The 141,013-nt window shown below is 43.2% G+C and overlaps 9 protein-coding genes across 12 annotated transcripts in view; 4 read left to right on the top strand and 5 right to left on the bottom strand.

Annotated features, from left to right (window-relative positions):
* Positions 1–37,095, bottom strand: part of igf1ra (insulin-like growth factor 1a receptor) — a 99,880-nt gene extending 62,785 nt beyond the window's left edge. The window contains 2 exon segments of the mRNA XM_061222819.1: positions 18,115–18,678; positions 35,988–37,095. Of these exon segments, the coding sequence (XP_061078803.1) occupies positions 18,115–18,678; positions 35,988–36,081 (658 nt within the window). The 5' untranslated portion in view covers positions 36,082–37,095.
* A 13,781-nt stretch (positions 37,096–50,876) lies between these two features.
* On the top strand, positions 50,877–55,872 carry fam169b (family with sequence similarity 169 member B). 2 transcript variants are annotated; one of them, XM_061222624.1, is made up of 8 exons: positions 50,877–50,975; positions 51,564–51,697; positions 51,889–51,991; positions 52,112–52,197; positions 52,665–52,728; positions 53,925–54,107; positions 55,243–55,359; positions 55,635–55,872. In XM_061222624.1, exons 1-8 carry the CDS (start codon positions 50,942–50,944, stop codon positions 55,859–55,861), a joined length of 948 nt encoding a protein of 315 aa, XP_061078608.1. In that variant the 5' UTR covers positions 50,877–50,941; the 3' UTR covers positions 55,862–55,872. The 2 variants fall into 2 exon arrangements, with proteins under 2 accessions (XP_061078608.1, XP_061078607.1); XM_061222623.1 differs by having other exon boundaries at positions 52,554–52,728.
* A 1,656-nt stretch (positions 55,873–57,528) lies between these two features.
* Positions 57,529–61,877, top strand: arpin (actin related protein 2/3 complex inhibitor). Its single transcript, XM_061221170.1, has 6 exons — positions 57,529–57,706; positions 58,036–58,111; positions 58,264–58,396; positions 59,406–59,612; positions 60,663–60,817; positions 61,448–61,877. The coding sequence occupies exons 1-6, from the start codon at positions 57,615–57,617 to the stop codon at positions 61,454–61,456; spliced, it is 672 nt and encodes a 223-aa protein (XP_061077154.1). The 5' UTR covers positions 57,529–57,614; the 3' UTR covers positions 61,457–61,877.
* A 2,365-nt stretch (positions 61,878–64,242) lies between these two features.
* anpeplb (alanyl (membrane) aminopeptidase-like b) lies at positions 64,243–78,702 on the bottom strand. Its single transcript, XM_061221166.1, has 20 exons — positions 78,051–78,702; positions 75,846–75,988; positions 75,433–75,578; positions 73,814–73,934; positions 73,089–73,243; positions 72,744–72,857; positions 72,481–72,624; positions 72,021–72,086; positions 71,725–71,790; positions 71,340–71,488; positions 70,391–70,467; positions 69,529–69,662; positions 68,752–68,807; positions 67,371–67,518; positions 66,965–67,053; positions 66,617–66,727; positions 66,064–66,231; positions 65,827–65,967; positions 65,451–65,532; positions 64,243–65,190 (listed from the first exon to the last, which is right to left on the bottom strand). Exons 1-20 carry the CDS (start codon positions 78,638–78,640, stop codon positions 65,023–65,025), a joined length of 2,868 nt encoding a protein of 955 aa, XP_061077150.1. The 5' UTR covers positions 78,641–78,702; the 3' UTR covers positions 64,243–65,022.
* Positions 78,703–81,145: 2,443 nt separating this feature from the next.
* Positions 81,146–86,447, bottom strand: si:dkey-12e7.1 (uncharacterized protein LOC557553 homolog). Of its 3 annotated transcripts, none has more exons than XM_061221169.1 (2): positions 86,310–86,447; positions 81,146–84,076 (listed from the first exon to the last, which is right to left on the bottom strand). In XM_061221169.1, exon 2 carries the CDS (start codon positions 83,957–83,959, stop codon positions 82,835–82,837), a length of 1,125 nt encoding a protein of 374 aa, XP_061077153.1. In that variant the 5' UTR covers positions 83,960–84,076; positions 86,310–86,447; the 3' UTR covers positions 81,146–82,834. The 3 variants fall into 3 exon arrangements, with proteins under 3 accessions (XP_061077153.1, XP_061077151.1, XP_061077152.1); XM_061221167.1 differs by lacking the exon at positions 86,310–86,447 and adding an exon at positions 85,548–86,116; XM_061221168.1 differs by lacking the exon at positions 86,310–86,447 and adding an exon at positions 85,971–86,115.
* A 15,004-nt stretch (positions 86,448–101,451) lies between these two features.
* On the top strand, positions 101,452–111,728 carry LOC133111030 (aminopeptidase Ey-like). The gene is made up of 20 exons (XM_061221165.1): positions 101,452–102,065; positions 102,556–102,698; positions 103,221–103,357; positions 103,859–103,985; positions 104,086–104,240; positions 104,327–104,440; positions 104,926–105,069; positions 105,319–105,384; positions 105,800–105,865; positions 106,397–106,569; positions 106,899–106,975; positions 107,088–107,221; positions 108,301–108,356; positions 108,469–108,616; positions 108,832–108,923; positions 109,034–109,144; positions 109,589–109,756; positions 110,157–110,297; positions 110,411–110,492; positions 111,145–111,728. Exons 1-20 carry the CDS (start codon positions 101,452–101,454, stop codon positions 111,316–111,318), a joined length of 2,922 nt encoding a protein of 973 aa, XP_061077149.1. The 3' UTR covers positions 111,319–111,728.
* Positions 111,729–116,220: 4,492 nt separating this feature from the next.
* Positions 116,221–130,444, top strand: LOC133111103 (aminopeptidase Ey-like). Its single transcript, XM_061221259.1, has 20 exons — positions 116,221–116,843; positions 118,349–118,491; positions 120,226–120,362; positions 120,646–120,772; positions 120,862–121,016; positions 121,112–121,225; positions 121,755–121,898; positions 122,373–122,438; positions 122,847–122,912; positions 123,794–123,966; positions 125,491–125,567; positions 125,692–125,825; positions 126,233–126,288; positions 126,376–126,523; positions 127,189–127,280; positions 127,377–127,487; positions 127,886–128,053; positions 128,408–128,548; positions 129,579–129,660; positions 130,271–130,444. Exons 1-20 carry the CDS (start codon positions 116,221–116,223, stop codon positions 130,442–130,444), a joined length of 2,931 nt encoding a protein of 976 aa, XP_061077243.1.
* A 724-nt stretch (positions 130,445–131,168) lies between these two features.
* On the bottom strand, positions 131,169–133,478 carry LOC133111102 (mesogenin-1-like). The gene is made up of 2 exons (XM_061221258.1): positions 132,741–133,478; positions 131,169–131,180 (listed from the first exon to the last, which is right to left on the bottom strand). The coding sequence occupies exons 1-2, from the start codon at positions 133,476–133,478 to the stop codon at positions 131,169–131,171; spliced, it is 750 nt and encodes a 249-aa protein (XP_061077242.1).
* A 5,615-nt stretch (positions 133,479–139,093) lies between these two features.
* On the bottom strand, positions 139,094–140,412 carry mespbb (mesoderm posterior bb). Its single transcript, XM_061221257.1, has 2 exons — positions 139,663–140,412; positions 139,094–139,153 (listed from the first exon to the last, which is right to left on the bottom strand). The coding sequence occupies exons 1-2, from the start codon at positions 140,410–140,412 to the stop codon at positions 139,094–139,096; spliced, it is 810 nt and encodes a 269-aa protein (XP_061077241.1).
* Positions 140,413–141,013: the final 601 nt, after the last annotated feature.

Below are 141,013 nucleotides of genomic sequence, written 5' to 3'. Positions count from 1 at the left end.
ATAGTTATCCATCGAAACCTGCAAGAGGAAGGGCCATGACGTTCTAGAAAGCGCAGGTATAAAACGGCAACATGCAGGTAGGGGAACAGGTTTGGGGGGGGAGGGGGGGGTGATATCGACGAGGCCTTGCTGGGAAACACAGCACACGGCTCACAGTCCGGGATTCACCACCGCAGTGGTTCGCGGAGCAGAGGGAATATAGCGTACACTCGCATCTGGACACGGAGGGCGGATTCCGCGACAACAGGAGGATTCCAAACAGACACTTATATAATGTATATAAAGAGCCTTCGGCGGAGGAGAGGTTTATTTATGGTCACGGTGCGGTTCTCCATTCCGAGTTCACACACTAGTCTCTCGCCGCCAGACAGGCCCCCGGCACCCAAACACCTGAGGCCAGAGTTTCCCCGTCATAAAGCACGTCCAAGTGACCGGAGAGGGAGCGAAGACAGACGAGGAGAGGGGTCAAGAGCAGGCTACGCTTCCACGCGATACTGACGTCATCTTTGGCAGGACTTAAAGAATGCAATGTACACCAGGCGCACCGGGCCACAGCCACCCGAACATGAACTCGAAAGCTTCGGTCCGCACAACCGAGAGGCCAATTAGCCCGTAGAATCTGATTCATTTCAGCTGAGTCCGGTGAGCACAAAATGTCCTCACCAGACTAGCAGAATGTTTCACCAATGTTAAAGCACTGGCAACACATCGCAGCAACATTCTGAGAATGTTTTGTTAGCTGGGAGAGGCTTAAGGTAAAACAATGTAAGGAGCAGGGGGGAAACATTTCTACTGAACGAAAAGGGAAGGGAGTGCATTTACCAAATTACCCCATTTCAGAGTGGGGTGTACAGAACAGGGGACACATTGTAACAGTCGGCACCTTATACCGAACCCGGTCCTGTAACCAGCCTCAAAATTTACTGGACAACATCAGCAGCAGGAGTTTATATTCGGGAGTCACCTGACTTTAATCCCGCAGGGAATGTGTCGACTCACAGAGAACTGGTGAGTGTCTGTGTGTGTGTGTGTCTGTGTGTGTGTGTGTCTGTGTGTGTGTGTGTCTGTGTGTGTGTGTCTGTGTGTGTGTGTCTGTGTGTCTGTGTGTGTGTGTCTGTGTGTGTGTGTCTGTGTGTGTCTGTGTGTGTCTGTGTGTGTCTGTGTGTGTCTGTGTGTGTCTGTGTGTGTCTGTGTGTGTCCATGCGAGGGGGGGGGCCACACAGAGCAATTAACTGGAACTTTTTACTGGTTTGGCAGCCAGGGTCTGGGGCCAGGGTTAATTAAGCAGGGGTCTGTTTGGGAAATGCCTGCCACTCCAGCGGGCTTCAGGGGCCGAACGCCTGTGTGGGAGCGAAGCCTGTTTTTCAGCCAGAGCACCCAGAAGGCAACAGCGGCTAGGAAAAACAAACCTCGTGTTGTTGCTGTTTTTGCTGTTGGGTTCCAACCCCCCCCCCCCCCCCAGCCTCCCCCCCGCCCCCTCCCTCCAGGCGGAAAAGAGGAATAACGATCCCATGCGTGGCCGGCTGCCGGGGCTTATCGGGGCCCGTTTACGATAACCCCGCTGGCCTCCGCAGCTCAAAGGCGGCGTAATTACATGGGGAGAAGTTAAATACAGCGCAGCCGGCGGAGATTCCGGGAATGGGAGCGACGCTCCGCGGAAGAGCGGGAAAGAGCGGAACGGAGCGAGCGAGGGCAGGAGCGGGGACGCGAGGCGGCACGCCGACCGCCCCGTCTGCGTCTGGCCCGGGGGGCGGAGCCTGTCTCGGCTCGGTCGTACGCGTGTCAGTTGCCGCGGGTAAAAAAAAAAAAAAAAAAAACATTTTTTTTTTTTTAAATCCTTTTTTTTTTCTTTCTTTCTTTTAATCTGTACTTTTCAGGAAGGTAGCCCTATAAAAGAATGCTAATTCTAACAGTGGCTGTACATTGAAAGTTTAGTGAAACCAGCATTTTTCTTTTTCCCTGCTGTAAAAAAAGTGTTTGGGGTTCGGTCCCAGGCTGCTTGTGTGAAACAGGCCGTGTGTTTCAGAGCAGGGACAGGGAGAGGCCTGGATAGGCGCTCCTGGAGAAGTGGCTCGGGTCAGAATGGCCGCGGAAGAGGAATATGTCACAAGCTGTCGAGGTCGGGGGCCCCGCCCTCGCACTTCGCCCCGCTGCCATAGCAACAGCGACGCCGAGCTGTGGAGCGATGCCTGCCTGGTCACTGCGGTGACCTCACCAGATCGTCCTCGGGTTCCGCTCGGCCCGTTCCCACGGTGACCGCTCGGCTTCCAGCCCAGGGCTCTCATAGCCAATCAGCGCTTTCCATTAATCGCCACCTCCACATTCACAGCCAATCACACCCTGATTTACAGTCAGCTGACCAATAAGGACAGGCCAACAGCACAGACCCCACCCCTGTGAGTGCAGGCCCCTATGAAGGATTCCCAGAGTGAAGTGAAAATGTCACAGAAGCAGGCCACTCGATCCTGCAGAATGATTTCAAGCACACACCAGAAATAAATTTGAGTAAGAGTAAGAATCATGTAGCATTACTATGTAAACGCATTTCACCGGCACACCCCGCGACACTATCCAGACCAGCACCCAAAACAAATCTGTTTTCCCCTGGATCAGCTATCTGCCACACACACACACACACACACACACACACACACACACACACACACACACACACACACACACACACACACACACACACACACAATCACACACACACACACACACACACACACACACACATACACACACATCCTACACATACACACACATCCTACACACACACACACGCACACATTCCTACACATACACACACGCACATACACACACACACATCCTACACACACACACACACACACATCCTACACACACACACACACACACACACACACACACACACACACACACACACACACACACACATACACACACAGGAAACATCACATCAACAAGAGCATTAGGGTACCCCCCCCCCGCAGCCTGAACCTTCTTCCTGGGTGGCCCTGTCTCCTCGGGCCGTCCTGAACAAAGCGGCTGGCGGGCCTGGCGGGGGCGAACACACCGAGGCGCTGGCTCGTGTCATTACCCACACGGTGAGACGGGGGAAAATAATAACGTTAGAGCCGTAAATCAAACCTGACGGAGCGCGGCTTCCAAACAAGCAGCGGGTTTACAAGCGAGCGCATGCCCTTCCCTCTTACGGGACTACGAGGAGGGTGGAGGGAGTGTGTCTGTCACCCGGGACGGTCTCTGAACACACACACGCCGCACAACACACACACACACGCTGCACAACACACACACACACACGCCGCACAACACACACACACACGCCACACAACACACACACACACACGCCACACAACACACACACACACGCACTACGCCGCACAACACACAAACACACACATGCTGCACAACACACACACGCCACACAACCACACACACACACGCACACGCCCGCACAACACACAAACACACCACATGCTGCACAAACACACACACACGCCGCACACACACACACACACGCACACACGCCGCACAACACACAAACACACACATGCTGCACAACACACACACACCACGCACACGCACACACCACACGCCGCACAACACACACATGCATACAGTTGCTTCTGCATACACATAAGCAGTGTAAATGGTGTGCGTGCACTGGTGAACGGGGGTCAATTGTGAATCACCACTAAGTAAATAAAAGCAAAACTAGAGTGGAGGGGAGAAGGACTGGTCTGCCAGGGAATAAACAATCAGACCTCTCAGTGTCACAGTGCAGCACATAATACGCTACACACCCCATAACACACGACCATTATCAACACACAGAGCAGACTGCAGACATCTACACCAGCCTATAACACACGACCATTATCAACACACAGAGCAGACTGCAGATACCTACACCAGCCTATAACAGGCAACATCTCCACTCTTACTGTACACAGCACACAAGTCCACTCTTACTCTCAGAGCCCTAAATAGCCCTTCTATAATAGCCACATCTCTCTCCTCCTCTGAGCCGCTCAGTTTTGCTTTATGAATAAGAAGTCCCTCCCAGCCACACAGCCTAGCCTCTCATCCACAGGTCACTCATGACCGAGATTACGGACCCGGGATCTGCAATAGCGCATCTTAGCAGGATCAGGCTAATTTAACAGCCCCAGCACAATCGGTAAGGATATTAGGGGCCTTCCCTGAAAACAGAGGAGATGGAAAGGGCTTGGGAGAGATTTTCGGTACAGCCTGTACTCCGCAGCTCTATATTTATCTGACACACCTAAGTTCCCCCAGCGCCTGGTGATGAAACTGCAAAACGGCCAGCCCTGATCCCTGCAGGTGTGAGCCCCCCACCCCCCTCCCCCCGGGCACAGGTCTGGGATCAGTTTCGGGTTCTCCTGGAGAAGGGCTGCAGGTGCGGAGAGGGGTTGGGCGGGGCTGATCCTGGATCAGCGGTTAGGGGAGGGGAGGTGTGAATCTTCTTCTCGGGGAAAGCAATCCCGCGCTGACCTGAAATTAATCTCTGCGCTTATTACTACTGTACACGACCGTGTCCTCACAAACCCCCCGCACGCCCCTCCTCCCAAAATAACATCCGGTTTAGGATCCAGAGTGCGTGGCTTACTTTGTACTTACACATGTGAGCTACAGTCCAGACTGCAGCAGGCTTATCTTTAACCTAGTTCCTCCCCCAAGGAGGGGGTAAACATCTTAATTACATAATGCGGGCAGTGCTGTGCTGGGCGACTGCTTCTTTGCTGTGCCCCCGTGTCTCTGTGTCTCTGTGCCCCTGTGTCTTTGCGCCCCTGTGCCCGTGTCTCTGCGCCCCTGTGTGTCTGCGCCCCTGTGTGTCTGCGCCCCTTGTGTCTCTGCGTCCCTGCGTCTCTGCGTCTCTGTGTCTCTGTCGTCTCTGTGTCTCTGTCTCTGCGTCCCTGTGTCTCTGTGCCCCTGGATGAGCTGCACTGGGCAGCCTGTGCACCAAATGGCCAAAACCAAGATGTACCCTGGACTTTCAGAAAGGATAGATACACACACAGGACACATACAATGATGACTTCATAAAGTAAAAGTTAACAGGAAGTAACAGAGAAACACAGGACAGACACCCGCACAATGGGGAGTTTATAAACTAAAATGACCTTTTGTCAATTTCAGGCTTCTGGTCTTTCCTTCATAAAACAAATCCAACTTAACCCTGCTGCCACAGCACGTCCTGCGCTCCCACACTTACAGGCAGAAAAAAAACCGAATTGGCTTAATTTGTAAATCTGCTGTGAATGCGAACCCGTGCGTGTGGCGTTATCGCAGATCTGCGTCCACAGCCAAACCGCAGGCCTGTTCTCGGAGCACGTCTCGGGACGGCCACGAACGCGGGGAAACCATTCCCGTATTCCCGCTCGGGCGCTCCGGGGCATGTGCCGAACAGGCCGGCGGAGAGGAGGAGGAGGAGGAGGAGGAGGAGGAGGAGGAGGAGCCGAGCTGGAAGGGGAAGAGAAGGGCAGATTACATCAGCGGTGGAACCCTGACCGGAGCCAAGAACCGCTCCGCTCCGCTCCGCACCGCGCCACACGGGGTACGAGGAACGGTGTGAGCCGCGAGCCTCCTCCCGCTGAACCCGCTATGATGAGCCGCAGCGCCAGAACGCCTTCACAGCCCGAGGCTGGAGCAGGCATGAGGCATCACTCAAAAGGGCAAACTGTTACCGCGTAAAAAGCACTCGCTTCTCCACCCCGAAGGTATCGAGGAACCCCTCCTACCGCCTCTTCAAGGGCAACCTGCCTTTTAGGGTCCCAAAATATATTATTATTATTACTTTTGTTCTTGATTTATGGTTGAGAGTGGAGAGGGCTGTATGAATGCACTGTGGCTTTGAAGGACACACACACTTGCGCACACACACTGTTCTGGGGGTTAGTGTACGGAGAGTGTGCATTATTTACAGTGCGGGGGAGGGTGATACGAGACTGAGCAGCCCGTAAAACTGAGGAACTTGAGGAGGGACAGAGCTGTGACTAAGGACGAAGGGCTGAGTGTGCGTGTGTGCCTGTGTGTGTGAGAGAGAGAGAGAGTCCGAGTATGTGTGTGTGGTTTGTGTGCGTGTGAGGTCCGAGTGTGTGTGCGTGTTTGTGAGTCCGAGTGTGTGTGCGTTTGTGTGTGCCTGTGTGTGTGTGTGTGCCTGTGTGTGTGTGTGTGTGGTGTGTGTGTGTGCCTGTGTGTGTGTGTGTGTGTGTGCCTGTGTGTGTGTGTGTGTGTGTGTGTGTGCCTGTGTGTGTGTGCCTGTGTGTGTGTGTGTGTGTGTGTGCCTGTGTGTGTGTGTGTGTGTGTGTGTGTGTGTGTGTGTGTGTGTGTGTGTGTGTGTGTGGTGTGTGTGTGTGTGTGTGTGTGTGTGAGAGAGAGAGAGAGGAGTCCGAGTATGTGTGTGTTTGTGTGTGTGAGTCCGAGTGTGTGTGTGCATGTGTGTGTATGACAATGAACTTGCCTTAAGGGACACATACTCTGAAGACCAAGAGGATGTAGTGACTCACACAGAACCCTGACCGAAAACCGAACAGGGCCAACAAACTCCCGTTCACCCCGAGCTCAAAACCTGCTCCAAAACAACCATGACGCCACGAACAAAGAGACAGAGGGAGCGACCACACCCCCACACCCCCCACACACACCTGGGGCGCGTACAAAAGGCAGGGCTTCGTCTCTCTTCACCGAACGCAAACAAAGGCGAACGGCCGCAGGGAAAATAAGCGGATGCGCTCAAGACGGCAGCTGCGGTCAGCTCGTAAAACCCCGGCGCGCCGGGACGTGACGAGACACGCCGGATCCCCGCGGCGGAGGAAATGACATCACCGACGAGCCGCGCGGAGACCAATAAACGCCGGCGAGTCGTCCCTCTCGCCGATTAACCCGGAACGCTATCGGATCTCGCTTCGACCCCGTCGTCGGGTCTTTGAAAGTCAGCCGGGTGGGAAAACTCACTCGTTACCCCCGACTGATAAACATTTTTTTCCCCCTTCCCCCCCTCCCCGGTTGGCGGGGCGAGGGATGATATATGGCTGATACGGGATACAGGGCTGTCCCTCGTAACTCAGCCTCTCCGTGGCTGTAATGCATTGAAGGATTTCGTTAATCAAAGCGATTCTGAGGCGGGGGGGGCGGGCGCTCGGGCTGGTGCTGACAGACGATTGGCCGCGGCCCAGCGCCGCTCAGTCACTCGGGGGGGCCGAGGGACTCCGGGGCGGAGAGGGAGCGGTGCTTCCTGAGGACAGCGGCCCTGTCACAGGACGGGCTGGAGGGAGGCGGGAGACTGAAATAAGAGACAGACATGAAGAGAGGGAGAGAGGAGGAGAGGAGGGGGGGGAGGAGAAAGAGACAGAGAGACGGGGTGAGAGAAACGGAAAGAAAGAAGGGTGGAAAAGGGAGAGAGAGTGGAGAGGAGGGTGAGAGGAGAGAAATAAAGAGAGAGAGGGGGGGTCGATGGAGAGAGTGGAGGGGGAGACGGGCGGAACAGAAACAGAAAGCGAGAAAAAGGAGAGCAGGAGAGAAGAGAGAAACCTAGGAGAGCGTGGAGAAAATGGAGAGGAGGAAGTGAGAGAGGAGAGAAATGAAATGTGGTAATCCCCAGACAGTGTGGGCCGCTTTTAAACGGATGAAGATCGATCTTCTCCTTTCTTCCTGGCACACATCCCGTGGTTCGGTCTGCTGCGGAGATCAGCTCCGCTCTGCTCTGCTCCGTGGACGAGGAGCAGGGGACCCTAACGCACAGCGGGGCCCCTCGCGGCCGGGGCCCACTGATCACACACCCCGCAGAGAGGGGACCACTGACCCATAGAAAGGCCTAGGAATCAGGATTCCAATTGCATTTCAACGATCACCGTGTCTTGAAAAAACGGTTGTATGATCAAATACAATGCTGGCATCAAATCGGTCTGTTAAGGGAGATGTAACACGCACGCTGCATCCGGGCCGTTTTGCGGGCGGTGGTGCAGCGTAGTGGTTAGGGAGCTGGGCTTGCGGCGTTTGGCCGAGACCTGTCCATCATCCTCTGGGATGGAGAGGGGACATGGGTAGTGCGCCCATCCCCCACCTGGCCCGCTCCTGGAGCCTAAAATAACCCCGGGCGTGTCCGAGCAAGGGCCCCCAAATTCTGCTGGTTCAAAACAACCGGCAGATCTCACACGGTGGCCCTGCCCCGGCCCATGTGGACAGGTGTGTAGAACTCCTTTCCGGCAAGGAATTTTACACTAAATGCACGGCCATTTAAAGGGACAGTCACAGCCCACCCAGCCCAATCCTTCAGTGCCCATTTTCATCCCCACTGAGAGGCACAGACTCTCCCCCCCTCACCCTCACTGTAGGATCAACATCTTCTCCGTCAGTAATTACAAACATAGTGCAAGCTCTGTTTGTCCTTGGCTATTTAGGTTCCCAACATCATATTTCAGACAAAACAAGGAGTCTTCGAAAGGAACAGTACGTCTATTAAAAACTTCGATAAAAAACAAATACAAAAACTTTTCACCATTTTGTACTTCAGCCTGGTAGAGACGCTGCAAGAAGGCCTCCTGAAACAGCTCCCTTGACTCCGCCCCCTCGGAGGACGGGGCCCCCTCCTGCCCTGGTTAAATCGACCGCAAAATAAATGTTTAAAACAATAGACGCCCTCTATCTCCGCGGTGAAGGCCAGAGAACACAACCCCGAGATATCCATCCCGTCTCTGGAGCCATGAGAATAAACACATTATCAGCCTGGTGGGCCTTTGCAGACAGACACACAGACGACGGGACAGGTCCCGGGGACTCGCTGCTTCCTTTCTTCAAGGGGAGAGGTCACGAGGGGTCGGGGCTCGAAAACACGCTCGACCGGCTGCGGTGGGACCTCCACTGCGATGCCAAAAACAAGGCCTGGCGTGCGTGTGTGTGTGTGTGTGTGTGTGTGTGTGTTTTAGAGACAGTCAAACCCCCTCTGCGTGAGTGTGTGTGTGTCCGCGTGTTTTAGAGACAGTCAAACCCCCTCTGCCGTGTGTGTGTGTGTGTCCGCGTGTTTTAGAGACAGTCAAACCCCCCTCTGCGTGTGTGTGTGTGTGTGTGTGTGTGTGTGTGTGTGTCCGCGTGTTTTAGAGACAGTCAAACCCCCTCTGCATGTGTGTGTGTGTGTGTCCGCGTGTTTTAGAGACAGTCAAACCCCCTCTGCGTGAGTGTGTGTGTTTTAGAGACAGTCAAACCCCCTCTGCGTGTGTGTGAGTGCGTTTTAGACAGTCAAACCCACCTCTGTGCATGCGTGTCTGTGTGTGTATGTGTGTGAGTGTGTGTGTGTGTATGTGTGTGTCTGTGTCTCTGTGTGGTGTGTGTGTGTGTGTGTATGTGTGTGTGTGTGAGTGTGTGTGTGTGTGTTTCTTTCAGAGACAGTTAACCCCCCCTCTGCGTGTGTGATAAAGTGGGCTTCATTATGACACAGGTTCAACTCAGCCAAATAAACAGCCAAAAACAGCTGCTGTAAGACAGTCTGAGAGCGTTTGGAGCGTTTAAACACAACTGCACTGCCACTGGAACACAGGCGGGTCTGCGAGTGTGAGCGTTTACACTCGAGCTGCAACGGTTCACAACAACACGTCCCAGTTCACCGTTTTCATGTCACCATTTGGGTTCGGTTCAGTTCAGTTATTTACATTTTTGGCAGAGAAAAAGTACCATTGCCGATGCCAATTAAATGCTTGTTTTCTTTGTCAAAGAATGCTATAGTCATTAACAAGTTTGTGAACAAACAGGTTTTTCACAAGGACCCCTTTGTTACTTTCAAATGGAAAATAATTCTGACATTACAGGCTAATGCCATCAACATTAAATACATCAAACCCAACCTACGTCAGACCAGGCAAACAAGTGCTGCAGCACTGCTACTGGAAGACATGCAGCCAAGGCATTTAAACACACTGCTCCAGGAAAACCAGGCAGAGTTTAAACAGAGCCACGGCACTCGAGGTGGAGACAGGCCAGACAAAGGCACCACCTCCGCCTGTCATCGCGGCAGACACTGCACACCCCGACACAGACTGGGACACACACAGACACACGCGCACACAGACACACACACACACAGACACACACACACAGACACACACACAGACACACGCGCACACAGACACAGACACACACAGACACACACAGACACACACAGACACACACAGACACACGCGCACACAGACGCACACACAGACGCACACACAGACACACACAGACACACACAGACACACACAGACACACACAGACACACAGACACACACAGACACAACACAGACACACACAGACACACACAGACACACACAGACACACACAGACACACGCGCACACACAGACACACACAGACACACACAGACACACACAGACCACACACAGACACACACAGACACACGCGCACACACAGACACACACAGACACACACAGACACACACAGACACACACAGACACACACAGACACACACAGACACACACAGACACACACAGACACACGCGCACACACAGACACACGCGCACACACAGACACACACAGACACCACACAGACACACACAGACACACACAGACACACACAGACACACACAGACACACACAGACACACAGACACACGCGCACACACAGACACCACGCTATCTCTGCACTCACGCCTCTTATCAGCCCCTGATAAGTCGCAGTCAGAACAGAGAGTCGCCAAGAAAAGTAAACCTGTCATTCAGAGGCCGCGGAAAGGAAGACAAACAGTGAAAAGATAGAGAGACAGACAGAGGGGGGGGGGGGGGGGAGAGATAGAGAAAGGGAGACGGGGAGAGAGACGGAGGGTGTCGAGGGGAGAGGGAGCAGGGAGCCCAGACTGATGTTCTGCCTCTAGCACGGGGCCCCTATTCTGCCAGTACACTTGACATTTCAGTTACTCCCCCCCCCCCCCCCTTCAAACGCATTCCAGGCCTTCAGTTAACGCTCTCCTTAACTACCTCATCACCCGACACTAAACGCAGCACAGTCTGCAGCCCACCCTCTGGCCCCGGTCACACTAAGCACAAAAAGTCTGTGTCTGTGTGTATATCTGTATCGGTCTGTGTCTGTATATCTGTATGTCGGTGCGTGTGTGTGCATATATGTATCTGTCGGTGTGTCAGTATCTGTGTGCGTGTGTGCGTGCGTGCGTGCATCTGTCTGGGTGTGTGTGTGTGTGTGTGTGTGTGTGTATGTGTATATATATGTCTGTCTGTCTGTGTGTGTGTGTGTGTGTGTGTGTGTGTGTGTGTGTGTGTGTGTGTGTGTGTGTGTGTGTGAGAGAGAGAGAGAGAGAGAGAGAGAGAGAGAGAGAGAGAGAGAGAGAGAGAGAGAGAGAGAGAGAGAGAGAGAGAGAGAGAGAGAGAGAGAGAGAGAGAGAGAGAGAGAGAGAGAGAGAGAGAGAGAGAGAGAGACCATCAAACCCCCTCTCTTTAGACCATGAAGCAGCCCAGAACATTATAATCAGTTCATAATTTACGTATGTGATCATTAATCCAATCTTATTTGGAATACTCAAGTTTCCCGGTTACGATACAGCTCATGTAAACACCCAATTCCCAAAAGCAAAACCCAGTTAAGCCCTAAAATATGCAAAACCTGAATAACATGGATTACATATGCTGATATTAATCCAAAACCAAAACCATGTAAACACCATATATATTATAATTGGAATATGGCCACAGCGAGAAAAACGGATCGTTATTCAGAATATGGTGCCCGTGCAAATGTGGTCATTGGCTCCACAGTTCAAAGGTTCACATTCCCTGCAAACTGCTTCGCCCTTAAATCGTAAAGTGTAACGAATGGTTTAAAAAAATAATGCATTCGCTCTTCAGACTGACAACACTGTGGTCAGACCATCTATTCTAAAGGTTTACTAAGGACAACAATGTCTTTTCTTAAGGGCACAGACGGGGTTTTGTCGAGAGCGTGACCTCAGAGTGTACAGAAAAGCAGGAGCGGCCCTTTGTCTTCAGGTGCGAGAGAGTTTACGCAGAAAGTCTGCCGTTTTCAGCCGCCGCGCACGGGAGGTTGGCATTGGCTAAGACCGTTTGTTTAAGTGCTGTTTTTGAAGTTGGGGGGGGGGTATGGCAGTATGGGGCAAGACCACAAGCCCTCCTGAGTCACAGGGCGGACCGACACTATTACTATAATCCAAATTGAGGGAGAACATGGCAGGCGAGGGAGGGGGGGGTGGCGTTTAACTCATGAGCAGTGCAGTATGCGTTTTACATAGAAGAGCGACCGCGTGTTTTGTAAACTTAAGTAGCGTCTTTGTGCATTTAGTGTATTTCAGAGAAGTTTCGCTTTCCGTGTTTACAAGTTTTGTTTTGAACACTTCGGCGCAGCGTCCTCGTCCAGACTCGAGGACGCCATTTTCCTCAGCTACAGGAGCCACAATTAGCCGAGCGGATAGCTCGAAAGAAAATCCTGTTTCCCCGATTATTTTGCTTCTTTTTGTTTTTTTCCCCCTTCTTCAAATTTTTTTTTGTGTTTGGAACATTCCTGGCATATTCCTGACCGTTTGCGAAACTGTCCGACTGTTCTCCTTCCCCGCGCTCCGGCTTCTCGCGTCGCGACAGGGGGGCCTGCTTCCTCGGAACGCCCGAGAGGGGAGCGGGGCTTTTCTGGCGCCCGTGTGAACGGATACACAAACACTGGAGGAGTGCTGCAGGGGGTGCGTGTGCAGACAGGCAGAGGAATGAGGCACGGCCCCTGGAAAACAATAGCGCAGGAGACCCGGAGGAGAGGGGGAGACGGGAGAAGAGAGGAAAAGGCAGGAGAAAGGAGAGGAGGAGGCAGGAGGGGAGGAGAGAGGAGATGAGAAGACGGGAGGGGAGAGGAGAAGGAGGAGAGGAGCTCCTGGCCAAATAATTACAGAGCCGTAAGGAGAACGCCGGTCCTGACTGACTGGAAGACGACCGCACGCCCTGGGAGGAACATCTGTGCTCGAGAAAAACAATTACACACAGAGAGAGCGAGAGAGAAAGAGAGATACAGAGAGAGAGAGAAAGAGAGATACAGAGAGAGAGAGAAAGAGGGATAAACAGAGAGAAAGGGAGAGAGAGAGAGAGAGAGAGAGAGAGAGCGAGAGAGGCACAGAGAGAGAGAACAAACAAGAGATATAGAGAGAAAAGGGAGGGAGGCAGGGAGAGAGTCAGATAGAGAGAACTGGTATTTGCCAGTTGGTAGTCACCAAAGAATTTGGTATTTTGCAAATATTTGCCCTGCCAAAAGCAGCCTTACAGCGTGTCTCTAAACAATCCTTCAGACTAAACCAGGTCACAGCCACAGTACAGGCTGAACTCACTGCCCCCCCACAAACGGATGACTCGTAATGACACACACGTTTTAAACACAAGAGCCACCCCCCCAACCCCCCACCCACAAATTACTGTCCCTCCTCACCACCTCCTCCTCCCGCTCTCTCTGGCTGTGACTGCAGGAAGCGGCTCCCCGAAGCGGCGGTGTCCCTCACTGACCATCCAGCTGACCAGCTCCTGCAGTACCCGCGTCTCGCCCACAGGTGGCGGTACGGCCGGCGAAAGCAGCCCGCGCGCCCCAAATCACGGCACGTTGGGTTTCCAGCTCCGTCCTTTCTCTACGGAGCTCAGTTTACAATAATACAAAATTATTAAAAAAACTCTGCGGGCTGAACGCGGAAGGGCCCTCAGAGGAGACGGACATGTCTCAGACGAGCGCGGGCAGATGAGCGGGACTCCCAGCAGGCCCCGCCCCCCGCGCTCCTCTCTCACCGCAGGGCGGGAGAGGGAGCCCCCTCTGACTACGCCAACACACCTTTCAGCCAGACGCCGGTCCGAGAAACGCCTTTGTTTGGGGCGTTTTCAAAGAGCGGCCGAGAGAAAGCAAGAGAAAGAGGGAGAGGGAGAGGGAGAGAGCTTTCCCACGGTGCAGCAGGGCTGTGGACAGCCCCGAGCTGGGAGCGGTCTCTTCTCTGGAAGGTGTGGGCCTTCGCAGGTGACCTGGGCCGTGATGACCGGCTAAACCACGCCCCTCTGACCCTAAACGGCTAAACCACGCCCCTCTGACCCTGACCGGCTAAACCACGCCCCCTTCGAACCCATCCCGGCTAAACCACGCCCCCTTCTAACCCATCCCGGCTAAACCACGCCCCTCTGACCCTGACTGGCTAAACCACGCCCCTCTGACCCTGACTGGCTAAACCACGCCCCTCTGACCCTGACTGGCTAAACCACGCCCCTCTGACCCTGACGGGCTAAACCACGCCCCTCTGACCCTGACGGGCTAAACCACGCCCCTCTGACCCCCCAGCCCACTTTGCCCTCCACCACTGGGCCCCTTCTTCGACGCGGCTCCAGAATTAGCCAACGAAGACGCCTGAGGAAGTAAACACTGGTTTAAGAGAATTCCTCTTAATCAGCCTGTAAGTGCAGGTTGTAAAGCTGGCATGCCAGCGGACACGGTCAGATTCAGATTCTCTGCGGGAGAAAAAAAACAAGAACACACACACACACACACACACACACACACACACACGCACAAGACAGAGGACTCCTGTGTCTGTAATCGCTGAGCTGAAAAGATCCTCTCAAAAAACCTGGTATTAATTCAGCAAGAATACTTATTCCACAGCACAGAGAAAAAAAAAAAAAAAAAAAACACCCAAAAAATTACAAAGAGAGGATGTTCGAGTGGTTTCTGCTGGATTGAGAACAGGCATTTGGTGCTAAAAATAACACAAAGAGCCTTTATGATTGAACGAAAATAAAGCACACGTTCAGGAATTCTGTCAAGATCGGTCACAGCACGGCAGCAGGCCCATGGTATTGCATTCCCCATCGCAAGCAGAGATCCTATCAAAACGTTACTCCGCCATCTGTCAGCCAACATAACTTCCCACTTGTTTTAGACATTTTTTGTTCAAGAACACGTTTTTGGTCCGAATCCTCATTTACATAAGGTTTAAAAACGCTGCCGTTTTTTTTCGACGTGATTGGCTTCGTTTCGATCATGTGACGTGGCTACTGTGCTCTCAGGACCGCCCTGCTGCTCGCAGGCTGACCGGTGCAGCCCTGTAACCTCAACACGTGACTCTGGTAGGGGCGAACAACGTCAAAATCACACGCTACCGCTACCGCCGCCGCTAACGCTACCGCCGCCGCTAACGCTCCGGTTTCAGGGCCTCGCCCGAAGCTCCCCTGGACAGCACAGAGCGACCCTCCACATGAAAGGCTGGGATGTGGCGCACCCCAAATTAACTTCAAACTCAGGAACTGCACGGAGCAGGTGTTGAGTCGGAGGGCATCTGACGCCAGCCGGGCGGATGTACAGTGAAGCGCGTCTGAAGGTTTATTACTTAAAACAACAAAGAGAGGGAGGGCGTGAGGGGTAAGGGGTGCACTTCAAAGAGGGAAGGGTTCGGCTGGGATGGGGGGTAAGCACGAGGTCAGTGACAGCAACAGCACACTGCAGCAGCGACACTAATAATTACATAAACTACAGACTGACAACAGCGCCACCACGGCAGACACACTGAAACAGCAACAATGAAAACCATAACACTACAACAGCGACACCGCAACGGACACACTACAACAGCAACAACGAAAACCACAACACTACAACAGCGACACCAAGACAGACACACCGAAACAGCAACAACGAAAACCACAACACTACAACAGCGACACCAAGACAGACACACTGAAACAGCGACACCGCAACAGACACTGAAGCGGCGACACCACAACGGCGGCACTGAAACAGTGGTACTGAAACTGCGCACCGAAGCGTCGGACAAAAATCTTGACACATACTGTCTGCATAGTCTCAATTTACATGGCTGTGTATAAATCAAACAAAAAAAAAACTAAGTGCAATCCCCCCGGAACGCGACGGGCCGTCCGAGAGCGAGCTTCAAGCAGGCGAGCCGCTGGAGGAGGAGAGAGAGCGGGGGTTAAAGCTTTCAGGACAGAGGACATAAATTCTGCAAGGTAATCTCAGGACACGGACCCGACGGGAGAATTCACACGGGACTACATTTACTGAGGTGGGTCAGGAGTCAGTGCGCACTGCGGGGACCTCTGGAAGCACAACCCAGAATGAATGGCACTTTTGAGACCGTCAAAGAGGGCGGGGGCTCGGGAGGGTTCGCAGTGTTCCCGTGGCGACCATTTTCCCACAACTACGATGTCCCTGGGAGTAGGAGGGAGAAAAAAAAAGCAGTGAGCCAAGGTTTTTTTATTTTATTTTTTATTTTTATATGAATTTCTGTGTTTTTTTTTTTTTTTATTATTATTTTTTTTTTAATCGCGCAAAGTCTAGCAGGTCCGTGTCACCACCGGAGCGAAGGCCAAATTCGAAGGGGAACACAAGGCTCCGACCGCACCGCTGTCCCGTAGCCAATAACACGAGGGCTCTCCGTGGCACGTCCGTCTCCACGGTGACGACGCGGACGGCTCTCTGCCCCATCGCTGCGGTTACGGCAGAACTCGCACCTTTGCGCCGGAAATTTCCCTGCGGCACCTCCCCCCCCAGCACCCCCGTGCCCCCGCACCTCCCCCCCCCCCCGCACCCCCGCGCCGAGACTAACGCTCCCGCTCACGTTTACGCCGCACCTTAAGTGAGGAGAAAAGCGTGAGGAGGAGCAGCGCCAGGCTCAACCTGAGCCGCCGCAGAACCGGGTGGGGCTGTGCGTCAGCGGTTACCTGCTCATTAGATTTCATCACAGAATGTTGCTACGGAAAACAAAAGTGTTGATTGGCCGACGGGGGAAAACTAAAAAAACCCAGGGAATAGCCGGCAGGGAAAGTGCTTTCCGGTCAAAGAAGCAGGTGTCATGGCTCCAAATACAGCGCCTTTCCATTCCGCCGGCGGGCATCGAGAGACGCCAGCCAAGTTCCCGCTAAAATATTTGGCTTACGCTTCTATTTTACTGCCACTCACTGTCCCCCGCTTGGTTACATTGGCACGAATGGCGGCTTAATGTGGCCGTGATAAGATAAGGGGACGGTGCATTTCATCATGCGTTACGGTCAAAGTGTTTAATTAACTGTAAGCACGGGCGCTGTGTACATAACTCGTTCAGCCGCGGAGATAAGAGAACGTAAATATTTACCTGCTGAGGTCGCCGTCAAGCAGACGGCTCTCCGTTTCCCGGCCGAGGCGCTGCCGTTGGAGCCAAGCGCGGCGCTAAACCTCGACGCATTACGGACAGCTCGCCTTCCAGACTCGGAAGGGCCAAATGGGATAAAGAGCATAAACCTGGAGTCTCGTTGGAGTAAACTCAAAAGCGCAACCGGGAGATTTGGTGCATCGCTTCGCGGACAAGAAAGGGATCATTTCGAGAGAAGTCTGCCAGAGCCAAAACGGCATAGCCGCCCACCGAGATCAAAAAGAGCCTCTTTAAGAAGGCCTTGGCCCTGTTTTTAAAAAAGACAAACACAGCCTGGCAGCTAAATCATCTGAAGCGGTGATCTTACTGAACCTTCTGGGGGAAAAAAAAGTCTTCTGCCATCAACACAGCAAGGAAGATCAAAACAAACAAGTCTCCTGAGAGATACCAGCCTGCTGGAGTGCAACAGATAGGGCCAAAATCACACCAGCCCAGATACACAGACTGAGAGGGCCAAACTCACACCAGCCCAGATACACAGACTGAGAGGGCCAAACTCACAACAGCCCAGGTTCACAGACTGAGAGGGCCAAACTCACAACAGCCCAGGTTCACAGACTGAGAGGGCCAAACTCACACCAGCCCAGATACACAGACTGAGAGGGCCAAACTCAGAAACTCACAGGGGCACAGAATCACAAGGGGCCCAAACACACAGACCCAAAACACACAGGAGTCCAAATTTACAGACTCACATAGGCCCAAATTCAGAGGGCCAACCTTTCAGTGCAACTGGGAGGGCCAAACTCACAACAGGCCAGACTCACAGGCTGAGAGGCCCAAACTCACAGAGCACCAAACTCAGAAGTTGAGGGGCCCACACTCGGGACTCACAGACTCACAGGTGGCCGAACTCTCAGACCCAAACGAAGAGCACCAAACTCACAGAAGCCGACTGAGGCAGAACAGCAGCTCTTACCTTCTTGGCAGTGGTTGGAGTTCCAGCAGCGGAAGCTGTAGTTGTCGTTGGAGCTGGTCTTCATGCACGAGCGGTTATCCTCCATGATGCCCGGGCACACGTCCCCGCACTCCTTGGACTGCTTGTTCCCGGCGACAAAGTTGTTGGACTCGGAGTCCATGACGCGCGACCAGTCGACCGAGTCGAGGTAGCAGAGCTCCGGGTTCTTCTCGATGCGGATGGCGCCCCGCGTGATGTTGCGCAGGCTGTGGAGGCCGATGTCCTTCAGGCTGGTCATCTCGAAGATCACCAGGGCGTAGTTGTAGAAGAGGTTGCGGCCCCGGATGACGGACAGGTTGGGGAAGAGCGTGCTCAGGCTGTCCAGGCCTGAGACGCGGAACAGCAGCAGGTAGTCCGTCACCATGGTCAGCTTGGGGAAGGCCAGGGTGCGGAACACCTCCTGGTTCAGGTTGTTGGTCTTGTCGCCGATGAGCAGGATCTGCAGGTACCCCTCCACCACCGTGCAGTTCTCCAGGCGCTTGAACTCGCTGATGTCATTCCGGATGTCGATGCTCGGACCGCAGACTGAAAGAAGAAGCGAAACATTTCTCAGAAATCGTTCGCAGTGGAGCGCCGAGACCTCACTGTAACGCAGCTGGTTCCCCCAAGAACAGCTTGTACTCAAAGCAAATTGTATAACATTAAGCATTATCGGGACAACGCGGCAAGACACTTTTTCCTTCCGAGAAGGACGTGTCTATAAAAGTGAGCTATTGCCGGACAGTTTTAAAGCCAACCTGTAATTTACCGTTGTCGGCGCTTAAACGATCCACGAGTGAACATGGTGTTTTTATTTCTCTTGTTTTTATTTCCATTTCCCCTCCCCCGCATGCAAGCCTTTATTTATGGAGCCCATTCTGCGTGACCTCACGGGGCGGAGCCGGAGCAACGGCGTTCGTAACGGCAAGCTCGACGCGTTAGCGCCCCAGCGCAAATCACAGAGGGGAGAGCTCTTCATCCTGCATTCCAGCCAAGGTCGGGTGAGCGTTCTTCAGAAAAGGCATACTCCTCACTGAGTCCTAACCCCTAACCCCCCCCCCCCTCCCCATCCCACTACCTCCACAATTAAAAAACGCCCCTTAATGGAGCCCATGTGGTACCCCGCACCAATCCGCATACGAATCCGCCAAATGCAACCATGGCGTTTTCAGAACGGTGACCCCATCTCTGTCTGTAACCCTCTCTGCTGTGCCCATCTGAATACAGTGGGGGAAAAAAATTAAATAAAGGGAGGGCGGATTCTCCACTGTCATTCAAAGAAACGAAACTCACAAGAGTAACCAACAAAGCTACAGCGCTGGGCACAGACGACGGCTTCGCCCGGCCAATTTCATTCACAAGATCTTTTCATTGTGCTTTTTTAATTGGGCCTGTTAGTACGTTCCAGCAGCACAGAGCCAGAGCTAGGGTCAATTCAATTACACTCATAACTCAGGAAAGGGACTGAAATTATTATTCTATTGAAAAACGGGCATAATGTTCAACCAATGTTTTTCCGTTTCACTTCTTGGTGCATTTAGCACGTTCCTCTAATGCCAGTCAGATTTTAAATATGAGAAGATTTTTTGACCGATACAGATTAAATCTTCTGATCAGTTCATAAGTTAGTGATTGGCAGCACATGTAGGTTCTTCCCATCACAAGGCTCCCAGCTCTCAATGCTGCACTTGCTGTGAAAAGGGAATACATTAAAAAGCAATATAAATAGCTTGGGGGAATCAAGTCAATTTTTTTGTACTTTTGTTCACCTAAAGATACAAAATGGATACTTTGGACCTGTCGCAAAAACACCAAGCTCAAATGTTAAATCCAAAAAAAAAAAGCCCAGTAGTAATTACAGAGTAATGCAACCCCACACTGATAGCCACGCTGAAGTGGAAGGTGATGGATTTAGAACAGCACGGTCTTCTGTTCTGGAGTTGAAGGGAAGGGTCAACGGGGGTAGAGGAGTTCTGCTTTGGCAGTTTGTTTCTCCCTCTGAGGAGCTCACCTACATGGCACTGACTGACTGTACGGATCAACTTCAACAAAGCAACACGGCTTCAAAAGCCCATCGCTTCCTGAGCTCCGCTCAGACAATATTGTTCTTTAACAAAGAGGAGGGGAAGCACTTTATTCGTTCTTAACAGTGTTCGCAACAAAGCAGAAATTTACACTTAAAAGGTCAAAACAGATTTTGGCTAATGCCCATTGGCAAAGGTCTTCCTAAGAAGTCCAGACAGGAATTCATGCACGCCCATTAACAGTTAAACACAAAAGACACCCACATTCTAACACTCCGTTTTCACTCTCTCACTCAGGACCATGAAAACACACACACACACACACACACACACAAAAGTTAGAAAAGCACTTCAGAAGAGAAGAAATGTCTTGACATTTGAGCTCCTTTGCCTAAACCTTTTAAGTTCTCACAGGAGCTTGGGTTGCCCTGCACTCCGGAGCTCGGGGGAAAATACAAGAAAACCTTCGGCAGTGAGCGTGCCCCGCCTCCTCCGACATCTCCACCAATCACGGCCCCCGGGCTCAGGCCTCTGCCTTGTCCTCAGCTGACTCTGACCAGCAGATAAGGGTGGCGGGATGGGACCGGCCTCGTCTACCTTGGGAACTGCTGCTTTAAGGTGCTACCGCGGCAACGGTCATTAGTGAGAGAGAGGCCTCCCCTTCAGCTGGTGCCAGCTCAACTGTAGTACAGTGTGGTCCGTGCTGTAAAATGCAACAGAGGACCGTTTCAGCTCCAGTACGCCTGTTATCACATGTTGGCAACTGGGGCACAGTAAGCAAATAAAAAGTACAATTGAAATTATCCACCATTCTTCAAAAACCTTAATTCCGGGCATAGACAACCCACTGTACGCTTTTTTTAGGGTGATTCAGTCCCAGTCACAGCACTCTGTTACACAGCAACCCTCGCTCTGTGAGTTTGTGTTATTTTCACACTATTATTCAGGTCCCTTCGGAGGCCTGTCGGGGCATTACTGTAACAAGACAAAAAAACGATTCTTCCCCGAACAATCCACCCACAACTGCACTGCAAGAAAAGATTAAACGCACTTTACTTCAACATACCAGTTAAAACATGCCAGAAATATGGCTACGTTTGAGGTAGGTATGAGGTCAGCTAATAAAAACATTCCATCACCAGATCACAAATCACTATTAAGTGGACAGGTACTTGAATGTTTGTTAGCGCAAAAATGTTTTATTTCCTCCTCGTAAGTGGTATTAATGTTCTTGTCAGAAAGTGCACGTATCTTTGCAGTGAGTCATTATTTGTGGAGAAAGAACATGAGTTTCATGAAACCTTTGGGAAGGGGGATAGCAGACTTTGGTTGTTCATGTATTTGATCTTGGGAGCCAAAGAATATCACAAATAACAAACTGCTAGAAACGCACGGGCCGCTTTCAACTCCAGTTTAAAGCTTGACAAAGATTCTTAACAAAAGTGAAGAATGTTTGCGGTTATGTAAAAAAAATTCTAATCAATCCTGTCGGCTCTCAGAACGTATCGACCAGGAATTTGGAAATCTCCTGCTGCCATATGCGAATGCAGCGCTGATTTCAGGGAGCTGCCAGTACGGTCGAAAACGTTAAATGCATTTCGCCACGGTTAGTCCGACAAACAAACATCCAAACAAAACAAAACAAAACAAAAAAGTTTGTAGCTTCTACAGGGCCTCTTGATGTTCCGCTAAAAATGCAGCGCATCATTTATTAATGGGCTATTTTTTGCTTCAGTCAGTTTGAAGTGGCTTCCCCTAAATTTAGAGAGGAAATGATTACTTCTCTAGAAAATTCTATTTGCTTTTGCCTTTCATCCAACATCGCCCGGGGCTAAGCTTCCGCGGCATAGAGCCGATTGTTTCTCGTTTCATTGAGAATTTCCTTCCTTCTCTCTCGGCATCAGAACAACGAAGAGAGGGAGCGGGAGGGAGGAGCGACTTGGACACAAAGAGTAATTTGTTTGTCGGTCAAAAGAAACTCTAGTTCTCACTTTCTGTTGGCAGCGGCCATTAATAAAATCACTGACGTCTGGTGAGAGCGGCGAGGCGGGAGACGCCGGGGAAAGGGGGAGGAAGAGCCAGACATGGAGACGTGGAGGAAACGAGAGAGAGAGAGACGGGGGGGAGGAGGGAAGGAGAGAAGGGACAGGGAGCGAGGGACAGACACAGAGTGGGAGAGACGGAGATGGACGAGGGCAATTTACACATTTCGTAAAAAAAATGCTTGGCGAAGGAGCGAATGACACAGAGACCAGAGAGTGCATCTCATTTTTGGCCAAACCGATTCACACCGACACGCGCGCACATTTCAGAAGACGCTGCCCACGTGGTCGAATGAACCCGAGCGCCAAGCAGGGAGGACGTTGCCCCGAAATTACGCAATTTTCGCAAATTGATCTGAACGATCTCACAAGAATCAAAACGGAATATTACATCTTTATTTCAAAGAGAAGGAAAAGAACAAGCATTCCCTTTTTCCTCCCACCTCTCCGGCTTTGGACAGCAGCCAGAGAGCAGCGTGCAGAACAAACACGCGGTCCTAAAGGCCCGTTCCAGCGGATCGGCGCGGGAGCCCGCCGAGGGGAAACGTGCGGCGCTACACACAGCGCCTGTCATCGCCCGACGCCAACCTGGCCCCAAACGGAGCTGCGCTGCACTCTGGGCTCTATAAATTACCCTCTGTCCTGCCCAATACTGACCTACGCACGTCCGTAGAGGCGCACGCCTGCAGACAGAGGAGACCCCCCCCCCCCCCCCAAAACCCCCACCGGCGCTGCAGTGTAACCACGGGGCCGTTCTGACGGACGCGGCCCCAGACCTCGTGCTAACAGGCCGCCCGAAGCCCGAGTTACTGTGCTGAGCACAAGCACAAAGGAGACCTTATCAAAGGCAATTCATTTATTTTCCTTTCTGCCCGACAGAACCTTTTATTTCTCCAAATTGTTGCCATAAACACTTGATTATTTATAAGGCCCACACACGAGCGTTCTATTCCTGGTTTTAATATCTAAAATGCACACAAAACGGAGAAACGTTCGCAAAGAGCAGGTTTTTTTTTTGGTTTTTTGGACATCGTTTTACAAACAGCTTGGGAAAATAGCAGTTAGACGTATGCCTATTTTAGGGCCTACCAAAGTTGCAATCGTTTTACTTGAATCAGGACAGAAGACAAATTGAAAGCTCCAGGATGATATGAAGAGCTCAGAAACACAAAAGAATATGTGTGGGGGCATTTAACAGACAGTTGAGTCTAGGCACCCAAAAAACTAAGAAAAGAAAAAAATAATCTGATCTGATCTGATTGGACTCAACAGAAGCATGTCAAACTATCAGAAACCACAACAGTGAAGAAGCTAAAGGTTCTGGGATGCAAAACACAACACAGAATGACCAATAACCACACTTAAGCTGCTCACTTTCCATTAAAATGCCAGCGGGTGTGAGCTTTCGCTCAAGTTTCCGTTCAGCTGTAGCTGATACGTCCAAATTCACCGGACTGGGAGAAGGTACACAGCCTGGAGCTATAGAGGAAGTGCTTCAGCTGCCCTTCCTTCCTTATCAGCTTCACCTTTGTAAATTCTTCTGCCGAAAACCGCTAATCTGCTCCTGTCGACTCCAAAGCAAACACGCTCGTCTCCGCCACAACCCCCTGTAGAGTCCCTGGCTTCTAACCTGCACTTTTCTACTAAACGGCCTCGACTATTACCAAACACGGGGTGCCCATTTTATCAACAGAACTCGAAATTTTTTCACCTTCGTAACCGAAGAGTGGATTTCACAATGTCAAGTTGAGTTCTCTAGGCCTCTTGCAAACCAACAACTTCTGGCTAAGGAATCAGTCATGTTTTTTAAAAATGACCAGGTCTCCAGGCAGACTTCATGTACTTGAGGGTAGAACTAATCTCCCCGTGATCAGAATGTTCTCTGACAAAGATCAGAAAACTTCCAGCCGCTCCCCCTTGTGACTCCAATTGGCCGGATTAAGCACCAGGAATTCCAATCTTTTCCCCAGAGGACAAATAAGTTCTATATCTTGATGGATGGACCTGCATGCACACTGGCCAGGGATCCCACCATTACACAACCTTGCTAGCTTCACAGAAGGCAGAGGGTTCCCCAAGTATCAGCTGCCGGCTAAATGGTCTTCTATTCAAGTGTTGCTGGCCGGCTACTCTACAAAACGTAATTATATCTTTAAATACATATAATAGTAACTGTAGCTATAAAATCAGTAGCCTAATAATATTGTCCACTGCCAACTGCATTGTCACACGCGCTAGCTTCATGTATCAATGTAATGTTAATTTGGTTTGCTCTCCTGGGAGAGAGGATTGACCCTACTGGCGCTCTCTGCGAACACGATGTAACTTAGTTACATAATCAGCTGTGAGTTTGTTGTATTTTCTGTAGGCTCTCTCACATATGAGCTAGCTAGTTAACACATTAAGTTCTATCAGCTTTTAACCGGTTAGCAAACTACACTCAACAGTAAAATAGTTAACCATAAAGAATGAAGTAAATGGTAAATGGTTGCCATTTATATAGCGCCTTTATCCAAAGCGCTGTACAATTGATGCTTCTCATTCACCCATTCATACACACACTCGCACACCGACGGCGATTGGCTGCCATGCAAGGCGCCGACCAGCTCGTCAGGAGCATTTGGGGGTTCGGTGTCTTGCTCAGGGACAGTTCGACACAGCCCGGGCGGGGGATCGAACCGGCAACCCTCCGACTGCCAGACGACAGCTCTTATTGCCTGAGCCATGTCGCCCCGTAAGGAAGTAAACCATATTATAAGCTACACAATCCCTAAGGTTCGCTAGTACATAAATGTTACATTAATGGCATCTGGCAGACGCTCTTATCCAGAGTGACGTACAGTTCATTATAGACTAAGAGGGAGACAACCACTGACTTTGTGGGTCCCAGTCATGTACCTACTGGCTGCCCTCGTAGGCCTACTATCCTATATCGTGATCCATTTCATAGCCCAATGGCTAGCTAACTTTACAACTGGTGACACATTCTTGAACAATTTGCTGACTTTGGGTAACGTGATCTTAATTAACATTGATTTTAATAAGAATACAGCCTATCAGGCACCATTTGCAAAAGTCACAAAAGTGCAACACCAACAACATCAGTGAGGTATATATATCTCATATATATATATATCAGTGATATATATTATAGGAGTTAGAGGTTGTAAAGCCACTTTGCTTTTTAGGCTATCAGTGAACAGGAGAAACCACAGTATCCACCATTTGTCTCCATCGGATTCGGCGTTGAACAACGTAACGTTATAGCATCCATATCGATTGCATTTTTGGTAATTTAGCGAGCCCATGCGTCATTTAGTGTTGCAGCAGAAAATGTCTTAAATACAATTTATGTAGCCTATATAATAGGTTTTAGATTATGTCATGTGAAGTGCGCATATTATTTAGGCTACTTAACAGAAACATTACGGGAGTTCAATTGATTCATCAGTGACTATAAATTGGCAAAAATGCTCTAAATTTGATTAATGCTTAATCATAATTTTAAGAAAGACCTGAGTGATTCCATTTGTGTCCTACATTAATGTGAAGAATATGAACGATGAATTTTATTCTCAATTGCTTGTTGCTGGTGTCAACACATACACCTTTTCCGGTCTTTCAATGCTGAAGAATAAAGCCATTTAAAATGCATTGAACATATTAAAATGCACCAGAAGCGTCTAAATTGAAAAAAAAAAAAAAGCTAGGGGACATAATCTGAACCTCCCTGGCTGGCTACTTTTTCTCTTTGACCTACTACTTACATTTGGGGAACACTCATTACCTCATTAACTACATCAGACGGAATGATGCTTCAGTCGGAGTAGGTGTCCAAGATGAAACCATGATACATTTCTAGGATGTTCATGAGTATCCTTGGAAACAGCTATGTAAATATTGAGCACCATTAAAACATGGGTCTGTTGAGGTCCCTTTCACAAGGGTGAGCTTCAGCGGATATCTAGAAAACTTGTCAAATCTCAGTTAAGTTATCTGGGTGGATACACAGGTTAAGTGGAAATCTTAATTTCATTTTGGAGTGAACAGCCCTTTCAGTGTTTGCCAAATAACTGAATTCTCGCATTACTCGAACTTGCACTGGCTAACGTTAGTCAAAGTCCAAAAATTTACTTCACCGCTATTGCATTCAAATGGATGGTGCTCGAACTCCCGGAGCAGTTACCATGGTAAAGGATGTTTGTCTGTTCAACTTATGGACTACTATTCAACTGTAAACTGAGCTTCCCACCAATTTTAAACCAGTAAGGGCAATTTTGAAAAGCGTAAGAATTAGAAGTAAATTGTATCGCATAACAAAGATACTCATGGAGAGAGGCTTATGGCTGGTGGCACGACCACTATCTCACTGTGCAGATGCACAGGCTCGGACACAGCCCCTCCCCAGCCCTGCTCTGAACTGCAGAGCGGAAGATGCTGAGGCCAAACCCTGCTGAACTGATGGAGGGTGAGGGACAAGCAGGGGACTCTGGGCACAACAGGGAATCTCAAAGCAGTGAACAATGCAGAGAACTGATAGAAGATTGGTTGATTAAAAAAATGGAATACAACTGACAGGACTCCGAGGTCTTGCACAAACAAACAAAGCCAAAAAAAAGAAATCATTTGTACACACACACACAATGACAGAACCAGCGATTGGACCACAGCCCAGACAAAGGTTGGAGCTGACGAGACGGCAGAGAAGCGATCCCCTCGCATACCCCTTGCTTGCTCCCGGCCGGTATACATCAACCCCCCCCGACAACCCCCCCACCGACAACAACCCCCCCCCCCCCCCGAAAACCCCCCCACCCAGCCCGCAGCGGGGCGAAAAGCCCCCGAATCCTGCGGCCCGTAACCTCTCCCTGCCCCTGGCCTACCGCAGACAGCGGCCCCACCGGAAAACTCCACTTCAGATACAGCCAGAGGCCCTCAATCCATCAGCACGCCCCTCTCCCAAAAAACACAGCGTTCCCGAACACAAAGGGCCAGGGCTGAGGGCACACTACAGGAACGTAGACCTAACAGCTGCCGCTCGGAAAGTTCTGCAGCCTAGGCCTGCAATCCAGCACAAACAAACGTCCATACACACATACACATATGGATATAAATATGTATAGGGGCCAGTTTGTTTGTGTGTGTGTGTGTGTGTGTGTGTGTGTGTGGGGGGGGGGGGGGGGCATGTAGGCATGTATTCAGGGAACTAATCCAATTTCTTCCCCAAAATACAAATAGCGCTGTAAACTGATGCTGACCGGGACACACGAAACCAACTTGTCAAATAAACCAAAACAATTTACAGGATGTTAGCCTTTTGTGTTTAGATTAGCATCTGGGACCGGAAAACAATGGCTTATCGCAGTTTATTGGAAACAATTGTGTGCGAAACTGTTGCAGGCCGTTCTCTGAAGGAGGTCGTTTTCGAGCGGGGCACAGCTGCAGCGAGCACGTTCAAGGTTCACAGGCAGTTGATCAGGTCACTTTTGTATTTGACAAATGGACATTTGTTTCCCTTCCGTTAGACAGGACATTTTAATGTCTTCTGGACCTCTCTCGTCTGGACGGCTCGGCGACAGTTAATCTGCCATTTCACCATTTCATGATGGTGGGGGGGAAGGGGTAAAAGTAAGGGGAGGAGCTGCTATAGCACCACCTGAGCAAATTTACCCCCCCCCCCCCCACACTATCAACCAGACCCAATAGATTGTAAACATGTCCCGATCAGCAATCACAATTTTTACAGAACTTTCAATAAAAACATTTTTCTTTTGTTTCTAGGTATCAAAACCAGAAGGGCATTCCTCACTCCAACTTCCAGAGGGACAAAACGTGCAACAAATCCTGGCCAAAGCGGTCAGTTTATCTCAATATGGAAGCTGCGTTCAAAAATGTAATGGCGATATGGAGTGAGGTCTGGAGGGCGGAAAAATTCATTACGATAAATTTTGTCCGCAGGGCGAGCAGAGTTAGACAGCCGACTGAAAAAACATTCTGTCCCTGAACTACAACTCCCACCTCCAGCCCAGCTTGTACCCAAGGCTCTGCCAGTGAAACTATGACTAATATGAGCCCATATGAAGAATGTTTGTAGTACCGCGTGTCAGATGGGCAGCCAAATTCAGGGGAGAGGGGAGGGGGGTCGGAGCTCGACGGGAGGAATCTCTGGGCTGCCAGTCAGCGCGGCGACCACTGGCCAGCATGGTTAAACCCAATAAAACACAGTTCACAAACTCCTCACTCTTCCCATCAACAGGCCTGGGTCTGTTTGTGAGGGTATTTTTACACACAGCTCTATTTTTATGCCGCTCGTGTCTCTCTCCCTCTCTCTCGTCCCGCTGTCCCTCACTCAGTCTTACCTTCCTCACTCTCATTCTTCCCTTTCCCTCTCTCTTCCCTCTACCTCTCTGCCTTTTCTCTCTCATTCCCTCTCTCTTCCCTCTCTCTTCCCTCTTCCTCTTCCATCTCTCCTTCTTTCATCTCTCCCTGTATCTCTCCTACCACTCTCCTCTCGCCCTCCCGGTATCACTCGCTCTTCCTCTTTCCCTCGCTCTCGGTGTGAATCAGTGAGCCTTGTTTGCTTGTCCTTGGAAGCCGAAGCCTGGAAATTTCACTGTGGGGAGGACTTGAAAGGGAGCTTAATTACATTTTATAAGCCTGACCAAGTTATTAAAATTAACAGCATACAACATATACAAGACCAAAGGGGGCTCCTTCTACAGCATGCCCATTAATTTCCTTCACTGAGAATACATTTCCTGCAGCTGCATTCAGTTTTAGTCTCGTCCTGACTCTCTGGTAACAGATTCTGACAGATATCCTTTTTTTGCCCCTCGCAAGTGTGAAACGGAATATCTTTCAACACATAAAACTTCTTTAAACCCATTACACTACAAACGAAAACACCATTTGCATTCGCGTATTCCACTCTGGTTGAGTCAAACGGCGCAGAAATAAAACAAGGAACAAAAATCAGTGTCACACAACACCAGAGGATTCCGGACACTTGGGAGTTGGAGGCTATGTAGCGAATGGCGATGTTTACACTGGCAGAGAAACAAGCGTGCAAGGTTTTCAGCCTGAAGCCTCAGAAACACACAGCAGTTGCACCTGTGCCGCAAGTCCTGCGTGTGAACAAAGCTGAGGTGCTCTCAGCAGGCAAAAGCAGGGCGTACAGTGGGGGGAAGGTACTTTTCACGTCACCCTAGGGTATGCTCGTGGAAGCTAGTTTTCACGTGAACCTACAGTACAGTCGGAGCAACTACTTTTCATGTGAACCTTAGCATTCTGCGAGGGATTCACCTTTAAATGAGTAAGAATCCCTCAGGAACAGGATTTTTTTTCCTTCTGTTGAGAAAACACCATCATGCGACCATTTCTACTGCGTTTCGCCTCCTGGAGACGAAATGTGAGAACAGGACTAGCAATACCGGTTCTGATATAGATCGCCGGCAGTCCAGCGGTCAAGAACTTGAGGTTCAAATCAACCCCACCCCCGGGTTTACCGTCTGGGCTCGATTGAGCCTGCACCCCCCCCCCCCTTCCTTCACCTTAATACCCTTTTCATTAAAGCGCACACGCCCTTCCCCAGACAGGCAGGGACATGTTCGCACAAGACCTCTGCAGAGCTGAGGGATAACAACAACAGCAGCAGCAGCATCGGCAACATCACTGCAGGCACGTATAAACACAAGCCTCGCATCAACAGATCATCTGCCATCCACTCTGGTTGGGGAGGACAACAAAGTAGATTACGGGTGGGACTGTTTACTCAATACAGAAATATGATATCAGAAAATCTAAGTAACTGCCATAGGAACAGGTCAAACAGTGTAGAGCCTATGTGTTTTACTTACCACCCCCTGGTCCACAATCTGGTGGTAGAAAAGCTAGAGTCATGCCAGGTAATGGTTCGAAACAAGCGTTGATGGTATCGAAGGCGACTGTCGCACAAGCTACCCCACACCAGAGAAAATGCTCTCTGTGATGCCTAAAAAAAAATAATGAGAACTCTACGTGAAGATGAACCGGCCTGCAGTGGTTTCAGGAAAATGTCCCTCCAGATGTGTGAATCTGTAAAAGTCTGGCAAATGGATCGGCATTTTTATTGGATCTGATAAGAGCCCGATGAACCAGAAGCCACGTTTCACTGAAGCGGGTTTAACATTCACAGGAGGTATTACATTGCATTGCATTACTGGCATTTGGCAGACGCTCTTATCCAGAGCGACGTACAGTTGATTAGACTAAGCAGGAGACAATCCTCCCCTGGAGCAATGCAGGGTTAAGGGCCTTGCTCAACGGCTGTGCGGATCTTACTGTGGCTACACTGGGATTAGAACCACTGACCTTGCGTGTCCCAGTCTTTTACCTTAACCACTACGTTACAGGCCGCCCCAGGTGGGACCAATGTAACTGCCCCCATGATCTTGAAGCTGTAACAGGCTTGTGATTGAATCCCGATGAGCCAATCGCTTCTGTTCTCTGCTACCGGACCCGTGAAGTTGTCACTAAAAGCAAAATAACGAGCCGCCAACCAATTGTGATAAACGCCCGCCAAAGAGCTGCGGTAATGTAGAAAGTGTGGGCCTGCTAAGATGAGGACAAACTCACGGGTCAGGTGAAAGGTCCTGACCATTGGCCGTAATGCCCCCTTGGCAGGAGGGATTCGATCATCAGATTTATCCTCACCTCGTTGCGCAAACGGTGGCTTCTCAGGCTCTGCAGTGCGCCTGCGTTCTCCCAAAGCAAAGGGGAAGCTTTGCAGTAATGACACATTTACAGTTACAGCATATTAAGAGTTGAATAGACTAAGCTCCGCTGGAGCGATGTGGGGTTAAGGACCTTGCTCAAGGGATCAACAGCTGCATGGAACTTTTCACAGCTACGCCGAGGCTTGAACCACCAACCTTCTGGGTCCTAGTCATGTAGCTTAGTCACTAGGCTACAGGCTGCCCCGTGACACAAGCCTGCAAATACAATTCCAAATTACAGGTAAAACCTAGATTGGGGATACAGGCCGACATCCCAATATAAACATCCCAATAAAAACGAAAGACAGAGTGAAGGCAGTTGAACCTTTGGGTGCAGGTAGCCTAAATCCCTGGCGTCCGAGCAGAATCCCGGCCACAATAACTCACCCCAAAGGCTTCCTCAGTGGCTCCAGTGCTGACAAGAAAGAAACCAACACTGCAAGACTGCAATAAACTTTAAAATACCGTCAAGATTTAATACTTCAAGCAAGGTCCGTCGGTGCCAAAACGCTCCCAGGCCAAACCCAAATGTGTTTTTAAGGTCTATACGTTTCAAATCGACCTTATTATTTTAAGAGCTAAGCCACTCCCGAACGCAAGCTTCGAATCCAAAACACTTCCATTAGCAAAGTGATATTTCTGGCTACTGAATACATGAGACTGTTTTAACATGATGATGTGCTACGTATTGAAATCTCAGGCAGCCACGTTTAAACTCACATACTAGAAGAGCTGAAAAGGTATTGTTCCCGGAGCTTAAACTAGTTTGGTGCATCCTTTAATTTGCGCAATAGCCATTACATTACAGTATAGGCGTTTGGCAGACGACATACGATGAAGTGCAAAACCATAACCAGGTACAAGTGCACTGAAAACCCAAGAGGGAAGATACTGTCACTGCCATCTAGTGGCAGCGTAAAGATATTGCCATCACCTTAGGGGAGCTCTTCATTGAGAGGATGAGGGGGTGAGTGAGCGAGAGCATGTCTGAGTAAGCATGCAAGAGCGGGTAGGCGAGAGGCCCGGGAGCTGAGTGAGTGTTAGAGTAATTCTGAGGGAAAGTGGATGGGTAGACGTGTGGGCGAGTGATCAGTGAATGAGTGAGTGAGTTGGCGACCAATTGAGTGAATCAGTGAGTAAGCCCTCGACCAAGAAAATAACAGGGCCTCATGTGGGTAGTGTGTAGAAGGGTGTGTGGGTGAATGAATGAATCGGTGATGGATATTATCATAACACGACCAGTAAAAGACGCAACAGATACCAAAGTTAAGGACCAGGATAAAGGGCCAGGATAAAAATCGAAAGCACTTGTGTGAAAACCTTGGAGGCAAACTCAATCCGTTTGCAGCCAACTAATGGCTTCGAAAGAATGGGAAGACTCCCCCTTAACCAATGAGGACTAAAATGTCCAAATTGTTTTCTGAAGGAATATCATGTTCACACAAAAAGAACTCAGCCAGTGTGTGTATGAGAAGGCAACAGAGTGCAGTTCTGCATGAGTTGTATTTAGCACATGGAAAGCATTTTTACAGTTTCCGCCATAAACCCCTCTACAGAAAAGCAAGGGAGACAAATGGTGAAGAAAAACACATGCACACACACACACGCACACACACACACGCATGCACACGCACACGCACCAGAAGATTCTCATCAAAACCCAACAGACACTTTCTGTCGATCCCATCGTTTCCACAGCTCAGCAGGGTGAGACCCAGGGTGAGTACAATCTAAGCCCCTCTGGCCACAGCCATGCCTTTTATCGACCCCAGATGGTCAGACGCAAGACCCACTTCAAAACCGTGACACATCCTAAAGTAGTGATTGAGGAGAGCCCCAATATGTTGGGGGGGGGGGACATGCTCCATTTTACCCCTTCCACAGACACTTACTCAAATTAAACTTAACAGCACTGACTGCCGTCTGTGAGTTGACACCAACATACAGACCCACTCTATGCATTCCCTTCCTCGGGATACAACCTTATCTTCAGCTACACTTTCATGTGGATTAGGTTACTAAAAAAAGCAATGACAGAGTGGCTCCTGAGGTCAGTTTGAGAGACCCTAGAAAGAGCTACTACTCCTGAAGCATCGATCGTGAATCGAACAGGTGAACCTACACTAGCACCACTTGGTGCCTATAATTTAGGACAGTCCTTAATGAATGAAAAGATTAGGAAGGTGTCAATTAATTGGGTTACATGCAATTTCTGGAAGAACTGAAAACTGCAGTTGGCTTGGCTGAGCACTGCACAAATTATAAGTGTCCTATGTGGATTAGCAGCTTTTCTGCAAAGTTGTTTCATTATTGATAGCTGAGGGAAGAATGCAGCCATTTTGCACTCCTAATCCAGGCAAAAAGGGGAGTCCATTGACTGGCATCATTTCACAGTCAACCACACCAGACCTATATGCACACTAGAATTATTAGTCATCAGTTAGTTAGATTTCTTTCCCCCTGTTTCCAATCTTCAAAAAAGCCCTAATGTTAATTTAGACAGAATGATAAAAACAAATGCCATTTATCAAAAGTCATATGACCGTGAAAGTAAAAACTTAAGGAATACAAATTTTCTTTTTTCTTTTTATTTAATTATCAGAGACAGTGCTCATTCATCAAATCATTTTCAGTTTCCACCTAAATGTGCCAGTTGGCTAATGAGCTCATTTCCATCTGTAGTCCCTAACCTGCACCTGAGAACAAACTACACACAGAAAGGCCGGGGAAACCAGGACCTTCTTGTTAAAAATATAACATGTTAATGTTTTTTTTTTTTTGTTGTTTGGTTTTTTTTTGGTCTTATTTAGGATCCTATAATGTGGGTTATGGCACATTGAAACACAAAGCAGAAACTTCCTAATCTAGCCAGCCAAGAACCAGGCTTGATCTCCTGGAAATATATCCCAGATTTCTGTGTTCTGGGGGGGGGACCCCTTAAAACACATGTTGCATTTCTGAGAACTGCTTGTAAATACCTTCTTTATAATAGGCGTGCTGTTCAAGAGAGGGACTGTGAAAGACTAAGAGGACAATGGCAAATGTGGGTTTTTTTGTTTTATAATGTTTGTTTCACTATAAGGACTGCATTTCAATACAAGTGATTGGTTACAGATAAGAATCCGTAATGTATTTATCGTCTGTCACATTAAGACCTTTCTTTCCTTTCCCTGCAGCCACCTCTTTTTCCGCAGAACCTGCCCTCCCACTGGCGAGTAGGGATGTGGGTTCGGACACAAACAAGAACTTTTAAACCAAGCCGACGATAACTAGTAGGTTTCCCCATTATGTTTGGCTCCACATTGTACGGCACAATGCTATTGAATGTGCGGAGGTGCTTCAATGCCAGGAGGCTTCAACCACGATTTAAATCGCGTTGTTTGGCTTTTCGATTTAAACAGCTTTTCGCACAATTCACAATAAGCCATTGGAATTGTATTCAAATGTAGCCGTTTAGCAAAGCACATTGTTGGCCCGTTATTAAAAGTCCATATGGAACCAGTGTGCAAGTGTTTTACTGCAAAAACGGTACCCCTGAGGTGCTGCAGCCAAGGACACGGCCGCATGCATACTTTATCCGCGTTTCATAGGACTATGAAGGTAGACATCACTCGTCTCGCCGGTTAACCGGAGCGCGTCACCTCGACTACGAAATGCAAAATGGCCACATGGTCAGTTTAATCCCGTTTGCCGACGCAACACGCGGACACAAGCTCCAGAAGTCGGCTCGCGCTGCGCAGGCTGTCCGATGATGTTTCGAGAGCGCGCCTCTCGGCTTTTAATTTACTCAAGGACCCAAATACTTGTACATTTAAAAAAGGCCATTTCAAGTGCACATGTGTAGCCTTGCATAAAACATCGAAATACCAAGATGGTTACATAGCTAGACAGCCTTCCCATGAGTCGAATGCAGCTAGTTACTCGTTTCGGGAATCATTATTTCAAACAAGCTAGCTAGCCCGACTAGCCGAGTGGAGATCCCACAACAAAACGCCAGGATACACGTTCAAACCGAGAAGTAGCCAACAATTAACCTAGCCTGGCTATATTCGTTTATGTGCATTATATTAAAACATTGGCCGTAAAATTTGAAGATTCATAGCCAGATAAAATGTACTAGTGATGTTTGGCCATTAACCTATTTGTGCTGCGATGTCTATAATGTGGGATGGATGTGTTAAATAGGCTAATGTGTTGTTAGGTATCCAGGGTTCTTTTTTCCTCCATAAATAAATGTACAAATACATTTTGCTAGTAACCCACCTGCTCTAGTCCAACTGCTTTCTTCACTGGCTTACACACGTACGTTGAAGCGATTTAGAAAGCCAGCTATACGAGTCAAGTAGGCCAACTGGCTAAAAATGAAGGCAAGTTGACATAGGCAAATAAACATATGTGCGTAGAAAAATAATTGACCCTTTAAAATGTGCTTGTTTGCTTATTCGTGAACTTGCCAATAAAGCCATTATTTCTGTGGTGAAAGTGTTTTCATAGTGGCGACGTACTCGTTCTTTATACTCTTAACAAACGTTTTACATTAGACAACGTCAATCCAATGTCTCAAAAGATGTCCCACGAAATTATGATGTGCGCACCTGGTCGGTATTATATTCATGAATCATAAACACGTGCTTAAACTTGCTAGCTACATCTGGCTAGTTTGCTACCCAGCCAGTCATCCGACATCCAACATTTATTTTTCTGTCTCGCCTCATGGGCAATATGTGACTAATGTTACCAATTTAGTTGCCCTAGTAACATTACATTGGATAGCAAGAGTGACCATATGAGTGAAAACGATACATTATCACACGTAGCCACTAGCCAGCACGCCAAAGCACATCTCAATTCATCGTAGTATTAAAATAAATCAAGCATGATAACGAGATGGAGACAGCAAAAATGATAAATCAGAATGCTAAACTTGAAACATTTTTTGATAGGAGGGAAATCACCAATGAACGTTATATTAAGGGGGGGGGGCATATATTTCATGTAGATTAAAATGAACACAGCTCAATCATAATTGCACTTACTTTCTCCATTAGCGGGCCACAAGTAGATGGTGGAGACTGACAACAGCAGACCCAAAAACAAGGTCAAATTATCCTTTGCTCCTCCAGACCTCATTCCTATTAAATGAATTCCCTCTCCAGATAAATGCAGTCGTCTTCTCCCCCAAAATGAAGTCGTAACGTATTAAAAACAGGAAAAACCTCCTTGTGGATTTAAAAAAGCAAAAAATGCATAAATACCTAAATGGCTAACGTTAGCTAGCTGGATAGACAGCTAGCTAGCCACTATAGCTGGATAGCTAGCTGGCGACTCCTTCGACTGGTCAAGACGTGCTTGTTAGCCAAATTCTCTGTATTGCGGACTTGCTTTAGCCTTATGCTCTGGGTGAGTTCTACCCAGTATCTTTTCCCCCTCCTTGAGGAGCAAAATATTAGTATATTTTAAAAAAATAAAAACTTTAAAACGTTTTGTTATTTTTGCCAGCGATAAAATGATGTTTTGGTGGCTATCAAAACACACGAGTCACAGATTCCACTCTGCTGATAGCAATCCGCATCTTCAGCCTCCATTTCTTAAGAAACCAGAGAAGAAGCACACTCAGCTAGCTTGATAGCTAGCGAGCTAGCCACCGTTCTTCAGCAGCAGACCGAAAACCAGACCCAAATACATGCATCCGCAATTTTCCTTGAAACCAGTTGGGATTTTTTTGGATGTGGAAGACGATTACAAGCCAGGTCCTGAGTCTTTTGGTAAGGCTGGCTTTAATAAATGAATGAAAATGCTACTTCTTCGTCCAATGAACCTCTTCAACGGTCCTCGATCCAAAATATCCGCCGGGACAAAAATGGTTTCACCAGCTGCACCCCTCTCCCTCCCTCTCTCTGTCTGTCTTCTCTCTCGCTCACAGTCGGTCTGCGTTGCAGTTGAAAACGGTGTCCGTTTTGCCACGCAGGAATGACGATTTTGAGCTTACAGATTTTGAATGTAATTTACACGAATATCAAACACATTCGTTAAACTCAGCAAGGTGAATACAGGTCTGTTTTTGCCCTTTTCGGTCTCAGAAGCGTTACTCCGTGGCCACACTACAATCCAGCCTTCAGTGCTGTCGCTCTCTCCTCCGTGGAATCAACGCTGTAAACAACACTCGGCTCCTCTCACAGACACACACATACGCTCGCCAAAGTAAGTAGGAAAAACTGGAATGGATTACGGCACGCACAAGTTTTCTCCACTGTTAGCGATTTCTGATGCATGTCCTCTGATCTTGCAATCTATACAATTTGTATTTGGCTGTGAAATATGTCTATTTGAAAAAAATAAAATAAAATAATAATAATAATAATTATTATTATTATTATTTAAACACTATTATGCACAGCTGAGCTTTTACCATCATCGTATTACCTGCAACTTAAATCATTGGAGCTCCAAGAGGAATTCACCTTATGAACGAAAAGCCCGTACGGGAAAGATATATGGAAATGGAAATATGGGATTATGTATTTATTACACACTTTTACATACATTTTGTGAAAATATATTTAGATATTTTGCATTTACGTAGCCTTTTCATATTTATGGCGTGCATTTAAATATAGGCTACAGATATAATGTTGTGAGGCATATGTGCATTTTATACATGTATTTTAAGATTTAAATACATATTGTGAATGTAACGATTTCCTACAAATATTACGCAATATATTTGAATATATACTGTATATGCATTTTGGATTTCCAATCTCTATCACTTACCTATGATGAAGTCAAGAAATGGCTTTCCTTTTCTAGTCTGCTTGTCCCTCAGTGTTAACCTCATGGAGAGTGGATATACTATGATATTATCAAACAAAATAAAAGATCAAAGACAAGAAACTAGAGCTGGGACATCTTGCATGTTGTTTATAAGCACGATTGAATGTGTCAAGCTGTTTTCCATTTGGTCTAATATGCCATGCTACTTGAGGAGACTTCAAACTACTTGTTAGAATTCCACAAGTTCCCGACTGTAAAAGCACAGGCCATCCATAAATAGCATATATTTGCCTAAATGGATATACTGCTTTTCTTGGTAAAACAAAATAAAAAAACAAAAAAAAATACAGTCTACTTTTAAAATTAGTAAACCTAACATACTATCTTGAAGATGCAAAAACACTTGTTGTGTGTATGCATGTCTGTGTGTGTGTATGTGCATGTGCGTGTGTGTGTGTGTGTGTGTGTGTGTGTGTGTTTGTGTGGAAATCACGCCATAGGTATTATGTAAGGGGATGCAAAAGCAAAACAACCTGGAGCCACACAGAATTGTTCACAAAGCATTTCTGGATTCCCTATTCTAGATCTTTGCCTTTGTGGCCTGCACATCTTAATTATGACTAAAATACACTTAGTATGGTAGGAGAAATTTTTTAATTTTTTCCCATTTTTTTAACTGAGGCACATGTCACAAATTAATTAAGCCCCTGGCTTGCATTTAGCGCTTCTCATCTTGGGTTTTGACTGCTGGATAATTTGAATGTTTACAGCACAGTGAGCTCCATATGACTTTGGACAAAGGCATTTTTCTTTCTTGATTTGGCTCAATCAAACAATTTACAAGTGCTTAGATTGAATATTTTGAACTTTTATTGGAGGGTATTTTTATACACTTTAGTTTCACCAGGTAGAAATGACCGCATGTTGTATACATCACCCCCATTTCAGGGCACCATAATATTTGGGACATATTAACCCCTGGTGTCTTACTGGCCCAAGGTTTGTTTTTTTTTTGCATTCATTCCTTTTTTAACAGTGGAATTTTCACCTGTCACTATGGTAACCGGATATACCATTTGAAAGCATTAAAACTCACAGTTCTATCTGTAAAACCTATTTTAAGATGCCATTGCTTTAACAACAACAGTTCCTTATTTTGTAACATGCAGGTGGCAAATCAAGTGTAGGGGGACCTCGCTTTTTCAGCATTTTGGAAATCCATATACACATGAAATAAGGTCATTTTCACGCAAGGGTCCAACAAACCAAATGCATAATAATGAAATTCTAAAAATGTGCTAATTTGGAGAAATGTCAATAGAATGTCGATTGTTTACTTAGAATTTTTCTGGAGGAATTATTATTTGTCATTGCATACTTCTACAAAAGTACTTGAACATAGGAATGCTATTATCTACGTTTTCTATAAGAAGAGCCCACATACAAGCTTATCTGACCAGTATCAGTGATCCATTTGCACAGTAAAGTTATGATCCCCAACCATGTGCAAAAAATACAGCTTCAGCTGAGTCTAAAACCAACTAGTTGTATGGTATTGAAATGACAACTAAGAAACATTTTAGCTAATGACATTATGTTTCCAACGGTGTATTGTTTGTCAGGCTTTCATAAAACTACACAACATTTGTATGCATGCGTAAGGAAACAGTAACATTTTCAATACACATGCTGAAACTGTTACGCTTTGGCAAAAACTTTTCTTGAGATTTTATGGCCAAAAAGGTTGACGTTTTACAACAAATTTGCGATGCCTACATCTAAATAGAGGACTTCCTTTGGAATCTCTCGTCTCTCTAGCCTCTTGAGTATTCTTGAGTGAATATTTATGAGGAACAAAGTGAAAACACCTTTGACTCCACAATAGAGAGCATTTTCTTCCATGTGACTTTATATTAGTCATCATCTAAATACATTCTCAAAGTATTCTATTATTATTGAGTATGCTTAAATAAGGAGCACAAAGTGAGGCAGAGGTAGGGGGAGGGTGTCAGGTGGGGGAAGTGCAAACACTTTTTTCAGGATGAAAAGTCTTGTATACCTTAGTAAGCAAAATATAGTGAAGTTCACAGTGTACACTTAGTATTCAACTTAATTTTTAGACTTATTGTTCTTCTAGCCCATCCACCTCAAGGTTTGACATGTTTCAAAGATGTTGTTCTGCATACCACTGTTGTAACGCATGATTATTTGTCTTACTGTCACATTCCCGTCAGCTTGAACCAGTCTGGCCATTCTCCTCTCTCATTAACAAGGCATTTGCCTCTCACTGGATTTTTTTTTTGTTTTCTGAACCATTCTTTGTAAACTCTAAAGGTGATTGTGCATGAAAATCCCACAAGATCAGGCATTTCTGAGATATTCAAATCACCCTGTCTTGCAATCAACAATTATTCCATGATCAAAGTCAAAAATTTTCCCCCCATTCTGTTTGGTCTGAAAAACAACTGAACCTCTTTACTGCATTGAGTTGCTGCCACATGATTCACTGATGAAATATTTGCTTTAACAAGCTGGTGTACAAGTCATTGAGTTTACATATAGTGTGTGTGTGTGTATATACAACAACTGCCAGCATGGAGGACTGTTCTAGCTGATGATGAGTGATGATAGAAGGAAAGGTGTGACACATTCTCTTAAACATTTTTTATTGAGCTAAAACATTATGCTTTGGCCATCACAGCAACCTCCACTCCATTAAATCTGATGAATTGCCTGAGATCAGCTGTATTACAGTAATTAGGCCAGTCCTTTCGACCTTCGTGGGTTTAATATGGAGAAGGCTGTTCAGATAGATACGGGTTATGTTAGTGGCACAATTAAAGTACTCAATTTTTCACCTGCTGGTTACCAGAGCACAGTAATGCGACTGAATACAAAAAAGTAAAGTTTCAAACTGTAACCTCAGTGAGTCTCGGAAAACAGGAAGGCCAACAATCAGTTCAGATTTTATCACAGCCACACCAGGGTTAAGGTTTGGCTTTTTCCATCTCATAGCACAATAAACTAGAGTATCATATCACTTCCACAAACCACAAAATAGACCATATGTGGAAATACATTTTAAAAAATCTGATCATAAATTTAAGTAAAAAAATAATTTCAACCCTGCAGATATTACAACCATGCAGCCAGTTTAACTAACTAAATGTATTTAATTAAATTAATTGGCGGATAAACAAAAATGTCTCGTTCATCTTTTTAAAGAGCAAATTGACATGTAACAGAGACATTCGTTAATTGTATGCGATTACTATATTTTTCATTGCCTGTTCAAGTCATGTAATTTTGCAAATAAGTAATGTTTGGGTACAGGAAGTTCCTTCCATGTAACCTCATTCACTGGTGGAATGCACTGCAGTGGTCTAATTGAATTAGCTAAATGATTTTCATTACTTCAGCCTCTGCATGTTACCCACCACCACCCCTATGAGAAAGCAACAGTGACTCCCTGACCTTGGTCATTCGAATTAACAGTCCCAATATATGCACATATTCGGCCTGTTACTCCCCGATAGTATGGTGGATGTGAAGGGCAAGGAAAATGAACAAATCAGAAAACACAAAAACAATTAAAAACACATTAATAACTGTGAAAAAACACAACCTAGACGTCTTTTATGAAACCGCAATATAATTAGTATAATATATATTATAAATATAACAAAAATACACTTACACACAAACAGCATGTACAGAACAGAATTGTGCAAAAAAGTATAGTTCGAAAACAACACTGAGCTTGCTAAATTGTTGGCTACGTAAAAACTTTAAAAATTGCTTTTTTCCTTAACACTCAGTGGATATCAGCTGAATATGATCAATTTTACCGCCATATCGCTCCGGCTAGCCAAGTTAGGTTACGTGATATTTGCATGCTAACGTTACCATATTTTCTGGGAGTGTCATGTGATCGCCAGGATGGGTGGCCACCCATAAACCAGTTTCTGCATTCAAGGGTGGAATTTACCTTCTGGGAAAGACTGGCTGGAGATTCCAGCCAAATACGTCCAGTGACGTCACTGGAGGTGTTTGCCCTCAGAAGTTTTGCCCCATATTCACAAAATGGCTACTCTGACGGTGATTTTTAAAATGTCTGGCAATAGAACATTCCCCACTTTCAGGCCATTCCCCATTTTCTCATTTTATTTTAAATAACAAAACAATCTGGAAAAAATAGTATATTTCATGCTCATTCAGGTTGATTATTGGGAGCTGATTAAATTCAAGGAGGGGTTGGGATAAATTCAAGGAGGAGTTGAGGTTTCCATAGAAAAATAATTCATCTGAGAATTCATGACCAATAATTCCATTAGTGTGTGAAGCAGGCAACTGTCCATCAGATAGTGAGAAACACTTTAAGAGGATCAGTGCTGAATTAAATTCCCGGGGACTGCATATACTGCCACAATGGAAGCGCACTATAGCCAAAAATAAAAAATAATAATTAAAACAAATTCCAGGAAAGCAAGCCAACCTCTGACCCTAAAGATTAGCCCTACTGTTTATAAATCTTTCATGTAGAAAGCATGAAAGTAAATATATTCTAGGCTTTTTCTACTCCAAAACATTATGATGAATTGAGAAATGATGACGAGTGTCAGAAGTATGCATATGCATTTTTCTATAAGATATGTTATTTTAAAATATGTTATTTTAAATATGTATACATTCTCAATATATACAGAGGATATTGATTGATTGGTTTATTGATTGATTGCAATAATTCATCAAGCACATTGGAAAGAATCAAATGTACAAAAGGCACAAAACTGTACTTTTGAAAGGCAAAGACAGCAACACCACTCCTAAATAAAAGAGGAGTTTAATTACTGGCTTTGACAATATTTGTAGTTCATTTAATCTCCATGGTTACTGTCTGTTTTGTATCTCGATTATGTTTAATGCTGATGTTAAGTAAATTATGACTCTTACTACATAGCCGTGTAATTAAAATATAGTCTGCTTTGTGTAATAGCGTACCTCCTCAGTTACAATGGAAATAAATAACCTACCAGACACCAAATACTCGCTAAGCATGAAAAATCTATTTTTCTTGCCGTATTGAAGTTCGGCGTAAGTAATCCCATCTTGATTGTGCGGTAACACGATGAGAACACACATTCTTGTTTTTGGCGCCATCCAGTGTAAAATTATTATTATTACCCTTCGAAGTAATCTGAACATGAATACAGGCAACAACAACAACAGTAATTTAAAAAAATATACAAATAAATAATAATAATAATAATAATCATCATCCTCTCACAACAATAACTGTAAATACTCTTCAGACCTTCCTGGTTAATATAATATAAAGCATGCATACAGTTCACCTCCATACCTCAAAGTTATACACACGGTGACTCAAGTTTGTCATTGTTCTTTTTTTAAATAATGTATTTCACATTTTTCTCCAAATTTGGTTGCCACTTGTACCCTATCTATACCAATTACCCATGTTATCTAGGATACACCTGTTGCACCACCGTGGCTCCCTGTTTGTCCTTGTGATGAGAGTATAGTTTGTGGCTTGGACATAATTGAATTTACTGTATAGAAAAACATTTATTATTTGAAGAGAGAGATTACAGAGCGATAGACAGACAGATACACTTTGTCTACGGAGTTTAGTAGCTCAAATGTGTCACTGCCATGAAAAGCATGATCAAGAGAATACTTGTGACTCAGTCTGCAAAAAAATGCAATAAAATAATGAACCAGCGTGTTCTGTCAAGAGTTATGCGTAATGTGTACAAACAGCTGTTTCGTTGGGAGAAAAGCTTTGTTGAAGTGATCTGACAAACATTTGTCTTCGTCTGCTGCAGGGACCGATAATGCCAACGGTCTTGGTGGTGAGACCATGAGTCACTGTACCTGCATTTCCTCTGATCGCACCTGCCAGCACACGTCTGACTCTACAGGAATCTGGGGGCGCAGCCTGCTCTTATCATCGTATGGGCATTTTTTCCTTAGCTCCCCCATCTTCTTGTAAAACCATCCAGACTAGCCCTTGACAATACTCAATATCTCCGGGCCTCTCACTCTCTCCCCTCATCCCCTCTGTCTGTCTCTCTCCTCCACACTCTTTCTGTGTCCCTCCTCTCTCTCCTTGCTTTCCCCTTCCCTGTCTATTTCCCAATCTCTCCCCCCTCTCTCTCTCTCTCTCTCTCTCTCTCTCTCTCTCTCAGTAAACCAAAAGTTTTAAAATTATGGCTTCATTAAGTTTGAATACATACACTAATTGAATTGATACTACCATAAACTGTGTGACTTACTCACATGTACCATATTGTTTAAAGTGAAGGACATCCACCAACCGATGTGGAGCCTTGCAGGAATGCCAGTGGTCTGTCCTGCTATGAAAAAGGGGGGAGAAAAGGGCCCTGACACGTTTCTCCAGAACTGAAACTGCTGGGGCTTTCTAATTAAAGGAAGAATGGGAGAAATCGATTGCCCGGCGAGATTTACGTTTTTTTTAACCGCCACTGATTACCTCATCGCGCCGGGAGCCGGGCTTCTGTCACAAAGGGCTGGCGTAAAAAACAATGAACTGTACATTTGTGACCACCCAGAGCCGGGAGTACAGAGCCCCCCCACCTCCCAACGCCATCCCCAAAAAAACATACTGTGCCAACAGGACCCCCCCAGCCCCCCTGCTGAACCGTGCTCTCGTTTGTTAAGCCCTCATAAACAGTTTGCCACAAAGGGCCATGGCGGGCCCACCTACCTTGGCCTGCCTCTCCCTGGCCTCATTCTCCTGCTGCAACCACGTAGAAATAAGCCTGTTTACCACCAGCGGACCGCCATGCTAATGAGCGCCGGGCTGTTTTTCACTCAGCTCCAGCACGAGGAAAATAATTCGGAAAGGGGCGGGGTGGGTGGCAGGAGACAGACAGACAGACAGAGTGACAGGGTGACAGAGGGACAGATAGACTGAGAGACAGACAGACAGACAGACAGACAGACAGACAGACAGATAGATAGATAGATAGATAGATAGATAGATAGATAGATAGGTAGATAGATAGATAGATAGATAGATTGATTGAGCAAAACAAACATATTGCAATGGCTATTGTCCTTCTTGATTCATGTTCCTTGTGATGGAAACAAAAATATCATATGACAAATAAAAATAACAAATAACAAAATAACATATGATCAGGAGATGTCCAGCTGATATTTTTAAATGTTATTTCAATCAAACATAACGTAATTTAGCCTTAGGCATAGGTCCGCAGGTGTTGACTGAACACTGGGCCAAACTGAATGTTTGCAGTCATTCACTGTCTATTGATCTGAGCTGTCATACTAGACTTACACTGGGACAGTCAACATCCAAGCTATCAACATGGCAAAGAGGCTTGGTAAAGAGACACTTTCAGTAAACAGTGTATGGGTTACAGGAGAAGCTCCCTGTTCACACCACCAAGGAGGTATTAGCCCTGCATTAAATATTAGACAACATAAATATGAATCTAGATTATGGCTTTACAAAGATGGTATTAGATGAACATTTATTGCTTTGATGTAAGAATTAAGAATGACATCATCAAGCCGAATGACATCACACTCCTCAAGTTCTCAACCCGTTCACTGTTGATAGGGCTTTTGAAGGAAATAATAGTCTTAGAAAAAGGTGGACTATTCTTATCTTTTTTTTTATCAGATAAACATACAAACAGAATGTAGTTGCACATGTGTACGCTGTCATAGGAAATTATATTTTTCATGGCTCAGTGCCTTTGTAGTCCAGAGGATTCATGAAGGTTGCCAACACTAACCGTGTGAGACACTAATCCATGAATCCATCCACGCAGCTGGCTTCCTGTCAACAGAGTAACGTGTTTGAACAGGCGAAGGCGACCTCTCTGAAACACACCTCATTTTCTTCCCTTTTATAATAATACCTTTGCACCACTACCTGCATGCGTTGTCATTTTTGGTTAACTTCAAACGCAGTTGTCATCCTGGCAGAGAAACAAATCTTCACAAAAAGTAAAATAACATTAACCTGATATACTTTCCTCCCAAAAACGTCTTCATGTTCAAAAGGATTGTTTTCCCCCAACCAACATAAAACCTGGTACATCTGATAGCATCTGAAACAAAAGACTGTCTCTTTGGCACCGGATGTGGCATGAATCAGTCCTTGCTTATAAGTTATTGCCCCAACGGACAAACGTACCTTGCAAGTCGCACCAAGGCAGACTCAGGCCAAGGAGCTGTGTGTAGTAGGAAGACTCATAGAGCTATTATAGTACTGAAGTTTGACACATGACAAGCATAACAATTATAAATACAGTAAATTAATGACTAGCAGTCTGATTAAGTAGGTTCAAAGTGTTCATTTGTTGCTGGTAAAAATGTATCTGGTCTGATTGGGAGGTCAGGTCACCCTGAACCAGGTATTGTATTGGCACCTGATTCAGGGTAGGTAGTAAATAGTTTGCATTAACCAACTCTCTGCAGATGTGCTTAGAGTATCATGTAGTTGTTCCATGTTGTTCCATACCCACTCAGCTAGGGAGGCCCAATCCTCTTAGCAGATTGTGGAGGATGTAGATACAAACATTTTGACAGTACAATAATTTGACAGATTCAAAAAGTTCTAATGATATGATTGTAACCTGAGCTCAGGGTGATTTTTCTGGTCGATATTCCTCTCTCATTTTAGGCTGACCTTTTCCACCACACAGATTAAAGGGGAGATCTCAGAATGAATAACATTTTGTGCTCAGCATACTTGAAAGCCCCACATGAATTTTTCAAGGGAAATCTGAGAGGGTCTGGAAACCAAATGTACCCTTTCTGGTTATGCTGCCATTGAATGGCCCCATTCTAATATTTCAAAATGCACATAAAATATGTTCTTTGGTGGAAACAGAACAGTATTTTTTTCAATGACAATGCCTCACATTATACATGTTTATATGAGATCGCATTAGGCATTCATGCGCATAATCTATTGATATGCTGTGCATAAGAATAGCAAGCAAGATAGAGTCACATGAAGTATGCCTAATCTGTTATCAAATGGTTGACAAAGCATGTCACAAATAATCATTCAACTTCAAATTACTTCAAACTATGCACAGTGTGCGATGATCATACAAGATCTTAAAACTGCCATCACCTCAAACACTCCTGCTGAACCCATGCATGTTGAAAATCAATTCATAAATAACCTCAATTTGATTAGTGTGAGCCTCCCTTTGTGTGTGTGCATGCATACATGTGTGTGCTTGTGTGTTCGTACCCTATAGTTGTTTGTTTTGATATTTTTCTAAGACCAAATTTTATATTTAGAAAATCCAGGGTGCTTAAGACCTTTGCACAGTACTGTATGTATGTAACACAAATTAGCAAAACATTAAATACAATACATTTTTGGCTTTTTTCTGTTTGTCATATATGGGGTGTCAATGCAGAGCTTGATATACTTTCAAAAGAGACCAAATAAAAAATAAACAAACCGATCCTTTCATTATGATTTTATTTGACCTTTTTTATTGTTGGGTGCAAAAATTCCTCATTCAGAAAAGGGTGGAACCTTCATGCCTTATCAATGACTCATCCCAATCACACCATTTTCCCATGGAGAGCCAAGCCTTTTGATTGGTTCAGAAACGTCTGTGTAGCCCTGCCCAACAGGGTCCTGAAGCTCACATCTTCCATCACCACCAGTCACCAAGTTTGTTCTTTCAGAAGGAGAAAATGACAAAGGGCATAAGAAATAACGAGCAGATCCGTACTGTTATCTCATGATCATGTCTTCAAAACAACAGCTGAGAATGTGGGTGCTGTGCATTCTTATCAGCTGGTCAAGAGTGGTGAGAGCCTTTAGCTTTTGCTTGTATTTAATCACCTCACATCCACAGGTGCCGAAATCACCACAAAACTCTTCCGTCTGCACATCCTCCCCTTAGCAGCAGCATTGCCAAAATAACTTCAGAACCCAACAGCTGAGTGCCAGTCGATCTCTTATAGTGAACCCACAGCATGGTGAAAACAGATTTCACAATGGAAACTGAGGCTATACCCCGCACCAAGAATGTCAGAAATGCCTGTTATTTCCCAGTGGGAAGTTTGTGGTTTGTTCTGCAAAGCATTAGAATAAGCATAATGGGATTAAAACGAGCGGAGGAAATCACACAAGGCTAGGCTGGATTTCGGTACGAGCAAACATTTCAGCGGGGCAAGATTCAGGGAAGTGGACCTTAATGAACTAAACAGGGTTTATTAGATTGAAAGGGATGGAACATGTTGAACGAGATGGAAGACAACAAATCATCTTGTGTTTAACGCAGAAAGCAAAGCCTACACACTCTCAGAAATAAAGTTTCAAAATAAAGGTTGTTGCTGGGGCAGTACCCTATAGGTACTATATGATATTGTATCCCTTGCCAGCGATATATAACTAAAAGTACTCATTTGTACCCATATAGAACATTCATTCAACATACTGTACTTTCAGGGTACATTTGATCCTTGAAGAACAAAAATGTACCTCCATTGTCACGTTATTTCTGAGAGTAACTGTTCAAGAACACTGCGGTCTTAAAAACAAATTGAACAGAATACTTTAGGCTACAAACGGAACAAAAGATGTCACGCTGATAGCGTGCCTTCCTCTTATCTGCGCGCGTGATCTTCTCCAGGGAATGCACCCGCTCACTTCCCCGCGGCGCAGGGGAGCGGCGCCGCGTGAGCAAACGGCGATAATTTAAAACGTTGTTGCGTGCTGCGTCGGTGGGAAACGCGGTATTCCGACAGCGATGTCAGGCGGCTGCATAGCAACTTTGTGGTAGCTCTGCTCACTTCCCATCAGGACAAGGGCCTGGGGGTCTACTGCCTTTTAAATACAAGAACAGCAACGCACGGTGGCCCTGAATGTAATGGGACAAGCAGAGCAGGGCCTGTCTCCATCAATTACCGAGAAGCAGTCGCTCAGCAACAGAATTAAAGCAACCGTGGCATAAAGTTCACCCACTCCCCCCATAAACTCTTTACAATCATGCTCCAAAACGAACTTCATAATTATTATTACTGTTGATATGGCTGATAGTGATAAACAGGGTTTCAACTCCAATAGGCACCAAACAGTAAAATTACTCATTTCTAATTTTTTAATTAAAATTATCATTTAAAAACAATGATAGATATTCCTGTACAACTAGAACAGTCCAATCATGCCTGCAAACTGGAACTTGATATACACACCAAACATTAATCACCAAATGTATTCAGTTTGTGTTACTTCGGGTCAAGTGACCAGATGAAGATTCACATGGGATCAAATCTTTGTTTAATAGCCTAAAGGTGTATATTGAATTCCAGTGTGTGGGCTCAACTGAATTCTTGCCCAGAATAGCAGTTTATGTGCGCATCATCATCATTCCCTAGGCCTGTGGTGCACTAGCCTGACATGGTTGTTATCATTTCATGAATGCAAATTACATTTATTAAGAATATTTGCATGACCCATTAAAAAAAATTCTACACTTTAGTACTCTGGCGAAATGTGTATAAAGCACCATTTTACAATAACCAGGTCCAACACGTTTTGTTCAAACTTGGGTGACTTCACTGTGTGATAGTGCCATGTCACCACCTTCTGGCAGTTTCAGTCAGCAGGGCAATGTCTCACTTATAGCCTATTTTATGTTTCTTAACAGCACTCTTAGCTTCATGTCTTTTCACACATTACTTACGATTATTATTAGATTTATTGAATTTCTTGCTAAATCTATTTTGGCAATATGAGTATTTATTGTATTGAAATATAATGTTGAGTATTTAACTGTAATAATAACTTTTTAGGATTAGCTCTTCCAGTTGCAATGCAGTTGTGTGTAGTCCAGGGGTGTAAAGCTGAGACTTAAACTCAAAGTCAAGCACACTGCAATTGACACCTGCAATTTACTCTGAATTGACTGTTATGATAACATAGAATACTACTCTTAATGGACAAGTCAAAGGTGTGGCCTTGTGGGAGAAGGTGTGTGGAGCCAGCTTTGACATGAGTGTGTTGCAGTTGTGTACATATTCTTGGCACTTTACCTGATCATAAATATTCCTCAATCAGGGTTCATACTAAACCTAACCCTGCACACAGCAAACAATAATAAGTTACATTACATGTTATTTAGTGACTTAGACTAAGCAGGGGACAATCCCCCTGGGAGCAATGCTGGGTTAAGGGCCCAACAGCTGTGCGGACCTGGGGATTGAACCACTTCCGGGTCCCAGTCATGTACCTTACCCGCTAGGCTACAGGCTGCCTATGAAATATGTAATAATTCTATGTAATACAAATTTGTTCAATACAACTTCTGAGGGGTTATTTGTAGCATTATTCCTGGTTGAGCAAGCCTTTTCTTTGGCACAGTAATTCTATAACATAATTACAGAGGATTAATTATCCACCTTTCGTCATATTATTTACCTCCAGTAGACTGTGCCTAGGGAATTAGTTTGCAGTTCCAGTGTGACTATGTATGAGAGCACATTTTTTCTCATATTTCTTCCACAGCCCAATATTTTCACTGACTATAGCCTACTGTTGTCAAGGGGGAACATCTAATTGAAAAGCATACACAATAATTGAGTCAGGATTCAATTACAAGCACAAGCAAGCTGTATGAAGGCTATTTAGTGTAATTGTAAGAAGAAGAAGAATCTAATCAGCATGCTGTAGGCTGCATCGCAGTCCTCAACACTCTCAGAAGGGTTCCAAAAGGCTTCTCTCTGTCTCCTCTCTGTCCTGTTTGGGAAAATGGCTTAATCTGGGAGTTTTACTATTTGCTACTATTTGCAGCTGTAATATAGGATTCCATAAAGAACAGAAACAGGTTACCCTTTGAAAAGAAGTGAAAGAACCCTTTTTCGAGTGTCAAGTGAAAACAGTCTATATCTTATATGACCTCGATTGAAAACAACAAAGCTGTTTAAAAATATCTAATTTCTTGCAAACGTCTAAGACAAAATGTTTTCCGAGTGGGCTTTCAAAGTACACCTTAGGCCTAATTTGTATTTACAGGAACTGAACAGAAACTATTCGATGAACGCCCAAAACGAACAGACAAGACAGAAGTTGCGGTGCGATGCAGTGCGGTGACTACAGTAATTCGATTTTACGCCGTTAGGTTGCGCTGTTGTAAAAGTATGCAGATGAAATGCATGTAAATACAAAATGGAAACCCTTTCGAAGGGAGTCCAACTTGCAGGTAAGAAAAGTAATGTTTAACGAATCCACCTTTATCCAAATGAGTACGAGTAATTAAAAGTATTTGAAATTTAGTGACTGGTCTTCAATCTAACAGGTTTTGTGTGAACATCATTATCGACGCTCACTTTACTTGACCACCGTAGTCTACAGCTGGCTTGATCGGAGAGATTAAACATAGGCTATGTTCCAAACTAATTGTTTTCATGTAGCGCAGCCGATATGAGCTAACGTTAAATATTACTAATATTTCCAATATTATATCCTTAAAGTCTTTTAAAGCCAGTCATGTGTTCTAAATACTAACTTAACCGGAACACCGCTGATATTTAATGGGTCCAAAACAATGCCGCAACAACAGAAGAAGTATTTTCAAGTTCCGACTAGTTGTGTTACCACCACCTATCGGCTGTATTGCTGCTACACACAGCAACAGTACTAATAACAAATTATTATTATTATTATTATTATTATTATTATTATTATTAACAACAATAATAATTGGCCAATACGAAAATATAAATCATAAATGTCAGTAAAATGTTTCAATTCAAGTGGTAGAAATAAATAAAAATGATTTCTTCTTTAGAGGAAAACTATCCTGTTGACACAATTTTCCAGGACTACAATACGTTGAAGAAGAATGCAGATGAATTTATGACATGCCTGGAAACAAACAGTCCTTCCGAAAACAACTGGTTCATTCTTCCTTCTGGTGCTAAGGCCAGTATCAACTGATTATGCAACCTGAGGCTAATCTAATATTGCATTTAATGATACAGCCACACAAATTTGTAGATATACAGTTGACTATATATTCAGAATAACTTTTACTTTTGTAGCGATGCATTTAAGGATCATTAGATTTTACCCCGTTCATGTACCATGTTCATGTACCTCATTTGGTCTCACAGGTTAAAGTCTCCAACAACAATATAGCGCGACTCTCATTGTTTGGCGATGGTGACTCCACGCACACCATCTTGGCTCTCTATGAACCCCCACTTGAGACTCATGGTCAGTGGGTTACATGTTTGCCTAAACTCTGTTACACAGAAGGCTTGTTTTATCATTCTTCTATTTTTATTTATTTATTTTGTTCTGAAGAACATTTTTCTAAATCTGCCATTCTCACAGTGATTGCACTCTATCTAAATGGAAAATGGTGGACAGTGAGCAATGTCTTAAAGACCTCCAACTCTTCCAGGTCTGGGCTTGTTACGGTAAGCACCCTTACCCAAGACTTCCCATGTTAATCGCTCATTTAACATGCCTTCCTTCAGGAAATAATAATAATAATAAAGAAGGACTGAAATTGTACAACTTCATGTTCATGTACATATAAAGATTATGGTTTTGATTCCTTTAACATTGGACATTCTACATTTGGGTGGTATTGGGGAATCTAAATGGAGAGAAAAAAAACCAAAAAGTTTTCCCATAGGTGAATTGAATTGTGCGATTAACAAGACTGTCTAAACTGTCTAAACATTTCATACTCACAGTTAACAGCCTAGGTTTTGTGATAGCTGTGGACTCTAGGCTGTGTCCAGGTTGATGTGGCTGTGTGTATTCACAGGTGCGGTCTGTGGGGGAGAGGGTGGTGCTGTTCCTTCTCAGTCAGGTTATATTTGGGGTGTTTGAGAGGCGCACAGATGTGGACACTTATTTTGCTCCTCACCCTGAAAAGGAGGTGGCCAAAATTCTTTGGCAGGATGGGGAGGCGACTGGCTTCTACACTGTGAAACCGAAAGGTAAGAGGTGATCTACAGAACATTCCGGAACATTCTCAGCTCTCCTGGGCCGCATCCACTTTCAGAGTAACCTACGCTTGGAGTACGAAACGCCAGCACACCCTGAACTGAGTATGCTGCTTGTAATGCAACGGACAGAATTTGCTTTATTGTTTTATTGTTGTGGCTCCAGAGTATTCCACCATAAAAAAACATAATTGTGTGGGATGCTTGTGGCAGTAAATGACTGCATAGAGTGTTTATGCCAGCAGCCAGTATTTGTTACAATCACAGTCCGTGATTCATGTGGATGCTCTGTTGCACATATTAAGACATGATATGTTTCTGCTGTGCTTTTCATTTCATTCGGGTATCAGTTGTAAATACATATACACCCATTTTGCCACTTTCAGTTACTCTTGTCTGCATTCCCAACACACATTTTCACAGATTTCAGTGGTATCCTACAGCCAGAGTTGGATATGGAGCATTCTCTTCTTTTTGTGTGCTTATGTATATACATTTGCAACTTGCATTATGTGAATGTCTAAAATGGGGTATTGAGGATGGAAGTTTGTATTAGAGCGAGGGCCTAGAAATCCAATGCTGTTGTTCCAAATGTAGAACGTGTGTATTGCGAGGACCATGTACCCTGCTCTAATTGATTTAGTTTCATGCATACTTTACTTTTACCCTGTTTCATTACCCACAGTACACTGCATTAAATTGGGTGAGTTTAGTCTTTAGTTGTAATGTGCATTGAATGAAGAACCTGGCCAAACAGATTAAATGAATGGGCTAATGAAGTTGAGTAATTAGGCAAAGAGGTTGGGGGGGAAAAAAACAACTCATTGCACACATTTATTCTCTGGAAGTAGTTTGGCCCCATTCCACGGCATTGAAAAACAAGCACATGCATCGATTAAGGTTCACCCTGGTTCCCTGGCTTAATGCCCTTCTTTCTCAATCTGGCTTAAACATCTTCCAGTGTAACTGGCTCAATAAGCATCATCACCTCAGCTGACTATCTGGCACAAAATGGCTGCCGTGCATCACCCAGGTGGGCACTATATAATGGTGGCGGCTGAGGTGAACCTCATTCACTTTAAAGCAGTTTTAGCTAATGGAAAAATGCCATGTCAATATGATTGAATCAAATGTCTATATTATTTATTTAATTCTTCTTCTTGTCGTAATGTCATGGTGTGTGCGCTCAGGTACCCTGTGTGACAGCTGCAGCAGCCTGAGCTACCTGCTCCCTGTGCTGGACACTGTGTTTGTGCGGACAGAGTTCAGAAGGAAAGGACTGGCCTTTCGGATGCTGGAGGACTTTTGCGTGTCGTACGCCAAGGAGGAGTTCATAGGAATCAGCCATCCGGTGTCCAGCAGCATGCACCAGGGTGAATCGCCTCAAACTCTCGACGTTCGCTTTCAGCAGCACTGGCATTTCATCGCCTGACTGCCGAAACAAGGCTTCCCGTGACGTTTATTTAAGTTTTTATAATGTGCATATTATAGTTTTATGTAATATTATAGTTCTATTATACATACTGTATACATCAGGTGATTGCGGCGTTGTACTAATTCCTTTTCACGTGTCGGGTCAAAGACTGACTTAGTGATTGATGCTCCTGTCATAAAACAGTGATGAGAACCTTATCTATTGTAACAGCCAAGAATGAGGGTTGGGACGGTGTTTGTACAAGACTAAAGCTGCCTCAGTGAAATATTAAGAGACAAGCAGGAATGTTTGAAGATACATTATCTAAAGATGAGATAAATATTTAGAATAACATATCTGCGGATCTGAGCATTTGAAAAGCCTGAAGCAGTTTAAACCTTGATTTGAAAATGACTATTAGGCAATGATCATATTAGGCAATATGATTACTGTAATATTAACAAGGACTTGATTTGCTTCTGTGCACCTGAAATTGCTGAATTGAATTGTTTTAAGTGCAAATGATCTGATTTACAGAAAATGAAATTGTGTGCTCAATGCAGTTCCATATAGAGCTGCATCATGTGTCTACATGATTGATTTGGTATGTCTCACAAAATCATTCCGCTGGATAATATTAGATATTATTATTAGTTCTCATTTCATATTTGTTTCATGTCATAATACTAATCCTTTAAGGTGTAAGATGCGATTAGAATGAAATGAAATGAACTGAACGGAACATTCTAATGCTGATGCAACAATCATTATTGAAAGTGGCCTGTAGCGTAGTGGTTAAGGTAAATGACTGGGACACGCAAGGTCGGTGGTTCTAATCCTGGTGTAGCCACTATAAGATCCGCACAGCTGTTGGGCCCTTGAGCAAGGCCCTTAACTCTGCATTGCTCCAGGGAAGGATTGTCTCCTGCTTAGTCTAATCAACTGTACGTCGCTCTCTGCCAAATGCCAATAATGTAAGAAAGCAATGGAGTTCGAGAGCACTTAGAACTTAGACTTAGAATTTAGAAGTAAAAAAAAAAAAGCCATTCCAAATAACCCTCTCCCAAAGGGTTAAACGGTCCTTCTCTGACCAGTTTGCAGGAAGTACCTGCAGGGCCAGGAACGGGACAGAGATCGGCTGTACGAGGTGGAGGCGCCGGGGGGCTGGGCGCAGAGACGGAACGTGTGGCTAAGCCTTCAGCTCAGCCGCTGTGAGTCGCTGACTGACTTCTCCTAACGTCAGCACCGCTTGTTTTAGCTAAGAGCTAAACATGGTTCAGGCAGGAGGTATTCCTAACATGCTCGGTTCTGCGGTTCCATATGTAAGCCGTGTTCCACTGTCAGATTGGATCCTGATATCCTTAGTGCGTTTTTTATGCTTAGATATTCGGTCTGTGTTTGAAGGTTTACGGGGCAGGAAATGTAACTGAGTAAGCCTGAGAAACATCGCTGAAACCAAACCTCTTTTATTTTTTTCCTCCGGCAGATTCCAGTTTAGAGAACAACCTGCCTGAAGCGGAGAGGGAAAGTATAGTCGCCACGGACAAAGCAGAAAAGGTGAAACTGATGCGCATTTTGTATATTGTCTTTTTTGAAAATAATTTTCCCACAATCAAGAGTCCCCCCCACCCCCTGTTGTGCTGTGCCCCTTCAGACCGTGTTACTCGATCTACACCCCCAGCCATGGAGCACTGCAGCTGTAATGCATTCTAGGGCTTCAGGCATTTCACACCTCTACTGCGTGTACTATAGGGGTGAGCGAGCACCAATCAGAGGAGAGGTGTATCTCTCACTTGGGGCAGCTGCCTGGTAGCCTGTGGATGTAGGGGGGACTAAAGTAGCAACTGGAGAAACCACAGGCAACTTAATGCAAGGATTAATGTAAGAATGTATGCATGAGTATCAGCCATATTATGAAAGTGGTATTTTAAAATGGTTTATAAAAAATAGATTTTTAAACTCCCATTGCTCTCCGAGAGTTGCTGACATTTTTACATTTAGTTTTTGCCAAATTAAACCCATCCTACTCCTGGCAGGTCAAAACTCACTGCTGCAGATTTCCATCGGTAGGTGGCCAATGACAGCCAAGCAGTGTGCTTAAATCACATTAACAGCATGCTTTACCCTAAAATGATCATGCTTTGGTGTTTCATGCACAATACATCCTCCCACTGGAACTCTGTTTCTCTGTCAGGGTCCTGATGTCCCAAGTGCTGCCAGTGGGGACGTCGCTGCCCACAAGCCCCGGAGGAACCCCAGGCGCAAGCGTACGGGAGAGGCAGCCAAGGAGGAGGAACGTGGGAATTCCAAACAATTCCGGGTTTTTAATTAGACCTTCACTAACTGAGAGGGGTAGGGAGGCGGGGGGGAGAGGTCCTCTGTTCTGGGCATGAATGTTTGGTATGTTTTAAAAAAAATGTTTAATGCAATGAAAGTGGTGGGAAGTTTTTAAAGAATATATATATATAAGACACCAAGGGCTATCAAAAGGAGCCAAGCCTAATGAACTACTGATAGAAGCCCAAGCTGTCCAAGCTCAATTATAATATTGCATATGGAATTAAGATTGAATGTTGGTGAATGTTTTTTTAATTCAATGTTCTGTACATATGCAACATTTTCAGGTGTACTTTTCATGAATGTGTTTACAAAATAAAGATTTTAAAATATTTTTTTTTATTTTATTTTAAAATGCATTCCTGATTAATTGCAACTTTTAATTGTAAAACTAATGAAAAAGGTATCACCTAAAGGTACTGTGAGCCTGACCGGGTTGATACAATTCTAAGATAAGTCTGCCCAAATATTTGGGATATGCCTGGCAAACAAACCAGTAGGCAATTATTTCTAATGAATTGTGTTTTTATGTAGGTCAGGCTTTGAAGGCAACAATTTAAGTCAACTTATCCATTTACTTGCTGGTAAAAAAAAATGGTTCATTTACATTTGAAACATATTGGAGGAAATTTACAACCAATTTAGCAGGAATTTAAATATCTTACCACTAGACCGCAGGAATAAGCAAGAACTGAAATAAGAAGCATTCTGTGCCAGTTTATGTCGTTTTGTGATCTAGTGGTTAAAACTGGAAAGTTGAATGCAATTGCCATTTTGGGTATAGGGTCATTATACCACTGGGGCAGTAAGACTTAATTCACAACACAGCAAAAAACTTCCAGTAAACTGGATCGTGTTAGGGTATACCATGATGACTGAATTGGAGGGGGTAATTTTGATTTCGTTCTTTCTGATACTTTCTTTTGAAACCTTCAAATAAAGTGAAGTGACAAAAAGTGAATTTAACTTACTATAAAATGTATATTTTAAATCGTGGTCAGTCCTCAACAAACATAACGCAAGTGAACATTTGTTTTAGGCGTGGCCACTTCCCTGTTGACGCTGGGGGAACAGGAAGTAGACCTAAAGTTTGTTGCGGGAACCAAAGCAGGGAATCAAACAGGCTGAAATGAGTCGGATTTATCAAAACACTGCGCTGCAAAATAAACCTGTTAACAATGAAAAAATAAGCAGCAAATGGCAGCCGTCTACCTACCAGAGGTAATGGCATTACCTCACTGACTTTTATTTTTTGTAGTGTCGTGAGCTGTCATGCTGCCCATGTTCAACGTTGGCCAAACAGTAGGTTGTCATTTAACGTTAGCTATAAGTTAGCTACAAAATAAGGAATATGATTTGCGTGTATGCTTGTATTTCATTTGATATCTATTTGACAGTTGTTTTTCTTAAAGTGTTTACGGTCGCTTATGTCGTTTCTTAATTCGTGAGCTACACACAGAACTGAATGTTTGGACATTTGGAACTGACATTAACGTTACAGTGTGTGGATGTGCAATTGTTTGCATTTGACATTTTTCTGATATTCACAGTGGTCTTGGAGTCATTTTGGAGGGTACGCTGGTTGATGTGTCACGGCACGTAATCACTGACGCATCCAACCAGAAGGTAATCAAAACTATTTATTTTTTAGTGATCCGAAATTGAACAATGTCTGTGTTACTGTGTTACTTACCAAACGGTGTCGTGAGTTACCTTCTGTATCCCTTCAAAAATATAAATGTACTCATTTTCTGTTAAATTAATTTTGCCCGTGGCAGGATCGCTATTATGTTCTGTACATTAAACCCAGTCGAGTTCATCGGAGGAAGTTTGATTCGAAGGGGAATGAGGTCGAGCCCAACTTCAGTGAAACCAGGAAGGTGAACACTGGCTACCTGATGTCATCTTTCAGTAAGTACTTTGTTTTCAGTGATGGAAAATACACTGCCAAATATGGACACCAATATGGACACACCCCCTCCTTGGACGTTATTACTAAAAAAGTTCATTGCATAATGAAAAAATATTGTCACTAGTATGTCCCATAGACCATATTAGTACATACGGAATAGGATGTAAAAGAAGAAGCTAAACTTCTCCACTACTTTAGTGCTCCCAGGACAAAGGTCTCTATGAATCAACAATGACTGTCTGTGTGTATGTGGGCAGATAAAATGTATCACAGCACCACTAAAGTAATGTACATTAATCAGAGTTTATTTCCGTCTTTTATTTCCTGGCTTTTCTTTTGGCAGAGCATAATTTATATAGTTCTCCATTTCCTTCTTGCACCTACAATGGCATCAACCCTTGTGTTGCAAGCTCATGTATTGATGTACTGCTGTTGGTCGTGACCCTTATGACTTACTGTAGCATCAGCACTGTGTGTTGCCTAAACCTGTATGTATGCACTTATGGGTTGCTGTGAATGAAACAGCTGTTTAATGGCTAAATGCAAATGTAGTTTGGGCTTAAATGCAATGACTTGTATGTTACTGAAATTAATGGAGACATCCAGAGGGGTTATGGTGGTGAGGATGTGGTCTGTGTTTGAGGCATTGTGTTTCATGGGGACCCGTCTAGGTTGAAGAACATGATGTTGAGACCTTGTATAATTGTATTATAAGGTTCTAACAGACATTTTTGATCAAAATGAGTTGGTGTCATTAATATGTTGTTTAGAGGGCAATTTGATAGGGTTTTGATATTGTACATTCAGAGTACTTTTAGGGTGTCTGTCATTTTGATCTATGAAGAACTGCCAGCAGATTCTGCTGTGTTAAGATGTGAAAGCTTTGAAGCTGAATATCGCAAAACTACTCAGAATGCAGACCAAGCCTTATAATTCACGATTTGTTCCTCACACATTCCAAAAATGAGTGGTGTGACCTCCCCTCATGACCTGTTTTTTTTGTGGCAGAGGTGGAGGCCAAAGGGGAGACGGATCGGCTCTCCGAGGTGGACCTGAAGGAGGCAGTGAACAAGGCGGAGCTGGTGAAGGTGACGGAGAAGCACACTCCTGGTGAGACCGTGGCGTTCTGGCTTCCCGAGGCAGAGATGCAGAAGACCGAACTGGAACCGGGCCAGGAGGTGCGGCTCAAGACCAAAGGAGACGGGCCGTTCATTTGTAAGTTGTCACGAGGGGTTTGTTTGTCCTTTTGTTATTTTTGTTTAACTTATCACATTGGCTCTTTGTTCACAAATGTTCACGTTCTTATTGAAATATGAACATTATTTTGTTTGGAAGAGACAGTTGGGCTGGCTCAGAGTTTGTCTTTTCTCATTCTGACTTGAGTGTGTGTGTGTGTGTGTGTGTGTGTGAGATGTAAAAAAAATACAGACATAATAAAAACCAGGCAGGGTGGCCTTGAGCAGAAGGGCTCTAAGTTCACCAGAAAAAGTTTGGTTACCATTGCAATTGTTCTTAGTTGTGTGACTGTACGTGTTTCAGGCTAAAATGAGGACTATTGTGTGTGCTCAGCCAATGTTCTGTCTCAATATGGTCATTAAACGTCCCATGGCACTTACCGCAGCAGAGGGAAGGTTGCCCAACCTGGCTGTCCTTGTCTGTCCTTTCCATCTCATCATCTCCCTGTTAAATTGGATAAATGAATCCCTCCATCCAAGCTGCTGTGTGGTGATCATTCTGGTACAAAATGGAAGCTGTGCATCTCCTAGCAGAGCACGACACGATGGTAGTGGCTGAGGCCAGTTTCCCCCTCCTTGATTGTAAAGTATGGTTGATGCCAAAATGGAAATCGGTAAATAATGATGCAGTAGTGTTGTATAATGGTTAGGGAACTGTGTTTATTTCCCAAAGGTTGCAAGTTTGATTCTAAATTGCTTTTGTACGTGTATATATCCAGCTGTACAAATTCACAATAAATGAGTTATGTAAAAAAAAGTTTACCTAATGATTGGCATTTAGCAGAAAGTCTCCCCCCCCACCCCCAAATTTCCTTGAATAACGGGAATACTGTAGTTGTTAATTTAGCAAAGTGCCTCACCCCCCCCCCTTTTTTTCCTTGAATAACGGTAATGGGTGTTATTTATTGGAGTTCCTCAGTTCCCCCCAGTTCTCTTGAATAATGCTAATGGTTATTGAGTGCAGTGCCTCTCCTTTCTACCCCCATTTCCCTGAATAACAGTAATGTGTAACAGTAAATCCCACCCCCAGTTTCCTTGGCTAAAGTGGACGGAGGCACAGTGACCAAGTGCAACTTCGCCGGAGACGAAAACGCAGGGGCCTCGTGGACGGACAAGATAATGGCGAACAAAGACGGGGGGAGCGTGCCGGCAGGGGCGGGCGAGGGCGCGGAGGACGAGGAGTGGGTGAGGCCTGACGTCGAGCCGCGTCCTGTCCGCTGTTTTTAACGTGGCACGCGTACCATGCTCTCTTATCCCTGCCGACATCAGGAACCATTGAATCTTTTGGTATTATTGCACATGGAGCGGTGCTGCTTTCCTCTTTATCTGGGGCTCAGGACTAGTCAGTAAAGACAAAAAAATAAAAACAACAGTTGAAATGAATAGCTCCGTGGTCTCCAACCCTGGTCCTGGAGAGGGGTCTGCTGGTTTTTATTGTTACTCTGTTACTTAATTAAACTATTAGAGCAGTTGATTAGAGTTAACTCACCTCACCTGGTTACCTCAGTTTCAACAAGGTGCTGAGTTTAAGGTGAAAACAGAAAACCAGAAGACCCAGTAGCTCTCCAGGACCAGGGTTGGAGACCAAGAATACAGTGCCCTCCATAGTGTTTGGGACAAAGACCTATTATGTCTTGATCTGACTCTGACTTGCCACGATTTTAGATTTGGAATCACAAAATTAAAAAAAAAAATCTGGTGAAAGTGAACATTCATTTTTATACATTGTGGTTTTACCATGTACAAATTCCAGCAGTGTTTAGACAGTCCCATCAAGGGCCACTCACAAAGGAACCTGTTTTCTGTTTGTTCCAGGATGACTGAGATGAGGGATGCAACTCTCGGCAAAAACAGTAAAGGAGCACACAGCTCCAGCCACACTATTAACCCCCCTGTGTGGGCTGGACTCTGAGGAGGAGATCATAAGCTGGACGCAATTCATTTTATTAACTGAACATTATTCAATATGTACACAGACATATTTATGCCAACTTGCTGTGCTGTGTCATGCCAATACATACAGATGCATACATGCCTCATATTAACTCAACTAATAAACTTGGTTCAGATCAACACTGTGACCAAACGAATATATAACTTCAAAATTAGTTTTTCAGTGTTCCTGAAACTTCTGTCTTTTGGGGATAAGGTATTTGTACAACACTGCCAATTGGCAGACAACTGTCATTCTTTTTTTATTATTTCTTTTACTCTTTCAATAAATACATTTTTATATATAAAAAAACCCTTTTTTTCTAGTTATTACATCTGGGTAAAACCACAGCATATACCTCTTTGCACAAACATTCATTGATATTATCAGTTTTGGCCAGATAAACCATGTGTAAAACCATGACAGCTGAAATAAGCTTTATGGAAAAAACTGGCCATTTCAAGACATCCAATAAATTATTTTTGCTAACATCAACTCCACCAAACCTCTCACGTTTATGCACCGACATAGATATTCCGCTATGGGGATGACACTGGTTCAGGGGGTATGAACAGTCATCTGGCAGTTGGGTTACCAGTTCGATCCCGCCCTGGGTGTGTCGAGGTGTCCCTGAGCAGGACACCTTACGCCCAATAGCTCCTCACGAGCTTGTTGGTGCTTTGCATGGCAGCCAATCACTGTTTGTGTGTGTGTGTGTATGTGTGTGTGTGTGTGTGTGTGTATGTGTATGTGAATGGGCGAATGAGAAGCATCAATTGTACTGCGCTTTGGATAAAGGCGGCATATAAATACAGACCATTTACCATTTGCAATCTCTTAATCAATAATGAGAGAGATCCAGTAATAGGAATCAAAAGATACAGTAATGGTGAAAAAGTCAGTCAGTCAGAGGGACATGGGACATCAGTGTGCAGTACTGAAACAGACACCGAAAGCCAGGAATTAATATTGCAATAGAAATGTTTTGAAACTTTGTATGTTGCCTTTTTCTCTCAAATTACAAGCAATTTAACCATGAATATGAAAAATTCATTTTAGAGCCTATGATACAGTAAGTGAAAGTTTGGCACCTGTATGGGAAAGTGCCACCAGAATTATCCGAATTACAAAAAAACTCATAACAATCAAAAGTTATTATTATTTTTTAAAATATATACTTTCTTACATTTTATACAGAGTAACCCCACACAACACATCCAAAATTGTTTATGAAACCATAGCATTATGTTTATTGCATGTTTACTATTTAATCATTAATAATTAAATTGGAAAAATCATACAGTATCAAGATGAAAAAGCTTAACACTGAATGGGGTCAAATTGAGCCCAACTATAATATGGAGGTGAAAGAGCACTGTGTAAACGAGGCGTAATGAACTAAGTACTGAGTATTTACAAATCATTAAATCCATTCCATTATTACAACCAAACAGTCCACCTCTCAATAAGGCCACAAAAGCACAGTTGCGCGTACCCGGGCTCACCCGATCATTATGTTGCAACAAGATCGCGTGCATACCCGCTGCCCTTTGCAATTACCCTGCTACAGCTGCTTGGCACGTTTCGGTCTGTTTGCCGACAATTTGTCACAGTCATAAACATCTTATCTCAGTTTCGTTTATTATATTAGCGGTTTTATTCCCTCGCGTGGTTCAGCTCACATTGCCTTTTTCTTCCGCTTCATCTGTTTTAATACCGTGATTGTATCAGACATAAAAAGGCTGTTTGTCTTCGCAAGGGCAGCCGTTCCTGGGGCCTGTATCATGAAGCATGGTTCACTGAGTCAGCTGTATAACTGTACTGAGTAAAGCCCTCTCAAGTCTGGAACATGTTTACAAAGTAAAAGAGCGGTTCTGGGTTTTACGCAGTGCAGTTATCCAGCAGTAATCCTGCTTCGTGACACAGTTCTGCTGGTTTTTGTTGTGACTCGGCACCTAATTGATCAATTAAAACACACGGTTACAGTCAACACACCTTGCCTAATATTAAGGCAAAAACAACGCCAGCAGACCATGCAGCCCAATCAGGACCAGGGGCCTGTATCATGAAGCAGGATGACTGGGTTAGCTGGATAACTGCACTGAGTAAAACCCACAACAAGTCTTTTTCAGTCAATAGTCCAGATTTGGTTTCCCAGTAATCCTGCTTCATGATACTTGCCCAGGAATGAAGATCACTGTGTCACAGTTTCGCCTTTTCCCCATTCCTAGTGTTCTCCATTTTTGCATGTTTGGTTTCTCTTCTTTGTTTTCTGTGTTTTATTTGATGAGTCTGAGTGTCTTGTTTTGTTATTTAGTCTATTCTTTTAGGATGTGTGCCATTATTGCACTGTTGGTTATCATTGTTTGCACTTGAGTTTTATTGGTTTAGAGCCACTTGTTTAGAGCCACTTGTTGCTTTGCCTGGTCATTCCCATATTTGCCCTGTCTGTTATCTTTCCTGCTCTGATACCATGTCCGTAGTACAGCTTTTTAGTTTGAAAAAAGTAACATTTTCAGTTAAACTAACAGACATTTTTTTATGTTGTTTACTTGTATTTTTCTGTAGTTAGCTGTTAGATGTCAATTGCTTAAACTAGCTTTATTCAGTCTAAATGAATGCTTGCAACTTCTTAGATAGATTAGATCATATTGGCTTGGTATTGATGGGACCTGAACATTCTACCGCCTGTTTATTATTCTTTATATACCATATGTTTTCCATTAAATAAATATGTCCAGCAAACTTTCAGTAGTTTAAGCAGTTTATCCTTCTATATCAAAATCATAACAGAAATCAGCAAGTTATAAATAAGCTTTCGACAACTCAAGTAATTACATTGGCTTCAAAAACATGTAAGCCATTAATTTATTTTAATAAAAAGCTTTTTTTACAATCATATTTTCATGTTTATGCAGAATTTAGTATATTTACAAGTAAAACCAAAGATGCAGCATTATAAGGCTACAGTGTCCAATTTCAAATATCAGTTATTTTTCAGTAATTCAACTTCACAACGTGCTTTAGCTGTGAATTTGTTTCTGTAAACATTGCAAATATTTCTGAAAGAGCAAGTTTCAAATGAACATGTTATGTAAGGTTAGGTAGGCCTACAAATAAATAAAAAATATGGCTATTCCATAATCACAAATGGAATGAAACCCAGTCACATGGTACTTCAGGAATTATGCTATATCCTAGTCCTCATCCATGGAAGGTGTTCTGAAGTTCAGTTACACATTATCTATTGCATATGTTCATTCAATTATCATTACTCTTACTCGTTAATTTTGTATCAGTCCTTCGCATAGAAAAAGCCACTTCCAGAACTTTTCAAGAGACGGAAGAATTTCAAAAAACCATCAGAAAGGACAAAAACACAGCTGTCGGTTTCAAGTGGCATGGCCGTCTTGACTTCCCATCTGTTTCTCGTTTATGCGCCTTTGCCGCTTCGCTGTTAAAACCCTTGGCTCTCCGCGGCCTGTCCCCGAAACCAGTCCAGTACTATCGGTTTATTTTCTTTCACCCACTTGATGTTTGCCTGAGTTCTCTCAATGGCCTGCTGCAGTGCGCGGATCCCAGAACTGAGGGAGTCCGCCGTGTGGTCCTTCTGGAACTGCTTCAGCTGCACCACGTCCGTGGGGACAGGAAAGAGTGTCGTTAAACAGACAAACACCAACCCACCCACCAACAGCTGAACCTACAGGGTCATCGTATCAGACTCCATGCTTTCCAAGCGAAATTTCACATTTGCCCTGTATTTTTTAATTCGTTTTTTTGCATAGCTAACAGAAAAGGGAAAGAATGCTGAACAGAGATTACAGAGGAAAATAGTAACTTAAGGCTGATAAGTGGTCTCTAAGCTACGCCATAAAATTATCTTACCTGTTGGAGTTCAAATTCTGTGGAGAATCTCTGTGTTACTCCCTCAATAAGGCTGCCCAATGACATGATTCCCCCTCCATAACTGAAAAGGGAGTTTTATCAATTTTATTAAGGTTGCTAGGAAACAAACTATTTAATATGCCTATCAAATATGTAATAAGCAAAGCAATGTAGCCATGCAAATGGGTTATCAGGAAATGGCCCAAAGCAACCTTTGGTGTGGATGTTATTAAGTTGGCATTTGCTAATCAAATAGCTAGGTTGAAAGTTTACAATACTGGCAGACACAGGCCTATATATGCAATAACCGCAGATATTGGTCATAATAACTGCTCTGACAGGGGTGACAGAGATGTAAACAGAAAAGATGACTAACTCCTCGCTGATGTAGGACCACTGTGATTGGACAAAGTCCCAGGCAAGGGACTGGCCGGCCACATTCCTGGCGATGTAATTGATGGTGGACACGGCATCCATCTTCCTTATCTTGACTGCGTCCAAAGTATACGACAGGTATCTGTTGGGTGGAGAGACACAGAGGCAGGAAACCATTGTAAAACTTATACAGCTTCATAGAAGAAAGCAACATGTGTTTGAGCCACGTGGTTCTTGCCTGCTGAGAACCCAGATGTCTTTGCTGCAGGACAGGGCGTATCTCAGCTTGTCTTTTTCGGTGGCGATGGAGGCGTCCTGGTACCTCTGCCATACGATATCCCACTCCTTCTCCCCCGTCATGGCGATGCCGTTGCAGTAGATGGTGGACTTCAAATTGGGGTGGATCCTGGAAGGAGGATGGCACACCATCTATAGCTAAAACTTGTGGGATAATAGTTCATGGCTAACTCCAGCACAGTTGGATGGTAGAAATGTCCAACAATTCATCACATGCTACTGCCTTGGCTATAAAGCCACACTAAAGGCCAACACAATCCATTTTAGTGTAGTGGGGCAATTTAGATGAGATTCAACTTTACTGTTGAATCTAACCTGCATGTCTTTGGACTGGATTTCTGGTGGTCAGTGTAAGACACCAATAGAAAAAATGACATTGAGCCAACTGCACATTTAGTGGATAAATTGATTCGAATAAAAAGCAATACATTACAGAAAACCTCCAGATTTCTGCTAACTTGTTGAAATGAACTGCATTACATTACAATACTTACGTATTGTTGACTGGGTCATCTATCCAGTTAGTGAATACGCTTTTAACCATCTCTGTACACTTGGGTAAGCCATTGCTGCAAGCCACCGTGATGGCATTGATCTGGTTGTGCCTGTGGTGATTAAAAAAACAACGTCTCATTTTAAACAGAAAGGATGGCTGACCAAGGTGAACATAATTAATAGAGTAAAATTAGTAATAGAAGTAAATTTATCTGGCTGTAGTCTCAGGACCCACATACAATATATATTGTAAGACATACAATATGTATTGGCTGGAATGTATTATATTTTGGAACTCATTTTTTTGGCTGAGTTTTGGGACTGCTACTAAAAGATACCCTACTTACTGTTCTTGGTGACTATCAGGAACTGTTAAACTGAGGGTGTAATTTTCAAAATAGTTGTACAGTGGAGAAACCTGCTTCCTGAGGTACGCCTAGAAACAAGATGAAAAGTAGTCAGGTTTTTTGTTCATATTATTCGCTTTAACAGTTGTGATTGAGGTACAGATTCAATATAGTCAGAATATCCATTAGTTTGAGTAATCGTGTGTTCAGTATAAAAATGAATGTTTGGTTGAATGACAATGAATTAAGTTAATTACTCTGAAGAATCTTTCCACCATCATTATATGAGTCAGGAATGTAACTGGACAATCCTGCAACAGCAACCATTTCCATACTAACAAAAGGTTTACTGATGTAGTGCACACTTCTGGCATGGTGGCGAAACATTTCAGTTGAAGTGACCTGCCTTCATAGGGCCGTAGACCTCAGAGCGATCAAACATGAGGATGAAGAATTCCAGGTTTCTCAAGGCAGATTCCCATGGGATGTACTCTGTATCATTAGAAAGGTACTTTGTTGTGTTCAAAGCCAGCGTGATGTTGATGTATTTGGCTCTATGTGAGAGACGGAGAACAGAATTTAATTGTAAATCCAATGCTGTAATCCGTGTGCTTGGGGCATTTGCCTGTATTTTTTTCTCTGTGACAGTTTCCAGGAAATTGCTCCTTGGACTCACACAATTCTTGTGAAAGAAACGTTAAAACAAGAAAAATGAAAAGAATGACCATGTAAGTTAATGTACACAGAAGTTGTCATTTGACAGGCCATCAATTTGAATAACATTTCAAATAAAACGACAGACTTTGTCACGTAAGACGAGGGTCTGGATTCGATCTGACTGCAGTTAAAATTTTCCTAAAATTGGAATAATAAAAATAAGCAAGCATTATGTTTTTAACATAAATTTTATCACAGCCGGTGAGAATGAATGGAAAATGTTGCAATGAGCTATGCTCCACTTGCGTATGGGATGAAGCAAGGTAGCAACTTGTAACACTTGCTCAGTCTCATAATTCTCAGACATTGCAATAATAAAGCCCTGGCTTCAAATCCCACACATATTTCTGTCCAGTGTAAACCTATTTGAAGAATGACATTAGCGTAATTTGGGCATAGTTTGTTCTTCTCAAACATTGACCCAGGTCTACCTAAAGTTTTCTGAATTGCCTCTATATTTCAATATATCACAGGGCCAGTCCCTACCAGGCCTTTGTAATCACTTCACATGCACTTTATTTCTTACTTTTCTGTGAGTGATTTTGATCTTTATGTGTGTGAGATATTTGTGTATATGTGTGTATGTATAAGCTACTGGATGCCTAAAATTTCCCTCGGGATGAATAAAGTATCTATCTATCTATCTGTCAATTTCTTCAAGCTATACAGCTTCAAAGATGGTCCATTGCTCCCTTCTGTATTTTATCTACCCTTCTCACAACTGTCAATTGTCCACTTATGTGTGGCAAACCAAATAAAACATCGTGACATTCACAAATATACTGTTGGTAATATTTTGGATGATTGACTTAAATCTCTGTGAATATCATGACATGAAACAGAGTTTCTGTGAACATAAACAGTAAGCCAAAACCTGGAACTCTCAGCCAGGAATCATGTCAGAAAGAACTGTACTGTCAGCCTGTAGCCAAGTGGCTAAAGTTCCTTGTCTGGTAAGGTACAGGATTTTCCCCTGCTTAGTCTAATCAACTGTAGGGCGCTTTGTATAAAGCATCAGATAAATAACAAATTATTATTTATTATTATTAACATATCAGAACAAAACTTACCTTGCAAGATTAAAAGCATCATCTATTAGCTGGCCTCTGTTGATGACTGGTATTTCCTGAAAACAAATAAAAATTCAACTTTAATGATTTGATTGTATACATAACAATATATATTAAACAGCAAACCGACTAATGTCGGTATGCCCAAACAATGACTGCCTATATGCTGAATTTAAGGTAGATATAATTTTTCAGGACACCATGGTTCTGGTTGGCTGAGACCCTTGACAAAAAGAATAATAATGACTAGAGACAGGACTGGCAGCATTCATGTGAGAGTCTAAATACTGTGTAGTTTGTAAACCTGCACCTGGATGATAGTGGAATTTAAATAAAATCTCATCAAATTATGATCAGGGTCGCAGGGGGGCTGGAGCATACATTGGGCGGAAGGCAGGAATACACCCTGGACAGGTTGCCAGTCCATCGCTGGGCACACACACCATTCACTCACACACTCATACCTATGGGCAATTTAGACAATTTAGATGGACTGGCGACCTCTCCAATCAGCCTAACCTGCATGTCTTTGGACTGTGGGAGGAAACCGGAGTACCCGGAGGAAACCCACGCAAACATGGGGAGAACATGCAAACTCCGCACAGAGAGGCCCCGGCCGACCAGGATTCAAACCCAGGACCTCCTTGCTGTGAGGCGCTCATCATCATTTTGTTTTTGTATCTTCATGGCACTGCTGTGATATTGGTCCAGCCGGATCCCTCTCACACACAAACATCTAATCTATCTGTGCTCACAAAAAAAACACAAAAAGATTACACTGTGAGTGTTGTTCAACTGCTGAAGGAGTCGTTGCCAGTTCTCTTGATTGTAGTTGACTCTGAAATATCCTGTGCAGTTGACATTGGCCAGAACCCACTCATCCTTTTCAGCGATAAACGCTGATTTCGAGTCTGTGAGGTAAAGAGAGCAGCTGTTAGGGAAAACATATTTTCTCTGGGCTTTATGTCAATATGCAAGTCTTCCGTTAGGCATTGTCTTTGAGAAGCAACTACAATTTCCAGTGTTTGGCCAGTATAATGTTTTTCACGTGTCTCGGGTAAACATTGATTAAAATTGATCGCTTCTTTCCCCATTGATTATAATTAAGGCTGGGTGTTTGTCACAGAAGTCAGGGGTGTCACGGATTCCATGATTTCAGCTATTTTTTGCGATTTCTTCCCTTTTTTAGTGCTGAACTGAACCTTAATATGTCTTACAGTGTTATTTGTAGAACTGAATGTATCACAGTGTTATTTCTATTACTTAACATATCACAGTGTTATTTGTATTACTTCACATATCTTACAGTGCTATTTATATTACTTAACATATCTTGATGCTATTTGCATAGGCATATGCACTTTAGCAATATTGCCAAAGGCTGGGAAAACGGGTAGCTATAGATATGTGGAATGCACTGGAAACAAGATTTACCTCCTTGTTAGTGCAATTGGGTTTATACAGCTGAGTATGCACTGATGAAATACATTTTGTGCAAGGCTTCAAGGGCAATGCCTAGGATTAAAACCTCCTTCTGTGGTTAAATGCAAAACCCTGAACCACCATGACAGGGATGTATTGTCAATTAAAAGGCTTTATCTTTTGAATTAATCCATTCTTTGGACAGTTTCTTTCTTACCTGAACCTTTCCTCATCAACTCATCACGCACTTTTCCACCAGCCTTCATAACTTTAATCGGAATAAGCCACAGGTAGCTAAAAGTGGATGAGAGAGAGAGAGAGAAAGAGAGAAAGAGAGAGAGAGGGGGGGGGTCCATTATATACATTCCAATTGCCATGAGAACAGAAAAATTGATCCCAAAAATGGGAGAGCCCGGAACATTCTGCTCAAATCCATCCATCAGGCTGTTTTTCTCTTTAACCGTCCACTGGGAGCAGTACCCTGTGGAGACCAGCCTGGAATCGAGCCTGCAATCCCCAGGGGAGTGAGCCAAAGCATTTCACAGGGTCAGCCATATGGGCTTCTGGTCAGCTCACAGCATGTGAGTCCTGGCTCGAACCTTTCCCCCGCTTCCCATTCCACGTTGTTTCTCCCAGCTGGGATTGCCCAATCTGTTAGCCTGTCCCAATGCCGAAGGGCTCGAACCAAGAGCACAGACTATCACATGTGTAGACGTGCTGCCTCTTTGCAGTCACTGCGCCAGATGACTGTGTTTTTACATTCATTTTATTAAAAATATATATTTTAATTTTACCAGGTTTGTTTCATTGAAATTTAAAGTCTCTTTTGAGACCTGGTCAAGTGAAGCAGTACATACAGTCTCAGGTAATGAAGACATAACACATCAAAGTATTACACTAGTAAAGAAATATAAAATAATACCCCCACAGACCGGCTGCCTGCATGTGTGCCTCTTAAGCTCCACCTGAAGTATCTTCTTCCACCTCATCCAGGACATTTTTTTTTTATTTTTTTTTTAAACAAAAAAAACAAATTCACAGAACCACAGGGGTTTCCGGAAACTCTAGTTTAGGGGAATTTGGGGGAATTATTGGAGTCTGGCTCCAGTAATTCAACCGTGATGAATGATTATCTGCTATTTTTTCCCCCAGAGATAAAGACTTACTTGTAATCCGAGGTCTGGTTGAGAAGAAAGTGCTGCTGGGATATGTTCCCTGAAATGGTGTCAACGGTGAGGACAGGATAGCCCATCTGCTCTGTCCACGTGTTCATCACCGCCTCAACTTCTTGCCGTCCCTGGTTAGCTACTACAGCCTGGAAACGGCCATTTCAAGGAAGTGAAATTATTGTCCAGCACCTACTTTAAGTCTAAAACAAGATTTATTCACAACAATGCTTCAGTGCCCCAAAGATTATAAGCATGGAGCACTTGTACCATTTACTCACTTAGAAATACAATTTACAAGTTTTTGCTCATTATGCCAAACATCCCAGCATATGTATTTTGCCAGAGCACATAGGTTTTGCAACAGTTTGGCTTTTAATCCTACCTCTTGCAAATGTTTCCAAAGGTCTTTGTAATCAGCATTGCTGTACTTGTAAGCATTTAGATAGGACTTTGGAAAAAAAGAAGATGATTTTAGAATATATTATATGCACACGTCACACTGTAAATGCGTTGTATTATGAGAATCTTTGATATGAATGAGAGAGAATGGTGTGCTGGTTACATAGCTTGGCTTTGTTGAACATTCGGTCAAACAAACTGATAACATGCTTCAGCCACATACTATCATCCAGGAAAATGGGCATCTGTTATGAAAATGGTTGATTGACTCTTACTTACACGGAGGCCTTCTTTAAAAACAGAGTCTGAAATGTAATCAGATAGCATTCTTAATACAGCTGCTCCCTAGGAAGAAAAGAAGTGTAAGTAGTTATTCATACAATATTTCTGGATGTTACCAACTATTAAATGATGTTACTACTTGTGTATAATGGTATATTTTATAAATTGCTCTTTAGTATTTAACAATGATCGATTACTGATTTTGTCTGCAAGGATTTGTAAAATGAATTCACATGGCAAATGAACAAATTAGCAAATGAGTGTAATTCCAACTAGTTGAATGGCAACACAAACCCAACTAAATGATGAGCAACACAAACTACTCCATGTAATCATAACCAGACCACAACACTGGTCGACACCATAGCAGATGGATGTGCAAAAGCTGTACGGTTACGCCTATGTTGTGGAGTGAACTGAGTGACAGAAAAACAGGATGAGTGGATCTGAGCAGAACCTTGCTGTATGTGATGGAATCGAACAGCTGGCTGATGTCGGCCGGTGTCCGAATGTCCTGCTCTTTGGAACTGAGAGGGTGCGAGGTGGCAAGGGCGTCTACTTGAAAGACGGACTGGATGTCATTGAGGACCATCAGATCTTTCTGAAAATGGCCGAGAACACACGGAAACGTAAGTCCTTTAAATGACGGCACAGAGCTTGCAGCTGGAAGATGTTTCACACCACACGCACTGAAAACGCGAATGCAAACAGGTAACATACAGCGTTCCAGCTGGAATTCACTTTATCGACGCCGAGGTACGAGATGTAGGTTGCAAATCCCTCGTTCAGCCACAGGTCATTCCACCACTTCATTGTGACCAGGTTTCCAAACCACTGTTTTCCATCATGAAAAAAAACAACAACTTTATCAAATGTGAGCATGGCTTTTGACTATAACATTAATTCAAATGCTTTTACAAATGCAATCAATTTGATTTTGATTTGACTCAAAAACAAATGAGAAACTGGATTTCATGGGTTGTAGCAGGTGGGCCTTCCTTTTTGATATAGGACATCAAAGGGTTCAAAGGTCACTGTGACTTATGGTGGCTGAATTGGGCATACCTGGTGAGCTAACTCATGAGAGATGACTGTGGCAATCCACTGTTTGTTGAATGTGGAAGAGATCCCTTCTTCATACAAAAGGGCTGTTTCCCGATAAGTGATCAGACCCCAGTTCTCCATGGCCCCAGCAGCAAAGTCAGGCAAGGCGATCTGACCTGCAGTGGAAAAAAAGCAAAGTTAATTAGATGTGTTATGTGAACACACCAGCACGATGCCACATCTGTTGGCCATTCCCTTAGCGATGTCGTCAAATGACTCAAGCAAAAACAAAGTTACTATAAAACAGGGTTTTATGTCCTCCTCATAGCTATCATTCTTTTTTTTTTTTATCTCACAGATGAAACTATTCAAAATAATTTCCTAAATAATTATGTTAGCTCAATTTAGCAAGGACTAAAATTAAGTTAAGGCTTTTAATAGAAATTATGTTTGAGCATCAATATTGTATGTCATAAAAATAATCAAAACCAACAAAATATTGAGCTATAATCAGAATGTACACAAATATGAAGCATTTTGACTAGTTCATGATATGTACAGTACTGCACCAATGCAGCAATGGATCTGGAGGATCCTAGACTAGAAGGAATATATACTGTACTGTATATTTTTAATGCCAGAACTCTGTTTGTTTGCAAATAAAAATTAAGACAGCATAGAATTCAATGCCAGCCCTGCCCCTAACATTTTTTAAATAATTATCTTCAATAAACACCAGGACTTACCAAGTTTACTTAATGGATAGGGTATGCCAAAAAGCTCTTCATATACGGAAAGAATATCTCCAGTGATAGACTGTGCATAGTCAGCATGTCCAGCCAGTATTGCTTCAGGCCTGGCATAGGTCTGGTATCAGAGAAAGAGACATATGTTATATACAGTGGCTTCAGAAAGTATTCAGACCTCTTCACGTTTTGCACACTTTAGTGTGTTGTAGATTTGATTTTTTTCTCATTTTGCCCATCAATCTACACTCAATAACCCATAATGACCAAGTGATAAAACTGAAATCTCTCATTTATATAGTAAGTATAGACCCTTAATTCAGTACTTGGTTGAAGCCCCTTTGGCAGCAGTTACAGCTTCGAGTCTTCTTGGGGAAGTCTCTACAAGCTTTGCACACCTGGTTTTCGGCAGTTTAATCCCATTCTTCCCAGCAGATCCTCTCAAACTTCAGCTTGGATAGAAAGTGTCTGTGAACTGCCATCTTCAGGTATCTCCACAGTTGTTCTCTGGGGTTTAATCTGGTCTTTGGTTGGGCCACTCAAGGACAGTCAGAGACTTGTTCCTGTAACCACTCCAGTGTTATCTTGCCTGTACGCTTGGGGTCATTGTCGTGGTGAAAGGTGAACCTTCGCCCCAGTCTGAGGTTGTGTGCACTCTGGAGCAGGTTTTCTTCAAGGACCTCTCTGTATATGGCTGCATTCATCCTTCCCTCAATTCTCCCTGTCCCAGCTGCTGAGAAGCACCCCCCAATGCATGATGCTATGGGGGTGCTTCTCAGCGTCATATGACAATCCAATTTTTGTCTCATCAGACCAGAGAATCTTTTTACATGTGTTTGGCAAACTCCAAGTGGGCTGTCATATTTAACTCAATAGTGGCTTCCGTCTAGCCACTCAACCGGACAACCAACTCCAGGAAGAGTCTTGGGGCTTCAAATCTTTGTAAATTTCATAATTAATGAGGCCATTGTGCGCCTGGGAACACGTAGTGTAAATTGTGGGACCTTATATACACAGGTGTATGCCTTTCTAAACTATGTCAAATTAATTAAATTTGCCACAGGTGGACTCCAATCAAGTTCTAGACACATCTCAAGGATAAAGAAAACATGATGCACCTGACCACAATTCGGGGCACCACAGCAAAGGGTCTAAATACTTATGTATATGAAAGATTTCAGTTTTAGATTTTTTATTAATTTGCAAAAATTTCTAAAAACATGTTTTCACTTTGGGTTATTATGGGTTATTGAGTGTACATTGATGGGCAAAAATGGCAATTGTACCCATTTAAAATTATACTGTACCCCTGTATTTATTTGAGGGGAAAATGTACCTATCTTTGTCAAGATTATAGACACGTCTTGATCATATTATGAAAGGCCCTTCTCTTAATGTATAGTGTCGTGATTCCTGATGGAACCTAATGCCCTTAATGCCCTGCTAAACAATTAGCTATGTTTATGTGAAAGTTGAAGGATCAAAAGCAACAGATTTTTTTGAAAAGATATGAATGGCTGAGAATATTGTGGAAAAACATGACTATTATGTTTATTATGTACTATTATATATAGACATATGAACCCAAAGGATATTATAGGTGAAACAAGGTAACATACACTAACTGTAGTCCTCAGAGAGCTGGTTTCCTTTGGTACAAAGTCACACACAATGAAGGCTAAGAGGTAAGTCGACATTATTTTCGTTGGAAAGAATTCAGTTTTATACCATGTCTCCCCGTCGATTTCTTCCACTGAGGGAGATCCTAGTCAAAGAGAGAGAAAATGTTTATTCGTGCAGAAAGCTTTAAACTAAAACGAACTCAAAGTTAATTGTTTTATCCAACAATTTGTGAGAGTTTGTGACAACCAGGTTTTTGGAATATGTGATGAACTGTGAAGTTGCACATTAAGGAAATAGTGATAAGACATGCAGGATAACGATTAAAACATTAAATGGCAGGAAACTGGAGGAATGAAAATAATTTATACCAATGCTTCACAATAAGAGCACAACAGGATTTCTTTCTTACCTCTTGCCTCTGAATTGGAGAGAGCTATACTCGGTTTTCTATGCCTGATGGTGATGCGAAACACAGCTTTCATAGCTGGTTCATCAAAACAGGGGAAAACCTTTCTTGCATCCGTAGGTTGCATCTGGCTAGCAACCATAAATCTGGGATAAAAAAGAAAAAAATCTTTCAAAAAAATAGCAGATAAAAAAAGAAGAAGCTAAATGCTATTTGAGGATTTTGCGGCTTTCGACCATTTCACTCAGATTACTTTTTTGTGATTCACTGTGCTCATTTTTATCATTGAGGTAACATCTAACTTAGCAAATGCTATGCGGCAGCTCACGTTAACAGAAATGTTTAGCTACATAGTTTGAGGCATCAACTGTAACATCAAGAGGTGTAATTTCAAGGGGAGGCATCTTATACAAGGATTGGAATTTGGTCATCCTATCACTATCATCACAAGCATATACCATTGTAGCTGCTGCTTGCCTATAATTTTCAGTCATTTGTTCAAAGAGAAATGACATTTTCTGACTGATTCTGTATCAATTCAATGCGAGGAGTGGTATAATTAATTTAGGTTGGGTTAATTTAGAACTGGGAATGATTAACTAATATTGTAGCACACGTTAGAGTGGAAAATAAAGTAACCCAGCTTGCTAAGTTAAAAAGGTTCCAGAGACGGGCCGCGGTGGCGCAACAGACGCAGCGGACTTGCGGTTGCAGTTCACTGCAGTTGCACACCGGGGACCGGGATTCGATTCCAAGTTTGGCCGGCTCACGTGGAGCAGCATAATTGGCTCGCTGCTCCAGAGGGAGGGACTTGGCAGGGTTAGTGGATCGCCGCACAACAAAAAGCACCTCGGGCGCCTTGGAATCACGGAAGACGAGCATGAGACGAGACGGCTCATGCAGACGGAAGAAGGCGTGTCGCTCTCCTTCGGGCCGCCGAGGGATGGGGTGTGGGCGGTGTATCTAATACTAGCTCTAATTGAATCAGACGGGGTACAATTGGCTACCAAATTGGGAGAAAAGGGGAAAAGAATTCGAAAAGAATTTTTTTTTTAAGTTCCAGAAACAGCAACCATACGACCACAGGAATATACACAACTAATGATCTGCGCTGGCTAGCAAAATGACGGGGATATTTTCATGCAATGCAGGATGGGAAAACCGAGGCCCCAAGCCTTACTAGCTCATAGTAGCTAGCCAACCACATCAGCAGCTCAGAATAGGCTGTCCTAGACTGCAGTCAATTTTATGTACACCGACCTAGCTGGTCTGTTTTGGCTGGCCTGCAGCTACTCCCAGTTTGATATCAGCTGCCTGGCTATGAAACCACTGCTGGACATAATGGCCTGTTGTTATTCCCATGTTCATTTTGAACTTTAGAATGCTTCAAACTTGGAGAAGCTAGCCTGGTTTATTAGTTAGTATTGTGTTTCCCCATGTTAAATCTATGGACAATTCATTGTCTCATTCATCAAATATAATAGTCCACAGCAGGGACCATCAGTTCTGCCCATGGAATCCTAATCTGGCTATGGTTTTCTTTTCTCCTGGGTAATTAACTGAACAATTAGTAATATTGAGATTTAAAAAATCACTGTTTTCCATGGGATAGTTGACCATGCTCAGTGTAATCTCCATCTTATTTCATTGGAATCTCAGTCTATTACATTGGAAAAGAGTGGAAACACTGCAGTGATATTCCCATGGAAGGAAATATGACACACATAATCTCCTAATTATATCCTATAAACACCTTTTAGTGAACAGTTCATAGGAGTTATCCGATAAAAATGAAGAGTACATCAAGATCTCCCACAGAAGTTGCATTTTCTTAAAGAAGAAGATCTTGATTACCATTAGGTAAATCACAAAGATGTCTCAGTGCTGACCTAAGGCTAGTGATGCCAATGTTAATTTACCAAAACCTGTAATGGGAGCAGAGGATTTCCCTAATTTCCATTCTTTTCACCCGTTCATCAAACAGCATGATATTTAAAAAAAAATCACATTACATTTAGATAAATATCTGAAATATTTAAGATATTTAAAACATTTAAGATAATCTCACGACTGTAACCCATTTAATCTCACTATTATAGCCCTCATCCCCTCTGGTTGGTATGTGGTCAGTCCTCAGTAAATATTGCACATACTCAAAACACAGGGGAGTAGCATGAAACATGCATTCCTGAAAAAAGGTGTCCTTACCGTTTTTCATCCACATTTTCCTGGTACTGACTGACATAGATGCCGCTCAAGTCGTCCCGCATCTCTCCTTTGAATTTGGTGTGGAGTTGGTAGATGCTGGAAGTTTTCATGCGTTTACTAAGCACAATTTCCAAGAAATTGCTCCCATCTTCATGAAACATATGTTCCTTAATGGGAATGTTCGATCCGTTCACATCAGTCACCTGCATGAAGGTCACGTTCAGGTCCTTGCTGTGGACGAAGATCCTGCTGGTGGCTTTCTCGCATTTAAACTTGACGGTGGATTCTCCAGAGAACCCAATGTTCTGCTCAAAAGTCTGGTTGGTAATGTTGGTCACCTCCCCGTACAGGTAAGGTTGCAGGAAAACACTGTAGTCGAAAGGAACCAGGTCCTTGGGGAGCCTCATGTTCGGCGGTGGCCCAGTGGTTTCTGGGGTGGTCACAGGCGGAGTTGGCGGGCGGACGGGAGGCTTGTTCTCCACTTGAATTTGGAAGATGGTGATCATGGCAACGACGGAGGCCACGGCAGAGACCGTCACCACTGAGATGGACACTGCCAGCACCTTGGAGATGAAAATTCCTTTGGACATGTCTGAGCCTTCTGAGGGCTGTCCGAAAAGAAAATACTTCTGCTGGCTTCCTTAGGTTTCTAACCGACTATGTACCTTAGGAGGCTCTCCGCTGACCTCCCATAAAACTCACAGGCACTGTACAGGCAGGCATACAATCTCACCGCACTAATTGTTACTAGGTTAAGTATTAACAGTCGAGAAGTGGAGACAGGGCAGGGGAGCCAGAGAGAGAGAGCAAGAAAGAGTGAGGGAGAGAGAGAGATCGACGTTCACTCAAACGCAAACAGCCTGTTGTTTCTCCACCTCAACCCTCCCTCCCTCCCTCCCTCCCTCACATCTGGAAACTCTTCTGCCCCAGCCGGCCCCCTTTCCCCCCACTGCGCTCCTATAGGTGAGAGTTCTGTCCCTGTGCTACAGCGGCTCTGGTTCTCACAAAGTGTGCGGAGAAAGAGCTTTTAATTACCGGACATGGACAGGTAACTGTAGAAGGAGCCTGTCCTTGACATCCCAACCCCAAAGGACTTATGGAGCAACCTGTTGGCTCTTTGCGTCCCTCATGTAGGATACCGTCAGCCCTTTGGTGCGATCAGCTGCCTCAAACCAATGCACCTTTCTTAGTGCCCCTCATTCCAACTGTTCTCAGAGATCCTGAAAGGCCTGTGTGACCCCTGAAATTTGGGAGCGTGCCTTATTATAAGGAGAGTGTGTTAAAGCGGATGCAAATTACACTTATGTATGGAATGAACACACACCACACCATTTATTTCTTGCTTTTCAGGAAGAAAAGCCTGATCAATCCTGTTTGGTTGTGGTTTCAATAATCATGGAATGAACAACCTGAAGGTTTCTTGGTTGAATTTGGAAGAGATTAAAGAAATCAGATTTTGATTTAAGGAGTAAAACACATGACTGTTTTCCTGTTAAAGTCCTTGATATCATAACTTAATAGAGCACAGCACAAACCGTCTCCATGTCGATAATTGTTAAGTCAAACAAACATACTGGTGATAAGAGGTGTACATGTACTTTACAGTAAGTATACAATGCTTATGCCTGATGTCAGGAGCTAAGACTGAATACAACTTTACAAAATACAAAATACCCATATACATAAGCACATACCTATAAAAAAACCTAAGACAAAAATCTTTTGAAAACAAGTAACTGAGATTGTGTGCCTGGCATGTTTGGAGTTTATGATCATTGTCTCCAGTAGCAATCCGTGACTTGATAATTAGAGGACAAAGTTTAAAATGCTTGCCCTTTGTACCAAGATATAAATGCGGGTGTTTTATCTTGTATTTCCAGTTAATGTTTGTATAGTGTGATTTGTACTTTCATTTACGGTCTGCGTGACAGTCCCCATTCCCGGCTCTCAAAGTATCCAAAAACGCAAGAGCCCTAAAACTTATTTCAGTAGTTAAGGACGTCTGCTTTTCTTAAGGGAAATGTATAGCTACAGTGAGCTTGATGGCTTTTATCTGAACATGCCAATGATTAATCTAATCTGACAGACAACTGAAAGCGTTTCCCACTACTGGCACTATCTGGTCACAGATAGGCCAGCTAAAGCAAGAATCATAACCATTCATTAGCCATAAGAAATGAATTCTGTAGTAAGATGTAAATATATTTGTAATATATGAAATATGAAATACGTATTTTTAAATGGATCTTTAGAACCACAGACTGAAACCAATTTGAGATGGTGTGTGAGTAGAAACAATCAGTAATCATTATGTATCAACAAGACCGACAAAATTACTCTGTACTACATTACTTGTACTTGTGTGCTCTGGTGGCAACATTCAAAAATAAAGATTAATGATAGGTTGAATGAGTAATATCTTTTGATAATGATCATTCCAAAATAATCATTCAGTGACTTTCATCAGCTCTGTCATCCCCAGGGGCCCCAATGGTGTGCATGTTGGATCACAATTTTACTCTTCAATGGCAGTCGTGAGCGTTTTTGGAAGCTCAGAAAATGAGTATGATTAAACAGAAACCTTTCTGATGTTTTCTCCCTCTAGTGGTGGACTTTTGTTTCTGGTGCTCCTTCCAGTCGTAATTCATTCAAACTCACTTGAGCCGTGTCCGGGTCAGTACACTTACGTACTATTGAGTACACAACTCGTATAACCAATAGTAGGCAAGTACACTGTTTCAGACATGGCCTTGGACTGCAACGCAGTAAAAACGACAAAGAACACCTAAGAATGGTGGCTCCTCTTCCTTTCTTTGTGTAAGAGCTCTTCAACTAAATACCAACAACATATCCATTTACCTTCATGATTCAAGTCATTATTTAGATTTAACCCTTTGAATAAAAGTTTTTCCTCCTAATAGAAGTGCTAATAGAACTCCTGTTATGTTGAGACACCTTGTGGCGAAAGGTGGAAATACCACCCACACAAAGTTTAGTTTTTTTTTACTTCTGGCTAGCTGGCCACTGTACCCGGATACGAAGCATCTCTATGCAGGTGACAATGGCCACTTACAAAGACCTTTTCAGATCATGGATATGTTAAAACACAGTCATTTATTGTCAAGATTTAGGAAAGAACCTACATTGCAACTGTAAGGGAATGGAGACCTACGATATGTTATCAATCTTCCTTACTGAACAAAAGAATGAAAAAAAAAAAAAAAAAAAAAAAAATAGTATAAATTTCAACTGTACTAGAGAAATTTAGCTATGCACACTCATGAAGAAAGTTTCCAAAAGTTTGCAGAATCAGAAATTGCAACTGATGCCCTGTTGCAAAATGTTTTTCTCAGGGCCTACGAAGGGAACATTTCCAGGATGAACCACAAGCAGTGATGTTTGCACACTGACTATACTGCAATGTTCCAGTTGAGGAATTATTTTCTTTCGTCTTTCTACAGGTTATGAAGAGTGACCCTGATATTATCCATCTTTACATATACTTTATGTAGCAGCGTGTCAGGAAAACATGGTATAGTTTAGGACACGATTCCCACAACGTTAACATCATTACTTTACTCAACTTTTAAAGGTACCAATTAGCCATAACAGTACTTGACAGTCCACCAGTTTAGAAGTTAGAAGTTTCTGAATTTGCATGAAACTTGCATGAAAACAGGGAAATCTGACACAAATCTGACTGTTGATTGATTGGTATCCTAATCTGTTATTTCAAGTGTTAAACATGTCCTAATAATTGCTTGGAATGATGAGAACAAAAAAAAAAAAAAAAGGACAATAAGATAAGATTCAAGTGAACAGAAGCATTACATTTCAGTTATTTTTGAAGGCGTTAAGACTAATTCACTCATACACACACCCACACACACACACACTATCACCACAAATCACACATGGAATGGAATAAAGACAAACAAAAAAAAAACAACATCATCAGGTGCATTCCAGAAACGGGGCGTGGCTTCAAGCACACTCTTCATCGATAGATCCAGTCGGCAAGAGCTGACCCGCCCGCAAAAACGTCATAATCTCTTCAGTCTCAACCACCGAGGGGGCAAGCTTGGTCGACTTTCCATAGGAAATGAACGATTACCAAATGAACAGTTACAAGTCTTTAAAAGCACGAAATGTAGTCAGATATTGAAATATACCGGTTGTCTAAATACCACAATAAAACAGGTTTAAACCCTGCATTTGCACTTTTATTTAATTGCCAAGAAACCCAAGGCGAACAACAGCCAACAACATTAACCTATAAAATTAAATCGTGAACACCGCTTCTGCAACGTGATGTTAAAAGTTAAATTGAAGAAATTTTGATGAACTAGGCAGTCTGGCTAGTTTGTCTACTTTACAAGGTTATGGATCATAAATGTAGTTCATTTAATAAGATAGAAAAGAGGGCAGAGAGCGATACCCTCAAGCGAGTTGGATCATCTGTTCATTCTGGAACTGCATAAGGACAGCACTCGAGTCCTTTTCAGTAAATGTTTGGCAAAATACCACCGCTGGTCTTTATATATAACAATTGAATGAATCGTGCTGACATTAATTATTAAAATACTAAAATAGCCATTATCTATGATGGCTCCCTATTAAGAGCAATGGCAGGCGCAGGGTTGCTTTATTCCTTGTAAGGCTCCGCCTACATGCCTATGGCGCGTTGCCGACTGGATCTATAGGTGAGCGGTCCACCCCACGGCGGGGTGGGGGGGTGGGGGGACCTATGACTGCGATTAGCTGATTGGCGGATCGCCACACGGTCACCACAACCAACTGTCCAGGTGCTGGAGGCAGTAGCAGGCCTGCTGCAGGATGACGGTCAGCTCGCGGTAGCCCTGTTCCCTCCAGCCTGGCAGCAGCCTCTCGTTGTTGAGGGCCTGCAGTTTGGGCGCCCCCTCCCGCAGCACCTGGTACAGGCAGGGCCACCTGCTCTGGATCCTCAGCCGGGTGCGGCGGTCCAGGGTGATCCCGCGCACCGCCTTCTTGGCCCGGAGCTCCCGGAGCGCCGGCAGCCGGAGTCGGGAGAAGACCAGGCCGCGGCTCTGCGACACGTCCAGGAACTCGAGCGAGTCAGACTCCAGCGTGTAAGACACGCCCAGGTTGCGCAGGGGCACCAGGACGTGGAGGGTGAGGGAGCGCAGGCTGGGCAGCGCCTTGGTCAGGGTCTGGAGGGTGCCGGGGTTCACCCCTTTGAAGACCCAGAAGTACCGGAGCTCCAGGACGCGGAGGTGGCGGAACTGGCCGAGCAGCGAGGCTGACGTCTCCGACCAGTCGAAGTGCAGGCGCATCCTGGTCACGCGCGGGCAGCTGTGGGCCAGCTTGGCGAGGAGGACCTGGAAGTTCTCCACCTGGTCGGCCTTGGTGACGCTCTCCTGGTGAGAGGCGGAGCCGGAATGGGGCCGCAGGTCCAGGGGCTCCAGCAGCGTGAAGGTCCAGTTGAGGTCCAGGTGGCTGAGGTCTCTGCAGTGGACGCTGTCCAGGAGGTGGGACAGGAGCTCGCCCCACTTGTTGTAGCGGTCGCCCAGGTCGAAGCTGGCCCGGAGGGTGAGCAGGCTGGCCCCCCTGGAGATCAGGTGGTGGACGTAGTGACTGACCCACGCCTTCCAGCGCTCAAACTCCCGGTTGGACACCAGCAGCCCCTCCTGGCCCGCGTGGGAGGCCCCGCGGCGGGAGAAGTCGGCCACCCTCCAGAGTTTCCCCGAGCGCATGAGCCGGCTCCAGCTAACGCAGACTAGCGCGGCGTTGCATTTGTCCAGCTCTGGGAGGAAGGCCAGGACGTGCAGCTGACACTCCACCGGGAGGGAGTTGAAGGGGAAGACATCTTCCTCGGCCCTGAGCCTCCTGCGCCCGGCCCCAGGGGCCAGGCCCCTCTTCCTCTGAGGCATTATCTCTAAAGAGAACGGACTGGAGCTCCCCCGCCAATGTCATGGTCCTCCTAAAAGGTCATGATTCGGCTAAACTATCCATGACTCTGCAAATCCTAGCAAGCCATGGTGGGGCACCTGGGAAAAAGAGGAACTGTGAGAATGGTTCAGGAAATCAGGGGCCTGCATCACAAAGCAGGGTTACTCAGGTAGCTGGGTAACTGCACAGAGTAAAACCCATAACAGCTCTTTTTACTTCAGTCGTTGCTCCAGATTTGGGAGGGTTCCCGGTTTTACCCAGTGCATTCATCAGGCTCCCAGTAAACATGCTTTATGTGACAGCTTTCTTCTGTACCAGAACAGAACTAAATACAGGCGACATTCAACCATAACCTGCAACTGCATAACAGTACAAACTTATTTTTTGGCATATATTATTAAATTAAGAGTTAAAGTGCTGGACTGAAAGAGTGATACATTTAGGTCAACTGAAGTAATGTACATTTTGTTTTCTTAATTAAGAAGCTCCATGTAAACTAAACAATGTGACCCTTCATAGACTCGGCCTAATCTAGACCTACTGGTAATTATAGATCTGCATGTACTCTTTAGATAAATATGTAATCTACTAAAACGGTCATTTATGATTACCAACTCGACTCTAAATGTGATATCGGTCTCAAGTAAACAACCAATGGAATGGAAAAACTAGGCTAATTCGCAGGGGATGCCTAGTCTATCTATTATTATTGTGCAGAATGATGTGGAAACGAAAAAGATGATACGTAAACAAAATGACCCAACCCAGAAATTCTCAAATGCTTCGAGGAAATACTATATCTTGACATTCAAATGAAAGGCAGGACAAAGATGGGGAAGAAAACCGCATATAATAATCGGGATACTGAAAGCGGGTCTACTTTGACAGCATGTTTTTGGCCGGGCCGTTACCGATTTGGTCACCATTGCATTTGTAACTGACCAATAGTGGATATTCTTTATACACCTTTCACAATACTCGACATTTCATGAGGCCATCAATTAATTTAAGTTCTCAGACAATAAGACGTAGCTATGAGTGATCGTAAAATTTACAATCGGACAAGCATTTTTAGGAGACAATAAACTACTATGAAAACAAGAAATCTGTGCACTTCAAATTCAGTCATTATAGTAGAATACAGTATATTTGACAGTGTAAAATAAACGCATTAATGGCAACTCATTTGTAAATGGGTTTCAATTTTTCAAGTTGACAACTGTAATGACTAGTTTAATATAATAAATAATAAACGGAGATGATATAACAATACGGAGACTATTCCAGTATCAATTATGTTATAACATGTGTAAGAAATGATACAAGTTAATGCACTATTTTGCCAACACTTGTGTCACATACATAAAGGAGAGGAAGAGGTAAGTTAGATAGCAAGGTTGTTAAATTATCGGGTAACAGTTAACGTAAGCTATCTGAAGCTAGCCGATGTTGCAGCTTGCTATTCAGATAGCTAGCTAGCTAGCTAAATTAAATATTTAAAACTGTAAACAGTCAACGTTATCGATTCTGTTGATGTAGATAAGAGCACAACGGTTTTGTAAAACTTACCTTGCGCATTATGTGAACAAAATGTATCGACACTGCGTGTAAATAACAACTCTAGGCTGTTGTTGTGTTTATGTAAAAAGTTTTTTAACAACCTCTGTTCGCTAAACCGTTGTTGCTGTCTTTGTTATTGCAATCTAGCCTGACAACTTACATGCTAAAGTATAAGATTCGTTTTCTTCATTCGCAGCATAAAAATTTTTAAAAAATTAATTAAAAAATTCGCAGTATGGACGCGTTTTGAACATCCGAGTGGCATAGTTTTTAACAAGTATATTCCTTTGTAGCATTAGCTAGCAAGCTACATTACAGCTGTTTGTGTTCTTTACGGTGACATCATCAATACGCGTCGGAAAATGTTCATTTCCGCAATCTTCTTCTGTTAATTGCCGAACAAACGATGTGTATTTCGCTGTACATGTTTACCGTAGCTATATTTTTCGGCGGACGTAGTTCTTGGTATTACATGTTAGCTAAATTGAAAAGGAACATCGTTGCTAGCTTACTAACGTGCTTAAATGTCATGTGTTTGAAGCCGAACTCAATTTTCAGAAGCACAAAGCAGCGTCATAATCTCCGGATGTAGCTCACCAGCTGCAGTACCAGTACACCTGATTCCCCAATAAATTAACCTAATGAGCAGTCCAGTTAGTTCAGGGGTCGGCAACCCTGGTCCTGGAGAGCCGCAGGGTGTGCTGGCTTTCGTTGTTACTTGGCATTAATTGATCAATGAAAGCCGTTGATTACACAGTTAACTCACCTCACCTGGTTTCTTGGGTCTGAATCGGCTGCTTATTTTAAGGTGGAGACGAAAGCCAGCACACCCTGCGGCTCTCCAGGACCAGGGTTGCCGACCCCTGAGTTAGTTAAACCACCTGGCAGTACGTCTTCTTTGACATCCCCAACGAGGACAAGGCGCTGGCAATTCTATAAGAGCAAGCCTCCCAGAGTATCTCGGGGCGCGTAGAGATTAGAGCAGGTGAGGGTATCGGATCATGCTCTCAAACCAGACCCCTCATACTTTTGCAAAACTTGCAACATCGTCATTTCTTCCGGGCGATGTGGTTAAATGGCACCGTCTTTTATTGAGCACCACTATAGTGTAAGTTGAATCGCTGTCATAGTTTGGCCTTAGCCTACTCATTGCCATAGTATATTGACTCGTGTCCATTTAGCCAGCAGTGTTTGCCAGCTGATATGATTTTGGGAAAAATCGTTTCAAAGGCTATTCGTACTTTATGTACAATAAAGTGCAACATTCATCCATCGTAATGTACAATTTTATTATTTGCATGAAAACACTCCCATTAATGTGGTTGGCTAATTTAGTAACATTATTAGCCAACTACAGTGGAATGTAACGCCACTATATTTTCAATTGGGGTTCACAGAAGTAGGTTAAAGTAGAATGACACCGGTATGCACTAGTAGCCCAAACACATGGTTTATATGCGTATATACAGTCGGGCGGAATCTATGCAGCAGCAGATTATAAGAGAGACCTTCCACATTGTGTCGAAGAGGGATGACTAATTTATTGGAAGGCGGAAGGTACAGTATCCGACTAATGGCCATATCACTAGGTCAACTCCCAAAGTATAATTGCGTTTGTATAAACCTGATTGAATAAACTGACAAACAACCATTCCCCGCATGCTATAAAAATGGACTTTAAAAATGTCCGCCCTTTCAAGTACATATCCAAAAACAAGCAAACGGTACAATTGCAGTGACGGTGTGATGCAGTTGCAGCATCAATCATGAACCAGTAGGGGGCGGCAGGAGTCTTCTGTGTCTTTTACAATTCGAAGCACAACACGCTGACCGCATGGATTTTTTTCTTCAGGATTTTCTGCGGCTGCATTAATAAAAAGTGAACTATAGTTTAAATGTTTCCCCGTTACTAATGCTTGGGTGTTTTGAATAGTTTGTATTCTCTGTTTATTCAAAGAACGATATGTATGTTTAGCTCAGGCTTCAGCAGAGCTTGTTAAGGCAAATCTTACAGCTGTGCTGAAATCCTCTTGTTTACATAGCATGTGAATTAGCATGCTTGTTCACACACAATTGTGGTATAGCTGTTTTGGCAGGGCATTTGCAGACTTGAATTCTTAGTTGGGCATTATTGTGGTGCTGTATCTATCCGTGTTAATATTATATTTTTTTATGTTTGTATGTTTAAAGTGGTAGTTTTCTGGATTTTAATCGTAAACCCGTTTTGTAATTCACACTCGGCTTCCCTGGTGTTCTTAGTAATCACAATTTAGCATGTTTTTAAAAATCATTTTTTAACCTAGGTAAGTTTTATAGCACTGTTTTTATCGATATTTTATTTTATATACATATTATTTATTTATATTATTACGATTACCACATTTATTATATATGTATAGTTTTTTGAAAAAAGTTTTTAATTTCTGTCTTAGCTTGGCTTTTACCTGGTTTTAGCCTTGCTCTTGCCTTCCCTGGTCTACCTTTTATACACATTTTATTTATCAGTACTACTTTATGCTTTTAAACGTGATGCGTTATTTGTTCCTGAAATTCACTTCAAGGGGGAAAATGTCTTTGTTTGAAAAGAAACTGAGAGGCTGGAAAAAGAAATGCTTTATGCGCCCAAACAAACACATTTTCTGTTTATTTTATCATTAGACAAGTTGTTTTGGGGCTTTGCTGGATTGTCATATCTCATATTGCTGGCTTGAAAAATTATTTTTAAAGATGCATCAACCTTTTTTTGGGAACCTCACACTGTAAAGGGTTAATTTGGTTACGTGTTTGTCTGTGGAATTTGATTCTGTGATATTGATGAGTAATGCATAGATGGGCAAAACTTTTAGCAAGTTCAGTACTATAAACAGATTCTGGCCTCATCCCGGAATGCCTTGGCTGGTATAATTTCTGCTAATCGCTTTCCTGTAGACGCAGGTGCGATATTATTAGTGGTTGTAAATATCTATCGCAAGATATTTCAATTGAACCTCAACACCCCTACATCTGATTAGTGAAGGATAATTACAGGACTTTGTATTCGCCTATGGCTGCTACTGAAACTTTGCTTCACATTGATTGTCATTTTGTACAATATGTATATTTTACATGTATATACACATATGTACATTCTCCCAATTTCTCCAAACTCTCCCTCAGCCATTTTGGGTCGTTTTTATTTGTGCAGTTGACAGAGGAGAGACGTTTGATACTTTTACCCAACGTTTGATGCTTTAATTAGCGACTTACATTTGATTTGACTAAGCGGTGGCCAATCCACCCTGAAGCAAGTTTAGGGAGTTTAGGGCTTTGCCCAAGAGCTGCACTGATCCTATATAGACTGGACTGGGGCTTGAACCACCAACCTTCCAGGTTCCAGTCAAGCACCATAGCCACGAGGCTTTAGGCTGCCCATTAAGACTGAACAGTTTCTTTCCAAACTTTCCTCAGTTTGCATTGTGACATCCATTTTCTGAAGATAAATGGTGTGTTTTTGAGGCATGATTCAATACTGCACAGTTATGAGCTCAGTTTCCGGGTGGGACTAATATACTGTACTCGGCGCTGACGCTCAATGTTGTTGCTTGCGATGTGTTGTGGATACGGCATCAAAATGCTTTCATTGGACACATTAGTTTTGGGTAATCAAAGATCACAGGACTGAACCTTCAGGACCCGATGTCGGGTGATGTCTGTGGGTCACAGACTTCAGGCAGTAATCACATTTAATTGACTTGATTTCAGGTTGTGTTGATTTGTCCTATTACTTTTGCTCACCTAAAATGGGGGGGGAGACTATGTATAAAAGGGCTGTAATTCCTTCACAGATCACCCAATATAGATTTCAATACCGATTAATACAGATTAAAACTCACGGTCTGCTCTTTAACCTCATATTCATTGTTTTATTTTGAATTGTATGTGCTGGAGTACAGATCCAAAACAACAGAAATTGTGTCACCGCCCCAATACTTTTGCGTTTAATGGTATGTTAAACCTACTTAAACCTACTATGGCTTCATTCTTTGGATGAATTTATCATGCAGTCCTCATTTGAAAACTTAATTCCGTATTTGTACCTGAAATTCACTTCAAGACTGAGGGGGATAATGTATTTGTTTGAAAAGAAACACAAAGGAAGATGTTTTTCTAGATTTACACTTGGAGTAAGAAATGATACATGTGCCCAAACAGACAATTTTTCTGTTGATTTTATCATTAGACACAGTGTTTCAAGGCATTGCTGGATTGTCATGTGCAAGGGTTTGTGGCTTGAAATATTTTTTTGAAAAGATACATTGCGCTGCAAAGGGTTAATTTAGTTTTGTTTTCCCCTTTTATCTTTGTAGGTTTTTATAGAAACATTGGATAAATGCTTTGAAAAGATCGGAACTGGATCTCATCTTCCACATGGATAAGGCATGTACAGCATACGATCACTAAAGCCTGAGGGCTATAAAAGTATATTGTGCTGTTTATTTAACAGCGTTACAGAGCCATTTTCATCAAGGATATTTGATAAACATTACCATCTGTTTGAAAGCTTTTAGAGGAAATGCAAGAGAATAATTTAATCCAAGTTCCTGTTTATTAGCGGTCATATAGACCAGCGTGTGTGTGAGAGCTGTTTCTTAAATGTGCTTACAAACCTGGAACATTGACAATAACAATGAGCTCATTGTTTCTGGTACCAAATTCTTATCCAAGCATACAGTTCTGTCATCATGTCAGCACAACAAACAAACATATACAAGACAAAAAATATGAATGAGTATATAAAGCACAAAGAAATTAGATTCTTGCTAAAGCCATGGTCCGCAGAATAGGTATGGTGTAAAAATCAATGCCCTGCTGTTGGCATACAGTGGTGTCCCTCACATCCTGAATTGTAGGTAATATAAGTGCATTCGCAACCTGTTGATATCGTCCTGATAACATTGCCTTCCAACTTTGTACTTGCTTTTTAGATTATATGATTATCATGGAAGAAAGGTTTGCTTATCAGATTAGCTGATAAATTTCACGATAAAGCCTCATGACGTGCGTTGAACTCTGTGTTCTGCGGCTGCTCATTTGCATTTAATAAATTATGCCCACGTTAATAATTATGAACATGCTTTTGAGTCGGAAAGTACATTGTGATCAAGCAGGGAATATATTGCTTGGATATCTTTCTCAGAAAAAAGTACACTGTGTTTAAGGTAAGATGGGAGCAGTAAAAATGACAAATATGCCCCAATGGTAGTTGTGTGCAGTTGGAAAAAACCTCATTGCCAATCCCAATTCTCCGTCAAGGAAAATGTATTGGTAATTACTCCTGTACATGTATTGATCACAGAAATGGAAAGGGCAGTGTTAACGGTGTTAAGTGACTTAACAGTGAGAGACCATCAGCATTCCCTTGTTGTCCAGTACAGCCCATGTATACCATGATGCCAGCGTTTGGAATTCCTCAGATGGAGAACAACACCACTCTTCTTTGGGTTATTTCATCATGCAGTTGTCATTTGAAAATGTAATACTTTAGTTGTACCTGAAATTCACTTCAAATCTATGAGGGAAAATGTCTTCGTTTGAAAAGAACATTTACATTTACACTTTCTCCATATGAGGCTTAGATGGAATAAGAAATCCTTTATGTGACCAAACCGACAATTTCTCAGTTTATTTCATCATTACACAAGGTGTTTTGGGACATTGTTTAATAGGCTTACATGTTGCTCATGATGTTCTTCCAGAATGTCCAAAACAGTCAACATTCCAATGGTCAACATTAAACATTCCACAGTGACACTTTCAATTTTTGGTGTCTGCATGCAACTATTATTTAATACATGTCAACGCATGCTGCTGTGTGTGAGTGTGTATGTATGTGTGAGTGTGTGTGTGCTTGTGTCTGCTAGATGAGCACTTGTGGGGGCCCTGTGTTTTGTGTTGTCCTCCAGGTGAATCCTACAGGAGGTGGTGATGGGAGGGCGGGGGGTGGGCGGTGGTTCTGGAGACCAACATGAATGGGGTTGTGGCCCAGCTGGAAATCCAGAACCGCCTGGAGGTGAGTTACCATTCACGTAAATGTGCTAAACACAAGAGGGCTCAACGAAGCAACAAACTATGTAAAAGCGTTATATGTTGTCATTTGAGTTGAAAAAGGTGCTCTTTGGTTGAGTGGATGCTGTTAAATGCAACTGGGAGTAAATCTGATGTTGTGTAATTTGAACACAGGTGATTAAAGAATTCATTTTGTTGTGCACTGTAGGACGATTTTAATCATGCCTTGAAAAAGCAAACCTCTAAATCTGTTAAAGATCATAATTAAGGTTGGTAATGTGCCTTAACTACACAACAGATTTTTAGAAAAATGTGGGAAAGAAAGGTTTTTTGATGGAAAATGTTTTTTAAGGTTGCCTCAATTACCATATATTTGTTTAACACAAAAACAAATTCAAATTCAAATAACTAATAAGGTCAGGTACAGGTTCACATTCAGCCAGCAATTAAAAGTTGGGGAACTGAATAGGTCTCCAGGACCAGGTCTGGAAAACACTAGGGTCTGATGATTTGTCAGCAGAGCAGCATAATTTATGACCAACCAAAATAAGTCATTTCCTGCCACGTGTTGGTAATAATTAAGTCAGCATTAATCATTAAGTTTTGTTTTGGAAGAACAGCCTTCAGCCTTTATGTATTTCCACAGCAGAAATGAAATTGATTGGTGTCGTTATCAGTCTGTGTTGTGCTCCAACAGTATCTCCTCCTCCATGTTTCGGTGATCTGGCTTCTCTAGGAAGGGAAATGCGTAACCTGTAGTAGTGTGACTAGAGGCACTGTGGCCTTGGACTCTTACACAATATGAACCAAAAGCATTTTTTTCTCTTTTTTTTTTTTTTCAAGGGAGAGTGAACTATCTGCCCTTTATTCTTTGCTTTATTTACATGGGTAGAAAGCAGAGCGGGTTATGGACAGAGAAGGGATCAGAGCTCATGGCCCTGCCAGCTTGGGGGGTGTTTGTATGACTTCAGGGTCAGCCAACCTACAGAACGCACCGCCCGCCTCACCCAGAACAAAAATTTTAAATAATATGTCAAATAATAAATAAAATGTATTCACAGATCTTTCCCGATTTTCCAACCCCTGACTTAGCCAAACTTATTGATTTCCCAGGAAGAGATGGCAGACACACGACTCCTCCACTTCACCTGATGCCTACTCTCCCTATTTCACACACCGCACACGCGGTGATGTAGGCTGCACCATGTTGCTGGAGGGGAACGAGGCCGATTTGTACGATTGAGTTTAAGCTCCTGCAGGCACCTGGTCTGACCAGGATTTGCCGCTATTGAGCGATGAGACCGATGGAAATGCCGGTCTATCCAGGGGAGGCTGAGCCATTTAGCCTTGCCGGTTGCAGATTTCCGGCCATAGCCAATAATGCCGAGACTCGGGCACCCAGTCGTAGGGCTCACAAACTGCTGAGAATGAGCGTATTTACAGCCTGAGCCACGTAGAGGCCAACTCACCGATGTTTTGTTAGAGAGGTAAAGCAGATCTCTGTCTTCGATTGTTCCAGAGCCAGAAACAATGCAGAAACTATGAATGATTTTGTACACAACCAGTTTTTGCTGTTATTCCCTTGTATTTGAATGCCTCATTCCTTGGCAGAGCCATACAATAAAATATAATACTGGATTATGTCAGATATGGATATGACAAATTGAGCTTGTCTTTCTGTGTGTGTGGTTGGTTAGTTGGTTGTTTTCCACAGGGTTATCCGCGGCACCTGCCCGTGCCGTTTCGGCCGTGAAGATCATGAACCTTCCGGAAATCCCTGGAAACATCAATGTCAGAGATATCAACATTAAAGTTGAGGAAAGGGCTGTGAGCTTTGGACACATGCCGCCGTTTCTTTAATTAAAATGTGATTCTTTGAGTTCATTTCTTTTCATTGCTATTCCTGGGAAACGATAAAAAAAAAACCAGGACAGGATGTTTTTTGAGTTCCCTCCAAATAACGGCAATCCCTGTAGGTCCCCTGTCTTTGCAGTCCTCTCATTCCAAACAGGGGCTTTCAGTCTGCACTGTGGATGTGTTCTGCATAAGTTTGTTACTGTGATCAGTATTGTTACAGTATTGTTGACTTTTACTATTGTTTTGGTACTTTTTTGGCTTTTCAGCCTTCGGGTCCGTGGAGGCTATACCTGCAGAACCCTGTGCTTGGGCCGTGGCGGTTTGGATGCAGCCGAGGGCTCCAGGGGAGAAATGGCGACGCTGAGATGTGCTCGAGGGCCTGCGTCCTGCCAGAGCTCGGCGTAGCAGCAGACGTACGGTAACAGCAGAGCCGTGTTAGCATCCTGTCGGGACCGTGGAAGGAATCCTGTTTGTTTGGAGTAATTCAGGACTTGGGCAGACGTTGCTCCGACAGATGGTGACCGTTCAGCCCAGTCTCTGTAAGCTGCACTGATGTACCGGTTCTGGTAGATGTATGCATGTATTATGTATCCATGTTGCCCTGTTTAAATGGTTTATGACGGGATAAGTAACGTTCTGTTGAATTCAAGCAGATTTCTTCAGCTTCTGTGTGTTATACAATGTTTTCAGACTCTTAGAATAGTACTCACTCCAGCCCTTCTTGGAGGTGGAAGAGCACCTGTGGCGTGAATGTGTCTTCCTTTCCAGTGTCAGTGGATCCATCAGAACATGCTTACCCATATGACTCATCACTCTGGCCCTCAAATCCAAATCCAACCCTGGTTTTCTTTCTACTCTTCTGGGGAATTGGTGCTATTGATTTGCCAGTCTGATTCCCAGGTTGAGGAAGGGTAGGACACCAGCAGTTCTTGAGGACCACAAGTTGCTGATTCCTACTCAAGAACAACAGTAGTACTTATGGTTGTTGTGTACACTGACATTGTTACATTTCCATTGTACACAACCTCCTCATATACCAGCAATATTTTCTATGGTACATGAGTCTCTGAACTCTTAGCAATGGAATATCGTTTGACAGACATGCAGTCCAAATATTATTAAAAATCTCACCACTTTGGTCTAATGATTATGTTTCAGGAGTAGCTGGGCAATTTTTTGTTGTTTGTTTTGAACTGCACTGTGAATGAAGGTGAAAGATCTCCTGCCTCTCTTCAGCTGCAGTGCGAGGAATGCATGGATGCGTTTGCCAAGAATTCTTCCGGACCTCAGTGTGGTTCTGTGACTACTGTGCTTCCTGCAGGTGCAAATGCAAGGGTTTCTGTACATCAGAATACACGTCATATCCACACTGTCCAACTTTGTAGGGAGGACCCCTAGTGGTCACACGAGGGCACTACTGTCAAATTCATGTTATCCCCAGAAGGGCCCGGTGTTTGCAAGCCACACAACAGTTCATGTGAGGATTCAGCCAAGGGATGACAGCTGGAAGCTGATAGCGGTTTAGCTAACTCTGGCACTCTGTCCATTGAAGATGGATGCTGCTGCTGATGTGCTGATTGGTTGATTTTCCCTTTTAACTAAATTAAATAAACATGCTGGTCATGCATTTGCATCGTTCCTCAAAAACCTCCCTGACTAATGTCCTGACAGAAAGTTTATTCTTGGAAAGGGAATTTTCCGGAATCAGTTTGGTACTGACTGGACTCATTAAGGAGTGATTTCAAATAAATAAAAAAAAAGGGCCATCTTAACAGCATTCCTCTTGGGGTAAAGACCTTCATGATGTCCACATGCTCTCCAGAATCATTGAAAGTATTTTTGTGATTGGCTCGTTGATGTGCAGGGGTACAAGGGGTGAGACTGTGTGCAAAGGGTTACTAGGAAGGGTTACCAGCACATATGGGACCGCAACTGTAGCCACACATCCGGTTCTCCAGCCCCTGGTCATGACTGTCTTGGTCGGACTGTCATCTCCAGCTTACTGTAAAGACTCTTGACCTGGTTAAGGCTCTGCTGAAGCTTTGCGTCTCTCGACCTTGTTTGAGTGTGGTTTGCACCCCGCTCACGGAGAGCGGCCAAAGTGCCGGTGTGTTTTCGCTCCTGCCAGAGCTGTAACTCAGGGGGGCATTCTTCCCCTCGCGCCGTGGGTCGGCGAGCAGTTTTCGCCTGAAGAGACCCTTTCCTGCTCTCCTTCCTCCCTGGAACTCTGGGTAAGTCTGTGCTTCTGCTGGCTTTTTTATTCAGGTTTTTGGTTCAGTTGTAGGAAATGTGCATTCTCCCTCCCCTTACAGAGGGGAAGGTGAAAGAGGCTGTTTTTTTTTGTCAACTGGAGCTTTTGAAGACCTAAAATCTCGCCTTTGTAAGACCTGCATGCATGTGTGCTTCCACACAGATATAAGGATGTTTTTTTTTTGTTATTAGGCATGCTATGAACTTACCTTTAGTACATCATTATTATTTGTGGGAGTGAATACTGAAGGCAAATCGAAACTAGGATGCAAAGATTCTACCAGTTCCAATTATAAATCTCTTGTCTGGTGTTTTGTTTGAGTTTTTGAAGACTACCTAGGTTTAGTAACTCTTTATGTCTTTTAAATGACCTGAACTGGAAGGTGTCCCCCCCCCCCCCCCCCCCTCTCAGTGTCTGAGTGACCCAGAGACCTTGTCGAATTACATTGTTGAAATGGCCCTGTTAAAGACATGGCCTGGTATGATTGAAACTGCAGTTTGTGGTCCCTAAAGTTTGGGCTTTTGGTGCAATAGAGTGACACATAACCAGAAGTACAGAGATGTATTTATTGGCATGTCTCCTCAACCTCTGTTTTCAGTGTGTTTAGTATGTGATTGTGAAATGTGTTTGCTGCAGGCAATCCATCTTGTCAAACAGTGATATGTAAACACTGAAAATGGAGAAATGAATTATTTTATTTCTGCCAGTGGTTTATGAACCTATGTAGTCTTTGGCAGACAACAATTTCAAATTTGTTAGGGTCAAGGCCTATTATCTCTTTTGTTAATGAACCTTTCCAGTCAAATGGAAAAATAATTTGTGTCATTTGTTATCTTGCTTATTTTGAGGTTTTTATTTATTAAAACATTTCAGGTTTTTGGATTCTGTTTTTGATACGCAGTGATGAACTACTGGGAAGTGCTGTGCAGTTCCAAGCTGTAGGCTAATGCCAAGTACAGTGTCCAGTAGATGGACGGAATAATATTCCAACATCAGTCTATAAGACTGAAGCTGTTCCAGGATCAGTGTATGGGACAGGACCTACACCCGACCTCCTTTCGTTGGATCTGAATACGTCAGAGAATAACTAGAGCTTCATATGAAGACGATGTCACTTCACGGACGTATTGTACATTACACAAGTTCCTTCAGCGACAGTCACGGGCATTGTGTGTGTCTGCGAGGCCCCCACTTGCAGGTGACTTCTACAGGTATTCAATCAGCATTTATGAAGTTCATGAACCTCATCAGCACCACCAGGGTTGTATTCTGATACTGAGAGAGAGAGCACTCTGGACTCCATTTTCAAGATCAGTAGTACCACAGGTTACGTCAGAGCCTGACCTGTGGGGTTACAGTGAGAAGTAGTGCACAAAGCATAAAACTACTAGTAGATTACAAAAGAGTGGTTTTCATAATATAATCATAATATAATAATCAAAAGATGCACTGGCTATTTGATAGGATTTTCATACACTACCCATTCTACAATCATCACCTTTTCACACTCGGAAAGGGCACATTGAGGGACAAGGGCCAGTCCGTGCAGTGAGGCGGGCTGTGCAGGACATTAAAGATGAGTTTGTTTTACGACACCCTGGGTGGACTTTTGCACAGATGGTTTTGAGTGTGCTGACGACAGCTTTTTACCGTTTCTCACATAGAGGGGCCATAAACCTGCCCCGAGTGGAGAAAAGGAGGCCAAAGGTGATTCGCCGAAGTGACGGTGAGGAGTCAGGGGTGAAGGGCGATAACAGAGCAGGGGGAGAGGGGAACAAAATCATCTGAGAGCTTCTATCCATCCATTACCTAGACCCGTTTCTAAATGGCATATGTACTACATTTATAGTGGCTTCCGAAAGTATTCTGTCCCCTTCGCCTTTTGCGCACTTTATTGTGTTGTAGATTCAATTTTAAATGGATAAAATTGCCATTTTTGCCCATCAATCTACATTCGATAACCCATAATGACAAAGTGAAAACATGTTTTTTGAAAGTTTGCTCTGGCACTCCAAATTGTGGTCAGATGCATGCTATTTGCTTTAATTATCCTTGAGATGTCTTGAGAATGTGATTGGAAACTGTGGCCAATTGAATTGATTTGACGTAGTTTAGAAAGGCACACACCTGTGTATATAAGGTCCCACCATACACACTGCATGTCTGGAGAAAAACCAAGCCATGAAGTCAAAGGAACTCTCTGTAGACCTCTGCAATACAATTGTGGCCAGGCATATATCAGGGCAAGGGTATAATACCATTTCTAAAGCTAAGTGTTCCCAGGAGCACTGTGGCCTCAATAATTGTGAAATGGAAGATGTTTGGAATCACCAGGACTCTTCCTAGTGTTGGCCGTCTGGCCAAACTGAGTAACCGGGAAAGAAGGGCTTTGGTCATGGAGGTGACCAAGAACCCAAAGATCACTCCATCCGAGGTTTGGAAGAGGTGCAGAAATGAAAGGACCTGCCGGAAAGATGACCATCTCAGCAACACTCCATTTCTTATCTGATTGGGCAGAACTCCAAGCATTATGTCAGGTGAAAACTATCCCTATGGTGAAGCATGGTGGTGGCAGCATCATGCTATGGGGCGCTTCTCAGCGACAGAGACAGGGAGACTGGTCAGGATTGCAGGAAGGATGAATGCAGCCAAATACAGAGAGGTCCTTGAAGAAAACCTGAAGAGAAGGGGTTATGGCAAGGCAGCTCTGACACTATGAAGAATGTTGAAATCTGTACAGAAATATGGAAAAATATTCTTTTTGCCCATTTTGTTTGTATAATTATGCCCAGGGATCACAAACCTCTTAATCTCAAGGCTCCCTAAAATGAACTCTGAACTCAATAAAATGGATAACGTTTTGTCCACTACAAGATCCAAAGCACTTGTGCATAGTAACATGTATGAATCCTGATGCCATAGCTTGGATATACCATATATACAAAATACAGGTATTAGTACAATGGAAATATATTATGGTCATTATGATAAAATATTACCAAGAGTGTATAAACCAGACACAATTTATTTGATGTAAAAACATGTAATTTCTGGAATATGGAAATATAAAAAAATGATGCTTCAAGGGGAAAATATTTTCCCATTTTGCTGAGGACTCCTTTATGGATGGCAGTTTCGGATTCCCATGCTGCAGGAAATGCCAGCAACGTGTTTGGACATCTGAAAGTTTTTGCAATCTCACATAGATATCTCCTAGATAACTCTGAAATGGCAAAGGTCTCAGAGATTATACGTCCCATAAAGTAACCGTCATTTTGTACTTACGCTTCGTCACTTTGCAGTTCTGCTGGAAGAATCTAAAAAATAAATATATGCCTTTTATTCAAGAGGTTTTTGGTTTCAGCATTTTAGCATTTCTTTTACCACTTAAATTCAGATAAATGGTCATTCAATAATTATTGATTAAAATTACTCTTCAAATCTCAGAACATCTGCTTTTGCTTTCCTGTATTGATCGGGGATGGTTGACTGTTTTGTGATGGTGAGATCAAGACTACCTACATGTATATCATAATATAATAATCAAAAGTCTTTGTGTGCGCTTGTGAGGAAAATTTATTTTTCTCTACAGTGGAATATATAGTTATCAGCTGTCCAAAAAAAAATTATTCTAGAATGATTTCAAACGTTGTAATTTCAGAACAAAGGCATAATGACAGGTTGTTAATGTAACAATACACAAGGTGACATTTTATTGACTAGGGTTGTAAACCTTGAGTTTATGAACTCCAATACGAAGTCAGCTGGGAACATCGGTGTCATATATGTGCCATAAAAAGCTATCAGCCTGGCTCAACATCAATTTTGGTATACCCCAGTGACAGGCTCAAGTGTGCTCTCATGGCCACTGGTGTTACCATGACAGTGAGAGGGAGAGCACTGTCTGTGTCTTGGTCACAGTTCAGTTACACATCAGCAGACCAGTGCACGTTAACTGTAGCCTACACAACCTGGCTTTCAGTAGCCTAGCTTTGGATCATTATTATGGCTAAATTACTTCCATTCATAATGTATGGCTCTCAGAACAAATTAATAACCAGGTGACATTACTTTGGATTGGTCAGATATTACAGGAATGATTTAGTTGACCCTTCACAAGCAGTATTACCAAGAGGGATGGCATCAACGTTTTTAATATCTGTAAATCACACTCCCTGCATTATATTAGCTGTAACAAATGTTTCCACATATTTTTCAGTGGCTCTTGACTTATATCCCCATGTATTGCACACCATGTCCAATTATTTTGTTCTCTGTGGGGTTTTTTGGAACGTGCAATCTGTCTAGAGTCTGCTAGGCTGCAGTACCTGATGTCTCTATCTGCATTAGGTTCTTTTTGACAGATTTCACTATTTCACGTGCAATGCTACTTTGCCATACACCTCTAGCAGCTACAGTTTAATGCTTAGGTAGCTTAATGTTTGCATAATTGCAGTCCCTCAACTATTTTTCAGCTTGGCATGAAAAACAATGTGAATTTTTATTTTCTTTGTGGAATATTTTGTAGAATGGCGCCTATTGAATTTTTTGGAATATGAAATGTAATCCTGGCCTAATGAGTATAACAGATACAATTAACAACCATCGCCTGAACCACCAATCAAACAATAGACCAAACCATTTCCATTTAAAACCAAACCATTTAAATCCCTAATTTACAGTTGACTCAAAATGAAAATGGGGGATAAAGGTCCCCATGTGGCTACCCTAATTCTCTGCCCTGGGTCAATGTCCCAGCCCGTTCGGTTACCACAAACCCTTTCTCCAAAATTAGCATGAGGGTACATTTGGTGGAAGTTCCTGTTAGATAATAAAGATCCAGCCATTAGTTATCCTTTAACTTTTATGTCACTCAATTATATACTCCTAGCTCAATACTGCTTTTTATGATTTCAGTTGTAAAGGCCAGTGTGCAAGGGGATTGCTGCGTCAGAAGTCACTGAAACTTTGTGATCCAAACTAATGACATTTTATCAGTGTACATCTTCAGGGGGTTTGGTCAGAGATGTCCTAAATTTACCAAGATTGTTTCCAATTAACATTAAATTGGGCACATTGTTTTTAAAGAAGCTGAGGAATGTATATTTGTCTCCAGTGTGTGTCACTATCAATGAAAATTCCTCAGAAAGAGAAGAAACACTCATTTTAACATACTGTGTTGGACAGCAAAACAGGGCTGTGTTTTATTCAAGGAAACCCACCTTCAGTTAGCAGTACATTGAAAATAAAGAAATGTATATACACTCAGTGAGCACTTTATTAGGTATTTATTGGACTTATTTTATGGTCTTATTGTTGTTCTGCTGCTGTAGCCTATCCACTCAGAGGTTTGACACATTGTGTTTTCAGAGATGCTCTTCTGGAACCAACAATCATTTCACAGTCAAAGTCACTTAGATCACATTTCTTCCCCATTCTGATATTTGATCTGAGCAACAGCTGAACCTCTGCATGCTTTTATGCATTTATTTGCTGCCACATGATTGGCTGATTAAGTAATTGTATTAACAAGCTGGTGTACAGGTCTACCTAATAAAGTGCTCACTGAGTGTATATTTCTGTTTCATCATCTAGGTTCCTATGACCCTTCCAGATAGCAGTGAACACCGTCCCTCTGTTCCCCAGATTTATGTGTTAATAGATCAGCTATTAACTCTGGTGGGAGGAGAGCCGACACAGAGCTTAAATAAAAAGGCCCAAATTCAGCAGATCGATCTTCTCACTCTTTAACTGTCAGAGATGGCCAAAGGCTTTTACATCAGCAAGACTCTGGGGGTAGTAGGTATAGTGGTGGGAGCAGGAGCTGTGGCCACCATCATCGCCTTGTCGGTCGTCTATGCTGAAGAGAAATCCAAGAACACTGTCGAGGGTGGGCCAGTGACCACCACGGTCAAGCCCTCTCCCACCGATCCAACCATCCCTAATACCCCTGCACCCCCTAATGATCCATGGAACAGGTATCGTCTGCCTGACTCCCTGGTACCTGACTCTTACAACGTGATCCTGTGGCCCCGACTGGAGCCAGATGGACAGGGCATGTACATATTTACAGGGAATTCCACCGTGATCTTCAAATGTTTGAAGGAAACGGACCTGATCCTCATTCACTCCAACAAGCTGAAGCTGACCCGGTTCAATGATGCCCAAGCCGTGCTGCACACGGTGGACGGCTCCACTGCACCAACCATAAAGACCACCTGGCTGGAGGAGCCCACCCAGTATCTTGTGGTTCAGCTGAATGGAAAACTAACGGCGGGAAAGTCCTATGGTCTGTACACTGAATTCACGGGAGAGCTGGCTGATGACCTCGGAGGCTTCTACAGAAGTGAATACACTGAGGATGGAGTCAAGAAGTAAGTGAATTTTTCAAAAATATTTTTGATGTTTGGTACAGGGAAAGCTTAGCGATACAAGCCACGGATTCAGACTTGGGATAAATTAGTTTACATTCAGTCTTTACTGAATGGAGACCAGATTACCAATAAAGGCAGTGATGAGTATGGCTTTAGTCGTTGTCTTTGTTCTCTACAGTTCGCTTGTCATTGCTTGTACCCGTCTTGGGGGTACAATTATTTCTGTGCACTTAATTATTTTTTAAATATGAATCAGTGGCAAAACTGACTTGGAAAAATTTGACTTGCATATTCTTTTCACACATCATATTCCAACCACTGCTAATCAAGGCCAGTGCAAATTCTTAAACATACTGTACTCTTAGATGTTACTGTACTCCAACATATTTGACTTCTTTTGTATTGTGTACCTTGGATAGGATGAAATCAGTAAAAAATTTGTGCAAAAAAAAAAAAAAAAAAAAAAAAAAAAAAGTAACTTGTTTTATAGAGTTGTCGCCACAACTCAAATGCAGCCGACCGATGCCAGGAAGGCCTTCCCGTGTTTCGACGAGCCGGCGATGAAAGCCGTCTTCAACATCAAGCTCATCCACCCATCCAACACTGTTGCTCTTTCTAATGGAAAGGACATTGGTGAGTGCTGACTCCAAGAGAGCTGAAACTGATCTGGGATCAGTCTCATGAGGCAGAAACAGGCCACTTTTTTTCAATTTGATGGTGCTGAACACTATAATATAACTATATCTCTCTTGTGGCTCCCATTTCATCTTTGTGCTTACACAGGAAATTATAGGTCCAAATCTTGTGAGTTTCAGAATGGTAGTAGCTGTCACACAACCGATCAGTTTATTCAGCATATCTCCATCTAGAATGAGCAAGACTAATGCTAATATACTTGCAGAGGGTTCGGCTGAAAAATAATCTCCACTTACATTAATATAAATGTTGCCCAGCTTTAGTAAAAATAAATAACTAATAATAATAATTATTTTCATTCTATTGTTATTGTTAGCACGTCAGTCTTAAATGCTATTTGCGACATGTGAAGACTGAGCCAATTAGGCTGAGATCTGAGACACTGGTGAAAATCTTCTCAGATAAACAGGCAACTTGTGCACCGCTGTTTCAATATACCTCCTCTCTGTTCTCCCACAGGGTCTGTAGACTTCATTGTCAATAACACCCAATTCAACCGGACCACATTCGAACCAACCGAGATCATGTCCACCTACTTGCTAGCATTTATTGTCAGTGAGTTTGGCTTTATCGAGGCAATGGAGGATGATGTTTTGGTAATTTGTAATATTCTTTTCCCCCACCCAAACACTGTGTTTGTTTTCTCAAGATAGTCACTTTATTTTATGCACAACACCCCCACCACCACAACCTAGTCTTAGAAACTGAAATGGCATTAAGCAGTGATTTATGTCTAATGTACTTGCAGAAGTAAATATAACGGAAAAGGGAATCTATTAAAATGAACATATACCATATTTGTATACATGATGCATTTAATTGAGACCGTCAACAGTCATGCTAAAAGCATTTGTGCTTAGCCATGCATTGTAACAGGTCTCTACTGAATGTCATCAGACAATGATAGATCACAGCAAGAGTTTTTTTTTGTCAGAAAGCATAAATTACAGCTTTAAAGTCAGTGGCTTCCCAAATAAAGCAATACATTCATTTTGCCACTAGATGGCAAGAATGTGCAAGTAGTTGTATATGGCAAAGGACTCCCCAGTCCCTTCAATGTTTTTTAATGATACTTCCTTTATTCTTCTTTTATTTAGATTCGAATCTGGGCTCGTAAAAAAGCCATTGATGCAGGCGAGGGGGACTATGCGCTCAATAAGACAGGACCGATCCTGAAGTTCTTTGAAAACTACTACAATTCCACCTACCCACTGTCCAAGTCAGGTAGGGTTGTAAATATGTTTATTTCAGTATGTGTACATGTATATCTTATGGGGAGAAAGGTAAATAAGGAAACTTAGTCGATACTGTCTCCTCTGTTTAGACCAGATCGCTCTACCTGACTTCAATGCTGGGGCCATGGAGAACTGGGGTCTCATCACCTACAGAGAGACGGCGCTTCTGTATGATCCAAAGATGTCCTCCAACGGGAACAAAGAGAGGATTGCGACCATTATCGCGCACGAGCTGGCTCACATGGTACGCCGGAGGCCGCAGACGATGCTCTTCTTCTCCTCCCCTCCTCTCCCTCCGCTCGTTTTCACTGTGTTATTTCTCCTCCGCAGTGGTTTGGGAACCTTGTGACGCTGAATTGGTGGAACGACCTGTGGCTGAATGAAGGGTTCGCCTCCTATGTTGAATATCTTGGCGCGGACCATGCAGAACCCGAGTGGGGCTTAGTACGTCTTACATTTCTAATTCTATTTACGAATTTGTTATTTATTTCACACTTTTATCCAAAGTGACTGGCAGTTGATTGGACTGAGTCGGGGACAATCCCCCCTGGAGCAATGCAGGGGTAAAGGGCCTTGCCCAACTGTTTTTTGTGGCTACCACCAGCTTTAAACACCAACCTTCTGGGTCCCAGTCATGTACGTTAGCCACGAAGCTACAGGCTGCCCTGAGTTTGCGCTGTTTCAGCCACATTCTGTAATTATTGTGCTTAAAGCTCTGCTTATAATTATCATATTTAATCCCTGTGCTATGTATTCGGTAATTTTACTGAAAGATTCACTACACTACTCTTGCTGCTTTGGTGCAGCTTTTGACGACAATGAGGATGATAATACGGATGTCATGAAAAAGAAACAGCACTGATTTGATTTATCCTGTGCAAATTTTCTCCATCACTGCTTACCCCACTGTGTGTCTCTGTCGTCCACAGAAAGACCTGATCGTCTTGAACGATATGCACAGGGTGTTTGCCATCGATGCCCTAGCCTCCTCTCACCCCCTCTCCTCCAAAGAGGAAGAGATCAACAAGCCAGAACAAATCAGTGAGCTATTCGATGCCATCTCCTACAGTAAGGTACGGGACACTGCTATCGGTTTAGTTTAAAGCAAGCTATCGCTCCTATTAGCACTGACTCCTGGAGTTAAGCTCAAATGTTGATGGAATCCAGAATCTATGTTGTCTCATATGGAAAATGTGCCATATGGTTATTTTAAATGGCAGACACTTCATTTTATTGTGCAGAAATCCATGTTATGAGGTGAAAAAAGAGACCTAAACAGGAAGTGCAGTGAGAGTGAAGGATTGTGGGATTTCTCTCCACAGGGAGCGTCAGTACTGAGGATGCTCTCTGAGTTCCTCACAGAGGAAGTCTTCGTCAAAGGGCTCCATGTAAGTCTCTACAGAATCACACAGCACATAATATTCATTCAGTGTTATTACATTTTAATCAAACAAAAGTGTGTCAAAGTATTTTAACCTAAAACAATTACATATGACACACTTTCAAAGAAGACAAGGTTTTCACTTGACAAGTATATAGCATACCTCACTGCAAAATAGCAACTCTTCTGGTTGATTGAGTGCCTACAGTCATCAGAGAGATGCCTATACAAGTGGCAACATTCTTTTGGGACAAACGCGCATGCTCGTCTTTCCTCTTCCAAACCACAGAGCAGGCTGACGCGTGCAATTAATCATTTTATATTAGAAAACATAAACGTGAAGGGTGAACACATATGTATACACACATACTGCATGACTCTTATCTTATATCTTATGTAACTCAAATTATCTCTCTGTGCAGTCATACCTGGAGGAATTTAAGTTCAAGAACACAGTGTACACAGATCTCTGGAAGCATCTTCAAATGGTAAGTTCTCTTCAAACTTCACCTTAAAAGTTCTCATTTGGCTCCATTATTTTATTATATTATCATTATCATATTATTATATTGTCGGTGGTTATTAGGAAGGTACTAACATGACCCACGACGCTGCCCACAATCCAAATAGAAATATAAATACAATAGAAATATACTTCTCTAATATAGTGGTCTTCAAAGATGTTCCCACAGGCATTTTACCCCTCAGGGTAACAATTTTTTGTCATTCTTGAAGCATATGTATCCTGAGCATGTATTTTTGGTTTCTAATCTTCTACATAAGCATTTTATATAAATGCAAGTATTCAATTTTATCTAGCTATATAATGCATCACTCTGGCAGCCATTTTGTATATAGAGTGATCTTGGTTGAAGACGTGTGATATGGCTTAAACAGTGATAGGTGCAGTTTTCACATAATTGTACTGTGTGCCGTCATTCATCACTCAGCTAAAACAGAATCCCTTGGTCCTGATCATGGTGGTGTGGTTGATTGGCTGTTGTGTTTTTCACTGCTAGGCAGTGGATGAGACCAAGACGCCCCTCCCTGAGTCTGTGCTTGAAATAATGAACCGCTGGGTTCTGCAAATGGGCTTCCCTGTGGTCATGATCAACACTGCAACCGGAGCTCTATCCCAACAGCACTTCCTCCTGGACCCCAACTCTACTGTGGACAGGCCGTCCGATTACTTGTACGTCTGTCAATGTCAATTTTCTGCTGTTCATATGACACTAATGCTGATCATGGTTTTGTGGTTTTGGCAATCATATTGTTCCTGTAACAATAATGGTAACGACACATTTCTGGTCATAGCTGAGGGTAAAGGAATTACAGTACATAGCAGTGTACATACTATAAGTGTATACACCTCAATAAGATCAGCAGTTTAAATGATAGTGCCTCCAAATATCTCCATCAAAGACACAAAACTAAGAGGGCTGTGTTGTAAGATTGCGTGCAGGACTGCCTGCGTTTCAGACTACAGTGATTTAGTAAATGTTACTATTTTTTTCAAACCAGCTATGAGTGGTTTGTCCCCATAAAGTGGATGAAGACAGGAGTTGCCCAGGAACAGTACTGGCTGATGAAGAAATCAGGTACGGAACCTTAAAAAAAAAATCTATGCTTGCTTACTATCTGCAGAATTTCAGTCAAGTTTGCCTTTGTCCAGAACTAACCCTGACTTTTCATCATCCTGTAATCCTACAGATACTAACATGGACATGGCAGTGACTGGAGCTGATTGGGTTCTAGCCAACCTCAACGTCACAGGGTACTACAGGGTTAACTACGACCAAGCAAACTGGAACCGCCTCCTTGATCAGCTGAACAGAGACCATCTGGTAAAAAATAGCCACACTCAGAGCTACGCAACAAATCTCCATTAACAAAAGGGCTGCTGCCTCGAGAAAATGTCATACTCTACATTTCTTAAAGTTGACAAGTTGACCTTGGAAAGCCGTAATGCCACTGATAAACAAGATTGGCATGAAAGAGGCAGTACGAACAAGATGCATTTGGTCATTAGGGTGCATTCACAACAATGTGAGCCGTAGTAGCCGTAGTAGCCACAGTAGAAACGGTAGCTCAAAAGAACAGCTGACTAAACCCTCTGGTCAGGTTGGAAAACTGGACAGAGATAGGGCAGCTGCAGAACAGGATGACACTAGCTATCCTCCCAACTGCCCGGTTAAATCAAGCCCTGCTGAATAAAACGGCTCAAGCTTGGTTTTGAAAGAGCTAGTAGCTGGTTGACCAGTTCAGACCGAGCTAGACCAGCTTATGACCAGGTTTTTCAAGCTGGCAAAGCTGGCAAAGCAGGCTTTTACACCAGGGTGTTCAGGTGTTGTGGTTGTGGAGCAGCAGCGAGCTTCCTGAGAAGTAACTGGGAGCCGTTTTCTAGGGACGTTAACGAGCTGGGGATAAGGGATAGCTGCCTTGTGGGTACTGACTAAATTACGATCCCATCACCACTCCACTCCAGATCCTCTTGAGTAATTCCAGGGTAAGCAACATTACAACTGCAGGATATTTGAGTGGTAAAGTCCAATACAGCTACATAAAAGACTGACATGCTTTCATGTCAACCCTCAGGAGGAAATAACTATAATCAGTCTCCGTTGTGTAGCTGTATTAGGCTTTACCACCCAAATATCCAGCAGTTGTAATTCCACAGCAGTCTTACTGTGGAATTGCCCCTCTGTGCTGTGGCTGTGGCGACCATCTGGCGTGGTGAAGCTGAAAAGAGTGGGAGGTGTCTGCAGGAGGAGGGGAGGTGCAGACCATATATTATTTAAGAGCATATATTATATATTCAACCTTGAATACATTAAAAGTTTAGGTTTTGTTGAGGCAAGATAACAGGGTAACTAGTTGACTCTACACTCAGATGATGTTCCTCAAAGTGTCATATTTTTTTCAGGTCATTCCAGCTGTCAACAGGGCCCAGCTTGTAGATGATGCTTTTAATCTCGCCAGGTGAGAGCTTCTCCTTTATCTGCTCATCAACAGTATTCTAACCTGTTTTGTCCCCTTGCCGATGGAGGGAGAGGACTGGACAAATCATGTTTCTTTGTTTTTGCCTTTGTAGGGCCGATGAAATCAGCACGACTTTGGCTCTGAGCACGACTAAGTACCTCTCCAGTGAAAGAGACTACATGCCATGGGAATCGGCGCTCGACAACCTTGGCTACTTTACCCTCATGTTTGATCGAACTGAGGTCTATGGACCAATGCAGGTTTGCCAACATTGAATCCTTTTTTATTACATTTCTCATAAATACTCAGAGAGGGGCTTACATTTTCAGAAAATAGTGGAAGGTTATTCATCAATAAAGAAAGCCTTAAAAATGGCTAATTATGTACAGTATTTCATTATTTGTGAAATAAATTATTGAATTTCAGGGTTTTTTTTCTTATTCGTACTAACAGCCATGCATGTTTGTGTTTGTAGGATTACCTCAGGAGTAAAGTCGGACCTCTTTTTGAATACTTTAAGCAAATGACTTCCAACTGGACCGAGGTACCTACGGGGCATACTGACCAGTAAGTATTCAGAGGGGAGAGTGTGAGCACATCCGTGATGTTCAGCTGATGGCTTTTTGGTGAATTTAAATATGAACCAGTCCCCCTTTACCTGTCTCCCCACTCCCCAGGTACAACCAAGTCAATGCCATCAGGATGGCTTGTAGCACTGGGGTGGCCGGCTGTGAGGATTTGACCAGAGGATGGTTCAGAGAGTGGATGCAGGACCCCAACAATAATATGTGAGTGCGTTCACAGAGAAGGGGGAGGGATAAAATCAACTCTTACAGTATACATACTATTTGGTTCCTATTCTTTCATATATGTACTCTGTTAGAGTTTGATTAACACTGGGCATTATATTGTGAGGGTACAACAGTACCCCGTCTGGGAACTTTTTTTCCAGACTCAGAATCCCAGTTCCCTAGCCACTGCCAATGCTACAGATTTACTCACAGCATAGAGCCGGATATTACTGTATGTTTTACTCCTAACTGCCTTACTCTGGGGTTAAACAGTAGGCCTAGCGCCTTACCCAGGATTGAAATCTGGAGACAGCAGTCACCATCCTTATTCCTGAAATCATAGCTTACTCCGTGATAGAGTGCTGTACAAAACCAGGCGTTCTGACACTTGCGTAAATGCAGCGGTTCAAATGACGGCGAAGCCGGCTCCGTGTGTTTCAGGATCAATGCCAATCTGAGGACCACGGTGTACTGCAGCGCCATCGCTGCTGGGGGCGTGGCAGAATGGGACTTTGGCTGGGAGATGTTCCGGAACGCCACCATGGCCTCCGAGGCGGAGAAGCTGAGGTCCGCTCTGGCCTGCACTAAAGAGCCCTGGCTGCTCAACAGGTCAGTATGGCCCAGAACCTCCTTTATTGGGCCAGAACCTCCCTCATTGGGCCAGAACCTCCTTCAGTGGGCCAGAACCTCCCTCATTGGGCCAGAACCTCCTTCACTGGGCCAGAACCTCCCTTGTTGGTTCAGAACCTCCTTTATTGGACCAGAACCTCCCTTGTTGGGTCAGAACCTCCTTCACGTCTTTACTGCGCCTTAAGTCAGGTCATATGTTCAGCCAACTGCATGCCTGACACAGATTATGGAGAAAACCCAATAGAAACCTGGTAAATCTTCCATTTCCACACATCGAGACAAAATCCTTTATGAAAAAGTTGAGGCAGAGGAAGATGAAGAGCAAGTTGCTTTAAAATGCATGATGATTTTGGCTATTTAATCGCTCATGTTATTTCAGGTACCTGGAGTACACCCTGGACCCAAATAAAATTAGGAAGCAGGATGCCACCTCGACCATTGTGTATATCGGCAACAATGTGGTGGGCCAGCCTTTGGCCTGGGACTTTGTCAGAGCGAGATGGGAATACATATTCACACAGTGAGTTGGATAAAGTTTGTGGGTCAATGTGCATGCTTAATGATCAAGTTGTCTGTTAGCAAGGTTTTTGTCTCTCAGAGCCTGATCACATATTCTCGCCTCTTGTTTTCAAGGTATGGCGGAGGGTCTTTCTCCTTCTCAAACCTTATTAATGGAGTGACTAAGAGGTTCTCAACCGATTTTGAGCTCAAACAGGTAAATGTTGTTGAACATTTAATTGATACATTGTGCTAAATGTACGACTGTACTGTTGGTTATAAATTTTTTAAATGTATCAATTGGTTCAAATGGTGCACCTTTATAGTGCCAAAATTCAATAATTCCATGAAAATGAATGACAGTTTATTGCAAGTTGATCATTCATTGAACGTTCATTGTGTACTTCAGTTAAAATATTTTCATCTGCTGGAACAGTTCACCGAGCAATAGTCGGAGAAAGTATTTGGTTAGAAATGACAAGCTAAGGGACAAATTGATGACCTTTACAAACATGACATATGAATATCCAACCAGTTGCAACCTTCTGAGCAACTGGTATCATGTACCATACGGCTAAATTTAACATTGAAATACCTAGACTGTAATCAATACTGGACACAAAAATTGACTTAGAGTGAGAGGTTAGTGGAGTCAGTTTAAATGTAAAGGCCATCACCTACAGTAGCCATGACCTTAAGACTGTGTCCCCATATTGCAGTAAATGTTTAGAAAATGTCGTGCTTGATTTATACCTGAAGGGATAGACATATGTCTCTTGTTTTCTTTCTATTGTTTGCACAGTACTCCAAGCGTATATAGATTTATGCGACAAAGTTTTGTCTAATATCTATTTCCTGTGATTACACAGCTGGAACAGTTCAAGGCGGACAATGCCGAGGGTGGGTTTGGGTCAGGCACACTGGCCGTGGACCAGGCCATTGAGCGAACAAAAGCCAACATCAAATGGTTGGCAGCCAATCAGAAGCTAGTGAAGGAGTGGTTTCAAAATGAAATAGACCCAAAGAACATCATCAGAAAATAAAAATATGTGCTTGTAGGAGCAAATATATTTTGTAAAGTATTTCTTGGATAATTTGCTTTTGGATAGGCTACCTACCTTGTTTTCTCCTATTTGTGTCTATTTATTGTACCACATTTCCCACATTTCCCACAATCCACTAACATGGTATTCTGGTATTCATGGTGGTATTCTTTTTAATTGAACATATTATTACAGGTTTTGGGTCCGCTTGCATCAAATGCCAAAAAAAGAGTTCAAATCTTTTACTTGTCTATTCTAGACCTACATTTTACAGTTCTATGATAACTTACACTATCTACAGAAGGAGAACTCTATTTGTAGTTACTGAGTGTTGTATTTTCCCTTAACAAGGGAATGTCTCTCTCCTTCTTGAGACATCAAGGATTGTTCTTTGTAGCTTTCATTGATGAGATGGCTTAATTACTTTTCTAGAATCTGAAATTTTGTTTCTACATATGGACAATTGTATTTATGAGAATTACATTTCTGCAAAATAAACAGATTTTATTTTATTTTTCAAATTCTGAGTTGATTATTTCATTTCAATTTTTAACATTTTAATGAAAAATTGAATTACCGTTTGTTTATTCAAACAATAACACACAGGGTGTTTGAATAAACAACATACACATTTCTTTCATTTAAGACACAAGACTTGCATTTGTTACAACACAAATCCATGCTGCTCAACAATATGTCCTTATCTGCGAAATGGATATCTGGAAATCCAATCAGTTGTTTCTCTAAGACAACAGGTGAAGCAGTGCTCACCAAAAAAAGAGAGACAAGTTAGCATCCAGAATGCAGCAGCTCTTCTGGTCTTCAACCTTCCCAAATACTCACACGTCACCCCCCTGCTTACTTCCCTCCACTGGCTGCCTGTCATGGCTCGCATCAAATTCAAAACATTGGTGCTAGCCTTCCAAGCAGTTAAAGGGTCTTCCCCAGCTTATCTGCAAAAAATCATCAGACCCTACACCCCTGCCAGACCTCTTCGTTCAGCCTCCACAGGCCGCTTGGCACCTCCCCCTCTCAGAACCTCCACCTCACGCTCACGACTACTGTCTGTTCTGGCTCCACGGTGGTGGAACGAACTCCCCGTTGAGGTCAGAACTATAGAATCTCTCCCCACCTTCAAGCGCAAGCTGAAGACGCACCTCTTCAAGCAGCACCTCTCCCCATCCCTCCCTACCTCCCTGTGAACCTTAATTGTTGTCTCTGTGACTTGCTTTGTGTATCGGTATTTTTAGTTGGCTAGGTAAGCAGTGTTTGGATAGTTAACTTTGGTGACTTTTGCTCTGTTTGTTTGTTTGTTCAAAAAAAAAAAAAAAAAAAATGGCCCTTGTCCTTATCTTTGTTGTACAGGTAGCAGTTGAAATTGTACTTACCTCTAGGGTCTTTCAGCGAACTTATCCCTGGTTATGGGTATGCACTTTGTTGTACGTCGCTCTGGATAAGAGCGTCTGCCAAATGCCAATAATGTAATGTAATGTAATGTTTAAGTCCACAGTAAAACCCAGAACAGTTGTTTATGATTTTTACTTTAGTCTATGTTCCAGTTTTGGAAGAATTCCGTCTGGGATTTACACTGTGAACGTGTCCAGCTACCTCAGTAATCCTGCTTTTTCATATGTAGCTATCCCCCAGTCAGTCCCCCATAGTGAAAGAACTGTCCCTACATGCTGAAAGTTAATATATTTTTGGGTCTCTCTGCCTTGTATTGAAGGCATCCAAGGGTTCTTCAGATGGTTCTTCAGGTTCATAAGATAAAACCGCCAAAGTTTGGTTCGGTCAGTGTTGGTAGTCTCCCAGCCTCCCGCAACTCTCGCAATGAAACTTTGAAGCCATTTTTAATCAATACGACTGATTTTGATATTAGTTCACATTTAATCTCACGCCAAGATAGCCCTGAAAGTTGGCAACTCTGAAGTAATTACTGCTCATCTGTTGATTTCTCCATTGAAATTATTCAAGGAGATTATTCAACTGTGATTAGTTGACTTCTGTAGCTATTTCAAACAAATAATTACATAAAACCAAGCTATCTAGTCCATATACTGTGGCTAGATGACACTGTATCTGTGCCAAGTCTACATAAAGCCAAAAGCAAATAAACCAGAACTATCCGATACATGCTGGGTTAATCTCAAGTTTAGTGTAGTCTTAGTGAATATGTTTCCAGGTAATGTTAGTGCAGTATGTTATCCAAGCAAGAGTTATATGTTGAGTGTTTTTTAGGTCATGAGAAAGAAAGATTGATTGGTGTCCAGCCAGGCAGCGAGTGAGAAGAATAGAGGGACAGATCTCAAGCTGTCTAGCAGGGGAGTGATTTCGCTCAGTAGTACAGCTGAATGCCACATGACTCCCAAGAACACTGAAACTGAAACAGCAAGCTAACACAGAAGCTCTCTCTGTGCCGGGAAGGCAGTCAAGGTGGGATGTGTCCTTTATACATATATATGTTTTGGGGGGTACAAATGAACACGTGTAGTGTTGAAAATTCAAAAACGTATTTAAAAGAGTTGACAAAATATATTTTTATATATTAAGTGAAATGCAGTTCCAGATATGTTCAAATGTAACTTTTCATCAATGGCACTGAGCTTATTGATGTAGCTTTTGCTTAATTTGATTGATTGATTTATTTTAAATCCTGCCATATGATAAAATATTGTTATGTTGAAATATTGATAATTTTCAGTTTATTCAGTTCATTTGGTAAACATTTTTTTAATTTTTTCCTAATAGCTTTTCCAATTTCCAGGAAAAGTATTTCATATGTGTGTGTGTGTGTGTGTGTGTGTGTGTGTGTTAGTATTTCACTTGTATATGTGTGAGCATTTCATATGTAAGATGTGTTTCACTTACATTTCCGGCTCAGTCCGATCATTCTTATGACCTATATCTCGATGGTTCCAACTCCATTACCCACTGTTGAAAATAAACATGCTAAGTAAGTACTTTTATTAGCCTCTTTGGTGAAACCTACTGGTTTTATTCGTAAATGGCAACAGGGACAATTTTATCGATTGCTTTAATGTGCCGCAAGAAATGTAGCCTACAGCAGATTTTTAAAATCACATATGGTTAAAGGTACAATAAGTCATTTCTAAATGCCAAGAGAGAAATTGCAGCAACAAACCACAACACTGTTTATCCCTCCCCCTTCTCTGTGAACATGCTGACATTAAAACCCCCCACAATATTGGCTGTGGCAATTAGAACCAATTTTCAACCAATGAGCTTGAATCATTGTACAGTACAAACAGTATACAATACAATGTTTTGGTACAGAGTGTTGGTCCGTCAACTGTATATTTTGAAACCCGGATTTACTATAAACACAGGCAGAGGGTCAGTCAACATGTCACTGAGCCTTTTTCAATGATAAGAATGGATTTACAATGCTCTTGTAACAATGTTTTAACACAACACTTCACACTTACCTATCTTACCTTGTGCACTTTTACCACATGATTTTTTAAAATTTTATTACAAATCTTAAAATTGTGGAGTACAGAGGCAAATAAATGAATAATAGGTCTTTGTCCCAAACATTATGTTGGGCACTGTATGTGCAATATGTCCCCCCTCAGTTGTGTTTTTATTTACAATATACAATATAATAACTGGTTACAATGTTACTATCAGGGTGGGGTTTGAGCGGAGGACCAAGTGCGACTGAATAAAACCCCTCCTAGATTCCAGGGGCGGAGTACAGGGATAAGTGGGACAAAAAATGAGAATAACTCCCGTAACAGGGGGGAGAAACAAAAACAAACCCGAAGGCGATTCTTAATAGGGAAACAGAAAAGGAGCCCAAAATGGCTGAAGAAAATAAAACGACCCTTAGAAAACAGGGCGAGTGTACCGACAAGTAACTGTGCTGAATAACGAGCACAGAGAGTGCCCAATCAGGGGCAATGAAATAAAAAGAAATAAAAAAACAACCTTGCCAAAAACAGCGTAGGCTAAACAAAAACCATGAGGCGCAGCTCAGGAATAAACACAAACCAAAATACATTTACCGGGGACAACGTCCCTCTACCGCCGGCTCACACGAGCCCAAAAATAAAAAATGAAAATAAACCCTTAGGGAAGGCGTCGGTAAAACCACACCAAACGCCTTCCTACCTTTTAGAATAACTGTTTGTACGTTTGGTTAAGTGAACACACACCTGCACAGTACCTGACTCAAACCTCGAGTCTACCGTGTGCATTTACCGGCTTGGTGTTAGAGCGAACAGTAACACAAAAGCACTGAGGCTCATACAAAATGGCCTTAAATACTCTGCTGGGAGGTCATTCCCCTAATGCAAATGAGGAACAGGTGATAACAATGATCCTAGGCGCTCTAGCGGTCACCAAGGGAATAACCTCCCACCATGACAGTTACATCATTTTATTTATATATTGAATATGCATAGGTGATGGATAGTCACATAATCTCTCTGTTAATAAATGATAAGTACATGACTACTTGTCATTGTATTCTGTTTTGTGTTTATCCTTCAAGAGAAGGCAATTCAATTGAAATGACATGACCATAAGGATAGGTTGTCAATAACAAATAAACTTGCTTAATGGGCTGCCTGCCTATAGCTGGCTGTGTGCTCTGTGTTTATCGCCTCAAAACGTGACCTGATACTATGACCTGTGAGCTTGGGGAGACAGTTCATAGCCAGTAATAGAGAAATAATAAAATGTGTTTATACCATTTAAATGTCTGTTATCTGTGTCTATACAACCCTTCCAGATAGCAGTGAACACTGTCCTTCTGTCCCCCAGATTTATGTGTTAATAGATCAGCTATTAACTCTGGTGGGAGGAGAGCCGACACAGAGCTTAAATAAAAAGGCCCAAATTCAGCAGCTCGATCTTCTCACTCTTTAACTGTCAGAGATGGCCAAAGGCTTTTTCATCAGCAAGACTCTGGGGGTAGTAGGTATAGTGGTGGGAGCAGGAGCTGTGGCCACCATCATCGCCTTGTCGGTCGTCTACGCTGAAGAGAAGTCCAAGAACACTGTCGAGGGTGGGCCAGTGACCACCACGGTCAAGCCCTCTCCCACCGATCCAACTGCCCCAACCATCCCAAATACCCCTGCACCCCCTAATGATCCATGGAACAGGTATCGTCTGCCTGACTCCCTGGTACCTGAATCTTACAACGTGACCCTGTGGCCCCGACTGGAGCTAGATGGACAGGGCATGTACATATTTACAGGGAATTCCACCGTGATCTTCAAATGTTTGAAGGAAACGGACCTGATCCTCATTCACTCCAACAAGCTGAAGCTGACCCGGTTCAATGATGCCCAAGCCATGCTGCACACGGTGGACGGCTCCACTGCACCAACCATAAAGACCACCTGGCTGGAGGAGCCCACCCAGTACCTTGTGGTTCAGCTGGATGGAAAACTAACGGCGGGAAAGTCCTATGGTCTGTACACTGAATTCAGGGGAGAGCTGGCTGATGATCTAGCAGGTTTTTACAGGAGTGAATATTACGAGGATGGAGTCAAGAAGTAAGTGAACATATCTGAGTTGCTTCTGATGTTTTCTTGTGTGTGTTTAAAACTCACTGTTCAGATTTCCAAATATCAAGATTTTTCTGACAAGCTTCAACTACAAGGAACTTTATCTTCCCTCAGTATTGTACAGTAACTACAGCATATAAAGATATGTAGTCTGTAATTCTAGAAGTCAATAAAAAGCAGATTACATGGAGGTCACTAACCTCAACGTGATTGTAACTTATGGTGGGTAAGTAAAGTATACCGTTCCTTACCAAGGTACTCTCGTACGTACTCTCATGCCTGGACTATTGAAATCGCATTCTTGTTGGTCTCCCTAACACACACACACCAATCTCACTTCAGTGGCTACTTGCTACAGCTAACAACACATTTAAAACCTAAAGCCTACAGAACAGTGTAGAAACAGCTCCACCATACCTCCAAGCAATCCCCAAACCCTACACCCTGGCCAGATCCTGCTGTACCACCACCTCAAACTGACTGGCTCTTCTCCCAATCAAGATGCTCACCTATACTGGTGCCACTGGTGAACAAACTTTCTAAAATGATCAGGACAGCAGAATCATTGTCCAACACAGGCCGAAGACTTACCTCTGACTGCAACTCCATTGTCCTCCACTCCACACCATGTAGCAGTTTTTGTGCTTTTTGTGCCAACTTATGGAATGTATATGGTTTTGGGATTGCTATGGACATAGTCTTTGCATGTGGAGTTTGTACTTTGGATATTGGTTATCATAGTCAGCTTTCACTAGTACTTTTGTGATTTTGCACCTTTATTCGCTGCTCTGGAAATGTTGATAGCCAAGTCTGGTGCAGGTCTCATGATAATCATGTTAATGTACCAAGGTATGTTTCTCCTCTATTCTATGTCACTTTGGCCATGTAATGAAAAAAATTGGTTTTCAGGGTGGAATTATGTATGTTTATGTTTCAAAAACATGGTAAAAACATCCAGTAAGTGTATGCCCAAATACAGTGAAAACTACAAATGTACATATGCCCATCCATCCATCCATCCATCCATTATCTGAACCCGCTTATCCTGATCAGGGTCGCAGGGGGCTGGAGCCGATCCCAGCATTCATTGGGCGAAAGGCAGGAATACACCCTGGACAGGTCGCCAGTCCATCGCAGGGCACACGCACCATTCACTCACACACTCATGCCTACGGGCAATTTATACTCTCCAATCGGCCTAACCTGCATGTCTTTGGACTGTGGGAGGAAACCGGAGTACCCGGAGGAAACCCACGCAGACACTGGGAGAACATGCAAACTCCGCACAGAGAGGCCCCGGCCGAAGGGGATTCGAACCCAGGACCTCCTTGCTGTGAGGCGGCAGTGCTACCCACTGCACCATCCGTGCCGCCTGTACATATGCCAAATATCAATATTTGAATACATTGGTCCATTAATCCACCACTTTACCTGAAGTTAATACTGATTGATTTATGTGAACTGCTATCAAACTCACCACTTGTTTTCCCCAGAGTAGTTGCCACGAGTCAGATGCATCCCACGTACGCTCGGAAGACATTCCCGTGTTTCGACGAACCCGCGCTGAAAGCCATTTTCTACATCACTCTCATCCACCAGCCCGGCACCGTGGCTCTTTCTAACGGGAAGGACATTGGTGAGTGGTGCTCGCCATAAAGGAGCTGAGACTGATCTGGGATCAGTCTTATTAAACATGACCAACAAAGTCAGGGCCCTGAAAGAGCCACAACTGTTCAATAAAGGCATAGTAGGTTAAAGGCAGAATGTCTTGCCTTGCTTCACTCCTCTGTTTCACTCCTCAAATGTCTATGCCCCATTCTCAACCCTGCCTCTCCATTGCATATGACTGCGTGCCCTGGTAGCACCGAGCTGAGAAACCGCGGTCTGATGTGATTCGTAAAACATCAGCTTCAGTATTCGCTTTCCACATGGCTTGTGCTTGTATTTAGTTGGATAACTTTAGCTAGTGGTGATGCTAACCACTGCTGCTAGATACAGTAACACCAGCGGATTTCAGTCTGCTCGAGCTTGCCTACATGATTCTGTAACATAAGCATGCATACTCACAAATGCAGCAAATCATTGTCGCTTTTCTTTTTGTCAGAGATCTCAAGTCTTCTGAAAGTCCAGGGCCCTATTTCATATATGTCAGTTAGCCCGATGAGATGGTTGATGTTTTAAAGTCAGATCTTTCACGGAATCACTAACAAATACATATTTCCATAGCGTTCCCAAATGTCCTGTGAGGTTAACCACTTGTCCATTATGATTTGCAAGCCATTGGTAACAAATTTACAGTTTTATTCATAAGAAGACTTTGATTTACTTGGTTTCTCGATAATGCCACAATACTGAAACATTGAATTATAGTATTTTTCATCTTCCCAGTGTATGGGAAGTCATGAAAAATGATATCCTTCACTATTTTATTGAACTGGCATTATCAGAAGCATTATAGCCTAAATCGTTTCTTAGTCTTATTACGAATTTAATTTATCTGCAAATACTTGCCAGTTCTTCTCTCATTTTGTCTGCATTGGCTATGTTTGATTTGTGTGTGAACTACATACGGTTACATTAGGAGAATATGAAATACATTTCTTTGTATGAGCCCCGAAGTAAAAATAATTATTTTTATAATTATTTTTCATCTTGCGTGCCAAAGACAAGATTTTGGAATTTTGTGGGCTCCATCATAGCCTACTTTTGTTAATATTCACGTGGGCAGATCCCCGTCTCCCTTTGTCTATAAAGCAGAGCGGGTGTGTGCAGTTATCCAAGATGATCCAATTCTAGATTCACTAATCAAGTCGTAGTTCACGTTTAGGAAATCACGTTTAACGCATCACATTTAAGGCCGAATTAGATGCATCCAATTATCCGAGATTGCTGAAGCAATATGAAATAGGGCCCAGGAGTCTTTTGGATTTAGGCATGAGTTCCCTGCCCAGGGGAGGAAATTAGCTGTTAGAATCTTGTCATAGAATCAGTAGAATCATCATCTCTTGTACCCTCCTCTTCCTTCTCTTGGGTCATAGAGCATATGGGTTCAGTGTATTAGACACACACTTTTCAGATACAACACAGGAATAAAAAGAGGCCCAAGCAGTTTTAAAAATAACAAATGCCAAGCGGACAAGCAAGGTATTGAGCAGAAGTGAACACAGACCCAGGTTGCCAGTGTATCATAGTAATGACTGAGCATGTTTGCTTTATAATATTTTCAAGGTGAAAATCCTAAATAGTATGCATTTAAGAACAAGTTAAAAACAGACAGGCCAGTGCATTTGCCTATCACCCATCTCTGTTGTAAGTTTTTGTGAGCAGTTATCATAACATGTAACATTTCCTGCTCTCCCTTTTCCCATAGACACTGTAAACACCACCATTAATGGCACTGCAGTCACCCAGACCACATTTGAACCAACCAAGACAATGTCCACCTATCTGTTGGCTCTTATTGTCAGTGACTATCGTTCCATTGACTCAGCGGAAGACAAAGTTCTGGTATTTATTTTTTTATGTTCTGTAATGTATATATACACGGGAAAAAACACTGTAGACAAATGACTTATAGTCCCAAAATTTCCAATGACAAACATCAGTTGAATATATTTCAGCTTGAAAAGGTTATAGTTATATTTCAGCATGAAAAGGTTATAGTTAGTTGTACAGTTTGTTCATCTGTGAAGATGCCTCACACATTAGCTCATAAACTGATATTCCCACTGTCAGTTATTTTAGTGATGATTTCACCAGGTTAGTAAATTACTTGTTTTATTTGGTCCAGATTCGGATATGGGCTCGTAAAAAAGCCATTGCGGATGGGCATGGAGATTATGCACTGAATGTCACTGGACCAGTCTTGAAGTTCTTCGAAGGCTACTACAATGTCGACTACCCTTTGTCCAAATCAGGTAGGGCTTTCTTGTTTCTTCTACAACCATTAGGTCTAGGTTAGGTCTATTATCTCAAAAAATAATGAGGGCAAAAAAATCTGTCTCAGACCAGATTGCGCTGCCTGATTTTTATTTTGGTGCTATGGAGAACTGGGGACTGGTCACCTACAGAGAGACAAACCTTCTATATGATCCCATCATGTCCTCCAATGCAAACAAGGAGAGGACTGCCTCTATAATCGCACATGAACTGGCTCACATGGTAAGTTATCGACTGAGAGAGGGTATTATTCCATTATCTTTCACTGTTTTGTTGTACATGTATTTCACTGGCTGTGCTGTATATGCCCCTGTCAGTGGTTCGGGAACCTTGTGACGCTGAGGTGGTGGAACGAGGTCTGGCTGAATGAAGGATTTGCGTCCTATGTGGAATATTTGGGAACTGACTATGCAGAACCCACCTGGAATATTGTAAGTATTCAGAACCCACCTGGAGTATTGTAAGTATAGTCGCAGAATTTTGAGGTAGAGCAGGCACCTACCATTTTAGCCTACACCATGCTCCCACACAGAAGCAAATCCACATCTAGTTCACTGAAAAGTTGGAGTGGTCTCGTTAAAGTGTAAAGTGAAGGTGGCGAAACCAGTTATTCAATTACTTTCAATTACTTTCTGACATGGATACTTGACCATTTTTGCATTACTATAAATCAATGAAACAATAATTTAAAAATCTGCTTTGGGTTTACTTAAAGGTTCCCTTTGTCTAACAATTTGAAACCATATGCAATCAAGAAGGAGGGCAAATACTTTTTCACGGCAATGTAACGAAAAATGTTTACTCTTGTTGGTACAGTAATCCTGGTAATGATTGTGGTATTTCACAGCAAACAGTCATGGGCTATTGGAGTTCAGAGTCTAAAGCTTTTAGAGGTTAATGTGAAACTCATTCAGTGAGGAGAGAATGATTCCAGCGTGTGATTCTGCATGTCCTGCACAGAAAGACCTGATCGTCCTGAACGATGTTCACAGGGTGTTTGCCATCGATGCCCTAGCCTCCTCTCACCCTCTATCCTCTAAAGAGGATGAGATCTACAAGCCAGAACAAATCACTGAGCTGTTTGATGCCATCTCCTACAGTAAGGTATGGGACACTGCTGCCTCTTTAGTTTACTGCCAGTGTAGAAGAGAGATCTGGGATTACTCCTGTTAGCAGTGACTCCGAGTTGAGCTCAAATGTTGACTGAATTTGGTGTGTAGAGGAGTGCAGGAATTCCTCTGGTTCTCCAGGCCTCATTACACACACATAATTGACACTTAAATCTAAGTTTTATTTTTTTCTTTACAGTTAAATTGTGCCTAATTATGTGAAAAGTTAAATATCTGCATCATATGGTGCAATATGGTGATAACAGCAGAGTTGAAAACTTGTAATTCTTTCTTAATTCTTTTGTAATCCGAAGAAGTATTCTAGTATACATACCTTTTTCTGAAGTTTGAATATCTTTATACGCTAGCTATAATAGCGACAGTTATAATAACTCTATGTACTGTGTGGTGGAGAACCCTGAACAGGAAGTACTGTGAGAGTGAAGGATTGTGGGATTTCTCTCCACAGGGAGCGTCGGTTCTGAGGATGCTCTCGGAGTTCCTCACAGAGGAAGTCTTCGTCAGAGGACTTGGCGTGAGTCAGTGTGTGCAAACCCGGTGTGTTGTGCATGTATAGGCCTGTGTTCTTCCGTATGCTGTATGCTAAGTTGCAGTACTTTGTTGGTGGGTGTGCGTATGCATTGTCAAGTGTTTGTATGTTCCTAGCCAAGTGCTCTTATGTTGATGTATGTGTGTATACAGAACATAGAGAACATATACAGACATAAACTTGTTGCATTTGTTCAGAAAAATGCGTATAAGATGTTGGTTTCGATGTATTAACCATGGGTCATGAACAGTTTTGAGACAATTGATATTCATATTTCATGGGTGATGAAATGAACTGTTCTGAGACAACCACTCATATTCCATGGCGGAGAAATGAACTGTTTTGAGACAAACATTCACTCAAAGATGCTGTTTATGCTGTTCTTCTCTATAGACCTACCTGAAAGAATTTGCTTACAGCAACACTGTGGGAGCAGACCTCTGGGATCATCTTCAGAGAGTACGTGTGCTCAGCCTGTATTAAACATTGAGTGTAGATTGATGATGCCAATTATGGCAATTTTATCCATTTAAAATTGAAATCTGCAACACAGTAGAGAGCAAAAAGTGAAGGGGTCTGAATACTTAATGAAGCCACTGTACCCCCTTGAACCAGCAGCCAGCTCCAAGATTCCCAAGTCCATGTCCCTACCCCTATGGAAGGAAATTTTGTATGACCCTCCCTTTACTACTGACTGGCATGCGTTCAAACATATTACATTACATGACATTATGCGGGCATTACATTACCAACATAGATGTCGGAACAACTGTGCTGTTCCTCGCACAGCTGCAGTGTTAAATTTGACTGGTGTGACTGTGAATAGAAAGTGTATCATTGTTCTCATATTATCCACCGGGGGGTCCCGAGTTTGGGAATCTCTGATGCAAGGGATGTGCGAGTAATGCAAAGGACACAGTGTACCCCCCTATGTTTGTGTTTGGGGCGCAGCTGTTGTGCAGTGACCCAACACTGAGCCAGTCATATATAATAATATGGACCTTCTGCCCTCTAGTGGCAACTTCATATGAATTACCAGGGGGGCATTTCTTTGGTCTTGACTGTGGTGACACCAGTGCTTGTAGTGGGGAGAAAATGCCAGTACTCTGAGCAAAGCATATTGTATGGTGTGCCAGTCCATGCCCAGCCCACTTAAAGCAATGGGGAGAAGATATGGTTGGACAGGGCAGAAAAGACTACTGGGAGCTTAAATTAAATACCCCGTACGCAAGAAAAAGTCAAAGAGCGAAATGTGGAAATGCTGGTTCTGTGCTTTGTTGAGCTCCCACTTCAAGCACTGGGTGGCGCTGTTGATCGGCTATTGTGTTCTTTGTTGCTAGGCTGCGAATGAGACCAACACGCCCCTGCCTGAGACTGTGCCTGAGATCATGAACCGCTGGGTTCTGCAAATGGGCTTCCCTGTGGTCACGATCAACACTGCAACCGGAGCTCTATCCCAGCAGCACTTCCTCCTGGACCCCAACTCTACTGTGGACCGGCCGTCTGAGTACTTGTACGTCTAGGCCCTGTCAATCTTAGTGCGGTACACAGGCTGCTGATGTGCAGATCCAAAATCAATCAGAAATTGTTTGAGTGCATAATGGTAACTGAAATAATTGTGTTCTGCAAATTGTAATGGCCATTTTCTGCTGATTACTTCTTTTCTGGAAATTGGGTCACACTTTACAATAACCTTACATGAACTGCCATTCACTAATGTTGTTAACAGGAATGAATACAAATACATTAGGCATGTAATTAACTTTATTGTTATTGTATTAGTTAACTACTAAACAATGTATTAGTTACACAAATATTTATACAAAACATTAGCAAACCACAGGATAAACCTATAATTAGTTGACAATTCATTGTTATTTTCATTACAATATCAATTGGCAATAACTAATGTAGTTGTTAATATGAATTAATGATGTATGAATACATTAACAAAGCTGTAAACATTAACTTTAACTTCTCAGTAGTTAGTCATCAAATACATAAGTAAATACTAATTAATGTAACACTATTTTGAAGTGTTATCGAAACTTCTTACTTATATGTTGATGCAACCTGATTGGCAAAACAATCATTTGAATTTCATGACCTTGGAATTATACGATTATATCTGTTTTCTGAGTAGTTTTGTGATATTGAGCTTCAGAGCTTTCACATCCTAACACAGCAATACTGAAATGCAGGGCAGTTCTTCACAGATGAAGATGACAGACACCCTAAAAGTACTGTGATTGCACAATATCAAAATCCCATCAAATTTCCCTATAAACAACATATACAGTACAGTGCAGAAGTCTTAGGCACCCTAGACTTTATTATGTATATATTTTTTTGTGTGTGTGTTAGTATAAAATAACACAGAATTTTACAGAGACATTTGTGTATTTAATTTTAAAAAGTTGCATATTTCTGTAAGCAGTTTTACATAAAAACTTGATCAAGGCTGTCTGAGATCGGAAGCAAGGAGCCAACCATTACATTACATTATTGGCATTTGGCAGATGCTCTTATCCAGAGCAATGTACAGTTGGTTAGACTAAGCAGGAGACAATCCTCCCCTGGAGCAATGCAGGGTTAAGGGCCTTGCTCAAGGGCCAACGGCTGTGTGGATCTTATTGTGGCTACACCGGGATTAGAACCACCGTCCTTGCGTGTCCCAGTCATTTACCTTAACCACTACGTGACAGGCCGCCCAACCAAAGTCTGCAGAAGAACTGTGGCAAGTTCTCCAACATGCTTGGAACAACCGCCCTGCTGATTGTCTTATAGAACTGCAGGACAGCATTTGCTATTTCAGAGAAGTGATGCAGTTTTAGCGCTGAAGGGTGGTCACAAAAAATATTGATAAAATATTGACTGTATGTTATACAGAATGTTATACAGGTGCTTAAGACTTTTGCACAGTACTGTATATATGATACACTTTTTTGTCAAAATGTCTTATAATTCTATGGTCTCAATTTTGTACATCTATCTGCACTGGAGATGATGTAGTAACTGTAGCTATTTTTGGCCCCAGTTATAAGTGGTATGTACCCATCAGATGGATGAAATCAGGACTCGTCCAAGACCAATATTGGCTGATGACAGATATAGGTATGAGAACAAAACTGAAATCATTTGAAACCACATTCTTCACACTTTTGAGTTTGTGTATATGAGTCAGTAGAGCCAGTAATTATTATTTTATAGCTTCTGAATTTGATTAATGTTCCTACAGATACTAACACAGACATGGCAGTGACTGGAGCTGATTGGGTTCTAGCCAACCTCAACGTCACAGGGTACTACAGGGTTAACTACGACCAAACAAACTGGGACCGCCTCCTCGGTCAGCTGAACAGTGACCACCAGGTAAACCTGTGTAAGGGTGTGCTTCATTTCAGTATAACCAGGTAAACCTGCATACATTATAGTAAGTGTGTGCTTCATCATTTCAGTATAACCAGGCAAACCTGTGCAAGAGTGTGCTTCATTATTTCAGTATAACCAGGTACACCCATATGAGTGTGGGTGCCATGTCATCAATGAGTTGATGAGGCAGGGCAAATCACAATGAAATAAAGATTTGCACACTGCCATTACATTTCCATAATTTTTTCATAATTGCTTTAGAGCTCAAATTCTTAATGTTCACAGTTCAATTATACAATGTACACAGCCTTTCAGCGATTGATGTTTTCATATTTCTGCACATGCACATAAATTAAGCTTTTTCCTCTGCTGTAGTTCATATTTTTCACCACTCTCCATTTGTGCAGGCCATTCCAGCCATCAACAGAGCCCAGCTTGTTGATGATGCTTTCAATCTTGCAAGGTGAGAGAGTTATCTGACCCGCGATACTTTTCTCTTCAAGATTTGATCTGAAATGATGCAAATCATGTTTTTTATTCCCTTTTAAAGGGCAGAAATGGTCGACACAACATTAGCTCTGAGTACAACTACGTACCTTTCCAACGAAAGGGACTACATGCCATGGGAGTCAGCCTTGGACAACCTTGAATACTTTAGCCTCATGTTTGACCGCACCGAGGTCTATGGACCAATGCAGGTTCGGCTACATTAATAATAATAATAATAATGAGTTATTTAGCTGTTTTATCCAAAGCAACTTACAGTCTATTAGACTAAACAGGGGACAATCATCCCTGGAGTGATATGGGGGTTATGGGCCTTTCTCAAGGGCCCAACAGCTGTGCGGATGTTATCATGGGTATACCAAGGCTTGAACCACCAAACGTCCGGGGCCCAGTATTGTACCTTAGGCACCAGGCTACAGGCTGCCCCTGTAAAGGGGAAACCCGGGGGCCAACCAGAAGCTTCATGAGCCCCAAAATAACCCAGCTGCCATGAGCTATCAATCCCTCATGATTTTGAACCAGTTATAATGTTTTGCCGTAGCTATTGAAAGCGCTTTCATTCGTTAATCGACAGAATGAGATGGCACCAACTCTTTTGGGGTTGTGACATCTTTAGACTTTAACAAATTGAATATTCTGATTGAGAGTCATTTTTTAATGGGTAACAGTAAGTTAATTCACAGGTATGGCTGTTATAAAGGGTTGTTATAACTGGGTATACGGTGCTGAGCAAAAGTGCAATTTGAAAAACTAGAAAAGAGCACTAGTACGCATTTGTATGCAATCGGTCACTGCTAAGCATTTGCTACTACGCTAATAATAAATCAAAATGACAGCTGCTTAAATTTCTTTCCAGGCTTACCTCAGGAGTAAAGTCAGACCTCTTTTTGACCACTTTAAGCAAATTACTTCCAACTGGACCGATGTACCTGAGGGGCATACTGACCAGTAAGTATTCAGAGTGTGAGCACATCCGTGATGTTCAGCTGATGGCTTCTTGGTGAATTTAAATATGAACCAGTCCCCTGTCTCCCCACTCCCCAGGTACAACCAAGTCAATGCCATCAGGATGGCTTGTAGCACTGGGGTGGCCGGATGTGAGGATTTGACCAGAGGATGGTTCAGAGAGTGGATGCAGGACCCCAACAATAATACGTGAGTTTACGCACTTCCAGTCTGTATCTTGAACAGGGAACACTCCAGTGAACCTGGGTGCAAGCCAGCGGGTATTATATGCCTTTACTTACCCCTGTAGAACTAGTGGCAGTTGGAGGTGAGCTGCATCACTGAAGATGACAGGTAATAGTGGTGTAGAACTGGAAGAATGAGTGTAAACGTAACAAGGAAACTCTGGCCATCAAAACCCCTGGAAAGATCAAGCTAAAATTGTTCTGCCAATGCTGATAGTCTAGCCGGCTAATTCCATAGCCGGGTCTTCAACCTGCATCTTGGCTACAAGCTAGTACAGGAACTTCCTTTCTCTAAAACATTCCGCGCAACAACACCCAATGCAGCGGTTCAAATGACGGCGAAGCCGGCTCCGTGTGTTTCAGGATCAATCCCAATCTGAGGACCACGGTGTACTGCAGCGCCATCGCTGCTGGGGGCGTGGCGGAATGGGACTTTGGCTGGGAGATGTTCCGGAACGCCACCATGGCCTCCGAGGCGGAGAAGCTGAGGTCCGCTTTGGCCTGCACTAAAGAGCCCTGGCTGCTCAACAGGTCAGTATGGCCCAGAACCTCCTTTATTGGGCTAGAACCTCCCTTGTTGGGTCAGAACCTCCTTCAGTGGGCCAGAACCTCCCTTGTTGGGTCAGAACCTCCTTCACTGGGCTAGAACCTCCCTAGTTGGGCCAGGAGCTCCCCTAGGCACTAAAAGGAACAGCCTACTGTGTTAAGGTGTTCTCACCTTCTCTGCAGCTGAATCCAAGAAAAGTAACCCCATATTACTTTTTATGCTCTAGGCTCACCCAGTGTTGTCAAGTGACAGAACGTGGGGTGTTCACACTCCTGATTTTTTCAGTTAGGTTTCTTTTTAAATGCTTTCCCACTAAATAAAACTTTTGTTAAATCTAGATACCTGGAGTACACCCTGGACCCAACTAAAATTAGGAAGCAGGATGCCACCTCTACCATTGTGTATATCGCCGACAATGTGGTGGGCCAATCTCTTGCCTGGGACTTTGTCAGAGCGAAATGGGAGTACATATTCACACAGTGAGTTGTCCACAGCTCTGCACCTCATAACCTTCCTTAGGGAAATGGAATATACTAAGTATACTGTAAATACAGTATAAATACAGTATGTGGACTTGAAATGAAATGGCAATATCTGAGAGGGTAAGACAATGAGAATTCTGGGATGATGCAAATTTCTGTATATACAGTGAGCTCCATAATTATAAAGACATATTTTTTCTTGATTTGGCTCTGTACTCAAAATTTTTGATTTATAATCAAACTAGTACCTAAAAGAGCCTGCAGAGAAAAAAGTTCCAAGTATATTCCAAGTATGGCTGCCACAGGTACTGGCTCACTTGCCTTCAGTGATGATGAAACTGCTGAACTGAATTAATTCTGAAGTGAATATTACAGAAGCAACTTACCTGCCAGTTCAAGAAAATGCCTCATTGGACAGTGCTTGATCCTACAGCAAGACACTGATCCCAAATATACTGCGAAAGCAAGGCAGGAGTTTTTCAAATCCCAAAAATGGAAAATTAAAGCGGGCCAAGCCATTCACCTCATCTGAACCCTGTTGAGCTTGTGTTTCATAGCCAAAAAGCAATAAAGCAACCATATAAACCATAAGGCAAATAGCCCCTAAAAAAGCAAGAGCTGAAGATGTACAGGCCTGGCAGAGCATCACCAGCAAAGATATTCAGCACCAGGTTATGTCTATGGGTCAGACTTCAAGCAGTCAGTGTATGAAAGGATTTGCAACTAAGCAACACCTGACTACTTTCATTCACATAACATTAATATATGCCAAACATTATGGTGCCCTGAATTGTGCTCTCATTTCTGTGGTGCAACCAAAGTGTAACCAAAAATAACCTGTGAATAAAAAAATTAAAAAAGTGAATACATAAAAGCTGATAATGTGCACTTTAACTGCATGTGAATTGTTTAAGTGTGGAGTACTGAGCCAAATCAAGAAAAATGAATTTTATGTTTATTATGGAACTTGCTGTATGTGCTCTGCCCTCCCAAATATTCTCTAATATTTTGCTTTTGCATCTTGTAGGTATGGAGCCAGTACTTTCTCATTTGCGCAACTTATAAGTGGGGTGACTAAACGGTTTTCAACAGAATTTGAGCTGGAACAGGTACAGTAAATATATCATCATCATGTGGTATTTTGGATAGATGCAACAGTTCGGAAACATGCAGATGATTGATACACGGCACTGTTTCCTACAGGCACTTGTCCAAAAAAGTGTCAGAGAGAGTAAAACTGATAACGTCACACGTACTATAATATGCACACGCAGCAGCCAGATAGTGATCACTTCACACTTCTCTGAAAACAGGAGTCATTGCAATAATTTAGCAGGCAGGCCTATCCAGGGCAAATTACAATGTAGATGAAACCTCACTGTGTTCACCTGATTTGAGCAATTTTGCCAGACCTGGCTACCTAATTCTGACTGGCGAGTATGGAGGCAGCATCAATAAAGCATTAGTACTTTCAGGTTAACTGTGCTAACCGAGAACCAAATTACACATTCTGAATACATACAGATTAAGTAGTCTGGCCTCTTTGGTCAGAAATGCCTTTTTAGATCGGTTATAAAGATGTGCCATTTGATGTTGTCACAGAGACAGTTGTAATTCCTTGTCCTGAATATGTACACATAGTTGTGTTGTGTTTTATGAAACTTGTTTGAAGATCCTATTATGTATTTCTATATTTGGTTATTTCCTGTGACATCACAGCTGGAACAGTTCAAGGCGGACAATGCCGAGGGTGGGTTTGGGACAGGCACACTGGCCCTGGAGCAGTCTATCGAGAGAACTAAAGCCAACATCAAATGGTTAGCGGCTAATCAGAAGCAAGTGAAGGAGTGGTTTGAAAATGAATCAAAACCAAAGGAAAACTTCAGAGAATGAGTGACTCCAAATGTATTTTTTAAAACAATATTTCTGGTATAATTTAAATTTTGATGGCTTGTTGTTTCTCATTTTTATTCATTTCCCTCAAATCATTTACAAAATATTTCACAGTGCACTGTCTTGACTTCGACTATCAGAATGAATATTACTAATATCCGGTTCCCAAAAAATCTTATTTTATACATTTTCATTTTACATTTCAGCAATTTCTTCTATCATTAAAAATAAATATTATTCCGATTACTAAATGAATTGCTTTTTAGGAACTGGGAAATTATTGTTTGTTCCGTAGTTGGGGTCACTACATTCCAGATTCAGTCAATTCAGGAAATTAATTGTTCAGTTGAACTGAAATCAAATTTATTTTCAATTGAACTGAAAAATCATCAGCATACTATGTATGTATGTATTCAGTTCATGTATGGACTGAATTAAAATGCAATTTATCTCATATCTAGGCCATTACAATTTTAAACCCTATATTCACCCAATATACCAATTACTGAAGACAAAACAGGGGAGGTGGGAAAGTCTGAAAATAAATGTGTAAACTTACACATATTCAGAGAAGACTACTTGTCTGTTGTGTTTGGAAATGTAGCACTCTGCTGACTGCAAGAGCTTCTGGACAGGAGCGCACAGGTGTGTGGATTAGTGTGTGTGTGTGTGTGGCACGGGGTGTGAGCTGGAAATGCTTTCCCATGATAAGTGTGAGACTCGGTCACTCCTGTGTCTGAGGAACAGGGTCATCAGACAGCTGGGGTGCTGGCACCTCCAGCGCAGATACCGTCACGGCTTAGCAGCTGCCTGCTCCCAGGCAGGAGGAGGGCTCAGCGCTGTGCGTCCGCTTTCCTGCCTGCAGTGCTTTTCTTTAGCTTCGGAAAGGGTACAATCGCCAAGGGTTTGATTCTACAACACTTTGGTTATGCCCTCAGCTTCTTGACCATCAGACAACTGTGTGCCCTTGTGCTTAAAGGATGCTATTTCTCAATAGGCCAGTTTCACGGACACAGATTAAGACTAGTCCTTGACTAAATTGTATTATATTTTGAATGGAGATTCTCCATGCAGAACTCAATTTAGTTCAGGACTTGACTTAATCTGTTTGTATAACGTGTCTCAAAATTCTATTTTCATATTTTTGTGGGTATTTTAGATGGATATTACTATGTTCTATAATAAGAGTATTATATTATTATTGTATTAATTTGTGTTTCCCCCAGGCCCATTCTTGGTTTGTGTGTATAGAGAGGTTCCTTATCTAATGAGACCTCTTGCTGAGCGAGTGGTCTCCTTTGTTTACTCAGGCCCGAATCAAAGAGAACTGGAAGTGTCAGTTATCTTTATAGCCCGCCCACCTGGTGTTTATCTCCCAGGGGGGACTTCCTCTGTATCCATCAGAGTTCATGTGATACTCCCAATTAGCACTTCCCTCTGTCAACGAGAGTTTTTGCACACAAGTTAAAATGAATTCATAATGCAGCCTGTTCCTTGTATATGTATCAAAATAGATGGAGAAATTATTTTAATTCACATTAAGTGTTGAGTGTGCTAACAAAATGTGAATTGTAAAAAAGATACTCTTCAATAAGCAATGACTAATGATGGTGCTTGACAGACTTGGCAAACTCTTTTGTTCCTATTTTTAACCAAGTTAACATGCAAGGATTTTAAATGCAACAGTAATTATATGACACTTGACAAAACACAAGATGTAATATGTTTATAAAAATGAGTTTTTATTCTCCATATAAATAATAAACAGTTATATATATGCACATATCTCTATTTACAAGTACAAATTTGCTAATAAATACATAAATAATTTACAATTTTGCATCAAGTTTTCCAGAGTTCCAGGAGTCCTGTGGACATGTCCAGATTTGTGGTTTTCAAAAATAATTAAATGCTGAAAGTTTGAATAAGTCTCTTGATGTTCATGGTCATCAGTTCCCATATAGAGTGTGAGAAAGCTCCGGAATCCAGAAGCACTCTGATGAAACATCGGTGAAGCTTAAGTCGTCCACGGGATTCTACAAAGAAAAACAGGAGAGAGAAATGGTAAGTTCTTTGTAAGTTCAACATAATTATTTTACAAATGTACATAATGACTGGAGCCCAATCTCAAACAATATCGGAAATAAGGGTTAGAAATATATGTCCAAGCAACACTTGAATCGGTAAATAATTTTTTGATTAATAATTTATGAAAGGTAGTACATTTCAGTGAAACCACATCATTTAAACATAAATGTATGTGCACCCTGGTGGAATGTGTGCAGCATAAACCTACCTGGTAGGAAAACAGAGGGCTGAGATGGTCGCTGGAGTGGGTGAAGCCGGGCTGAAATGCAGGCAGAGATTCGGCCGTCGTGGGCTGGAAGGAGCACTGTGGGACCTCCTGTGCAACAGGCAGGGTCGGGGAGAAGGCCGCTGGGGCTCCCTGTGTCCGGTCCTCCTCCAGCTGGGCGGACAGGTGTCCGATGTAGCGGATGGCCAGGCGCAGGGTCTCGATTTTGGTGAGGGTCTGGCCGGCGGGGGCCACGGACGTGGGGAGGTAGTTGCGGAGGTGGCTCACAGCCTTGGCCAGGTCCCTCATCCTCAGCTTCTCCCTCTCGCTGGCGCTCTGTCGCTTCTTCCCCGGGTGTCTGGAGCGGGACTTCCTCCCTCCAGCCTGGGCTGGACTCTGGTGAACCGGCGCCTTCGCTGTCGCCGCGGGGACAGGGTGGGGTAGGGGCGAGCGGTCCGCAGCTCCCCGAGGGAGGGTCGGGGGGGAGAAGCAGCCGGAGTCGACGGACGAGGCCGGGGAGACGCTTCCGCAGGCGCTGTAGTAGCCAAGGTCCGAATTCTGGCAGACTCCGTTGTAGGCAGGGTCCGAGAAGCTACAGGCGCTGTTGTAGGCAGTTTCCGAGACACTGCAGGCGCTGTAGTAGCCAGGGTCCGAGGTCGGGCTAACTTGGCCCAGCAGCGCCTCGCAGCCCCACTGTGGCTGGTCTGCGGCGAGCAGGAGCTGAGAGAGAACGTCATCCATGGTGAGATGCAGTGAGTCAGGCAGGCTTCTGGAAGGTTCTGTGTGCGCTGGGTGGCTGTGGTGAACACTGAAGAAGGCCTGCTCTGCTCCCTCCATTTATCCTGGGTGGAGAGGTGCGACTTGGCACCTCGCAGTCCGACTTCAAAGCTCCGGAGGAGAGCTCACGCCGGACCCCAGGGGGTCTCTGGGAACTCCCTGAGCCCTGAACTCAGACTCCAGGTGTCGGTCAGGAGAGAAAAAAAGTGGGACAAGACAGATTCCATACTCTCAGATTGAACAGGACAGTTTATGAATGATAGTGGCAGTTCCGTTACAAAAGATAAGCATTCCAGTCTAAAACATTATTTTGCCTTTCGAGACCTAAATTATTTCCCACTAGGCATGCTTTCATATTTAAGCCTGCATGTGAAGTGGGTCAGTATTTATCTTTCATTTATGATGGTACAGGAAAGGTTTTATTTAAAAATCGAACAGGCAATTTTCTTCATTCTCCTTCTTACGTTTCCTTTCTGGGATCAGTTGTCTATTCCCAAAATCATTCCCAGCTGCTTCATTTCCCATTCCAACTACTCGAGACATTCCCGTGGGAGAGGTTCTTGAGATGATCAATATTTTTCCAACATAGACCCCATGAACCTCGTCCCGTGTTGCTTGTGTTCGGGAGTCCCCGGAATCGCACCCCTGCACCTGAAGTGTGCCAGCTGGAACGTGTGAAGCCTTCTCACCTCTGCAGTGTTTGGATAAGGGGCCCTGGCCCTGGGTGCTGGCTTGAGAACCAGAGAGGCCTGAGATCTGGAGAGTCCCCAGTGAGTGTAGGTGTGGCTCTCATGTTACACATTTCACCGGCTAGTATTAATGCCGATAATGAATAAAAATCTAAATGCGAATGAAAAGGAAACTGAAGCCACTGTATATTTTTGGTTTATTGTAAAGATGGCCTGTTCCATCAGTGAGGTAAACGAGAACATCACGGCCAAGCAAAAACAAGCCAAAACAGCTTCACATATGCATGCATTTCAATTTGTGTTATTCTTTTTTCCGACCCTGCCTATTTAAAATTCATAGGAGCCAAGTTCAGTTGGAGCTTTAATTATTCAAGGTTTGCAGTATTCTTCATTTTTCTGATTAGTTGATATGAAATATCTATTCTTTTTAATAGAAGCACTTTTTCATTGCAAAGTAATTTTTTGCCCAAAAAACACTGATTTTCCATTGGTAAAATTAATCTGACAGGATACATTTTAAACAGGAGACTAATTAGCTCATTAAACAAATTAATTACCTAATTAGCAGGTATGTTTCAATCACTAATTATACTTCATGAATAGTTAATAACTTACTGGACTTATTATGTACTACACATCTTTTGCTAATATTGTATTCTACTTTTACTTCATAATACAAAATGTCCACAGTAAAATGTTCAGTGTTAAATGAACTTACAGTGGATATACAGATATGGTTTCTTATTGGACTTAAACTCTGTTAAAGCTCAATGAACACTAGACATTTGAATGTGTGCATTATGAAAGGACTCACTTGATCAATATTTATTCCTGTCTGCTATACATACCTTAAAATTAAATATCAATACATTGACGTAAGCATGTATAAGCTTGGAACAATCCATTCCTATACCATGGGAAATTATGTTTTAACATCATGCACCGTGTCCTACTCAAAGCTCTCTGACCAGTACTCACTGGCAAATATCATGAGAAACGGAATTATTTTGTGTTATTTAGGTTTCTGTGAGGTCAGATGACATATCCCCCTTTCCCAGCGCTAGGGTTGTGATGCTGCGATGCTGTGGAACAGGCTCATGGGTGACGTTCCCACGGAAAAGGGTGTGATATTTTACCCCTGCTTGCAGCGGAGGTGTAATCATGGGACCTTAGCCTACCCATGAGCCCCAGCCATGACACACTGACCTGAGACCGACACTTCTGTGTCTCTGGGCTGCACCAAGGTCCTGCTCTTCATCGCTAGTTTACTCGCTCTTTGTGCACACAGACATGCGTGTGCATAGCATGCACGTTCAGACACACAGGTAAGCTGTATAGAACGAGCCATTACGACCAAGGAAGTTGCTTGGTCCTCACGACGGCACAGGGCATCAGCCAAACCGAAGTTTAATTTGGAAATGGTGTCAGTGAGACACACTGCTGCCATTTTGCTGTTTGTGAGGTTCTTTGGTTGGTCTGAGAATTTAGGTTTGGAAGTTACTCTGTCATGGTTTCATTCATTAGCTTCTGCTAATTGACTTGTTTGATGATGACTGATGACTAATAACATTTTTTTTAAATTAATTTCCCTTTTATTTTTGGAGGCCTCAAGCGACAGTTTTGTTGGCTGTGTCTTTACAAACAAGTTTACAAACAAGATAGATACAGACCAGCCTATGTGTGAAAAATGCAATTCATCGGATTTTTGAGTGGTTTTGTTCTGCGGAATCACTGCAGATTTAAAATGATGGATGGCCCTGAACAGCAGAAAAGCTTTTGGGTGATGTCTTTGTTTTTAAACTGGGACGCACCACAGGGTGATTTTGGCTGGATTGGTAAATTTTGAGATGTGAGATATTATGATATTGATATGAATATGATATTTAGCTTAAACTACAACTATAACTTCAGTGGTTTTATAAAATTAGTTCCTGTACAAAAAGTTTGTTTCCCAACTTACATGTAGATACAGTGAGGGAATTACAGAAGGGTTTATATATATATATATATATATATATATATATATATATATATATATATATATTGTAACTTCTACTTCATGTGGTATTTTGAGTGGAAAAATAGCTAAATGATAAATTTGCCACCATATACAGTGCATCATGTTTTTTAATAATTCATCAATAAAACTAAAATAAAAAATCCCCAGGTATTCAGTCATTCATCACATTGAAAGAGAAAAATGAGCTCTGACTTAATCTACTGAGTCAAAGAAGTGTTTTAACTAATATGAGGATTTGTGGATTTTTAATAGATGAGATAATTTGCGCATGTTCCTTAAAAAAAGGTGTTGATTTTGACCGGAGGAAATATTAATTTCCCCTTATTCACCCGTGGTACCTCACCATGCATACACGCTTGAATCTATCTTTTTTGTGAATGGTACAGACCAACTTTGAGCAGAGCGAAGTTCACAGCGTTTCATCTGCCGTGAACCTGTCATGCGACTAGCTCGTTTCCTCTCTGAAATGTTAAACTGACTGGAATGTTCTTCACACCAACGTGAGATTTTTCTCTGTATATTCAACACTTCATTGGACTCGCTTGGGTAAGAAAGTTGGCCGGGCTTGCACCTTTGTGTCACTACTTAGTGGAGAGAAAAGGTATCATTTGGGCTTAAGTGTTCTTAACTTATGTTTGCGTCTCGGTGATCAAAGGTTCATTAACACATCACCGTGACCTCCATTAGTGCGGTAATCTTCTTTAGGTAAAACATTTATTTCTCATGGGCGTCTCGAATTCCCCCCACCCCCAGATATTTGGCAGCACATTTTCATTGAGTGAGGCACGTTAGCTTTCTGCAACAACAGCAACTTCCAGACAATACCTAAACATACATGTGCCTACTTACCTAGGACATCCCCATACGCATCACAGGGTTAATACGAGCTCTGATTGATTGATTTAATTTTATTAGTCATGTTTTATGAGAACTTTACTTTCCCTCTTGTTGCCTACACATAATTAGCATGCGCATGTGTGATCATAACATTAACGAAATCAAAAAAAAGGAAACCATAAACGTTCCTGAAATCACGACTGATTCGTGGCATGTTTGTCTGCATGTTTTAAATGCACGCATGCATATGCAGAACGTGCTCCATTTTTGTCTGCTAAAAAAGGATGATCTGCAATTGGAATAAAGGGCCGGTTGAAGTAAAAAGATTTCAATTTCGACGTGTCTTTAATAGGTTTACTAATAAATAGTTGCTACCGATACTACACTATAGTCCCCCGCCAGATGGCCAGGCGTGAAAGAGTAGTCTTTGTGCACCCGAAGTTCACCAGCGAAACGGTGACGTTATCTCTGTGTGGGCTCGATAAAACGCTACTGTTGTAGCTGGAGGTCTGTTCAGGACGAGTAAGCTCCTTGATCCATCCCAGTAGCAGGGAATTAAAGACGGGTAAATACAATGGCGGTAGCCTAATAACAGGAACCTAGGCCAACGAGATCTGTCTCTTGATAGACTAAATGTTTCAATTTAGTCGGGAAGCATTCGTATGCAAAGGCATGCTGAATGGGAGGAATACTAATGCATTTAATAAATAGAAAAAAAGCTAAAATGTATGGATTAATTAACCTAAAGATTATAAACATTCTCACCTGACAATGTTTCAATTAACTTAAATTTCAGCTGAGAAAGACCTAATTTTTATGTTAATAAATAGGCCTATCGTAGAAATGTAGATTTATCCAATGAAGAATTAGAGCGTATTTGATTTATTTTTCTTCTCATTTATTTGTTGAATTTTGAATTGGCTAGCCAATTCTTCATTTTTAAAGAATGACGTCAGTAATTATAATGATTGCCTTTTGACCTCGCTGTGTAATTGTTTATATTATGATTGGCCACTCTAGCAATTACTGTAATCGTTTTAAAACGTGTGTTTTTACCTGCTCAGGACAACAGGTGAAAGCGAACGTATCTGTCTGTGCATTGTCCCCATCAAAAAAAAAAATCACGATAGCCTATTGTAATTTTAAAAATAAATAAAGTTACGTATGAACATGTATAATTTACTATTTATCACCATGACTCTAAGTTTGGACCTTTCATCTGTCAATTAGTAAGTAGACGCTAAATTTACTATCAGACGGAGGATACGTCTAATTAAAATGCAAATTGATTATGCCTTGTTGTGACCGACGGAGGGTGCTGTTTTTACTTAACTGATGTAACAGAAACATGGATGTAACAGAAATCATCAGATTGCTCAACTTTTCTGTTTCTTTGTGGCGACAAAAACCGACATGGATTGCGTTCGCATCTTGTTTATTTGTCTTCTGCAGGCTTCCTGCATTTTGAGCATTCCATTTTCCAATTTCAAGTAATTGCTTAATATTGTCCATTTTTTTGTTTGTGAATTTTGTAATCTAATCTTCTTGTTGGCTCCGATGATACAAACTGTCGGCCTATTTGTTCGTTTTGTAAATCATGCCACTGCCGACACGACTGCAATATTTTTGCCAATTTTTTAGTTAGTAATATTAATTAATAATAATTACAACATTGACCATTAAAAAAAAGTAAGCTGAAAATGTTTTGCCTGTATTAGTGCTATTAAAACAGACTGTCCCTTGAAATAAGTGTCTTTGATGAACCGTGTATCTTTATAAAAATAAGATTCCCGAAATTAAAAACAAAATAATCCACTTTTTAAAAAGACATGTTTTATTATAAATAGTACACATACATGTTTGAGTATTTACATCATTCACATGAGCATAAAAATATATATTATTTTGAGTATAAATAAATTAGTTGGGACCAAAAAGTAGGCATTTTGGCTGTATTTAAATACTGTACATAATAGACGTGAGAGTACGAGAAGATAAAGCAGAGGAGGGTCTTTTCATGGTGAGGAATATTCTCAAACCCAGAACTCCTGTGGGACGATCTGAGAGGAGAGGGAATGGTCTCTGGTGTACATCTGTAAGGGGGAGAAAGAGAGGGAAGACTTTTAGTGCACTGTCCTTAAAGGGTTTACGCACTGGCCTACAGTACACATGCACACTTCACAGTCTGGTTCCAACATCTGAGATTTGATGGTACATTCTTGCTAGCATAATTGGTGATAGCTTCAATAATAATAATTATGAAATAAAAAAAATCCTCTGTGCATTGATCAGAAAAACGATTTTTAAACTTGTAAATGTTTTAATTTAATAATGGAAGTGTAGGTAAAGAAACAAATCAAGAAAGCCATTGCGTCTGATCTCAACTTGCTATGGCCAATGAACAGGACAACAGGACCTCAATGGCAATAAGTCCAGAACTGTTTTTGTGTTATCCTTGAAATTCTATTCACATGCAAGTCTTTTTGATACATGTGCTTTTAATTTAGTCAAATAAACGAAACAAACTAGACTAAATGAATCTCTCGCTAGCAGTAACTGTTGCTCATTGCTAAAGGAAAGGTGAAGAGACGTCACCGCGTACCTGATAGGACTGTGTCTCTGCGCACGGAGGTGACTGCAGCAGCGAGTCCAGGCTGGAGTTCAGGAGCTCGTCTCGGAGGGACACCTCGAGCGTGGCGGTGAACCGGCCGTGCTGCTGCCCTCCGGGGTTCTGCGACGGGCACGGGGGCCCCGGGGCGCACCGATACGCTCCTGCGCCCTGTCCCTGCCCCGCCTCGGGGTGTCCCCAAAATCCCGGCGTGGAACCGTGCTGGCAGTACCCCGTGGGCTCCCCCAGCCTCCCCCCGGCCTGAGGCTCGTTCCCCTGGGAGAGGCCCTGTTCGCTGTGCCCGAGCTGGGCGGACAGGTGTCCGATGTAGCGGATGGCCAGGCGCAGGGTCTCGATTTTGGTCAGTGTCTGTCCGGCGGGGGCCACGGAGGGGGGCAGGAAGGTGCGGAGGTGGTGCAGGGCCTTGGTCAGGTCCCTCATCCTCAGCTTCTCCTTCTCGCTGGCGCTCTGCCGCTGCTTGCTGGGGTTCTTCGACTTCCGACCCCTCCTCTTGGGGTAAGAGGCTCCCTCCTCGCCCGAGGATGGGGACACCGAGGCCTGGGGGCCCCCCGAGTGGGTAGTCCGAGGGCCCTGTCCGGGGACCCAGGTTTGAGGGGACGAGGGCAGGCTGAGGTCCGGGGAAGGGGCGTCGGGAGACGACAGACTGCAGAACTCGGAGTCGGAGCTGTTGCCGTTCCAGAGGTAGTGAGCCCCGTAGCTGAGAAAGGGAGCGGATACGTCCATGCTGTCTGCGGGAGAGTCTGGGGAGGTGTGTGCCTGCTCCGGGTACGGGCCTGTGTTTTTATCCAGAATGCGGAGGTGCGAAGTGACACCTCTGCAGGCTCTCCCAGGCCTTGTTTTGGGTAGGGAGGGGGGTGTGGTGAGGGGGTAGAGGGGCAGGGGGGGCGCGCTTGTGCTGCGGTCCTCTGTCCCACTGCCTGGGAAAGTGGCCGTCCCGAAAAACAGAGGTGTGAATTTTTACCCCTGTGCAAAAACGACAAACACATTTCTGTTTCTGCATTATTCTGTTTCTGCAGTAATCTGTTCCACAGAAGTCTCCCATTCACAGATTGGATATTTGTTATAGCATATTTACTGGTGAATGAGTCTCAACTTAAATGTGTGCAGTGGTTTGGCACATAATTTAACCATGTTTAAAACAGAAATAAAATACAACACCGTCAAAAATACACCAATTTGCAGCTTTTGTCGGTGCGAATTTCACATTACTGTGAAATCTCAGTTGATCTTTGCAGAGGTATTTATCATTTTAATGTACAAGACAATATTTATGAGTTAAATAGGGATAATATTTTCTGTGTACTTTCTTGAGTAGTAATTTGAC

Source organism: Conger conger, chromosome 15 (assembly GCF_963514075.1).
Source record: "Conger conger chromosome 15, fConCon1.1, whole genome shotgun sequence".
In the NCBI taxonomy this organism is placed as follows: Eukaryota; Metazoa; Chordata; class Actinopteri; order Anguilliformes; family Congridae; genus Conger; species Conger conger.
Note: the sequence above shows the minus strand (reverse complement) of the source record. Positions and strands in the feature narration are given on the sequence as shown.

Excerpts from the sequence above, each read along its gene's own strand:
- LOC133111103 (XM_061221259.1), top strand. The coding sequence starts at position 116,221 with ATGGCCAAAGGCTTTTTCATCAGCAAGACTCTGGGGGTAGTAGGTATA. Across the intron at positions 125,568-125,691 it reads TTGGCTGATGACAGATATAG|ATACTAACACAGACATGGCA; the intron begins GTATGAGAACAA and ends ATGTTCCTACAG. Across the intron at positions 126,289-126,375 it reads GATGCTTTCAATCTTGCAAG|GGCAGAAATGGTCGACACAA; the intron begins GTGAGAGAGTTA and ends TCCCTTTTAAAG.
- arpin (XM_061221170.1), top strand. The coding sequence starts at position 57,615 with ATGAGTCGGATTTATCAAAACACTGCGCTGCAAAATAAACCTGTTAAC. Across the intron at positions 57,707-58,035 it reads CAGCCGTCTACCTACCAGAG|TGGTCTTGGAGTCATTTTGG; the intron begins GTAATGGCATTA and ends TGATATTCACAG. Across the intron at positions 58,112-58,263 it reads CTGACGCATCCAACCAGAAG|GATCGCTATTATGTTCTGTA; the intron begins GTAATCAAAACT and ends TGCCCGTGGCAG.
- LOC133111102 (XM_061221258.1), bottom strand. The coding sequence starts at position 133,478 with ATGGATGACGTTCTCTCTCAGCTCCTGCTCGCCGCAGACCAGCCACAG.
- fam169b (XM_061222623.1), top strand. The coding sequence starts at position 50,942 with ATGGAAACCCTTTCGAAGGGAGTCCAACTTGCAG. Across the intron at positions 54,108-55,242 it reads GTCCAGCAGCATGCACCAGG|TTTGCAGGAAGTACCTGCAG; the intron begins GTGAATCGCCTC and ends TTCTCTGACCAG. Across the intron at positions 55,360-55,634 it reads AAGCCTTCAGCTCAGCCGCT|ATTCCAGTTTAGAGAACAAC; the intron begins GTGAGTCGCTGA and ends TTCCTCCGGCAG.
- si:dkey-12e7.1 (XM_061221169.1), bottom strand. The coding sequence starts at position 83,959 with ATGCCTCAGAGGAAGAGGGGCCTGGCCCCTGGGGCCGGGCGCAGGAGG.
- LOC133111030 (XM_061221165.1), top strand. The coding sequence starts at position 101,452 with ATGGCCAAAGGCTTTTACATCAGCAAGACTCTGGGGGTAGTAGGTATA. Across the intron at positions 105,385-105,799 it reads TCTTCGTCAAAGGGCTCCAT|TCATACCTGGAGGAATTTAA; the intron begins GTAAGTCTCTAC and ends CTCTCTGTGCAG. Across the intron at positions 106,976-107,087 it reads CTGGCTGATGAAGAAATCAG|ATACTAACATGGACATGGCA; the intron begins GTACGGAACCTT and ends GTAATCCTACAG.
- anpeplb (XM_061221166.1), bottom strand. The coding sequence starts at position 78,640 with ATGTCCAAAGGAATTTTCATCTCCAAGGTGCTGGCAGTGTCCATCTCA. Across the intron at positions 70,468-71,339 it reads AACCAGACCTCGGATTACAA|CTACCTGTGGCTTATTCCGA; the intron begins GTAAGTCTTTAT and ends ATCCACTTTTAG. Across the intron at positions 66,232-66,616 it reads GATGACCCAGTCAACAATAC|GATCCACCCCAATTTGAAGT; the intron begins GTAAGTATTGTA and ends TCCTCCTTCCAG.
- mespbb (XM_061221257.1), bottom strand. The coding sequence starts at position 140,412 with ATGGACGTATCCGCTCCCTTTCTCAGCTACGGGGCTCACTACCTCTGG. Across the intron at positions 139,154-139,662 it reads CAGAGACACAGTCCTATCAG|ATGTACACCAGAGACCATTC; the intron begins GTACGCGGTGAC and ends TCCCCCTTACAG.